We start from the raw sequence: 121,896 nt of genomic DNA, 5'->3' as shown, positions 1-121,896 counted from the left end.
ACTTAGAATTCCAGGCTGGGTGAGATGGGCATTGGCATTACAGCCATATAGGATCGTATTAGAGCAATTCCTGGTTTGAGAAAATGTAGGCGCAGATTATTTGAGTAGAGTGTAGACAGGTGGCTATATTATTGGTGTACAGATAGTGACAGTGTGTGTTTCTTTTGTGTTTGCTATTTTCAGTATGTCATTTGCTTTCAATTCAGAAAATTATGAATTTTCTTTTAAGGGGGGACGTGTGTCACAAATTGACATACGGGCCTTATTTTATATGTATTGTAAATGCTGGTATTGCATCATCTTTTTGTAAATTTTTGAGTTATTGAGGTAAATGTCAGATTTCACGCATGAAATTACCTCTCATGTTTTTCTGTATTTTATAACTTAAAAATTTTCCCTGTAAATTTCATTAAAATTCTGTTCAGTAATAAGAAAATTTGATATTTTATAAACTTCAGTAATTTATGTTTTTTATCCCCAAAACACTATAATGGGCCTCAAATTGTCACTTTAAATTCGCGCCAAAGTAGTTAGATTCCCCGGTATATCGTGAATCCCGTGAAAATGACAATAGTCGGAGGGCCACGGCTTAGCCCTGAATCCCATGAAATTTAGTATTTTGGGGGGACATTACCCTTTAAATAGACTGGGCTAGATTTGCCTTGCGCACAACCACCTTACGACATTATAGACAATCCTTTTTGTCTGAATTATTTTTTTGCTAGAAATTTATGCTCGATCGAGCTTCTTCCGCCAGACGATTTTACCTGGTGATGTCATAACCCGGAAGTACAATGCCCGAGGTTCACTTGTCTTCACTCGCCTGGATTTTGTATTCCCAGGCAGAGCTTTCGTCCCATGGTTGTGCCGTAAACCGCAAAGCGATGATTTTTGTTATCCTCTGAAGTCAGCTCAGGGATGCAATCACCTACCACCATAGGGAGCCAACACGGAATCAACGTATTCACGGTTTAAAGGGACTGAATTTTGAGCTACGTTTTGTTTGTGCTACTTAAAGTTCACAATTAAATTAAAGAACTGTGTCACGTCAGATTAGAATGGAATTATAAGAACTTTTGTATCTAGAGATACTGAACTTTCTTTTTTTTTCTTTCTTATAATCAGTTTTTTTTTCTTTTCATATCTATTCATTGTTAATAATCATCTTTTGTAAATAAATTTGTAAATATTGTAAAGGGTGTTGATTTGTTCTGATGGTTACTGTCGCCGGTACGGCCTTTCCTGTCACACACTGGACCACTGCGTCCGCTCATATATACCACATTTTGCAGTGAATATCACTTTTTATGGACCTGTGACCAGCTACATAAATGAGATAAGTCATAAAATAATGCACTGTTACAATATCCCTAGAAATACGTGGTAGGTTAGGGTCCTAGATCATAAACTTATTGAATAGCTTGCAGGTCAATATATTGGGAGTATTATCTGAGGTTCGAAGGACCGAGGACCAAGAGCTATTACTACTATTAACCGGTATCTCATTCAGTACTTTTTTTATTACATAACAGCAGAAATTATTTTTTCATTTTTTTGCCTTATTAGCCCAGAAAACATGTTTTGAATATAGACTGGTCAGATAACACAAACTATGCACCGGCGATTTAGATAGAGTCCAGTAATAATCTATGTTATATATGATAACCATTACTGTAGCTAAACGTTTTGTATAGTTCTCCTTCAAATTTACATTTAAGAATTTATTCTATGTAGCCCGGAGAACTTATTTTACAAAATTCAGTGGAATACTTATGACTACATGCTTTTTGATGAAGTAATGAAATATAGTTATAAGATACATACTTGCTGCTTTTTTGATATGTTTTATTAAGCGTATTCAGTGATACGGAACTACAAAATCATGAAAATTTGGTTAAAATAGTTGAAATAATGTAATAAAAGAAAATGCGTTTGTTCTACACGCAAGATCAAAATATCCATCTTTTTTCGTAAACACCTAAGGGAAGGGAGAAAATGAGTTCTTAACATAACTCGTCTCTCAATACAATGTATTAAGTTTCTTTAACAACTGAAATGGGAACAAAAAGGAGGACTCGTCATGCCACCGGTTTCTCGAGCATGTTTAAATGTATTTTGACTCACGAGTGAAACAAACAAATACCCTGTATATGTTTTAAGAAATTTAAGGACAAAAGAACTGTGAAATTAAATCTCTTTTAACATTTTACATCTAAATTTCTATCTTAGCACCTCTTCATAATGGATTATCGAATTTCAGGTTTATCCTTAATTCTGTTCCTTGAGACAAACGAGTATCTGAAAGGAATAACAACTGGATATGGAATGCGGGTAAACATACAGAAACCGAGTACATACCCGTTTCCGGCAGATGAGGGTATGTACATCCCAGCGTCTATGGAAACAGATATCGCTTTAAAGCTGGTGAGACTTTATTCTTAAACCGTTAAATTCATATATTAATACCAATGATGTCGCAATATTTTCTTGTGGTTACCAGTAATAACCTTACTCTTACCTTGTGTCCAAAATGCAAAATGGTATATTATTCTTTTTTGAACAGACTTGCAATGTACATGTTCTATAACTCTGTTTTGCATTTTTACGAAAACATAATGCCCCCTTTTCGACTCTTGAATTCATTCATTTGACAAGGATGTTGAAAAGTCGAGCGTTGCTGTGCTCCGACAGCTCTTGTTGCTGTATATAGGTGAATTACTTATTATTAGGTATTTTCAAGATACAATACGAAATGGACATGACAACATAGCAGGTAGGTTAGATAATATAGAACGTAAGGATATGAAATACGTTGAAGTAACCAGAGCGCATTAACGCCTTTTTGACAAGATGAAACAGACATTTTAAAGATAATAGCTTTAAATATAATAACCTGTGACACATCTGACAACTATGGCGTTCCATAGTATTCCTAGAAAACTATAGTCTCAAGTAACATTGGTAACTTTTAGGTGAATATAACACGGCTTGGTGGTAACTATGGAGACTGCAATGACGGAGTTGAATTTAGGAAGCTATATAATACGACATATACACGAAGGGTAATCATTTATATCTATTTTTGATTTAAACATATTTATTCCCAACAATATACATAATTATATTTATATACTAACATGACAAATACAGTTGATGGAAAGGATTAGAACGAAAGAAAAGTCTTATAGAGTTCTTCCCCTAGATCTCCCTATCTATTTTTGACAAACAAGTCCCTCACGTCTTACAATAATCATATACCTCTTTTTTAAAGCAGTATAGGCTGTCAGAAATCGAAACATTCATACGTAATATTTATTTCACTTCATCCGCCTGTCTGTTTGCCCAGTCACTAGTTTTAAAAGTGGATTCATATTTTCTTGACCATTTTAACTTTTCCTCTGTTATATATGGCACATTCCAAAACAAACATCTAAAAAATCCAAAATCGGTAAACTTTGAAGAATTTCAAGTTACATCGAAAGCATTTAGGGAAGGCACGTCAAGAACGTCGAGAAAGCAATATGACGTCGTCGTGCATAGCGTGTATATATTTCAGGTCATTTATACGACAATGCATAACTTCACCTTTTACATTTTTGATTGTTTAGCAACAGTTTCAAAACGTTTTGCTAAAAAATAACTTAACCTTACATTTTTTGGTTTCAGTTTACGGTTTTGGTTACGGTTTTTAGCTCACCTGAGCACACAGTGCTCATGATGAGCTACTGTCACCACTCTGTGTCCGTCGTGCGTGCGTCTGTTCGTACATCCGTCCGTCGTCAACAATTTCTTTAAACGACATCTTCCCCAAAAGCATTGACTGGGTTTTGTTAAAACTTTGCCGGGATATTCCTTGGGAGGTCCTCTACTAAATTTATCTAAACTGTTCCGCTTGGTTGCACATAGGAATCGCCAGAGCTGAAAATAAAAAATCTTCAAATGACATTGCCTCCCAAACCGTTCGTCCGATTTTGAAATAGTTTCAGACAAATGGCCGTATGTAACCGTCTACCAAGATTGTCCAAATTGTTTTGATTTTTGATTCATCAAAAAACATGGCCACTAGGTCACATGGCAACTTTTCCCTCTATGTATATGTGGAAACTTTAACAATCTTCTTGTGCGCAACTGCTGACCCCATTTTAAAATAATTTTACACAAATTGTCCTTGTGTGACTCTCTACAAAGATATTTCAAATTATTCCGATTCATTTAAAAACATGACCGTCATAGGTTATGGCACCTTTTTCCTATATGTATACAGAGGAAACTTTAAAAATATTCTTGTGTGGAACTGCTGCCTGGATTTTAAGATAATTTCACACAAATGGTCCTTGTTTGACCTTCTATCAAGATTGTTCAAATTATTTTGATTTGTCAAACGACATGGCCACCAGAAAGCGTGGCCACTTTTCAGTATATGTATACAGTAGAAACTTAAATTTTTTTTATTGTATGAAGCTGCTGGTATGTCATTGTGTGACCTTCTTCAAAGATTGTTCAAAATATTGGGATTCGTTAAAAACATGGCCGCCAGAAAACCTGGTCACTTTTCTTTACATGTATATTGTGGAAACTTAAAAAAATATTGTATGAAACTGGTGGCCCGATTTTAAGATAATTTCACACAAATGGCCCTTGCGTGACCTTCTACCAAGATTGTTCAAATTATTTTGATTTGTCATAAAGCATGGCCGCCAGGGGGCTTGTTACGTTTTCCCTTTAATGTATATATTGGAAAATTAAAAAATGTTCTTGTCAGAAACAGCAAGCCCTATTTTAAAACAATTTTACACGGAATGTTTCTTGGATATTTGGCATGTCATATCAGGGTTTGACTGTCTACCGTCATTGTTCAAATTATTGCCCTAGTTCAAAAATGGCCAATCCCATGTGTATGTCCCATGTATATACTATAGGCCTATTTAAAAGAAACTTTGAATATCGTCTTGTATAAATCCATAGTAGCTAGAGTCTTGATATTTATATAAACCCAAATCTTTACTTGTACCATTACGTTATTCAAACACACTTGAAGCCTTCTATACAGGTGAGCGCTTTAGGATCAATGACCCTCTTGTTTTATCTATTATCCTCTTTTTCTAATGTGCATATGTGCCTGAAATTTCAGTTGTCGCGACAACATAGTTAGCATTCACTTATATTATATGGTAGAATTTGATTTGTCTCAGATAAATGAATAACAGTATGTTGCTTTCTAGTTTCTGCATGAACACAAGAAAAGCTATGATTTTCCGGCATTTTAAACTGTTAATCATGCAATATTTGATATCGTGTCACTGATGCAGGCTTTCTTATGGAATGGTCCAATTATAATATATAAATATTTCAATGGTTGAAGGTGCGGATTGAAGTATCTGGTTCGATGGTAACTGTTTAGTGGGCTGAGTTACCACAAAAAGCACTTACCCGAGGTCTAAATGTTTCTGCCCGCACGTTCTACCTTTCTTGCTTACCTTACTGTATTTTTCAAACAATAGAATAAATAGATTAAAGCAAATGTAAGAAATATTTTATTATAGTGTTTTTCGAGTTTTTCCAGCACCAGCAAAAACACGGGAAAACCCCTGTCTGGCATGCAAGAAACAGTTTGTTGACACTTGAAAAGGTTGAGGCATTCAACTCCTTTTGAGACAATGCGAATGATTCAAATGGCGGAGAATACACAAAACCTCAAATAATCAGACTGGATGGCATCCCTAACCCTGCTAAATTTCCATAACGAATTTGTCCATCTTTCAATTTGGACAGTATCATTAACTATTAAAAGGGATGCTTACCAAAAAAAGAAACTGACTGAATGGCGAACATAGCAGATCTTGATCAGACTGCACGGATGTGCGAGCTGATCATGATCTACACTGGTAGCAAAGGCAGAATCAATCGTGTCCAGCATGATAAGGGTTAAGCGGCAGTGGGAAAAAATCCAAGAAGGGTTATGATAACGGCATAAGACAAACATAAGCTACTTTCGAGTTGTCTTAGTAAATGGGTAATAGGACAAGCTGTATTCCTATACACAGCAGGGTTCGAGCCTTTAGACTTTGATAGTTTTATTCAAATACAACTGATCATTAATACCATATTTTTATTTCTACAGGCGTGCCAGTCATTTTGTCAGATGTCTACAGTATTCAAGGATTGTTCCTGTTTTGACGTCTACTGGGAAGAATTTGCATTCTCTGAGAACAAAAACCTGAAGCCATGTAGAAGCAAAACCGGTACTATTATGTTATTAAGGTGTAGGAGTATATCTTCAAAACTCAGAAATATTTGATAAACAAAAACATCTTAACTAACAATCTACCTGTCCATTATATGTTTTACCGTGCTGTCTCGTACGACTGGATACTTAAGATATTCTCAAAAAGTTGTCCCCCTTTAAAAATGAATGTCATTTGTAAAGCAAAAAAAACAAACAACAACAACAAAAAAAACAACAACAACAAACAAACAAATAAACAAACAACCCCCACCCCCTCAAAACATTGAAAAACTATGTTCCAGTTCAGTGAAATTTCAGCACTGGGACATTAATGCAAATGCACCAAAATGACTGTTCTTTGAAAATTGTGAGTTTTTAAAGGGGCTAGCTGTCTGTAAGTTTGGCCCCTTTATGCAGTCCTTTTCCAGAGTTCAATGTATAGATTAATAAACTGACAATTGTTTGACAGTTTTCATGTAAAACAACCTTTTTTCTATGATTTGGTGTTGTTAAGTTTTTTTCCTCAAAATATGGGACTAACCGTAAAACCCTCAAACGATGTAAGCTGACGCGGTAATATCATATCGCACATTTAAAACTACCAGCAAGCACTTTGTTACTATAATTAAAACCTTAAACAAATTTTAAAAAAAGCTAAAGTGGTCGCGTCAGTAAATTCGTTCTATGAAAGCTACAAAACAATGTAAAATCTGAAGGCAAATCGGTAGGAATATCTATTCTAGCATAAAACTGCTGTTCTTGTCACTTTTCAGGAGAGAAAACGTGCGTTTACAGAGAGAATCTCGCGTTCACGTACTGTTAAACACCTTTTTAGCTCCACTATTCGTAGAATAGGGATGCTATTCTACTCGCCCCGGTGTCGCCGTCGGCGTAAGCTTTCTTGGTTAAAGTTTTTCGGCAAGAGACAAGCATATTAGAATTTTTACGCGTTTGTGCTAGAATAGCGTTAAAGCATGTTCTTTTGGTGTTAAAACATCTGCAGACTCCCTCGGAAGACGTTGGTACCTTCGTCCCCTCCCCTCCCCCCCCCCCCTTCCCAAAAAATGCGTTATCCCCCCAAAAAGGTGAAAATTGAAGTTCGTTGCGTTTTCGGTAACGTAAAAGTGACCCTTAACATTTCATTTTCTAACTTAAGGGGACGCATATTGCTACATTCACAGTTCATACAGAAATGCGGAAGGGTGCATATTCAAGAAATCGATGGTGGGAAAATAAAAAAACATTTCCTAAACTGATATATTACTGATGGACACCTTTATTTCAGTATTTTGTGGATAAGGATGTGGTATATGAATGTAATAGGAAAACAGAGGTCTTTGTGAAATTTCATTCAACACAAAAATAAAGCTTTGTATAAGGAAAAAACAGGTTTTTTACAATAACAGTGTTCCAAATAATGTTGAAGGGATGAGATTTCTTTCTAACACACCAGGTTTGCTTTAACATGTAAAAATTTAACGCCACGTCATTTCAGTCGGGATGGACGCCCATATTTCTCATTGATAAAAAGTAAACAAAAAAGTCAGGTGGGATTAGCATTTCAAGGGCATAACATGACATTCTACACAACGAATACCTTAGAACAGATATGGGAAGAAGCTACACGGTCAGGGGGGTTTAAATGCATAATGGGGGATCACTTTAATCTCATCTTGAAAAGGTTTGGGTTTAAATTTTTGTTTATTTACATGGTTTTTAATTTTCCACGACTTCTCGGGGATTCACTGCAAATGTTTACTGCGCCGGACGAAAAGGGAACTCTAATAAACAACGGGAGACACTTAGGTGTCAGCACGTTACGATTTTAAAAAAACATGTCGATGATTATATTTCTTATCAAATAATGAATCCTATTCAGATTTCGTCTTTAAAATTAGAAAATTATTAATTTCTGGGACATTTGTCAATAAATATTACTTACACTGGACTACTTTGCGCATCAAACTGGTTTCCGCTTCGTTGTGAGGCACTTCCGTTATACTTTTGACAACAATAAAAAAACACAAAATGAATCATAAAGTCACTTATAAAACCCACATGTTCGTACGTATGAGATAAAGTTTATCTTGAACTGCATAATCCATTAATTAAGTTTAGTGATATTGCATTTACAACTTATTTGACCCATTTTTTACGTGAATGACAGCATTCTCGTGCAGCTCGTGCAAACGAGTTATGAAAAGTATGGTGGAGAATTTAAGGACAAATTATAAATGACATTAAAATGAGGATAACTGTTATTCGTCAGTTTTGATCATTGACATGCTGCTGTGTATTAGTAACTTTTGTGAACAAGATTAGAAAGTTACTTTTTCAATATCAAAATTGATTGGACCTCTCAACCAATTTCATACCTTATTTAGGGATTTTTAAGACAATACCCTTTCAAAAGTTTGTTGAATGTGTTTTGATATTTAAGTGCATTGTTAGTTCATGAATACCAAGTTAAAAATTAATAATGGCAACATTTCTAGGCCTTATTGTAAGTCACTAGACTTCTGTAACGATAAATGTTTAAAGTATTAAGGGGATATACTCTTTTAGTTTTGGAAAGTGGCATTTCCCTTGACCACCCTATTTTTCTTATGCACTATTGTAAACAAACTAAAAATGTGTTTTAGCTTACATATGCGAAATGAAAAGCAAGACAGTTACCAATTCGCATTCTTTCTTTAAATTTGAATCTGTAGGACTTGATAAAGGTTTGGACAAGGTGAATCACTATTATTTTCGCACCCAAAAAATTTAATTTTTGACTTTGAATGTACACAATAAGGCTTTTGTAATTCAACAATAAACTTCTTGTTTCAGTTTTCTCTTTTTATTTAGTGGCAATCCTTTGTGTACTTATAACAGTGGAAACAGTATCCATTTCATGTACCAAAAACCTTGTACTTTTTGCATGTAAATTTATCATACCCCCAAACCCCTTTTTCTAATTACAAGTATGCGCCCAAAAGTATAATTATTCATTTTCAACCATTGAACTGGTGCAACAGCCATTTCGGGATAAAACCAAGTATCTAAGCTAGAATAAGTAAAATAGTTGGATCCTTGATAAGTTGTCAATTTTAGAAATCTCAGTGTATATTTGTGACTTTTGGAAAATGGATTATATTCTAAAAATAAGTAAACTTTTAAAATGTTATTGATTTTGCTGCGCTGAAGTTCAGATATTGGCAAAGTAACAAATGGCTGGTTAACTCTTTTGTTAAAAATATATTAACAGATGTAAAAAGCAGCAAATAGCTGTATATTTTAGATAAGCAAATTTAAATTCAAACATTTTTGTGCGATTGTATATTGTATTTCACTTGATTTTTATGTTTTAGAAATAACATGTCTTCTGGACATAGAACGGAAGTATTATGCAGGAAACCTCACGTGCAGCTGTGTAAACCCGTGCAGGTTTGTTGCTTTCTGTTGCTAGTATATTATTTGTTGATAATGTGTATTTCGCAGTATGGCATATTCTCATTTTAGATCGGCTGTACTTGGAACATAACACTAGTAATAGGAAAAATATTGCGAAGGATATTCTTCTTGAGACAGCATCATTTGTTTACTCGCTATTGTTTATAGTTTAGGCTTCTTCAATGTTTGCACCTTAGATTTTTATGTTCTAATACAAGCTCGAAAAAATAATTGTACACCTGTTATATCGATAAGGAACAAACATTTTTGTTTTTCTATATATACTTCGCAAAAGAACTCATTCGGCATTTGTTATTTGGCCCATATCTTAAAAATCCTGAAAGTAGGGCCCATTTTTTCAAAATTTAGTCCGGAACAAAATACTGTTAGTTACGTCTTAAAAAGTCTTCCACTTTTTATGTATATTTTGTGACCTTTTGAAAAATTGCATGTGGTAGAAAAATAGATAAAATAATATGTTTGAGTAATTCGATATTTTTGAAATTGTGGTATTTAGAAGTCACATTTTCAATCCGTTTTAAAAGTATGAACAATTTCGAAAAGGAAATTTCAGTAATTTTGTAAAATATATGTAAAACATAAATGGCGGGTAGATGTTTTGTTTAGTATATCAAATGAACATATATAAACACGCATATGTGTGATTTTCTTTTCAATTTTTACAGTGAGGCCAGTTACAGAAAGGTCAGCAGTCAAAGGCAATGGCCGTCAAACGAATATGCTGTAAGTGAATTACATCACGGAATTTCTTCATTTATTTTGAAAGAAATGTGAGAAAGTTGCCAGTTACTTGCGGAGAAAAAGTCTGTACTGGTATAGAATTCCGGCTCTGTTACAAACGGCTTTAAACCAAGTCAAAACCAGTATGTTAACTTGATCATTGAGTTCACATGAGTCCGTGTTGAATATCAAACGCAAGAAACTTAAATAAGAATTTTGATATTTCAAGATTTATGTTCTTTTAACCCTTACCCCGCTAATTTTCTGTAATAAACTTGTTCATCTTCCAATTTGGACAGTACTGTTAAAAGGGGTGCTTAATAAAGCTGAATAGCGAACAGTGCAGATCATGATCAGAATCCACAGATGAAAAACGGGCAAAACTAATCATGTCCAGTATGGTAAGGGTTAATTTTAAGATTTGAAAACCGCATGATTCAATTACTTGTAGGTAGCATTCATAAAGTAAGACGAGACAGTCGCATAGTTTGTGAAGTGTGTAAAAACCTCATTGACTTAAAGGCACGTGATGCAAGTAGAATAATCATTGTTTGGCTGTATATTTTTGCCATGTCCTGATAATTTATTGTTCCTTCTGAGCACTTAGACTTGACTGAGCATCTGCATGGCCTCGAAGCTGTTGTCATTACAAGCTGGCCAGTCAAACTCCGTGACCTTAGAAAATACCATATGACTTTAAAATTATTCTTTTCTAATTGAGGCGACTCTCTGGCTGAACGCGCTCCACGGATTTCATACTACTAAACACGAGGATGGAAAAGTGGCCCTACTGAAACATGCCAAACATCTTATTTGTCACAAAGGTTAACATACGCCGTTACCTTCGAATGCATGGTCAATATGTGAAAACAAACCCCATTGCGGCCCTCTCATTATGTGCATTCAGTCTTGGGGTTCCACACACTGGTGACCAATATTTAAAACAGACATTGCGATCAAAATTTTACATTTCATCTGATCAATATATATTTATATAGATGTGCCCTTGAAGGAACTTTCGCTATGCTTTAACTTTATACATTTTTTGTATTTATCTGGTCGGAATACACGCGAGGAATAATTCCGTGATATTGCTATCACAAATTATCTAAAGTTTTCTTCTATTTCTTACAGAGAGTGTTACTAGAGTGGGTATGTGACCGGGACATAAAAACTTGCGAAATACTTAGGAATGACCTTGACAAGCTCTGGGCAGTCAAGTAAGTGGTTACATGTTGCGCCTCGTTATGATTTGTATCCATTCAAGGACAGATAACTCTATGCTTCTACTGCATTCGTATCATTTCGCGATTGTTTTTTACTAGTTAAACTATTCAGCATTTCATTTGTATTTATATATTTCCAAAAACTGACATTTATAAAAAAGATTCTATTGATTTATAACAGTATCTATGATACAATTGTTGGATGTTATTAGCTGGATATAACTTAAGTAAAGCATGAATTTTCGTTACTTGTTAAACGGTGTTTTTACCTCTTCATATTGTCTGTTTCAGCAACAACTTCTTGAAGCTGAACATATATTTTGAAGATCTTAACTTCGAAAATATCACAGAGACAGCAGAGATTGAGGTAAGTTTGACTTAACGGATGAAAAACTATCTTTTAGCGTTGAGATATAAAGGAAGGTAAACAACGATTTAGCAGAAAAAGCAGATGGCGATTTTGTTAGCAGTGCAATCCCTGTACATTAAGGTTAAAAGTCAGTAATTCAAATCCTTCTGTGTTTCATATAAAAAACGACAACTTCAGATCGTCTTTACGTTATCTTTAGAGAACATCACTTTTTCCTACACCTATTTTTCATGAAAGTTCTATCACAAACTAACGAAAAAAAATGAAAAGAAATTAGGGGGTTATGTAGTTTATAGTGAAATGCCAGTCAGTTGTGGTCTGCTACCCCAAAAAATGGCGCATTTGCTCTCGTCCCCGCAATAAAACCTACTACGGTTTTCGATCTGCAAAACATGCCAGGTGGGGTTATGAACAGAAAACCGTCTCATTTCATGCAGAATGTATTCTAGTAGTGAAAAATGGTGATTTTAAAACACTCGTTCTACACGAATTTGCGCGAAAATGGGAAATTAGGTCTATTTTTTATGGACTTCTTTCGACTACACACACGGAAGCACATTTTCGACCGAATTTTCTGACCTTATTCCTATAAGAAATGTTTCTTATCAAATTTCACACGATTTCATCTCTGTTTTCAAGAAAGATGTAATACCAAACATACTGCCAAGTTTCATTGTGAAATTTCGAGATTTTTGAGAAATATAGGACATTTAATAGAAGCCACCCCCTACCCATTTACTGGGTAAATTTTGGCCCTATGGTCCTTTATGTTATTTTGGTAAAAAGTTTCCCCTTTTTTGAATTTTTTTTCACCGGGATTCTGAAATAACATTATTCCGTCAGAAAAAAGACCCAGAAGGATGCATTTTGATCAGAGAGAATCTGCTGGCGTAATTGTAGTAAGCTGTTGCAAGTTAGTAAGTTGTTGCTAACAGTTCGACCGATCCGCAGGAACACAATGGTAACTTTACAAAGAACTGCATCCTAGTCGCAGGCGAGCATGAAGGATTTTGCAAAGACGGGTAGTAGAATTGTAGTAGTTGGGGATTCGCCGTGAGGTACGGTTGATAAAGGCGTTGTATGCATCTACTGTTGTGCATGTGCAGACATCTTCAGATGGCTTATCTCGAGCGCTAGACTTAATACATGTATATGGAGAGCAAAAGATTTTATGTCGTGCGAGCGACATCTTATCTCCAGCAGCATTCAATTTAGTGCAAAACATATTATGTCAAGCGCTCGAAATTTAATCCCGAGCGATAGAGATATTATGTTGTGCGAACATTTCGAGCGTAAAAGATAAATTATACTATAAATAAAAAAGCGTAGTCTCAACTTAAAATTCTAATACCGGTAATTAAACATTGTTTATGAATCTTGATTTCTTTATGTACACATCAATCTGTTCGTAGAACGTGGTTTTTGTCCATGTTTTCATCAGTTTAGTTTATACTAATTTTAATATAGCTCGATTTTGATGAAAGCTTCAAGCTTATTTGAACCACTCTCTAGTCTGCTTTCTGGAAAAACCATTAATGGTGTCATATGAGAAGACGTGGTTGTGACCCAGTGGGGCTCGAACCAAAAACACCCGGATTGAGCGGTCGATATTTTAACCACCTTTATAACACCGCTCCCTTTTCATCAGTTAAATACTACTGCAGACGCATTCGCCAAGTTACGACAAGACAGACCTGAAGAGTTTTTTTGTTGTTGTTTTTTTTTCAAAAAAAAAAAAAAATACTCCCACAACCCACAAATGTAGGTAGGACGTAAAAATTGCTCAGTGTAATTTCATAAACTAATTAGGTAAGATGTGGTTCATATCACTGAGAGTAGACTATCACGAGCAGGCCTTCTTTGTCGTCTGGTCACGATTCGTTTGGTACAGAGTGAAAACATACGTCAAAACAAAAATAACGAAAGTGTTTTTAAAAATTTGAGCTGCCACGATTTGACTGATAATAGATGTTGATAGTATATTTATTTTAACACATGAATAACTTCGATGGTTTGTTGCATTAGTGATATTTGTTGGAGCGGCTGATGAACAAGTCAGATAATACTTTTTACTTAAGGATAGGATATATGTTATTAGTATTTGATTATAACATTAGTACAGACGTAAACATATCAAAGTTGTTAGTAGGATTATTTTTCTTCTGTGTAAAAGGCTTATGATATAAATTACATTTAATATTTTATTTTGGAGTTTCAACAATGTCGAAAGAGATTTACCATTCGTCACAAGAGGACATGGATAGTGAGGTATCTTTTGATTCTACGGGCAAACAGAAGAGTTTTCGGCGTCTTATTACTAGATTTGCCGAGAAAACATCAATGCAGGGTCCGCCTTACATCAACATGGCAAAACTATGGTGGGCAAAGGTCATTTGGGCTATTTTATTACTTTGTGCTGTTGCAGCAATGTCTTTACATCTCTGGTACCTCTTCTTTCAGTGGTATTCATGGCCTAAAACAACTGTAATTTCTCTAGGGTTTGATGACCTTATATTTCCACAAGTTACAATTTGCAATACAAATATTCTACATAAAAACAGATTTGATAAATATAAAGGGGCTAAAGAACTAAAAATGCTTGTAGATGACCTGAAGCCCGAGAACTTTGTGCCACATCAGTTCAATGAAAATTATGACCCGGATACTGACAAAAAGATTCCGCCAGGTATGCATCGCCAAGATGGAAATCAGCAAGGAGGAACCGAACAAGGTGGGAATCAGACAGAACAAAGTGGAAATCAGCAAAGTGGAACCGAACAAGGTGGAAATCAGCAAGGTGAAACCGACCAAGGGGGGAATCTGCCAAATGGAACCGACCAAGGCGGAAGTCAGCAAGGCGGGACAACTGAAACTGGTAGAAACCGCCCGACTAGCAATACTACACAGACTCGAACACCGACACGCAGCATGGAAAACAAGCAAATCCAGACGACACCTTCACCAAGAGTAAGTACTACGTATGATCTTTTATGAATGTCAGTAGATTGTATTTCATTGTTTTATATTTCATTAGAAAGAATTTCAGATTTCATGTTGTACACACAAAACCACTAACGAATGAAAACCCTTCCGAATTGAAAGGCTGTCTCGTTCAGCTCTTACCGGAAACGTTTCTAATAGGTCTTAATGATGTTTTCAGTGTTCTGAGTTTGATAAAATAAAACTTAAGGCTTTTCTGAACTGAACTGAAGGCCTGGCGTTTGAGAATACTTCCGATGGCCTGGCTTTCTCTATTTCAAAAATAAAGTCGGCTATTTTTTGTATTAAAGAGTTACTCTTATGTAGAGTTTGCCTAGCATATCAATTGATCTTTTTTCAACACTTGATATAATATGCGTTACAATGGCTGCTAATTGATAAAAAGACATTTAGCTAGAGTTCAAGCCCTTTTTGTCATTACGTTTTTTTAAACATACTGTTCATTTTTGATAAAGTCATGTTGGCAAAAGGGCACTATAATACTACCTTGGACTGCAATGCAATTTTAAGCATCCAGCAAAAATGGAAAGCAAAATAGGATGTAAACCAAATAGAACATACAGAATATTGCTCTTTCTTGTACAAATAAATATTGCATTCTTTGACTGTCTTATAAAAGTTTGTTAGAATGATCCTGGCCAAACTTCCATCATGGAAATGATTTTTTGCTACAAGTTTGGCCAACTCTACATAACCGCAATGACCGTCATCTCACTGTTTTATACGTCAATCCTGAAAACCCGAAAAGATGGCTTTTTACTCACAGTTAAAAACTTTGCATTTGTAAAATAAGTTTAGTTAATAGATCAGTTATTGACATTCTAATGAACGTGAGTTTTGCAGTAACGAAGCGCAAAGAAGTGAAAGAAATTGACGAAATACATTAGAATGTCAGTTAGTGAATCTATAACTTATTTACAGTTTAAGAAGTAAAACTTGTTGTTAAAATAGAAAAAGTTGAGACTCCACAAGTCGCCTATCACGGCAAAAATAAAATGTTGCAAACTCGGTTTGACTGAGCCCGTAAGTGGACGGTGATGGAAATGCATGTTATCGACCATGACCTCTAGCCTCGGGTTAAGCAGAAGTCACGTTGCAAGTACCAGACATCCGCAGATTTCTTAGTAAGGCGATATACATGGAACTTTCGGCGATACACAGAGTGAAATTCCGTGAATTGCATGAAAAACGGCGTATGGTCCCTAGCTAAAACAATTACCAACTTTATGGATTTGCTAAATAGGTACTGCGTAGCTTGACATAATAAACCAATAAGTGAGTCAAGATTTTGAAAATCTCTGGTTGCTGGCACTAGTCAGCGTGTCTGGTCTATTCCCGTTACCACTCTATACGTCACGCTTGTCACTGTGAACCTGGTGACGACTGTCACATCTTTGCCGATTTTACTCAAATGAACTCGGCCGCCTACTCACTGCAAGTTAACGTCATCTATACTTACTGATTGAAAAATTGTGGCGTACAATCTGATAACTGGTTATTGCTCGAAATGAGATCATCACATCCGCCAGGACAAGGATTAACCACTGCCAACGTTGATTGAAATGAGCCGCACCATGAGAAAACCAACATAGTGCATTTGCGACCAGCATGGATCCAGACCAGCCTACGCATGCCGTCCGCCAGTGGTCTGTTTCGCTAAACGGGTTTCTCTTATTTGTATAAATGAAAGGTGTTGAAAGTTCGAATTACGCCTGGTCCTACTAGATCCATGGCTGATCCGCAAATGGTAAATGTATTTGGTTTTCTCAATATGTAGATCATTTGTTATCTCTCATATGGCTATTTATATTAAAATTGAAACCAAAAAAGAATGCTGTTGATTATTTCAAATTCTTCATTTCGATTTCGATTCCTTAACAAACATTTGCAATAAGGGTTTTATTCAAAAATATGCCTAAAATAATCTGTATTACTCAACTATACAATTAATTTTGTTAAAACAAACGCATTCTTTTATCTCAACAAAATTAATCTATAATGATCAAACCATAAAACGGGCCCTTTTGAAAAACCTATTCTAGACTTGTATTTTCTCACTGTCATAACATTGACAAAGTGTAAAATGTAAGTAAAATATGCGAAAAATGCTTAGTTTCAGCTTTGATATTTTTGATGTTAGATATAAACAAAAAGATATAGCCAATTCCTTCAGTCTCAGGCAACATATACACTGAAACTCATCATAATTTTAAAGTTTTCGTACACTGAACATTCCTTGATAGTTAAAATGTGAAAAAGTAGGCCAAAGAACTAAAAGTATACATTTAGATTATATGATACATAATCATTCTCTGTCGTTTTTGAAATTTGCCATTACCAATGTTTAAAATAAAATAAAACCCTTGTTGATCTTTTATTTATTGAACAAGAATTTGCTGACAGTCCGTCTCCTCCTTTACAAAACATTTGTCTTGAATCCCTTTTGCATTAGCAAAGCACGGCCTTTTTTCAAAAAGAACAAAATAATAATAAATATATAAGGGCCATATATATATTATTTCGTAAAAATAATATATAATACTAAAAATAAAGATTATCTACGTTTATTTTTTACGTGTTATAAATCGAAAATAGGCCTCTCAATATTAAATGTCACTGAGTAGAAATTACATTTTACGTATTTACAATGTGAGCAATCTTGATAGTTTAATAGGTCCGATGCTCCGAAGATGTCGAATTACACGAGACAACATCAGAATAACCATAGAGATGAATGTAAACCAGTTTTAACGAGACGCAGAAGCATTTGTTTCAAAATTCCCCAATATTAACGAAAGTCAGTATATAAGTGTCGATATACCGATTATCTATGAATTAAAGTATATCTAATATTTAGTATTTTTAAATCAAAATCTCTTCAATGTAGATCTACATAGTCATACAAAGCATATACAAATATTACCATTCGACATAATTATTATAGCAGTATTCTAACACGACCCGTTCCATTTTCCTATTAAACAAAGAAGGTTGTGTGTTATTTTACATTCTAACAAGATCCGATTCATTTTCCTATTAAACAAAGAAGGCAGAAAACAGTGAATTATTATACAACAAATCACTGTTCTGACCTCACAATTATTACGTCATGGCGTCAAACGTCATAGCGGCGCGCTGGAAAAGAAACCGATTGAAAACGGGCAAATATTTAATTAATATCGTCAAGGATGTACTTAAAAATCCTTGGTAACGTGTTAGAATCGAAATAATATAGGCTATCTCATTTAGTGATTTTCTCTTGAATAAATCATTGTTTGTCGTTCAGATGCGTATTATTATATCACTCGGGCTGCGCCCTCGTGATATAATTCCTTCGCATCTGAACTCCTAACAATGATTTATTCAACGACAAATCACTGGATGTGATATATTATTTCTTAAATAATTCACTGTTCTGACGTCACAATTATTACGTCATAGCGCCAAACGGCATAGTGGCGCGCTGGAAAAGAAACCGACAGAAAACAGGCAAATAGATCTATATAATAGATGTCGTCAAGGATGTACTTAAAAATCATTGGTAGCGTGTTAGAATCGAAATAATATATCTCATTTAGTGATTTGCTCTTGAATAAAACCATTGTCGTTCAAATGCGTAGGCCTATTATTGTATCACTCAGGCCTCGTGATAAAGCTCTAATTCCTTCGCATCTGAACTCCAAACAATGATTTTATTCAGCGACAAATCACTGAATAACAGCCTATAGTAATGGAACACAATCATAATAGTACATAAAGTTGAAAGTTTCATTATCTAAAAGACTGAAAAATCTTTGCTTATTTGTTTATCAAAATGAAAAGTGCAAGAAACTGACACAAGCCGGAAGTGTGTTCTAGTGCAAAAAATTAGAAATTAGTTAAAAGATTGTTGTGTGCAAACTATGCACCCCCTGATCACATGGATCAGATCAGGGAGAATTTGAATAGCAAAGGCATGACTGTATCACTGTATCACTATCTGTACTAAAACGTTAAACGTTGCCTCCGCGGTAAAATAAGAAGACATGTTTCGACACAGTCATCATAAATCAGAGCAAAGAGCTATAAAAGTAAATAGTGTGCATTTTATACTTCTCTGATCAGAGTTAGAAAATAATATAAACCAGACATATTTTCATCTGACCACGTGTGAAAACTATCTACCATGTAACATTTACGGGAAGGAATTCATCAAAGTTGGATGGACCACTTTATGAATACAAAGCATGATGATATTTATTCATCTATAATTTTTATGACGCTTTATAACGAATAACTGCCTGAAAATTACACACACAAACACAAGAAATGACTGACCATTATTTTTTCTTTCCAACTATAATAAGATGGTAGTAAAATGATGACGAGCCATGAATTCGGCAACATTTTCAGTTGAGTGTATGTTTTGTAGTAATATATGAAATTACTTGCTTCAAATAACGAAAACTTATCCGTAATTGGTTTTGCATTGTCTTGGTTCAATATTTCATAAAATTGCAAGATTTTTGAATTTGCAAAACTATTAATGGGTCTGGTTCTTACGTTACGTATAAAATATTTTTATTTTGATATGTAATTTAGCCATAATTTGTAACTTCCGCTTGATAATATTTATCAGCAAGGAGAAATTGTCATTAAGCAATCACTAAAAAGTCTTATCAAAGACGAGTTTCATTATGAATACAAGCTTTCAACGATTTCCATGTTGTGCTGAAAAATTTTACGTATAAAGTATACTTAATAGTTTTCACCCGCTTGAGATATATTTCTTTCCAATATTCTGATAGTTCACTGGAAAAAAAGTAATAATCATACGCTATTTATATTGTTTGGACAGTCAAGGAAGAAACGATTTGACGGTAACTACGAATATTTGAATGTCAGCGACTATGTAGAGGAATATCAAGACATTGATGAGGATGCTGGTGGTCTTAATTCTCCAATAGACAGTCAAACAAAATTAGAAAAAGTCTTCCGACAGTTATACATGGACATAGAGAGGTATGTGATCGATGAAACCATACGAATCGCAAAAAGTTATTTGGTTTTAGTAAATCAATTAAAATTTCAAAATTGAATAATTAGTTGACACATACAATGTAGCTTTAACAACGACTGATTTATGATTAAAGTATGTTACATATTATACATGTCATATCACTTAAAGGCCAACATTTCTTATAAAGTGTTTCCGGTCGGTTGGAAGTCATAAGCGCATTGCAACTGAGATGTATTTTCAGAAGCCATGACTCTATCTTCAAGTACAGAAATTGAATAGTTTGCGTAAGCTCGCTCTGTGCATTTGGTACCAATGATTAACAAGACGAAAAGTATACATGTAATTTCTAAAAGAGAAGAAATTCGAAAGAATAAAATAGGTTATAGACTCAAGTGTAATGTTAAAACACAGTTTTTCTTGCTGTAAATGTATTTATAATTAAATACTTGTGTTTTCTACGTCAATTCTTTATCTGCGTGTTTACAGACCAAGAAGAAGACAACTTGGGCATGACATTAAAGATATGTTGGTTGGTTGCACATTCAACGGGCGGCGGTGTAACTCGGAGTAAGCTAGAATATTAATTTTCAAGTTAAGGACAGGAATGTGTCTAAATGATTAAAAATGTTAAGATTAATAGATCTGTTATGCCATGAACATCAGTTATATATCAGAAAATTAGGATTAAATGTACACCATGAACGGGCCTATGCACAGTATAAATTATATCATGTTGCAGGCTCCCTTTAAAGAAATTCCGCTATAAACTACTGTCTTTGAATCCGTATATTTTTATTTCACTAGTTTAATACTATTCACACCCCATAGAAACAAAGGTAACAGTTAATCGTGAAATGAACAGGAAGTCGATTATTACGTTTGTTTCTATATTATTTTTTGACGGAAGACTTCAGTATACTATATAGCAATACAATATTCTGCAAAAACTACGCATTGGTCTTGTACTTAACAAATTAATACAAAATGACAGGCAACAAAATCCGTGTTGCACTAGTTGAGACTGAAACAAACATAAATTCTCTATTTTAATTGCATAAGGCGAGACTAATTGTGGATGTATATGTAGTATAGTGTACATGTCTGTATTTGTGCATGAATACATTGATGTATGCCAATTTTATGAAGTTCACGGAGTTATAAATGCCGTGGACTTTATTCAACTTACCTTTTGTGTAACCTCGTCCTCTACATGCTATTCCCTTTTAAACGCTATGTGATGATTACTATGGGCGTACCTGCTTACACAAATGTCGCTTCTGCAAAATTGTAAAGTAATTCATATTTGCCTCCAAAATTGAGAAAAATATGTCCTTGCTCCAACAGTTGAAATAGTACAGACGCCGATTCTATATTCTGTAGGAATCAGATTGGTTCCATTGTGTTTTGAAATCGCATATTAAACTATCCACCTGAGCAGAAGACTTAAGGTTATTTAGTATTAGTTAAAGCAACATGTATGAAACTACTATGGTTTTTGTTTTCTTTAGTTTTTTCCAGTTGCACCAGACATCCGAATATGGAAACTGTTGGACAATTTCCTCAGATAAATTCGTCGTTAAAAGATCTGGCCCCGGCGGAGGTAATTATGTAAAGTAATAATAATAATATAATAATAATAATAATAATAATAATAATAATAATAAATAATAATAATAATAATAAAGAATTGTATATCTACACATATTTTTGTTTAAAGAAATGTACATCAATGGTCTTCGTACATTGTTGAAATAAACTTGTTTATTAAAAAGAAATAATAATTCATATAAAGACATCTACATGGTGACGACAAATTTATGATATAAGATGCAAAATGATATATATTAACAGAAAAAACGGTAATGTTTAGTTATAGCTCTTTGGTTTAACTTAAATTAAAGCCAGTTCTGTCTCAAATTGTGTTAAGGTAATGGACCTCTGATGATAACCGGCAATTTTCGGGCGATTACGTATTTTCGTACGCTATATCGGCATCTTCCGGCTAAAATTAGAAAATTAGGAACATTGGCTTGTTGCTTCTCTTAAAAAGTTGTATGATAAAGCGCAAGGATAACCAAATGTAACATTGGTTCCTTTAAGTTGGCCTCCTCTGACTTTTTCGTTATAACCTATGTCCAAGATGTTACGGTTGGTCAAAATAAATATGCTTTTTATGTGTAAGTTTCTAAATAAAAATGATTAATCAAACCTAATTTAGCAGAGAGCCACTAAAAGAAAACATGTCCTTAATCATTTTCCAATCCAATGAAATTTAGTATAGATATTGCTTTTGAATTTTACAAAGAAGTCAGCGATAAAAACAGAGGAAGGACCAATCTTCTTCTTTGGCATATTCAGGGGAAGTAACTGACTAATGTTCCCCATTGCTTTGTCACAATCACCGGAAAATACCAAAATCGCATTACGAAGAATATGTATTCGAACGGGAAGTACGGATGGATTGTCATTACAGGTCCACTATCTTAATGTAAAGCAATGTAATGTAATGTAACTTTCAGGACTATCAATCGTGTTATTTCTGGAGACGTCGGAGTACCTGAAGGGACTGACGACGGGGTACGGGGCTCGAATCCAGTTCCAGGAACAGGACACGTATCCTTTCCCTTTTGATCAAGGGGTATTTATATCAGGAGCTATGGAAACAGATATTGGCCTGAAGTTTGTAAGTAGTGACTTTCTTGATCTCATTTCATAAAACATGCAGATCTGATAAAAAATTACACCTCTCGAAAGATTTATTCGAAGCCTTCCCCGTCACCAGATGAAAAATACCAGAGTTAAAATATAACTTGGCATTTATCTGATCGCAAGTCGCAAATTCTAACAAACGCAATGGTAATAGTATATAACATAAACATGCCCGAGCTGTGTAAACGTTAATGTATTTATGCATGTAATTTTCTCTTCTTTGTTTTCTCCTGCACTGACTGCAACATTTCTTTCCAAAAGTAGAAGGGAGATTGCTTAAATAGTGTGTACTTTTAGACATAACTGCTGTGCACAGAACGCGATGATTCGTATTTTGATTGTTTGTTACGAGTAAATAACGGAATATTTCAGAGGACAGTAAATAGACTTGGTGGTGACTTTGGCTCGTGTAATGATGGTGTGGAATTCATGAAATGGTACAACTTGACATACACAAGAAGGGTAATTATGACACAGTTCTAGACTGCTCACAAAACTGTCAATGATGAATATTTTACACATTTTAAACTTTAGTTTTTAAAATGATATCTCGTACTTAGTGCAACAATGAACACGTAGCTTTGAGCTATTTGTACAGTTTTATCCATATTGTAACTTTATGCACAGTGCGCTTGTGTGCAATAATGTTTTATCAAAGTTGCATCAAGCATTTAAATGACTTGTAATGAGAATGTACTAAAGTCAAAGTCAAAGTTTAAAATGATCTTTCTCATCTCACTATTAAAAATATTTTGAAATATTTCTTGTTTTTATATAAATACATTTAATGTAGAAATGTTTACAAAATCGGTACAATAGGTGCCTAATTCTAATCTTTTATGTTTGTGGACGCGTAATGATGATCGGCAATTTCCGTTAAATTACGTTTTCCCGTACGCGATATTGAAATTTCCCAAATCAATATGCTTGTGACCTCCAAAAATTGCCGAAGTTAGATATGGGTATTACGTTATCTCACGGAAACTGCCGAGTGTCGCTACGGTTCCACTAACTCAAGCAAAATTGTTAGTTCTAGTAAATTACATATTGCTGATGCCACTGTTTTGAATTTTGTTACAATAAAATTTAGCAGCAATAAGATATAAAAGTTACAGATAAAAAAATATGATATTCAAAAACTACAAATTTTAAATAGCTAAATGAAAATAGAAGTATCTGTTTCTGAAGATGATTTTGTGTTTACTCTCTGTACTGATAACGGAGCTTATTTTTTGCGTGTTTCAGGCGTGCCAAGCGTTTTGTCGCATAACAACAGTGATAAAAACTTGTAATTGTTTCGATGATGACTGGGAAGAATTCGCTTTCAAAAAAGATAACACACTCCGACCTTGCAGATCAGCAAAAGGTAGAGTAGACAACGCCCCCCCGGTGGGGTTATTTCAAATATAGAGGCGGAATTTCGTATTTTGTGTTTAGAAAATCCAAAAAATTTCCTCTGCTATTTTAAATAGGACTAATAAAAAAAGGAAAGAGTAGATATCCGGAAGAAGGGGAAACCCCAAAACGAAACCCATAGACCCATGACGCAAAATAGGCCACGACAAAAAGAAACAGAAAACACAAAAATTAGTAGACGGTCGCTTCGAAACCCAACAATAAGTAAGTTTAAATGTAAAAATACAAAATGGTTAAGGGGGATAAAAGGGGGGGGTTTTGGGGGAAAGGGGAAAAAAAAGAAAGGATAAATTCAACAGAGTGTCACAAATCGCTTGTTATATAAAAAAGTGAAAAATTTCCACAGTGTTTTTTTTTAAAAAAGTGACTTTGAAACGTGTGCGTTTTTTTCGAAATGTTCCGAATTTTGAAAAAAAAATTTTTATTAAAATCCTATACTACCAACTCGTGCAAATATGGAATCTCCCCCCTTTTTTTGGGCAAATTTCAACTATCTACTAAGTAAAGTTATCAGAAACTGACGTTTTGGCCAGTTGATTCCTTTTTTAGGGATACGTTTAGGGAGTATTTATTACAAAAACCAAGTTTCTTTTTGTAAGGCAAAAAATATTTTTTAAAAAAATTTAAAATCCCCCCAAACAGCCTAAAACAGTGTGAATGGTTTGATTTTTCATTTATTTTACAATGTTTCTCATAATTTCTTTTGGGACAGAAAACGCTATTTTGAAAAAGTTTATAAACAATTTTCCCCCAAATTTAGAAAAACTTTTGAAAATTTTTTCCATTTCAAATGTATGACAACGTATGCATCATCATAATTTCTCTTCGTTACCAAAATTGTGTTATATCACTACAAAAATAGTAGGCTAATCGAGGGAATTCACATGTTTCAGAGAAAGAATGTCTTAGGGGTGTACTGCATAAATACGGCCCGGGAGCGCTGTGGCATTTGGATAATCCTTGCGGTATCTTGAAATTTTTATTCTGTCTTTTAAAAGGAAGTGCAAAGGTTTTTACAATTCATTTCAATAACTTTTTGTACCGATTTAATTGATTAGGTTCAGTTTACAGAATTTGTTCCCGTGAAAAACTTTTTTGGGCTTTTCCCTTTTTAACCGCAGTTGAAAACATGCAAAACGTAAACCCTGTCTCCAGTTTACAAAAAGTTCCTCCTTTTTCTGTTATTCACGGAGATCATGATGTACGCAACAATAATGTGTCAATGTTAAAGCTTTTGGAATATTAAAACAACCCCTTTCTTTTTAAAACGTTGAGTTTAATTTTGTTTTTTCCCCTTTTTCGCGAAATTTTTGTGAAGCAGTGGGAGCAATGGCCTACAAACGAATATGCTGTAGTTACCTTCTTTTGTTTCGAAAACTTTTTGAATAATCTATTAAAGCCCGACTTTGTCGTAAAATGAAAAATTATATCAATCACGGGACGGGACCAAATGATGATTAAACCATCGAAAACAAAAAATGATTTTTTTAAGAGAAATCAATGTTTGACATTATTATTTCGATAGGATACTATATCCCCAAATCCCTGAAATGTTGGGGTTCATTTCCAGCCCCCCCCCCCCCCACAACACACCCACCCCTTTTCATCAGCAAAATTTAAACGCCCCTTTCTCCATAATTAAATGTTATAAAAATTTTGGTCTCAAAAAAATTAAAGTTTTATAATTTTTTTCGGTAAGAAAAATTGTCAAGAAAGGACATAGATTTCAGCTACAATTCAAATGATCAAGGGGAAAAAGGTGCTCGAGAAATGGTCATGTCTCTTCCTCAAAGGTCATTGTCTAGGAAGGATGAAAGGCCCTTGTTTTAGAAAGGAAAAAAAGGTTTTGTCAAGGAAAGGATAAAGTCATTGTCTCCCCCAGGAAAAAGTCTTGTTTAGGCAGGATGAAAGTCTTTGTTGTAGGCAGGAAAAAAAGGGTCATTGAAGGAAAAGGTGAAAAGTCATTGCTAGGAAAGGATAAAAAGTCATTGTTGAGGCAAGGATAAAGGTCTTGTCAAGGTAAGGCCCTTTAACCTACCGTAACAACAGGAAAGGGGTCATTTAATTTTCGGGGGAATTCGTTGCGTCCGAAATACTTTTGTTCATGTTTTTCCCTTACATTAAAGTTTATTTTTTTTAAAATTTTTTAAAAACCGTTTGAAAAAATTTTTAAACACTGCTAGCAACACATAAAAGAAAGTAACCCCCCCCCCCCCCCCCCCCCCAAAAAAAAAAGACATAATTTAAAAAACACAAACAAAAAAATTTAAATCTACCCTTCAAAAGGTTTAAAACTTAAATTATAAAGTAAAATCCAAATATCTTTATTGATCCTCAATTAATTAACAACAAATCTCAGTCAGTAAATGACCACTACATTCTGAACAAAATTAAAAACTGATCTGCCGTTTGACGGGCATTTCATCAAGCCCCAAATTCATTAGGGTTATAAAACATTACGAAATGGCCCGTACGTCAACCACAAACAAAAAAAAAACAAAAAAAAAAACAAAAAAAAAAAAAAAATCAACTGTAAGCACGAATTTGGAAGGTACATAACTGTAATCAATGGGACCTTTTTTGAATAAAAAAAAACACTATGAGAAAACAGTTCTTGTTGAAAGTTTTCGGAAATGCAAAAATTGGGAAAAAACCCCATTTATCAAATAGACTAAAAAACAAGTACTGACTAAAAAGAAATTTTTTAGAAACACTATGGAAAATGAAATATACCCAAAACAGGAAAACAAATGTTCGTTTTAAACGCTTCTTTAAATACTCAATGTTTCCCAGTTTGTCTGTTTTTTAAAAGGGTGTCCAAGTATCATTACTTAAAAATTTATTTTGACCTTGAAAATTTTATACGGTTTTTTTTTTCAAGAAATCGGGGCGTTTTTTTGAGGATTTTTTTTTTTTGTATTCTTTTTAAAATTTGGATATTTGGATAAAAAATGTATTATGGATTTAAATTAGACTTATATACTTACCCATTCTTTTGATGTATTTTCAAAAAACCGCATGTTTTTTTTGTCAAAATTTAAAATTTTTGAAAGAACATTTTTGTTATTGCATATGAAAGATCTCTATAATTTAACCCCTTACCCTGCTAAATGTCTAAATGAACTTGCCCTTCTTCATTTGGACATACCATTTACTTTTAAAAAGGGGGGTGCTTACCAAAAATACTGAGAATGGCGAACAGTGCAGTTTGATCAACTGCCGGAGGAGGCTGATCAGGAACTACACTGGCCGAAAAAGGGGCAAAACCAACGTGTCCGCATAAAAAGGTAAAATTGGGGAGTATGAACACAACTGAAATTTTTTGATGTTAATTTTTTCTAAAAACTTGTGTGGTGGAAATAAATAAACAAGGAAGAAAATCATTTTAAAATAAATGTTTTGTAAGTGTGTATTACATGTCTTAACAAGTGATGGGTTAAATTGGTGGGGGTTTAACTTGTAGGAATCATTTTCTATCGGCTCTGGGTAGCTTAAATTATTTAACATACATTTTTATAAGATTTCCGTTTTTACCCACCCTTGACTATGAAAAATTTACTTCACCAGTTTTTTTCCCCCTTCCCCCAAAATTAAATGCAAAGTATTTAAAACTTTGCCCCCCGCCCTTCAATTCATTTGCATCGAAAAACAAAAACGTTTATGTTGGTCATTTATTTCAAATATTTCTCGTGCGTTGAGCATCCGTTTGTGGAAAAAGAATCGCATAGCAATATGTTTCTTTTTCTCTCCTTTTTCACAGAGAGTGTTACTAGATTGGGTGTGTGACAAAGATCCTGGTACATGTAAAAATCTTCGAAAACAGATCAACAATATTTGGAATATTAAGTAAAATTTATATACTTTATATATATTTGTAGTCGTTTAATGTATTGTAAAAAATTGATTGCAGAATTAAACAAAATGCGTGAACTTCATTTTTTTTAAAAAGTATACTTAATTAAAACTCAGACAAATAGTTCTGATAGGGGAAAACAAGCTTTCATAGTTTTTATTACTGCCATAAGAAAAAAAATTTTAAAAGGCATCGCTAGAATTCCTTGATTGAATGGTGAAATTTTTCCCAAAAACAATTTCCTAAACTTTGGTATTGAAGGACAAACATCTAAGAAAAAAAAATATGCATAAAAATAAAGGGTAAAAAAAGGTTATCGCCCTTGAAAACGTCTTTTTGGAGGAAAGCTGTTTTCATGGGGTAATTTTTTTTCATACCGGTGAACTTGATTTTTTGCAATTTTTGTTTCTTAGATGATTTCTTCATACCAAATTTTGAAGAGATTCTGTTATTGGGAAAAATTTCACCCCAAATTCTAGCATACGTCCTTAAGTTTAATTTTTTCTTCGAAATCTAATGTAACACTATAGACTAACAAATTGCACATTTATGTAAGGAGTCATGCTCTAAAACGAATTATGAGTTGGTTGCGTTGTCGACTAAATCTGCAACTTTCGCATTTTAAAATGCAAAAATGCAAAAGTTTTAAATTAAATTACATTTTAATTTTTAAAAAAAAAAGATAGGCTTTCATTTTATTTCGAATAATTTTTGAAGTTGAATATTACTATGAAGATTTAAATTTTTGAAAAAAAAAAGGACGGCACAGACGAGAGGTTCTGATAGGAAAGGGTTTTTCTAGTTAAATTTGTTGAATTTTCACTTGAATATCGTTAATTAATTTAATTAATCTTCATTCATTCATTCATTTTCTTAAATTTAAAAACCAGTCCCTGAAATTCATGTTTTTTAGGAAAACAATGTATAGAAAAAACCGTGTTTTAACGTTTTTAATGCACGAAATAGGTTATCGTCCGCGGAATAATTTAAAGGGGTTAGCCGAGTGAATTTTTTGGGGCTTTTAAACCGTTTTGAGAAAAACCGTTTTTTGCATACTTATGTCGATTTAATATGTTTTTAATTAAACAGTAATAAAAAAGTGCGCTCTTTCTTGGTGCAGAAAAAAATAGGGGAGTCATGCACGTTAAGTGACGCATTTTGCGGGGTTTTTTTAACAGAAACAAGAAATTAGAATTGAAAACACAATTACGCATTAACATAAACAAATAGGCATATATAAAAATGGAAGACCAGTCTTGATGATTTTAATATGAATTCATAATTTGTGATTTTTTTCAGATACAACAGTTTTTGTCAGACATTGGTGGCGCTTTGGGTCTAGGTGGGCCTTTAAATACGAGTTTTTGCGAGGTGATAATTTTTTTCACGAATTTTTCGACTTGGTATTAAAAACGAAAAACAGCCAACACGCAAACACGAAGAGCAAAGATAACGAAGGCCGCAAATCTCCCGAACATACAGTCGGCAATGAAAAGGAACCCGAACACAAATTACCCCGTTTTGCGTTTAATCCTATAGATAGACTGCCGCACCATATGCAGGACGAAAGTCCCTTTCGGGAACAAGACAGTTCGTATCATTCTGATACAGGAAGTTATGATAATAGGCATCAGAGAAAACATGACCTTGACCTCTATGGATCGCACAGCCCTAACTTAAGAGTTCATGGAGGGAGCCCTTTCCTGGGCAGAGGTCGTTATTTGGAACCCGACAGAATTTCATATAATTCGGACAGAGGTAGTGATCATAGACGACATCGCACCAAAGTAGGTCAAGGCCCAAAAGATATTCCAAGACGAGTCAAAAAGATAAAGAAATCCTGAAAATTACTCAAACGGAAAGTTTTATGGGACTTGACGCCCAAAATTGTTTTACTAAAATTACATTAAATATTTTTGTTATTTTTTTTTTCAGAGAAAGGCTAAGCTAGAAAACAGCCCCGCCAAATTGAAATGGTATCAATTTCGTCTGATAAAAGTTTGTATGATTTAGGAAGGGTTAATTTGCCCCTAAAAACCCCCTGTTTGTAACAAGATGAAAGCTATTAAAACAAAAAAGAATGAATAAGGTACAAAAGGCTTGTTAATCCCAAGCAAAGTATATCGAGGGTTTTTGTCAAAACAGATCTTTTCAGAGCGACAAAAGTGTTTACTTTGCAATTAGTTACAAAAACTATGTATGTGCTTTGCAAAAGAAAACCCCGAAAAAAAACTGAGCTTTCTTTTCGTAAAATTCTAAAGGAATCTTTCAATATTTGCTTGCCCCCGAAAACGCGGTTGGATCTAAAAAGTTTAAAAAATATCTGTTTGAAACCAAAACCCAAAATTTTTTTGAACAAAATACGTCTATTCAAATCAATTTTGTTATGCCAAACAAAACAAAAATGTTTTTTGTGAACAAATTCCTGGACTGCATGCGAGTACTGATATTTTGAAACGGTGCTTTTCGGCCTAATGAGTGTCCAAAAATTTATCAAAGATCAGGGTAATCCGTGTTTTTAAGATTTTGAGTTATAAAAAATAAAAACCTTCAGGCGTAAAATAACCCTAGGCGTGCTTTAATGTCGTCAAATCTTTGTTGTTGCTAAAATGTATATTCATTTTTGTGCAAAGTTATGAAAGATCGGGGTTTGTTTTTTTTCAACTGAAAGTAGTCAATTTCGAAAATAATACAAATAAAAAAACTCAACTTTTGTTTTTTTTTTTTTTTTTTCAAATTGAAATAATTTCTTTCTCAATGAACTTTATGAAAGAAAATGTCTTGAAATGTGTAAAATAAATTCTATTTTTTGGACAAGGACAGGATATTGCACCGTATTGTTCACTCAATAAATTTAGTATTACTTTCCTCCCCGAGGGTTCTGAACGAAATTAGTAAATCGCACAAAACCTTTCTCAGGAATAATAAAGGAAATCAAATAACTAAGTGGGCCTTTTTTTTTTAAAGATTCGTAACTTACTCACTGTAAAGCAAAAATCATAAAAATTCTTGTAAAATGAAGGCATGATTTAAAACAAATTTTTTCCTCCAGGGTACAAAAATAAACAAAAATTTTTTCTATCAAAACGTCAAGTTACTCCTTTCTGAATTAAGCCTTACAAAAAAAAAAAAATCAATACCCCCTTTTTAGGGCCTTTTTCTCTACAAAATATTGGTTACATTGGATGCCCCTACTAGAAGACTACATGTATGACAAATTTGATGGTTTCATAAAAAAAAAACGGGGACATCTTTTCCCTTTCAACTCTATGAAAAAACTAAGTTTAAACCCCATGGTAGTCCCAATTTCAAACAACTAATCATAAACCCTAACAAACCCTAAAGCGGAGTGATCAGAATGCATTTGTATTCGAATGTAATTTAAAAGTTCATAATTATTCTAGAACCCCGTTTTTTGTTGTTTTAAAAAAACCCATGACAATTATCAAACATGAAAGTTTTAGGGGGTTTGCACCAAAAATTGTTTTCTGAAATTTTTTTAATTTTTGTTGGTGTTTCGCTGAAGGCATAACATAGACAAGAGCCCCCCAAAGGTGTCAATGTCTTTTATAAAGGGGTTCTAATGATTAGGGAGGTATGGTTTTGTCCTCCAACCCCCTGTATTTGTAACATGATGCGCTTTTTTGAAAGATAAAGAATAAAATAGGTACAAATGAAATTGTTTCTACCACATGAAAGTGTATCGGTGTGTTTTTTCAAAACAAATAATTTTAGAATGACAAAAGTATTTACTTAGCAACGCTAGTTACAAAACTATGTATCGTACATTGCGAAAGAGTAATGCCGAACAAAGGTGAGCATTTTTTCTAGAAAAATTAATGTCCTCTCATATTAAATATTCTTTGCCCCCGAACACACTTTTGATGGATCTCGCATTTGCAGTTACAGAAATTAAGAAGCCTTTCAAAAGCTTTAAAGGGTAATATGCGCCACCTCGAAAGTCAACGGACGTTATAAATTTTTTTGCCGAATCAAATTGACGATATTTCCGATTGACTGGATTTTTTCATTTTCCTGTTTTTTCCTTTTTTTGTGTGTAAATCTTCAAACAGCCACAAAAGTCATTTTTTTTAGCAGAGCGCAAAATGACGTACTTTATTTTTTTTTCGTTTGTTTTTATATACAACTAAAAAGGGCAAAAATTCTTTTTTTTTTAAGTTTATTTTAAAATTCTCTCCCCAATGATATATAATATGTATGTTTTTTTTTCGACGTCCATCGGGGGGCAAACGATTTTAACGCAAACACGCAAAACTGAGTCGAGCTTTCCCCAAAATTTTTGGGCGTGAAGACCCCTTATTTCAAAAAAACTGTAAATAGTTTTTTAAATAAATTTGAGCAAGCGTGCAAAATTTAATCGCTTCGATTCCGTAAAAAAAAAGGGGGGACCCCCTTTTTTAGATTTCGTCTATTTTCCGTGGCGCTACCCCTCCCCCCGTAAAAAAAACGCGTTTTTATATTTTTTGTAAATTTTCAAAAATTTTAAATTTCTTTTCTGTTTCTGTTAGGGATATTATGTATAAAATTTCCCCAGTAATGAAAAAAAGAAGATATGATTAAATGAAATTATTGAAAAAATGAATATTCAGGAAATTGCCCCCTTATCAGGGACACAGACAGGATATACGTATGGGTAAAGTGATTTTACCCGAAATTTGTATTCACCAAAAAATTAAAAAACTTTTTGTAAAAACGCTAAAACCTTTGGGAAAAAAGTGAACAATCAAATGTTAAATTTCTAAGAAAAATGTTTGTAGTCAATTTTAAAAAAAGTTTCTATTCCCGGATATTTTGGTGTTCATCTTAGACTTCGTTAATTTTAAAAATTTATGTTCAGCAGGTAGCTCATGCCAGTACGGGTTTTTCCATGTCAGTGTTTTTTATCTTTTTGGTATTCTGTCGAACACATGTAGGGACAAAAGAAACCGTTCTAAAAATTAATTCCCCACGAAAAACTTTGTCCCAAAAACCGTTTCTGGTTTGGAACATGTAAAAGTTCAAATTTCCCCCCGGAAGTTCTTTGGGCCCGGTTCGTGTGGGGTAAAAAAGATAAAATGGTTTTTAAGAAAACGCAGAAGACGGTGCCGGTCTTAATAAAAATGCAGTTATTTCGATACAAAGTGCATTTTTTTACATGGTTCTATTAAAAAAAAAGATTTTCGGGGTTTAAAGTGCTTTTGGAAATTAAGACTGATTCTTTGTTCTTACCATTTTTTTTTTTTTTAGTTGTTTGTCATTATGTACACAGTGACTGTTCAATATCTGTCCTTAAACGTAAAAATAATGAGCCGGCCATGAGAAAACCAAAATAGGGTTTTTGGACCAGCATGCGCATCCGCGCAGTCTTTTGGTCGGGATCCATGATGTTCGTTTTTCAAGCCTATTGCAAATGGGAAACTGTTGGAAAGCATGAACCTGCCCAGAATGCGGGATGGGCAGGGTTTGGGGTCCTGCTGGTCGGAAAGCACTTGGTTGGTTTTCTCATGGATTGGCTAAAATGTTAAGATCGTCATTAGATTGACTCACCATGAAGTTTGCGTTGATATCGGGGGAACGTGGGTTTAAAAACCTACAAATGCCAAAATTTTTAAAAATGTCTCATTCAAAAGGCATTGAAAGCTGGCACGATAGATGTTTAAAAAAACCAAATGGGGCCCAAAAAAATAAAATGGAGACTTTGTAAACAGACTGTGTAAAAAATTAAATTATAAAATGGGTAATAAATAAACCCGTGCTCACGTTTTGTGAGCATTTTTTTCAATTTATGTTTAAATTTCCCAGCAGACGTTTAAAATTTTGTCGGGATATTAGCACTTTTAAAACCCGCGTCTTCTGAATAAACGCATACTACCCTGGGTTTTTGTTTGAACATTGTTTAGGGGTATAAAACAAAAAAAAGTCTATTTTGAAAAAGTACTAAACTTTAAATCAGAAGTACCACGAGCGAAACTTTGCGTTGAACGTTTGGGGGTCATGGATTTTTAAACCCCTAAAATAAACTTATCGGAAAATTCCTTTCTTCCTCTTAGAGTATTTATGCGAAAACTAATTAAATTTTGTAAACTTTTTCTTATTAAGATTCTTTGTTCTTTTTGGGCAAATAATAATATATTGTATGTTTACCCGAACTTAAAATAAAAGTAATAAAATTTTTGTGAAATTGTGTGCCCTGCGAACATTTTATTTTCAATTGCATAGAAAGAAATTAAATATCAAAAAATAACAAAAAATATGAAAATAACCCCACTTTGTTTTCATTCAAATAGAAAGGAATCTTTTTACAAAATAGAAAAATTTTTATTTCAATATCAATTTTATGAAAGTGGGTGCTATAAAATGTTGAAGGGGGCATAAATCTTATTTAAATGGAAAAGATTTGCAAATATTTTTCTCTTAATCAAAAAATTTGGGACCATCGAAAATTTCAATGTCAAGCAAAAAAATCAATACAAAAAGGTTGCCAATACAAATGTGGGGTTAACGCACGTTTTTTTGTGTAACAACTCTGCAAATCCCAAGGGTTTGGGTTTGGTGCAGACCCCGTAGGGCGAGGGCACCAACATAGCCCAAGGGGATTCTCAGATGTTTTTCCGAAACAAACGTGCGTTTCGCTATTCTTGCAAAAAAACACACTTTAAGGCTGGAATATCGAAAAAAAAAAACTACCAGCTGCATTAGCCCATCGAATCGGCCGTTTCAGGGTTTTATGGACACATGTTTTATTTTTGCATTTCCAGGGATTTCGAAACATGCGTTTTTTAAAATTCGAACGGAAATTCTTTTGTGGTAATTTTTTTAATATTAAATATATGTAAAAAAAGCATGACTTCCCTTTTTTTGATATATCGGGGGAAATTTAGCTTTAGAGGCTCGGAATTAGAGAAAAAGGCATAACCCCCCACGGGATCCTGTTTTTTTACCAATTTGCAGGGGAGGTGCCGACAGAACACAATTCTGCTTGGGGTTTAAAATTTTAGTTGCCCCCTTTGCTTTTTTAAAAGTAAATATTACGTTTTTTTTAAAAAAAGGGATCAACCTTATTCTTCATGTCTTGAATGAAAATTCTAGGCCTATAATAGAAAAATTTTTCTTTGCACCCCACCCCATCGCGATTAAAGTTTTAAAACAAAAAATTGAATTTTTCCAACTCGAAAAATACTTAGATTGGATTTATAAACCAACAGGTTTGGGGAGATCTAAAATAAATTGAAAAATAATTTTTAAATACCTTTGTTCACAAATGTCCCTTTTAATGTGGAAAAATCCCTTTAAAAAATTTTGCTTTGTCTGTTTATTCTTTTCATTCTACGTTCAGTGACTGATAGATGTGTAAAGTAGGCACAAACTTTTTTTTTAAAAAATTTTGTGTGATTTAAATTACATGTCAAATTTCTCGACCAAATTAATTTTGGAAACGAAATTGATTTTTTAAATTGTTTTTGCCTCATTTTTTAGGGATTAAAAAGGGGTATAAACTTACTTTTTTTAATACCGGGAATTCAATAATAAGGCGCAATTCGTGCGTATAAGAGGGTAGCGTTATTACAAGTTAAAGTGTTGGTTGAAAAAAGATATTTTAATTAAATATGAGTGAAAAAATTTCATAAAACCGGACTTTCGACTTCGGCCAAAATTGATTCGGGATCCATAATTTGCTTACGTTGGACCCAAAAAAAGCATATTCAAAACGTTCACCAAAAAGCCCCGTGCTCACGAGAATCTCCTTGTTTTTTACACGCTTTTTCCCTGTTTTTGCATGCCCAAAATCGGCAAAAAAAAGGTTTTTGAAAAAAAATACACTGTTAAGCCCTTTTATAAAAGTTCTTTTTCAAAAAGGTGCATGATGTTAAAAAAAAAATTCTCCTCACAGGGTAAAAAATCAAATTAAAATTTTGGTCAACGTCGTTACTCTGAACTTGAGACCGTTTCAAAAAATCAAATCACGCCCCTTTTCACCCTTGCGCCCCTTTCTCTACATTATTGTGTTTCCCTGGGGGACCTTTTGGAGACTACATATTATATGAATGATTTTTATTTATGGTTAAAAAAAAAACTCTGGGGCATCTGTCTTCGCATTCAGCTCTCGGAGCCTAAAATGAAATGAAAAAAAAGATATGTCTGGGCTGTGATTACAGAACTGAATATGAGGGTAATGAAATCTAAATAGTTTAAAAAAAAGGGGAACAGAAAATACAAGAGGTAAATGCATAAAAAAATGGATTACCTAGTTATTACAAGCATTTCTTCTCACACTTGTCAAATTAAAACTGAAAGTCGATATTTGTCAAGGGTGCACGAAAATGCACTGCTTTCTCGATATTTTAAAAAAAAAATGTTTAAGCACCAGGGCACAAACCCTTAAAAAAATATTGACTCACATCAAAGCAAGAGTTATTTTTGATATGTTGGGAAAATGCAGAAAACTGGGGATTCGGTATGCAGCTGTTATACTGAGTAAAGAAATGAGGTTCAGTGACAAACCGTAAAGACCCACCTCCTTTTATACACAAATTTCACCAAAATTAAAATGGACTGAAAGTTTGGCATTTGCACGAGAGCAAGCGCCTTAAAATATTGATACTATTCAATATGACATGTGTGTAATTTGCACAAGACAGTATCTCCAGCGTACACATGTTAACAAGCATTCATTGAATGTTATAATAGTTTTCGCCTACAAGTTCCATGTGTTCAATGCCAGTACCTGCAGGACTCCAAAATTCAATTCTTGCAGAATAACAACCGATTTGCATATCATATTGATATTCTATTTAAATGCGTGAAATTGGGAAAAATTTCTGCAAATAGTTACTGTTTACTTTAAACACCAATTTTTAAAAGAGCCACTAAAATTTTAATCTCCAAAACAAAAAAGAATACATATACAAAAAAAGGAGTAAAACCGCCAGTGCCTTCGCGGCAGTACAAAATTAATTAAACTAGTTATAATGTCTTAATCAAGCATATTTTAACATCAAGATATTTCGAGAGAAGCTTTTAAATTTTTACAGCAAAATTTAATGGGGGCCGTGGTGAAAAGAATGTTTAAAATTGAGGGGAAACAGTCCCTGACTGCAGACCCCAAACCTGTACTATATTCTAAACTTTAAAGAAAAAAAGCATCTAACCCCTTTATTGCCAGTCACACGTAATGGAAAAAAATTTACACGTTTTTTAAATTTTTAAAAGGGGCTGATCAATCATTTGTTTGGGCAGTCCATTATTTTCAAAGGGGTGTTCATTGAAAATTTTTCTGAACAAGCAGCCATTCACATCCGATGTGAGGCTGATCTTGGCCTCATGGTCTGGTGCTCGAGGCGATAATTTTTTAATATAACAAATTTAGTTGGTGTTTAATGATACCGGAAGTAAGGCTTTAAATTTTAAAAATAGTTAAAATTTTCCTTTCGTCTACACGGTATTAGTTGAATGGTTTTTTGTTATTCTTTCAGACAAAACGATTTTGTTCCCCCCCAACCATTGAACTTTCGTGAAAAATTTCTTTCTTGTTTTGACGTGGCGGCATTTTTAATGATAAGTTTTGATAAATGCAACATTCAAAACTTAAAAATATTTAACTTTGATTTTTAATATATTGTGGTTTTTTGTAGACCGGGTTTCTTTACCCAAAGTCTTATGAAAGTTTCAGTCTAAATACTGATGAACTCAATGTCTGTGCGGACGACAAAGCAATAAAATAAACATTATTAAGGGCCCGACGAAACATGGCAGAAGGCAAGTGTCAAAGCAACGAGTCTTTCTCCTGTTCCACCACTGACAACCAAACAGGAAGGCGTAACATCAAGCAAAACTATAAACGAATGTAGGGATAATACACGTCTTTTGTGAATTAACGTCTGCAGAAGTCCATGGGATTGTTTTGTTTGGTCTCGGTCAGTATTTCAAATCTCTGGTATATGAACATTAGTTTAACTGATGTAAATACTAAATACAAACAGATACTACTAACAAAACTATTTTTCGTAATTCTGATTCCTACCAAAGACATTGGAATCATAAAATAGTTTCAGTTTCATTTATTAATCAGCAATCTTTGCCTTTTGGGCCATTTACAAAAAATAAAAAAATTAAACAAGAAAATCTACCGAGAAAGTGAACATTATACAGAAAAAAAGAACAAAAAGAAATAATTTTATCCCCTTTTAGAAGCTAGATTTCAAGATATCTTTCTTTTAGTTAATGCTTCTTTAAAAATTTTTTGAAGATATATATCATCTTTACTCGGGTGCTTAGTGTATTTAAACTTTTGCACAGTAGGCCATGGCATCGGCCCGGGGTTTGGATCTTATGCAAAATTAAAGTGGACAAATAAATGAAAAGGTATTCTGCTTGATTGCATAATTTCTAATTAATTTTTCCTTTTTACTTAAATATCTTCCTAGCTCTATCTCTAAATTGTGAACCTAATCGTAAATGTATTTGTTTCCCTTTGGTTGTCATTTGATATGAATCTAAATACTTTTTTAAAAAAAAAGCAGTTTTTTTATTTACAATAATATCATTTTTTTTTTAAAAGGGATTAATTTAACACTCCCAAACTTGGACAAATTGGCCCTTATTCTTGTTTTTTAAAAAATTTTAATGATTTACACTGGTATCAAAAAAAAAATCTGTATTGAATACCGAGGTGATCAATGATAGAATTCATTTGCACCCAAAAAAACAGTTTTAAACTTTAAAATAAAACATTTACAGTGATAATAGGGTTTTTCGTTTTTTTTTCATAATTTTTAACCGAAATTAAAGCTCTTTCCATACAAAAAAACTGATAAAGGCACGCGTCCAAATTGCCATATACGCTAGGTAGGGGTTTGCCCCTTTTTTTCGTATATATTTACAAAAACGAAAGTGTAATTTATCTCCCCTTGTAATTTTAAATCCCCCTACTTCGCTCATATGTTAAAATGGAACTCTAGAACAAAAAAGATAACTTTGTTTAAAACAAGACTAACATTTCAAAGACATTTAAAAGATCATTATTGCTCTAAGGGCTTGATCATGTAGTGCTTTAAAAGCATTTTCCATGATACAGTGTAGGTGAAATTTTAATTTCCCAAATATACAAAATTTTCAACAATTTCAATTCTTTCTTTTTATTAAAATCGGGATAAACTTTTGTTTTTCCTTTTTTTTAAAAAAACATATTCGTTTTACAACATTGATTTTTAAACCCCTTTTTAAAAGTAAGATGTTAGCTTATTTGTGACCCCAGACTTTTTGATCAGTAGTGAACAATACATGTCATCAGCAAATAAAATTTTGTACAAGACAATAGTTCAAAAAACTTTTTCAGTTAAAGATCAAAATTTATATTTTTAGCAATATCATTTTTAAAGGTATAAAGGCAAGGGAGTTAAGGGGTCCCCTGTTTCAAACCCATTGTTACATTGAAGATCAGAAAAATTCATATTACTTGACATTTTTTTAAAAAAAATTAACATTTAATATATACTTTTAACATTTTAAACATTTTACGCTTATACCTGTTGATCAATTTAGTCCTAAGCCTCTGTTAACTGTATCAAAGGCACTTGGTAATCAATGAAAATGCACCATAATTTTGATTTCTAGATAAAAACCCTTTTTTATAATAGCATGTAATAGGAAAATACATCTGTTGTAGAACGCCCACCCCGGGAAAATATTTAGGCTTAAAAACATTTTCTTTTCACACCAGTTTTGATACGATTTCTTAATACATTTAAATATTTTTCCCAAAAAGTTTATTAAAGTGATCCTCTATAATTCGAAAAGGGATAACTTATCCCCTTTTTTATATTGGGACAATAAATCCCTTTGACCTGCCCCGGGGTTACACAGTTTTTCAAAAATTAAATTAAAAAAGGTCATAAATGGGAGATTAAAATTTTTGCTCAATAAAAGAAATCAGAAACATTTTATCATGCAAGTTTTTATCTTTAGAGAACATATTGTTTTTTTTTTTTTAACTTTTTTTCAGGGTTGTCAAGAAATTTTTACATTTACAGCTTCATCACGTTTTGAAAAGAAATAGATCATTTATGAAAAAGATTTTGAGTATCATTTTATAATTTTTAAAAAGATTTTTAAATCATCAAGGCTAATATTTTAACTGAAAAAATTGCGATCTAAATTTCTTGATTATTTCCAAAACTTGCGAGGAAAAGTTTTTTCTTTATTATCCATTTGATTTTTTCTATTAAAGAACTTGTTTTTAGCCAAACTTTTTTCTTTAATGAATTTTTTTCTACAATTTAGCATGGTAATTTTTTTTTTCGATCTTTTACGAGCAAAACTCTTTCGAATCATGGAAAAAATTTTTTAGCATATTTCACTCACATTAAAAAAAAAAAAAATAGGACTTTCGCTTTTTTTGTTTAGGCGATTATTTTTGTTTTAACTAACATGAAATGAAATATCATAGACAGTTGAAAAGCACTGTACACGATCAATTCTATAACCTTAACCCTGAGTTTGTCAAAATGGTGCCCCCTGTGTTTTTGCGAAATGTTTGCACATGTCAGTTTTACACGTCCAACATAAAATAGGATTTCGTTTTATAGTCTTTTCTTTTTGAATATTTGGTTTTTTTTTAAATATTGAAAACTTTTTGAAAAAAAAAACTGTAAAAAAAAAGAATGACACAAAATTTTTCCATTACAGAATGTTGATTAAGAATGACTTCAAACACTAAGAAAAGGTACTTTGTAACCATTTATGTAGTCAGTGGAACAAAACACTTGCCTTTCTGATACTCGAGAAAAAAGGCAATTAGCAATTAATTCTACTCTTTAGCGTGCAAAGGGGGTAAAACACCCTATACGGGGCTCTTAATGGGGAAAATATAGGAAAAATGCATTTTATAAATCAAAGGGGATACGTTTCAGGATAAAGGTCCCCTCGGTTTTTCGCACATATGACCAGGGTCTGATAAAATTCAAAAGACGTCTCAGTTTTTATACTTCGCCCTTCTCGTATTAAAGGGAAAAAAGTAAAAGGTAACTTTTTTTTTACCCTCGTTTACGAAAAAGGGTAAACATATAAGCTCTACGAATCGTGAGCAACTGCTTGTTTAAAAACATTAAAACCTTAAATTACCCCGTGCAATTAGCTGGTAATCAGACTGAGACAATTGTGATAAAGTGCAATGCTCAAGGGCAAACCACATAAGCAGTGGCCAGAATTCAAACCTGGTGTCTTCACCTCCATAAGAAAGTGATTTAGCCCTCTCGATCAATTCTTTTGTGTCCTTTGCGCCCACAACACTTCACTGTCTCACTGCGAAACGGTCATGTATAAATTGACCATTTCGCGAAAAATCGTTCATTTTGCATTTCATTCAATTAACAACAACAACCCGGGAAATTTAAGAAAAAATCGCATTCTTTGGAATTGAAAAATTTTTTGGGCACATTTTTTTTTTTTTTGAAGCGATTTTTACAAAAATTTCAAGCAGTGTGACCCGTATGTATAATACATTTCAATGATTAGTTTGTAAAAATCAAATGTTCAAAATTTTTTTTACGTAAATTTTTTCGAAATGTTAAAAATGTGTTTGGATTTTTTTGTTTACAACACGGCAACCCCAACAGTTTTTCAGCGGATCATTTTTGTTTCTTTATTTAGGAAATGATATTTCCAAAAATTTGCCATGTTAATGGGAAAATTTGTTCTGGAACAATAAGGTCTTTTAAATACTGACGGTGACTTTTTTAGTTATGCAGGGTTCCGCTTAGGCGGCAGTATCAAACTCGTGTAAAAGTTATGAATGTCGCATTAAACTTGTTTAGGAAGCGTCAGTTGTTTGAAAATTTTGGGTACGATTGTGCTTATGGGACGGCCGGAACGTATTTCAAATCATCGTTTTTTTTCTTTCCCTTTTCGAATAAGCTAAAAAAATTCAGCTCAGAGAGTTTTTTGTTGTTTCGGATCTTGAGCTGAAAACGCCCCTAGGAAACCTAACCGAAAAGTGCCCGGTCTGTCACGCTATAATTTTATCAAATCAAATGCTAGAGACTCCCTTTTTTTTTAAAATATTCTTAACCATTTTTCTTTGATTTGGCGAAAAAAGAACCATGCAACACCATTTGAAAGCAAAATTATACCCAAAAGTTTCAAATGGGTCCATGCCCGCATATTGTGCTCACCATTTTCAGTTGTCAGTTCGAGGTATCTTCATTTTGAAATAAAAACTAACGGTAAAGAATTTTTATTTTTGGAAATTCGTGAAATTTAAACCCTTTTATGGTAAAATTTTTTGAATTTGTGAAAATCTTACATTTTTAAATCAATTAAATTTTTAAATAAAAAAATTGATCGAAATTCAAAAAAAACCATGTGCTAAGAATTCGCAAGATCATCATTTCTCGCGAGAGTCAGGGGCCGATGTTGCTGGTTAGGAAAAAAAATGGGGGTTTCGCCCCTAATTAATGGAGTACACGACTGTAAAAATAGCGTAGTTAAGTTATGGGCCCGAACTAATCCGAAAAGGACAGGAGAGTTTCCCACAAAAATGTCTTTTTGATCAACAATCAATTTATCTATCTGCCGTTGACGTCAAACCCCTTGCATTTCTGTATCTGCAGACATGAGAGACATTCAGTCTAATGATTAATGGCCTAAATTTTATAAAAAGCCCCTAGACCAACAGCCTGATGTGTTAAAGGGGTTAAAGTTCTAACCCCCTGTCGCGGCAAAAAGAAATTGAAAAATGTGTCCGTTGTTTATTTAAAATTCCCTCGACCGTTAAAAACCCAATTTTCTCCAAAAAAGGAAAAAAGTTCACTAAATCAAACCACAAGTTAAGGGTGCAGAAAATTGGATTAACCAAAGGAAAAGGATCCTTTAGGATGTTCATTGAAAAGAAAAATGGGTTTGGGCTACAATAAAGACTTGTTTTGTAATATTTCTGCTTATTTCAAAAGACACATCAAAAGTTGTTTTTCCCCCAAAATTTTGAAAATGTCCCCCCCATTTTTCATATCAAAGGGGACATTTTTTCCCCACCATTTTTTTGGGATCTGAATTTTTTTAAAAAAAAAAAAAAAAAATGAGTTTTTTCATCACTTGATGGTTTTAGGTCAACTTTTCTCCCTTTTAAAAAAACCTAAACGTAAAACTACTGCTTTAAAAAATGGAGCAGTATTGCCTAAAAGCTGACTCGACAGCAAGTACCGTAACCTACTTTGCTTTTTTGCAAGAATTATGGCCCCTTTTTGACTTAGAAAATCATGAGTATGACAATATTTCTATTGTACAGAGACAAAAAAGACAGAAGAGTGTCTGCATCGCAAGGCGGTGCTCTTGTTGATTCTCGGCAGAACCATGGTTTAACTCGAGTACAGAGTTCGGTTCAGATAAGAGATCCCTAACAGCATGTAAACATCTCTGAAGCTGAAATTTTTAGCTACTGTTAGATCTGTGTAGATACTTCCTGTATCTCAATTACTTTACTGCTGTAAGTAGTTCACTTGTTTAAATTATTATTTGAACGTAAAAATAAATCTGGGTAATTAGTAAATTTTTTAAATTTATTTTCCCTTCATTTATGGAAATCCCCCAGGGATGCAGGCAGGCCCAAAAAAGGTCGAGACCAATTGGAAAGGTAATACTTTTCCAAATTACCGTATTTAAGGTATTTCATGAGGTCCTTTTGTCAAAAATTTTTTTTGCTTACAGTTTTAATAAGAAAAAGCACAGTACTGGGGACTGTAGGTTTGATTTTTTCAGGGGGGTTTGAAATTTAGGGGTTTATCTAAAAGTGCCCAACTTGCATTAAAAATTTTTTTAGACTGATCCGAAAGCAGCTTTTCCCAAAGGTTGATTTAAATTTGTGTCAAAAACCCCCCGTGATCGGGGGCTTTTTGGACCCCGTGTGATTTGTTTTTAAAGATTAAAAGCATAAGCGGGAATTAAAATTTTTCTGTAGTCTTGTCGCATGTTTAGTAGTTTGTGTTAGATGACAGTTTGAATTCCACACTTTCTTGTCCCCCCGTTTAACTTTTCCCATTAGCTTAAAAAAAAGGGATAAAAAATTAAGAATGTCATTTAATAAAAATGAGTCAAAATTTGGGAATTGAAGTAAATTGTGTCTGTTTTTCACTTCTTTTCATCGTTGAGCCTTTGGTTTAGAAAAATGCATTAGCTTGGAAATTTTGATGAATTGTTTTTCACAATTTTTGGGAAAAAAGGGTGGTTAAACTAAGAGATACTATACAAAAATTTTATTTTTAAAAGTAGTATTAGGTCTTGTAAAATTCTTTTTGTTTTACTGCGCAAAGGGGGGGTCGACAACCAGGTTCAGCAAAAAGACTGCCACTGCTATGGTAAGTTTTTTCTATTTGTAATTAAACAAAACTTTAAGGGGAAAAAAACGTGGGAAGAAAGTGAATTTTTTGAGTTGTTTATTTAAAAATTAAAAATATATCTTCTTTTTCTTTGATGTATTTAAAATTTTTTACGCATTTTCCCCTTTTTTTTAAGGTCTAGGGAAATTCCCGTATGTTGAAACTAACAAAGTGTTCCTGAAAAAATACTGAAAAAAATTGATTTCATTTGGACTAATTTTAAGTTTTCCCTTTAGTCCTGAAATAATACCAGTAGCAGATTTCTCATTAACTTTTTATCAAAGAATAGGAATTCTACAAATTCATTTTTAATGTGATGTAACAAATTTGGCAAAGACCTCCAAATTTCTTGCCCATAAAATTAAATGATTTCATGTCAGTTTGTTTTCTTTAGATGCCACAGACATTTAAGCATGTGCTACTGCTGTAAAGTGTAAACTTAGAAAATTTTTTTTGTAAGTATCGAACCCATGTGGACAGTATATTTGCAAAAAAAAAAATTTTTTGGTGTTTCCCAACTTTAAAGCATACTACGTGTTTTTTTGACAGTTGGAATACAAAATTATCCAAATTTTTTAAAGTCAGTGACAGAAAAATATAAAAAATTTGACTCACAAACTTTTCTAGATAAACAACACCGTAATTAATGAACAGAAAATATGATTTCAATACCAAACAATTTTGGATGAATTAGTTGTTTTTTCAAGCACAAAAAGCAACAACTTCGTTCTATTTACGAATCCAGTCAGAGCCCGGTCCAAGGAGGCCCCCGCGGCGGAGGAGTATAAAAATTGACTTTACATTAAAAACAAACTGAAAGGGTACTGTAACAAAATGCAATTTCTTTTTAGATGCTCAATTTCAGCCATACGGACATTTATCATCAAAATTTGGGAAAAGGACCCCGGGTCCCGAAAAAATTGGGAAAATGAAAATACCCAAAATAAGGAAAAAATTTTAAAAGCATATGTGAGGAATAAAAAGGAAAATATGCAATCTTAGTATGATAATAGTGTTTACATTTTGTTTCCATAAGGTTGATTGATCTATAATTATGTTAATATATTTGTATGTAATATGAAACTTTATATGTTTATGTTACAATAAAATAAACCAAACTGACCTTAAGTCTAATATCTACACTAGCACAAAAGTACGATCACAAAGTTTTGTTGGTTTCAAAATTTTCAGTTTTGAATTAGGGAGTTTAAAGACCAAATCTGTAGTAAAAACCTATACTTTTTGCAATTTGGTATAGATGATTTTAATATTGCTTATTTTCTTTAAAAATATTCTGTATGTTTGACACTTCCTACATTATTTATTCCTTGATGTAATACAATTACAGCTCTGGATGCACGAGTGACAGTTGTTGATAGACCGATGACTCAGCAAGGCCTCGGTGGCATGAAAACCGCTGCTAAAGGTTAGTATGTACAAATACATATGAGAGGGGAATATTTATAACTTGTAGGGAGACATCATAATGCTCTGTGATGCCTGCTATGTAATGTTCATTTGATGTCAAAATATAAACTATTTTAGGATTATAAATGTCACTGAAAAAGGCACAAAACCGCATGTTGCATTTTACAAAGTTATGCAACTTTTTGACTTATGCCATTTTTTTCTCTTGGCAAATTTTGGTTTAGCATATGTATGCAAGCTGGTATCTCAGTAACCACTTATAGGAATAGAGTGGAACTTTATGTTCTTGTTCACTGTTGACTTGCACTGCTTATGTTTCATAACAGTTACTTTATTTTGTAGGTTAAGATTTAGTGTGTAAGCTGGTATCTCAGTAACCACTTGTGGGAATGGATTGAAACTTCACAAACTTGTTTCCTATGATAAACTGACATACAGTGCTCTAGTCCAGTGACTCTGTTTCACTTGTTCACAAAGTTGTACCCATTTTTAATACTTCAGAATCCATTCATTTAACTTTGTAGTGACAACACTTTTGAATTGTTGAATGACAGCTCTTATTCCTTCTTACATGTATGTCTTATAAATACGCCTGATGTTTGCTTTTCATTGAAATATTTAAGCAGTCACCTCTAATGTAAATGTAAATTAAGTACCTGTTGTTAAGTCATAAGTATAACAAAGATGACTTTTTTTCAGGCCAGAGACAAGTGCATGACAGAACATACTATCTAGGGCTGGTCAGGTAGGATTTTACCTTTGATATTTAGTATTCTAGAAACTGTTTTATTAAAACAATTATGATATTATGAAGTTAGTCAGGATTGGAGACCCTTTAAATTGTGATCAGCATTATGACTGTTGTTCCGTTTTGATTGCAGGAGTAAGATAAATGAGCTGAATACAGAGACAACAAGATTGAATAAGGAGATAGAAAATGTCAGTGAGGAAAATTCCAGCTATCTTACATACGAGAAAAGGTATGAATCTTTACTTATATGAATGTTGCATTTTTTTTTGCCTGTTGTGGAAAAAATATTTATCTTAATTAAAATGTGGCAGTATTGGCATCACTTCAACATATGATGTAGTGCAATATAGGTACGGCACTCTTAAATTATTCCATGGGAAGTGTAACCTCTGCCATGTTGACATTACATTTACCTATAATTTGAACTGTTAAAGTACGAAGAGATAGTGCTTCCCTGTTTATCATTCCATCCACTTTCCTTACATAAAAGACATATTAGAAGCAAAATGATATACAGCATGTTTTAATCTGTTTAAACACAATAAAAAGGTTATAATAATTCATGTGGATGTTCCTGATTATAATCTCTTCATCGTGTTTAAATATTTTGAAACATGTTAATGTTGCATTTGTATATATTATTTCTTAAAACAGATCATATTAAATGGTAGAGAAAAAGGTTAAAAGAAACAATAAACAAGAATTACTTATTTTACAATTTCAGAGCAGAGACACTTGCAAGTGAAATAAAAGATCTACAGGGAGAGCTTGGTGATTATAATACTGTAAGTTGGCCTATTTCAATGTCATATTCTGACTGTCTTTAAAATAAAAGGTTTCACTTCTTTTATCTCATTTGTCTGTAATACTGTATATAGTGCAGGTATGTTCTATAACTGGTTCATTTAAGGTGGTCAGTAAAACCTGCAAGTCAAGGGATTTCCACAAGTTTGAAGACATCTGTTTTAAAGAAATTGGTTTGAAAATTGGGCGAAAAACAAATAGAAAACCTCAGCCTATTTTGTGGTTTGAACCATATACTTAGAAATAGTGCAAATCACCTTCCTATAACCCTTCTATTTACTGTCTTATTTGATGAACTCACTACCATAATAAATTTACATATGCATGTACTTGCAAATGCTAAGCCTGTTTAATTCTTTGTTCATTTTCAAGATTTTGCTATGAAAACTGAATCATTTTACATTGTCTTTTAGAAGGATAAAAGAAAAAGGTGAAGATTTCATTTGAAGATAGCTAAATTTTGACTTGATGAATTACATAACAACAGTATGAACCCCTGAACTGTCCTTTCAAAGTTAATTTAGAATGCTGTTGTACCAGATTTGCATCATATAATTGGTCAGTCAGTTGATCTGAAGGTTTTGACTGGCTGGTCAATTCAGATTTGTTAAGAACAGTTCTTACCTCTATTTTGAAAGCACTGCTATATTATTGGCAATTTATGTTTAATCAGATAAAACACAAAAGGTCTACATAAAAGATGTATAATTCTGTAAACAGTCCGTTCATACAGTTTATTTTGCTACTTTGCAGCTAGTTGATAAATTGACAACAGACGAGGATATCCAAGATGTTGAATTTGATCTAAATGATGTAAGTACAATTGATTTCAGTTTCTGTCAGATGTGTCACTTGTGATTAAACGTCTTTGAATTACCTTAAAAGTAATTTCTGTTTTCTGTTTGAGTGAAATTCCAAAAATTATAGTATTTGATTCAGAAAATATTTTTAAGTATGTAAGTTTAATTCTGAAAGTAAGGTGTGTAAGTGTCTTAAAAATACAAATAGCTGTGAATGCTACGTGGGTTCAAACTATGCACTGAGCACATTTAAGCAGGTAGTGCTACCCAGGTGCAAAGCTAAAAAAGCAAAAAAACCTTCACTTTGGCACACCATGCTGTACAAAGAAACTTTTAAAAGATGATGAACAGGTTGTGGATGATTCCTAGAAGTTGATCTGATCGAAGGTTGGGTTTGCATAAAATTCAAATTAGAGTCTTGATGCATTTTCGCATTTTCTTTGTAATTCACGAATGGAATTGATTCAGACTTGTCACAAATCATATAACACAAGGTCTATTACTAAGAGAAAAATATTTCATGAATTATACATCTGTTTTGCACTAAATTTGAAGTTGATATTTTGATACACTTTCACATTTTCTTGGTTATTTGTGGATGGATTTGCTTAAACTTCACCACATTGTCATTCACAGCCTATAACACAAAATCCATTACTCTTGGAAAATTATTTCATGAATTATGCCCCTTTTATACTTAAAGTTCCTGGTTAATGTTTCAGTACACACCCACTCTCTATGTTATTACTAAATGGATTTGATTCAAACTTGAATAGATTTTCTACATCCTCACCATGTATCATATATGACAATGTCTTTGAAAATGTAAATGCACGTGGAATATTAATCAGTAAAATCTGTAAGTTTCTCAGATATGCCAAATTTCACTATCCGGCATCAGAAGTCAAACAAGTTTTCCTCTCTTACAGCTCACATAGCAACGCTAAGAAAAGAATTTCATTTTGTATTATAAATATGTTGTTTTATTTCAGCTGAGAGCAGCTAATGAAAGGGAGGCAAAGAAGATAGAAGATCTATTTGAAATTAAGAAACAGTAAGTTTAGGACAGCTTCCAAATCTTAAATTATTAGTCCCCTATCTGTGTACTACCAGAAGGATTTTCCCCCATCAATCAGTCTGTGTTTGTAATAAAAAGTTGATCCTACAATAGTTTTGAAATTCAAGACATTTTTTTGGTAAATCATGTTATATCAATTGACAGTAATATAACGAATATGCATGTGCTTTGATTCATGGTGAGCTGTTAATATAGAATATATATAGATGGATGTTCCAGCATGAGCATTTGGTTCATTTGCACTCCAGAGGTCACATTTTTGGCCCGTTCATAATGAAACTTTGTCAGAATGTTTGTCTTAATAAAATATCATATAGGTGGTCTTGGTTAAAAATGTTCGCAAAAAGAATACATAAGAATTTTTACAGAACAAGATACATAGACAGAAGATAATAATGGAGAGCATTTATATCACTTTGTTTTTGCTTGTCTGATTTTTTTTTAAATGAGGTGTTTTCATAACTTGATTATCTGCATTGGAGTTGATATTTGCAACTAGTTTTCGTTATTCCAGATGATACATAACAGTACTTCTTTTCTATTATAATGGGCAAAATCATTCCTAGGGACAAGATGAGAAACTGTTTTTTAAGCTAGGAATTAATAATAATGTCAAGTCTTAATGTCTGTTTTTTCCATTGTTATGTAGGAAAGAGGATCAGATTAAGCAGATAGACCATGAACTGGATCAAGAAAAACGTATGGCTGATAACCTGGTTAATGACATGGTAAGCAATGTTTATTTTATGTTTTTGTTTTTTGTGCTGTCAAGCTTAATAGAAAGTAACTAAAAATTTGAATTAAGAGGAAAGTTAGAATAAAAGAAAATGGTACCTCACTTGGTTTAACAATTTCAAAATGAAAGTTTGTTGTTACGTGTGTAATTATGTTGAATTTTCCTAATGCACACTTCTTAATCTGATGATAGATTTTTATATGTAGACGTTCTCCATCTTCCAGTTTTGATAAAAAAACAAGTTTGCTCTCAAATTGAAGAAAGTCATGGAAGCTTTTCTTTCATATTGGAAAACCTGTCAACTTGTAGACTACTTTTATTTTATTGATTTTATTGATCTGTCACAATTGCGGCACATTTTAATTATCCTGATACCTTTTTTTTTTGACAATTTGACTTTGTGTCTGAAGTCATTTTATCCTCCACCTCGATTCATGTGGAGATGAAGGCAGTTCCTTATAGAGAACAGGTGTTTCCTGATGCAGAATCACTGGCTAGGTTAACTACTAACCGTTACATAACTGAAATACTGTTGAAAAAAATGCACTAAACCCGAAACAAACCAACAAAGTTTTATATTTTACTAGGACCCAGACATGCGTCAGAAGTACTACCGTATAAAGGATATGAATGAGCACATGTTGAAGCAGTTAGAGGATGGCCAGCAACAGTTAGATGTTCTCAATTCCAAGATGGAAGGTCTTCAAGAGGTTTGAACTCTTTGTCTCTACTTTGTCAGATTTTTTCAAGAATTTCAAGATTTATCACTTGAAAAGCATACTGACCTCAAAATTGTTTGTTTCTTAGTTCCATCTTTGGCAGGACTTAATGGCCTGTGGTTTTTACCAAATTGTAATATCTAACCTGTAGTATTATTTATCATTTTGTACTGTTTTATGTGAGGATGTTATAAGTATCTTGTGGAAAACTCGTTTTATACTTGCAACTATGACCAGTCTAGCATCTGCTTTACTGAGTTGCTCAAACATTTATCCACTGGTTAAGCTGGCCACTGGTTCAGTTTTGAAACCATGTCTACTGCCGATGCATATAGTGTGAAATTTGTACAAATGGCACCGTATCTACAGTAAGTACACACTTATTGCTGTACATTGTATTCTGCTGTGTTTTCATCAATATATGATGCACAATAAAGGAACAACAACCACTGGACATCTTAAGCAGTGGATAAAGTTTTGAGCATCTCCATCTATGTTTAATAGGAAAGCAAATTGTGTCACGTTAGAATACCGTTATGATAATTAACTTCTCGAAAATTTTACCATTTTCTAGGAACTGTCAATGTCACAAGTAAAACAAGAAGCTGTAAGGCTGTATGAGCAGCTGAATGAGCTAGAGGTGAAGAGAGACAGCCTGATAGAGGAGGCCAAGTCAACAACAAGTCCCGCTGAGGAGAGGGAGAAACTTCTGAAACAGGTCAAAGAAGACAATGTGGAGATAGCTAGCATGGAAAGACAGTGAGCATTTCTGTTTGATTATATTTTAAGATAGAATAAATCTGTATGTTGATTGAAAAAATTGTATGTTAATTGCAATTGCTCTGCTTATTGTCTGTCTACTTAAGTTGTGATGGGGAACTTTGAGTTACCATGCAAACAGGTCCCTGACTCCATGAGCAAGTTTGGTTCCTTGTCTGGTTGAATTTGTCTAACATAGAAAGACTTGTGAACTTTTTTGGGGAAGAATTTATCACAGGTCTAAAATAGAGGGATATGGAATATATTTAGATTAAAGATGAGTTGAAAAGTAACTGAGAATCTGTCGAAAACTTGAGTTATCTCTGGTACAGTATGTCAGTCTCAACTTGCATTTACTGAAATGCTTTTAGGAATTGTTAAGATTCTTTTATCATGCTCTCAGTACCGGACATAACAAGAAGTTGGTCTACAGAGACATGTTATTCTTGTTCAAATGGAATTGATGGTTTGAAATGCTTTCACCCAAATATACCTACCATTTCATACAGTGACACAAATATACTTACAATTTCATAGAACTAATGAATTCCGAGAAAAGATGGAATCTGTGCAGGAAGAGATTCACTCCCTTGATATGGACATAGAGGAAAACCAAGGTACGTTAAAGGTGTTCTTGCTCCTTTAGGATAGTTATTACTTGAGCCGCGCCATGAGAAAACCAACATAGTGGCTTTGCGACCAGCATGGATCCAGACCAGCCTGCGCATCTGCGCAGTCTGGTCAGGATCCATGCTGTTCGCTTTTAAAGCCTACTGCAATTAGAGAAACCGTTAGCGAACAGCATGGGTCCTGACCAGACTGCGCGGATGCGCAGGCTGGTCTGGATCCATGCTGGTCGCAAAGCCACTTTGTTGATTTTCTCATGGCACGGCTCACTTCATATAAATATTATTTCTCAGAAAACGTCGCAGATATTTAAAAGAGGCAGACTATTGGAGACCTCTTCTCTTGTTCCCATTTTAGTGTTAAAAAGGTGGCAGGCAGTATCGATTATTAGACATAATACTTTTCCTTTTATGCTTTTTGCTGTTTATATCAAATCAGTAAGGTCTTGGAACTGATGTTATAAGGGAACATTCCAGCTAGATTTATTGGAAGGATTCTGACTTCCTAATTGAATCCAGTTGGTTAAATCTGTCAGTGAATGGCATTCAATCCTTTTATCAGTGTACTCCTTTATAAGTTAATTAAAATTAACAATGAAATTAATGTTTAATATATGTTTATCAACAGGAGAGAGAAATCAGAAGTACAAGGAGTTGAAAAAGAGGGAAGAAACTATGGATGGTAAGCTTTTCTTTTAAAAAGTTAATGAGATAGTGGTAGTCAGTAGTTAAAGTTATTTTTGTTATATAACAAAGAAAACTTGAAACAAATTGGGTTATAAGAGTTGTCACATTTTTAACATAAAAGGACTGGAAGAACACAATATTTTCTGCTTTATGTGTTAAGGGCAAGTTGTAGGGGCAGCCAAGTGTTTCGAGCTTTAATATTGAATTATTATAGATTCAGGTTTTGATGGCACTTAGAAGAAAGACATTGCCACCTAATAAGCATATTCGCAGTGATTATTTTAGGTCTTAGTATTGCATCCTGAGTCCTATTCGCATAAAATTCGCCAAGGTCACAAAGTGTTAAAGGTCAAACGTCCCCAGGGATGTATTGTCATATTAACCAAAAAGTGAAAATTACAAAGTGATATTGCACACAGTGTTTGTGGCATAATACAAGGAAGCTGATTCGTCAAAACAATTAATTTAACCAGTTGAAATGGTTGTTGTAATTTTGTTTTGCCACATGGTCCTCTTTAAAATTTCCATCTGTAAAGTGAGTGATAAGGACAAAATACAAACCAGTCCTTCATGTCGTCACAGGGTACATAAAATATTATGCAGTTAAAAATAGTTTATAAAGACTATTAAAATGTTTTAAAGTATTTATGTTCAGTCTTTTGTAATTTTCATGTTTTAAAGTGTAGACTTTGAGTATCTAATGCTAAAAATAAAGTTCTTCATTGTGATGACACTCACATTTTTTTTTGAGACTCATAAATAGATGAGTCTGAAAAAAAATTCATTACGTAGATTTCTAAAATTATAAATGCTATATTTATCTTTTAACTGTGTTACTGACTTTCATACACTTCTTGCAGATTTCCTTCAGACATTTGAAGAAGCAAAGTCCCAAGAATATGTAAGTAGTTTGTAGAGAATGACCTTATAAGATTATTTGGCTTTTGTCTAATTAATACTTTGTGATTTTTTAGTGATTCCTTTGATAGGTATAGCTTTTGAATTATGAGTCCAGATGGACCAAATAATCGCTTCAGTTTGTAACAAAAGACTTTAAGGTCCAGTGCCACTAGTTCCTAATCTCTGTTCCATGTGGTTATGGTTGCTGACTACAAATTGTTTGCCCTTCAGCTCTGTGGGTTTCAGTTCTGCTCAAGCCATCATGTGAGGAAGCCATCCAGCTAGTTTTCACAGGTTTTTGGTTCTACCCAGGTGCCTGCTTGTTTCTGATATAATGTTGAGTGTAGCGTCTGAGGCCAAACTCCAAAATTAAAGCTAGAAAATGGTAGCAAACATTTTCTATAAACACTGAGCTAAATTAGTGCATATTAGTATTAATTGACTTTGATTGAGTTTCTGATATTAATTTTCAATTTGCATGATAAAAAAAAAGTGTTAAAAAAATTGTCAAACTGTATTTATAGGCTTAAGTACTCACGACATGTACTTATACTTAGTTGAAAAACTGTATGTATGAAATAACATTTATTTTTCAGCAAAAAATATCTGAATTAGAGCAGAATGTGGTGAGCTTGCTGGAACACATTAGCAGGGTAGGTGAACATCTTTCTTTTACCAATGAGTTTTAACAGTAAGGATTGCATGAAAGGAACAGTGTGTATTAGTGTTGTTCATTAAGTTAATTCTGTGTAATTTGGAAATATTCAGTAGTATATCATTTGGTTTTTATATCAAAGCTCTTCATCTGCATTTCTTTTTCATCATTTAAATTGTTTACGAATAGTTTTCTTTATATACTTGCAGTATTTGGTGAATGAGAGTATAGAGATAAAGTGCCCCAAAACAGTATACAGGAATATTTCTTGAAGAAAATAGATACATATATATGAAAGTCCATTGATAAAGGCCAGCCCCTTTAGTGGACGCCCAGTAGTTATCACTTGTCTGTCTGTTTGACTCTGGACACAGTCTATGTCAACCTTTGACTCTGGCACAGTCTATGTCAACCTTTGACTCTGGACATAGTCTATGTCAACCTTTGACTCTGGACACAGTCTATGTCAGCCATACTGTTAAATCATTAATATTTGCAGGGGATTAATTTTTCATGGATTTTAAATACTATTGGTTATACAAAAAATGAATGGAAGATTTATCATGCTTTTGTTGTTATAGAATATGGGACGGTTTACGGCTCTACCTAGCCAGAATGAGCTAGCAGAAATGAAGGAAGATCTTGCTTTCAAGGAAGGGGAAATGAAAAAATCAGAGTACACATCTATGGGATTAGCACAAGGTATGTTTATAAGATCAGAGACAGGGTTCAGCTTAACATTTTCTCACTTTTGCAGAAGTAGAATGACTCTTAAAATATTAATGTAGAATAGTTAAATTTGTTATTCTAAGATTAACAATGTATTCTCTATTGAAAATTTCTCGGACATATAAAGTAGCCTGTAAAGTTATCTCTGCAGAGTATCAGCCTTTATACAACAAATTAATTCTGCTCTGTGTTGCTCTTCAGAGTTTCCACTGAACTAGAGAATGGGTATTTTTAGAAAGTTTTGAAGGTTTTTTTTATAAATTTCAGAAAATGAGAAGTTACGCGAGGATTTAGAGAAAGTGGAGCAATTGGAAGACAAGATTAATACAGAACTTGTTATGCTTCGTGATAAGATATCTACTATGGAAACAGAACTTGTTACATTCCGAGATCTTGACTCGCTGAAGAGAAAATCTGAAGAAAAGAAACAGGTATTACCTGTCATAATTATTTAGCATATTTTAAAATCAGAGAAATAATTGAAACTGGTATTAAATTATAGTTGTAAAAAATGCATGTTGAATGGTAATTTTGTTCAAATCACTTCTGAAAGGTCTTGAACACTAAATATACTTTGAAATGTAGATCTTGTACTTTACAAATTTCATATGTTGATAAGCTTATTAGCTCGACTATTCATAGAATAGTAGAGCTATTGGACTCGCCCATGCGTCGGCGTCCGCGTCGGCGTCCCGATTTGGTTAAGTTTTTGTATGTAAGCTGGTATCTCAGCAACCACTTGTGGGAATGGATTGAAACTTCACACACTTATTCACTGTGATAAACTGACTTACATTGCACAGGTTCCATAACTCTGTTTTGCTTTTTTACAAAATTATGCCCCTTTTTTGACTTAGAAATTTTTGGTTAAGGTTTTGTATGTAAGCTGGTATCTCAGTAACCACTTGTGGGAATGGATTGAAACTTCACACACTTATTTACTGTGATAAACTGACTTACATTGCACAGGTTCCATAACTCTATTTTGCTTTTTTACAAAATTATGCCCCTTTTTCGACTTAGAATTTTTTGGTTAAGGTTTTGTATGTAAGCTGGTATCTCAGTACTCACTAATGGGAATGGATTGAAACTTCACACACTTGTTCACTGTCATGATCTGACATGCCCAAAGCAGGTTCCATAACTTTATTTTGCTTTTTTTACAAAATTATGCCCCTTTTTCAACATAGAAATTTTTGGTTAAGTTTTTGTATGTAAGCTGGTATCTCAGTATCCACTAATGGGAAAGGATTGAAACTTCACACACTAGTTCACTGTCATGAGCTGATAAGCACTATGCAGGTTCCATAACCCTATTTCACTTTTTTTACTAAATTATGCCCCTTTTTCGACTTTCTTATTCATTCAAGTGACAAGGCTGTTAAATAGTCGAGCGTTGCTGTCCTTCGACAGCTCTTGTTTTCATATGCTGATAAGTTCATATCAAAGGCCGTGTTAACCTTTAGCCTGCTGGTGGCAAGTGATTTAGGCTGATCTTGGTCTGCACTGTTTGCTTTTCAGTCAGTAAATTTTAAGTGAACACCCCTTTGATAAACAAGTGGTACTGCCAAAATTGAATGATGGATGTACAATCCATTTTAGCAATTTAGGAGGGTAGAGGTTAAGGAAACACAATTGTTGACAATCAAGTGGAGATCATCCCTCCTTCCCTCCATTAATGGGAATATTTGGCTTTATTACCATTTTCTGTGAATTATTGAAGTATTAGAGGGTAATACCGGGGTATATCTGGTTACTTCATAGCGAAAAATACCATATATTTCTTTCACTGGTACAGAACTAGGAAAAAGAATTAAAATCTGTTAAAACCATTGAAAAGACACAAAGTAAAAAGAAAATCGTTGATCAAAATATCTTTCACTTTTGAAACAAGATATTGCATTTTCACTCATGCATACACCGCTCGTGAAAATACTGCATCTGGTGTTAACTCAGTGAAAAATATTTCAATCTTAAACAAATAAATATAGTCTATATGAGATCAATGTTGTACTGTTTATAAATACAGTAGCATTTTAGTAAATTTGAGAATATAAAAGGAACACCTTTATTTTAAGAAAATCTTATGAAATGAGGTCTTTAGAAAAAAATTGTTTTAAAGAAGCCTTTGATTTCTGTTTTAATGTTTTAATTTTTCTTTTTATCTTTTCGGCTAGAAATTTAAAGAAGTCTTAACACATATGTAACATGTTTAAAGCTGAATTCTTTGTTGATTACAGAAATTGCAGGCAGACAGAATTATTTTACAAAAGAGGAAGGAAACATTTAAACGGCAGCTTCAGCAGCTTAGTTCTAAGTACGAGGGACTGAAAGCCTCACTGAATGACAATGAGACTTATTCACAGGTAAATTTATTCCTAGTTCAATCCTTTAATATAAATGTTGGTTGTTTTATAATTGCGAATTTAGCAAAAGCAATTTAGAAAATTTTGTGCATCAAGAAATGTTCCTATATCATTATAAAATACAGGTCAAGTTCAATGTTGGTTACAATTTATCAATTTTTGTTGAAGTTATAGACGTTTTTTTTAGCGCACCTATCACATAGTGACAAGGTGAGCTTTTGTGATCACCCTTCGTCCGTCGTCTGTGTGTCCGTGCGTCTCGTGCGTCCGTCCGTGCGTCAACAATTTCTTGTCTGCACGATAGTGGTTTAATTTATGATTTTATTTTAACCAAACTTGCACACAACTTGTATTGCCATAAGATCTCGGTTCCTTTCTTGAACTGGCCAGATCCCATTATGGGTTTTAGAGTTATGGCCCCTGAAAGGGCTAAAATTAGCTATTTTGACCTTGTCTGCACAATAGCAGCTTTATTTATGATTTGATTTTTACCAAACTTGCACACAACTTGTATCATCATAAGGTCTTGGTTCCTTTCTTGAACTGGCCAGATTCCATTATGGGTTCCAGAGTTATGGCCCCTGAAAGGGCCAGAATTAGCTATTTTGACCTTGTCTGCACAATAGCAGCTTCATTTATGATTTGATTTTAACCAAACTTGCACACAGCTAGTATCACCTTAAGATCTTGGTTCCTTTCTAGAACTGGCGAGATTCCTTTATGGGTTCTAGAGTTATGGCCCCTGAAAGGGCCAAAATTAGCTATTTTGACCTTGTCTGCACAATAGCAGCTTCATTTATGATTTGAATTTATTCAAACTTGCACAAAACTTGTGTCACCATAAGATCTCAGTTCCTTTCTTGAACCGGCTAGATCCCATAATAGGTTCCAGAGTTATGGCCCCTGAAAGGGCCAAAATTAGCTATTTTGACCTTGTCTGCAGAATAGCAGCTTCATTTATGATTTGATTTTAACCAAACTTGCACACAACTTGTATCACCACAAGGTCTTGGTTCCTTTCTTGAACTGGCCAAATTCCATAATGGGTTCCAGAGTTATGGCCCCTTAAAGGTCCAAAATTGGCTATTTTGGCTTTTGCAGCCATATAGAGACTTCATTTATGGTTTTATTTGATACAAACTTCCAAAATATCTTCAACAACAATAAATCTTAGATTCCATGACAATTCAGATCCAATCGTAGGTTCCAGAGTTATTTTATATCTGATTACCTCCCCTGATTGTAATCAAAATGGATTTATATCAGTAAGTACTTATAGGACTTATTTGAAATTTCATAATTGTCATTAGTTGGACTGAGACAATCAGGGTAGATAACTATGGACTGATTTTTATGTCAAATTACCTCCCTTTATTTCAAATTAAAATGGGTATATCTCCGTAACTAATGAAGATACTGATCTGAAATTTCATTTATGTCAACAGATTTATTTGGCAGAGCCTTCTTTTGTTCACTTACAATATTTTTTTTTTTTAATTACTTCCCTTTTACATTACTATAAATAGCTTATTTTTAGGAACTTTTTTATTATTGGCCGTAGGGAAAAACTGAGACCACTTTTCTGTGGAACAACATGGATGGTACCTCCATTTTTTAGGTGCATTTTGACATATCTGTACCTTGTAAGAATTGTTTTTTCTTTTTGGTTAAATTTCTTTCCATTGTTGTTCCTGTCCTTTGGACTTAAATATTTTTACTGAGGACCTTCTTGTCCTCAAGTGCAATGATAACAGGTGAGCGATATAGGGCCATCATTGCCCTCTTGTTATTAAAAAGGTCCAAATTTTTCTCCTCCCCCCCCCCCCCCCCCCCAAAGGCGGAGAGATATTGTTTTGGCGTTGTCTGTCAGGCTGTTTGTCGGTCGGTCCGTCTGAAATAGAAAAATTAATGCTTAAAATTCAAAAATTATTTAGGCTAGAATCACCAAACCTCACATAATTAATGATTACACGTGACCTTCACTCACATTTATATTATCCTCCTTGACCTAGTAAAAGCAGAGTTTTTTCCCGTTGATTTGTTTGAGAAAAAAAAGTGAAAATGCGTATAATTCAAAAAGAATTGCAGCTAGAATTACCAAAACTCGCATAGTTATTAATTAGTACATGACCTTTGTTCACCCCTTGATTTGGTTAAAAAATAATGAAAATGTGTATTTTAATAAATTAGAATCACCAAACCTCACTTAATGACTGATTAGCACATGACCTTTGCTCCCATATAGTATTATCTCCCTTGACTCAGTAAAAAGTTTTTCTCCTTGATTTGCTAAAGAATAGGGATTTTTGATTGTATCTAAGTAACCTATGTATGGATCTTCATAAAACCACACAAATGTAGATCACTAAATTGCGGTGGAGTATATGCACTTTCATCAGGATCACTTCATTAACCAGAGTTATTGCCCTTTAGTTATTTTACAATGCATAAGTTCCCTCATAAAGTAATCTATAGAGGGGTCTTCATGACATTTTAACACAAATATAGATAACTACAGGGCAGTGGTACATGCTTATCTTTTATCAGGATCTCTTTAGTAACTGCATGGTTATTTTAAAATTCAGTAATTCCCACAAAACAAAGTAACCCTTTGATGGATCTTCATGGTCTTTTTGTACTTAACTTGTGTGTATCAGGAAATTAAATGTCTTTCAGAATATAGTCCCCTCATTCACAAAACAACTTATTTGGCAGGGATATAAATTCACTGAATTTGCATGTTTTGTATAAGAAGGCAGTGTTACTGGGGTATTATGTAATCTGTCAAAGGGCTGACAGTTCCGTTCTAGTAAATACCAGAATTTAAGTTTGGGAGTATATGCAACCTTGAAGTTGTAAGAGTTTTATCACTGGCAGTGAACTTTGCAATTAGACTTGGCACAAAGAATAACTTTTCTTGCAACCTGCTTTTGATGTTGAAAAAGATGCTTTTGTTTGACAGTAATATTTAGAAAATTAAAAGACATTCTTAGTTTACTGTCGGCCACAGTAAAATCTTATTTACCATGTTCAGTTTTGATTATCTTTTACGAGAGTGTTATATCAGTGTGTTATAAACTTAGAGATTGTATTCTTTCAGCTTGGTAACCTGGAGCGTAAATGGCAACACCATGAACAGAACAATTTTGTGATGAGAGATTGTATCCTTTTTTTGCATTACATCGTGTGTTATGTGGTGTATTTAATCATATAATATTTATACAATTGTGCATTATTTCAGTGATGATAGAAAAAGAGAAAAAATTGCAATGAAGTGATTTTCTATATTTTCTAGATGTACTTACGTGTAGTCTAAATTACAGTATATGGAGGTGTTTGATGTTTCAGTGAAGTTGCCATATGACCTTTCACTGCGTCGGTGCGACGTTAAACCCAACCAAAAAAAAAAAAAAAAAAAAAATGTTTCAGTGTAAGATGGAAATACCTTTCACTGTGTAAATACCAGGTACAATAGTTTCAGGAGTAGCATAGCCAGAAGTGAAAGAATAAAATATAGTGTTCATGAGTGAAAGATATGTAAAACAAATAAATTTCTTACTTTTATATTTGATGTTTTAAGAAAATTTTAACTGTGTTTATAGTTGAAATGCGAGATTTGTGATAAATTATTTCACTCTTATATTATTATAATTCACTGAAAATTTAAAAACATGTAATATGTGATTATAGACCTTAACTATTACCCAGTTATCAATGCGAAGACTATGGAGTGTAACTACCGACCAATCAGTCGACGTGTGTTCAACGGGGTCAACGATTACAACACGCTTCTACAGTCGCAGATGGCCAATAATCCGAGCATGTGATCTCTTCTCATACCAAGAATATAACCTTGAAAATACAGATTTAAGAAGAAGAAAAAACAGTTGAAATACTGTAAAATCATTTAATTTTGTGAGCACTAAATTTCATGGTTTTGGACAAAACAGCTAATTTGCGGGAATATGAATTTGTGGAATTCAAAACACTTTAGCATAAATTTTTTGTTAGGATTTAATTTTGTGGATTCTCAAAGCCATCCGCAAAAACTAGTCCCCTATGGATGTTAATGTTTTCATAGTATAGCTGGAAAAGTTGCATCACATTTAAAAGGGCTTTCCTATACATACAACAATGTTTTTGTATGAATTTTATGCTACTTTCTGTAAGGTTTTAGGTGTTACTTCTATTATACAACATAAATACTGCTGAGACACCTTAAGTGTACATCTGAAGCTTTTGTCTGAGAAAAGATTAACATTTACAAATCAGTCAAAGTGGAAATTTAGAAAGGACTGAAATTAACTGGTCCTTTAAATGTGATGATTCACAAAATTTGAAACTTGGGAACACTGATAAGTATTAGTTAGAAAAGGGACCAATTAAAAACTTTTAAATGCTTTTTGATGTATGTATTTCATTGGCAGACGTGACATGTTTTTTGATATGAGTTTTTTGTATGAAAAACATTATTTTAGTCTCATTAGTTCTTGTGTTTTAGAAAGCTTATAAAATTGCACCTTTTTCAAGCTATATACCCAGTATGTATATTGACAGGAAAAGCAAAAAAAAAAGTCCAAAGTTTTCTATCTAGTACATTAAATCAGAACTTTTATTTTAAATATTCATTTGTAGACAAACAGTACCAAATTGTTCCTTTCTTAGATACATACATTCTTATCATACAGGCTTAGTGTTATGCACAGCTGATGACAAAAGATAAGTACGTTTTTGTGCTTATGATTTGTTTGTGAACATTTTTGTTAGTGAAAACCGTCCATGTATTTATTTATTTTTAGATCTGTGATGTGTAAATAATGTTTATTTCATTACTCTATCTTTTATTTTGCCTTCTGTAATAAATCATTTCGAAATATAATCATTCTTTCTGGTGATTTTATATCAGTTAAAGGCGGAAGGGGTATTATCGATATTCTCATATACCGAAAATTTCACAGAACTTGTAAATGTCTACACATATGCAGGTAAAGGTGGAATTACTGAGGTCTTCATGAGTGTAGAATTACAAAAGGTTTATGAGACTGTAACAAGAGTGCAGACTGAGATAGGTTTTTGGTCAGTCATAAGGCATCATCTTTTTTGCCATTTTGTACATCCATCTTGACGTGATTTATTTAAGAAATAATTTATAGCGAAAGAGTATTTTATCACTATTTATGCACGATGGGCGGTTATACGTCTGGCGTAATAATTTTACGAGGGCGCAGCCCGAGTGAAATTATTTGTACGACGTATTACCGCCCGAGTGTATAAATAGTGTTAAAACACTGTTTTGCTATAAATTATTTCGATTTTAATACGCCCTTAATCTGAAACAGTAGATTAAATATAGTAGCGCTCTTTCTTGGTCGCAACAAAAACATTGACGTCATTGCACGTTAACGTGACGTCATTCTAGCATAAGAGTGTTTTAACAGAGAAAAGCATATTAGAATATAGGATCACCAACGGTCGTTCCAACTTAAGCAGTTATCAGGTTTTACCAGACTTGATCAGAATGTTTCGTGGGCAAAATTTATTCCAGGAAAATTTAAAAATCAGGCAGTTCAGACAAGCTAATATGGACCAATGGCACTTGAATCTTTCAAAATTGCAATGACAGTGCCACCTAAAAAACGTTTTTGTCTTGAAATTAAACCATATTTAAGGAGAAATGGAATGTGTATCTCTATAAAATCTATGCCAAGTTTGATAATCAGCTAGTTAAGAATGATATTCCAAGAGTTATGGCCCTTAAAATAGTTAAATTTTGCGAAAATGGTAGTGTTTGTTCAATCAATAGAGTAGATTTTTTTTATTGCATTCAAACTTGTACAGAATATGTTTTTCCCTAAAATTTAAGTCAAGTTCAATAACCAGCCAGTTTAGACTAGTATCCCCAGATTTACTGTACTTGAATTAATGTAATTCTGCATGTTTGATAAAACCAGAAGTAATAGCGTAACACCATTATCCGGATATAGAATAAAACCTGAATTCTCCATCGGGAAACGAAAATCTTTTTATGAATTAATGGCAAACTTAGTAAGAATGCATCGTTACTGTCAAATTTGATATTAAAAAGTTTGACACCTAAATAGTTACAAATAAGGACACTGATTCCGCTTCAAGTGTTCAGACATCTTCAATCATGGGCAGATATCATAAAAACAAGCACACGGATCTATTAGTTTTATTTCACCATATAGACCATACATTAGTTTATAACAGTGAGAAGTTACATTAAAATCTACCTCCTAGAAAAAATTTTGTTTACGAAAATGTCATTAAAATTCTGATTTTCTGATAGAACTTGTGTGAAAATTTTCAAACCAGTCTTAGACTAGTAAAAAATCAAGCACACGACTCTTTTGACTGTTTGCATAATTTTGTTAGTGTAGCCAGAAATTTTGAAAAATCGGGGTTTAAACGGATTCTATATTGTAGTAAAAAATTGACCCGAACGTGCAGTATCACCTTAATCAATATTGACTATAGTTTTTTTTTTCTTTGATTTTAAGGGAGTGGACCAGTAATTTCCATTCGAAGACGTTTTCTCCGTAAGTAAACTTGGCATTCTCCAGTTGTTATAGAAACCATTGCTTGTATAAGCTATATTTACGGCTGAAAAATGCCAAATTTAGAGTCGCTAGGAAATTAGTAAAATTCGATAACAAGCCAGTTCGGAAAAGTAATCCAGAATTACTGCCCTTACAGTAGCACTTAATAACTATAGCATCTGTTCTTCGATTTCAACCATACTTTTTAGCTCACCTGAGCCGAAGGCTCATGGTGAGCTATAAGGATCGATGAATGTCCGTCGTCCATCCGTTCACGTTTAGTTTGTTTACATTCTAGCATCTTCATTTCTTCACCAATCCTAATCATATTTATGTAGTATTTGTATGACTTTAAGATCTTGGATGAGCTAGATTATTAGCGAAATCGGGCCGGTAGGACAAGAGTAATGTGCCCTTGATCGACAAAATTTTGCAATATTTTACCTTGTTTACACTCTAGCATTTTCATTTCTACACCAATCATAATCATAATATACATAGAATGTGTGTGACCTCAAGATCTTGAGTTCGATTATGAGCAAAATCGGGCTGGCAGGACCAGAGTTATGTGCCCTTGATTTACAAAAATTACTATATTTTACGTTGTTTACACTCTAGCACCTTCATTTCTTCACCAATCCAAAACATATTTACACAGCATATGTATTGCCATAAGATCTTGGATGAGTTTAATTTTGAACAAAATCAGGCAAGAACCAGAGTTATGGGCCCTTTATTTTGCAAAAATCCCTATATTTTACCTTGTTTACACTATAACACCTTCATTCCTTCAGCAATCCAAATCATATTTAAACAGAATGTGTATGAGCATAAAATCTCAGATGAGTTCGATTATGAGTGAAATCTGACCATTAGGACTAGAGTGACTCGCCCTTGATTTTACAGAAATTGCTATATTTTCCCTTGTTTAAACTCGAGCACCAATCCAAATAATATTTACACAGAATGTGTATGATTAAAAGATCTTGGATGAGTTCCAAGAGCTAAATCAGTTTAGTAGGACCAGTGTTATGTGCCTTTGATTTACAAAAAATGCTATATTTCACATTGTTTTGCATTTTTCATTCTTTACCAGTCCTAATCATATGTATGTGATTGACTTGAAAGTTCAAGTGGTCTCAAATTATCAGGGTAGATAACTGTGGATTGATTTATTTCAAATTACCTCCCTTTGTCTTTAATTAAAATGAACAGATTTTGGTAACTGTTGGTTCCAAATTTTATTTATGTGATCAAATGGACCCAGGCAATCAGGATAGACAACTCCAGAGTGAATTTTTGACAAATAACATCCCTTTATTTTAATTTGAATGGATATTTCTCAGTAACTTCTGACAAGACTGATTTGAAATTTCACCAGTGTCATCAGGGTACTCAGATGATCAAGTTAGAAACCTCTGGACTGCTTTATGTCAGATTACCTCCCTTTGTTTTTAGTACACGATGATTATTGTAAAACCTTGATAACACTATACTCGGCATAGCATTTCTATTCCCAGTCTGTTTGTTTATATGTATGTCATATGATATACTTCCACTGACACAAATATCACTCAGTTGCGCGATATAGGGCCATCTTGGCCCTCTTGTTTGCTATTAAATCTAGATTATTTACGATAACACACTAGTCAATACAAGTTGTCCAGAATTATGTTCTTTATAATGTCAGCTGAAGAAGTAGAAAAATCTAAAAGTTAAAATTAATGTGTTGTGAAAGGCTTATATTGCGACAGTAGGTCAAAGGTCAAGGTTACATTGTACACTAAAAGCAGTTTCCGCTTAATAACTAAAGAAGGCTTGTACCAACTGTTTTAACCTCGTAAAAGTTTTGCATGTGAACAACAGATGGCCCCTTTTGTTTTTTGGGATATTGGCACAGGGACCTTGAAATTTAAAATGACTTCCGATCAATATCTGGAGCACTTGAGCCTACGGCTTTCAAATTTCCTAGCATAATTACCTGTAGTCAGATGACCCCTGTTGTAACTGAGGTCAGTGCCTCAGGGTTTAAGTTCACAGTGACTTTGAGAACGGCTCCTGATCAATTATTTGAGAACGCTTGGGTCTATTGCAAGTTGATTTCATTGGATGATTGCTTGTAGTCAGCAGATGACCCCTATTATTTTTTTAGGTCATTTATCCAAAAATCAAGGTCATAGCGTTCAAAATTACATATCCAGTTTCCTCTGAGAGGACATCATGAGGACATGTTTGTTTTACAAACAGCTCTTGTTTTTTGTTTGTTTGGTTGTTTGTTTTGTTGGGTTTAAAGTCGCACCTACACCATTATAGATCATATGGCGACTTTCCAGCTTTGATGATGGAGGAAGACCCCAGGTGCCCCTCCGTGCATTATTTCATCACGAACGGGCACCTGGGTAGAACCGCCGACCTTCCGTAAGCTAGCTGGATAGCTTCCTCACATGAAGAATTCAAAGCCCCGAGTGAGGCTCGAACCCGCATCGGTGAGGGGCAAGTGATTCTTTGTCAAAGACCTTAACCACTCGGCCACGGAGGCCCCTTAACTCATTTTTTTTATCTCTGCAGCTCTTGTTTTATCTCTATAGATGAAGAATATATATTTTAAGGTAATGAACAACGCACTGTGAAATTTTACTCGGTTTTATATCTTTTTATTACAGTGTGTATATTTGGAAAGGTCTTTTGAATATCCAAACAGAAAAATTAGACCTGATCATAGTGCTTCTGACTAGGTCACTAAAGTAAGGGAATTATCAATTTTTGAACAACGCTTACAAAAGGAGTGACCGAAAACAAAGTGTTATATTTTAAACAGCATTCCCATTCCCTGTTTGAGGGAGCCATGTCAAAAGTTGACATCTGTCCTTCATAAATTATTCGACAATAATATGCAGTGGTAGATATAGTTATCACCCCTTAATTCAAAATTTTATAACAGGGTTTCCTTAAGCAACTAAAGCCAGGAATAATGTATAAATCGGGGTTGAGCGCCCGCCACCCTAATCACTGACTCTGTCCTTCAACTCAAACAGGTAAATAAGGTGAGCGAAATACAAAAATTCGCGCGGACATTTCATTAAAACCTCATGATATTTTGATGAATTAGACAGAAATGTCATTACCCACATCATCCAGTAATACAGAAAGGGGACATTAATCTTATAAATCTCTATAGATGACCTCTAAATGTGACCTTACAGACGACTGCTCATGCCAAGTTATATTGATATTCATACATTCATGTAAACGTAAAATTTAGTATCTGAAGAAGCTTTCGTGTGTACGGGCCCTCCGTAAGGATTTTAATTTACCCATCATACAAAACTTTTTCACCTATATAAGAATACAGTTCGGCAATAAATGGAGGTTTTAAGATCGGTCGTAGAAATCTATCGGTGTGCCGTAACCATGGAAACGGCTACTAAAGCTGGTAATCGCGGAAGCTAAAAATCTTTCTTTTGTTATATTTCAAAAAGTAATGGCATTAGAAACTCGATTTTTTCATATTTTTATTAAGTTATGAATTCCTATCGTTTGCAGTGATTATATTCTAAATATCTAATTAAATTTCTTAATTGTCGTCAGCACGTGCAATTTTAGTTATTAGCACGTGCATTCAAATGTGAATCAACAAGGAACCTCTCTTAATCAGAAAATGTTTCCTGGACTTAATTTCAACCATTGCTGATTTTTGGCTTGAAAAGTTTGTACAATACGCATGCTATTAAAATTCTAAAAATTTTGATACGTCAGTTTAACACTATTTTATATATTAATGCAGCGGATTGCATGTCATGTACGTTATTCATTCGCTACCATTTTCAAAACACATGGACAAAGAAGTTAGGGAATAACTCGTTGAATCTCGGCTTGGAATATTTAACATTTATAATATAGTTTGTGTGTGGGTGTGTGTGCGTGTGCGACATTGGTTACCTGTCAGTATTGTATAGATAAGCTTAACACATGCATAAAATTATTTTCATTTTCGTTGATATTTTTACTATTTCTGTTACGAATTCAAGTATTTTAGATTTCATACTTCTATCACTTTAATAATTAATCATATTACCGGACTTCTCTCCATAATTAAGCAGTACAATAATGGGAGTAAACTAAGCCTAGAGTAAAGACTTCCAGTGTGTGTAGAACGGTTCTACCAAAGTGATGCCAAACCAAATAAATGTACATGTATGTTTATATGGAAAACTGGTGCGCCATGTTATTTGTCACTTGCTAAATATCAGATAACAATGCTAAATGCCAAACACCTTATGCAAAATGTTTTGAAAACGAAATGACATTTATTAAGTACAATGGGAAGACTATGGAAATCCGGTGTGCCATGCTAATTGCCAAATGCTAAATGTCAAACACTTGTTGCAAAATGTTATTTGCTATATGCTTAATATCAAATACTGCCTGTGAAATGGTACATTTGTAATTGTCAAAAAAATCAATTATAATTCCTGATTGCAAATACGAAACAATAAATGCCAAATGCGTATTGCAAAGTACTTATTCAGAGAAAGAGCTGAATATATCAGTGTATAAATGCATCCTGTGAATAATTATTGGCCTTTGTAACATTACTTTGTCTCTCTTAAAAATATTTCTTAACATTTTAGAGTGAAAAGTTTCGATCATGTCACCTCATAACCCTCAGAACATGTTATTGCTTCAAATCAGGCTGATAGAACTTCATATATTTTTACGTGATTAAAAGTAACAGTCATTAGTGTAAGGGATACAAATTATTTACTCACAAAGTTAAAGCATTTGACGAGTAGCATTTGTCATTTGGCAATAATTATAGGCATTTAGCACAAAGGATATGGCATATGGCATTTGATATGTATTGCAGGCCGGTGCGCCATGAATATAGCCAAATGTTAAATGACAATTATTTAATGCAAAATGCAAATAACTTAATGCTAAACACCAAATACTTAATGTTAAATGTCAATCACTTAATGCAAAACGCTAATACTTTATATGAAATGCAACATACCAAATGCGATATGCCTATGGAAGGTGAATACGCCATGGCCACTGCAAAAATGTTAATGCAAAATGAAAAATGCTATTTACGAACTGCTTAACTTCAAATGTTGGCTTTCGAACGGTAATTGTCAATGATAAATGCTTTTTTGTTAAAACAATAAATGTCAAAATGCTCATTGCTAAGTTTCCACTGAAATAAAGAGCTGAATATATCAGTTATATAATCATTGCCCTTCGTTACATAACTTTTTCTCTGTTAAATATCTTAGTCTATCATATAATAAACGATTTACAGCAAAATGTTTCGGTTCCATGTCCCTGTAACATCTGCAACGTTATTGCTTTAAGTTAGACAGGCAGCACATTTATTTTTTTCCAAATGAGTAAAAGTTACATTCATTAGTTGAAGAGATAAAGATCACAAAGATTGATAATTTGAAAATTACCATTTATCATTCGACAAAAACAATTTGTTTTTATCTTCTTCTCCTCGTTTGCAAATACATTGTCAGACCAGTAGCCTTGGTGAAACTTGTGGTTTGCCGCAGATCCTCAGTGCCTCCATACAGATTCTGGTGCATTGATGTATCTATCGGCCAAGTCGCAGCTCGCTCATGATCATGCCTTTTACATCTCCGAAGTATATGCTCCGCAGTCTGATCTTCCTCACCACATGAACAAGATGGCGATGGTGCCAGTCTGTATTTCTTGTACATCTGAGCATTGAGTTTGTTGTGCCCCGAACTTGTTCAAGGAGATGGAAAGCATCTTTCTCTATCCTTGGTCTTGATAATGCCTTGATGATGGTGACTTTGTTCTTGTAACACACAGGTTTTGTTGGTTGTTTTGACTGAGCTTCTAGCTTAGCCAGTTTGTCTCTTCATTGCCTGCAAGTCCACAACGGATGTAATCCACTGAAGTGCTACTTTGCAGTTTATACTCGGGCTCTACATTCTCCTGGCTAGTGCGGAGCTTTATTGTTGATCAGAACTTCATAACAGACAGTGCATATGTGAGAAAGTCGACTGAGGAGCTTTCTTCTGCCGAGTCTTCAACCATTCAGACGGCCTTCATGAGAGTTCAGTCTCTGCCTTATAATTGCTACATGTAGAGATTTTATGACATTTAGCATTTTGTATACGGATTATAGTTTTTTGTTTGTAGCATTTAGCATTAGGTATGTGACATTAACTTTAAGCTATTGACATTTAGCATTAACAACTTCTTATTTAGCATTTGACAGTTAGCATAGCGCATCGGTTCCCACTAACTGCGCAGGGACAATGAGCCCCAGTGTTACGAAACGAGAAGTTCGCCAAGCATGTAAGATGATGTTAGATGATCTGTTTTTGCAATTCAAAATGTAGTTCCTTGTTGTTTATGAGATCTTGTATATGAGTGAAATAAGGATGTGACAGTTATAGCTTTGGCTTAGCTGTATTGCTGATTGTATTGAGAAAAGATCTAGATAACTTTCACCGTGAATTTCCATGTCTACATGTAAACGGGTTATCGCTAAATGACAAATTTTATGGGAGTATTTTCAGATGGTGATGTTTTTCAGACAGATAATATTTCTTTAATATATGTAACCTAACATTTAAATATGTATATTTTTTCATTTGAGAAGACATGTTATATTTAATGGCTAAATATGTGTTTTTATGTCACTGAAATGCTGTAAAGCACTGAAAATGAGGTCTCAAGATTTAATTGTTTATATGAAACAAATGAAGAATGTAACTTTGTACCATTTGAATTTCGGTATTTTCACTCAAAGCAAATTGATTCTAATATAGTGTGCATATTGATAAGTACCGGAACAGTCGTACAATGTTGTAAATAAAGAATAAATCCTAGCACTGAGACGTCTAGTATTTATTAAAATTGCTCAATTTGAGTAAGTGGTAGGGCGTGGGGGTGGGGGGATTCTGGGTTTGGCCATCCGCAGTTATTCATTATCACTTGAAATTCGACCTTACACATTGTACTATACTTTACGTTCTGTTTGATTTTTACAACGAGATTATGGTATATGTATGTTTTTTCAATGTTTAGAATGTAAGTTATCATAGTAAAACGATCATTTAGATTTCATTTTGTTTTTCAATTTGTCAATAAACTCTAAAGTGTTTTGTACATAAAATAACTAGAAATGTGCGACTTATTGAAGCAACGGAGCCAGAATGAAAATGTATAAAGATAACATTTGCTGACCATCCTTTTGCAAACTGTCACTTTAACGTGTCTATTTTTTCTTCGTAACCGCATGCAGAGCATGTATATTGCTACTACAAGTGTGCATGAAAGAAATACAGACATACTCTTTCAAAAACATCGTATTTTCCTTTTATTTTTCCATCTGGTCTATATATAAAGTACTTGATAACATACCAATGGTCATGATATCTCCAGAAAGTGTATTGCATAATACGAGATTCAACAATGTAACAATAAGTGACCCAACCCGAAAATAAGAAATACGCAAAACATTATTGTTATTTACATGTACGTAAGCATCACTTTGGTAGAACCGCTCTACACACACTGGAAGCCTTAACTCTATGCCTCGTTTATTCCCATAATGGTTCCAAAAGTCCGGTAATTTGATTAATTATTAAAACTATAGAAGTACACACAATGTATCAAATCTAAAATATTTTATTTCGTAACAGTAATAGAAAAAATATCAACGAAAAAGGGAACAATTTTATGCATGCATTATAATATGTTAAGCGTATCTATACATTACTGACAGCTAACAAAAGGCAATGTCACAAAAACAATTTATCCACATGTTTTCCAATAATTAAATCAACTTTGTTGTTTGTCATATAATATCTATTAAATATTCCAAAGCGATATTTAACGCATTATTAATTAACTTCATTGTCCATATGTATTGAAAAAGGAAGCGAATTAATAGCCTATATGGCATGTAACCCGCTGCATTAATGTATAAAATGAAGTTAAACTGACGTATCAAAAGTTTAAGAATTTTAATTGCATATGTATTATAAAACATTTTCAAGCCAAAAATCAGCAATAGTTGTAATTAAGTCCAGAAACCATTTTCTGATTACAGAAAGGCACCTTGTTGGTTCACAACTGAATGCACGTGCTTATTACTAAAATTGCACGTGCTGACGACAATAAAGAAATTAAACCAGATATTTAGAATATAATCACTGCGAACGATAGGTATTCATAACTTAATGAAAATTTGAAAAAAATCAAGTTTCTAATACTACTATCTTTTGAAATATGACACAAGAAATTTTTTTGACTTTCCGCGATAACAAGCTTCAGTAGCCGTTTCCATGGTTACGGCACACAGCTAGATTTCTACGACCTATTTTAAAAGTCAGTTCTTACATTACTTAATTGTTTTATCATAGTAAAAAAGTTTTGTATGATGGGTAAACTAAGTGTGGCATATATTTTGAAAGATTCCTCGTATATAGACTTCTAGCAGCGTCCTTGACCTTTTAGCTAATGGTCTAGGTCTTACATGCAACATAGTGTCTGGTTATGGCAAATGTTTGTGCAAAGGTCCACGAATATCTATCCATTGCTACAGAGGTTATAGACTGGACACTTGAAGTGATTAAAAATCTTTGATTTCTAAGTGTATCCTTGACCTTTAAGGTATGGGTACAGTTCTTGATTGAGATAAGTCGTCTTTTGTGCAGTGGTACTTTAGTATCTATGTTTGCAAAAGAAGTTATTGAGTGGACAGAAAAAACGACCTTAAATATTTGACCTCTGAGTGTGATTTTGACCTTAAAGGTAGAGTTATGGCTTTAAATGCTACACGTGATCTTACTATATGGTAAATGGTTGTGGTATCCAATTATACATAAAAAGGTTCTTTAGCGGACAAACAAATGACCTTTAATCTTGCATCTCTAAGTTTGACCATGGCTTTTAAGCTAGAGGTATAAATTATGTACGTGATACGTTTTTTTTAATATGGTGAATGTTTGTTCCAGGTTTTTTGAATATCCATACACGCATAAAAAGTCATAGTGCGGACAAGAGAAATGACCTAAAATCTTTGAACTCTTAGTATGACCTTGGCTTTAAGGTAGAGATTTGAGTCTCAAATAAGACACATCGTCTTATTATGGGGAATGTTTATGCCAAGGTATATAAGAAAACCTTGCGCGCATAAAAATGTTATCGAACCGACAAAAAAACCCGGACAAGAATGACTTTGAATCTTTGACCTCCAAGTGTGATCTTTACTTTTACTTGCTAATTCTACATAGTATCTGGATTTGCACGCGACACTTCATCTATCGGTCACGATTTTGTGCAGTGTATGCGCGCATGGATACACGGATACGGGTAACATTGTATGCCCCTCGCATCCCCCTACATCACAAATGATATACATTTAAATAGTGACAGCATAATAAGCTGCTGCAAAGTTTGTGTGTGTTTGTTGAACGTTGTTTATAGCCATCAATATGCATGAAGTTTGCAGCCTAGCGTGAAGTTAGCAGCCTAGCGGCCCAGTATCGTAACGTTTGCAGCCTTCATTCTATGAATTTTTGTTTGGTTTACTGTGGCTCACCGGGACGATATTGATCATACGGTGACTTGGTGGAGGAAGACCCCGGGTACTCGGCTGGACATTTTTTTTGGGGACGGGCTAAAATCTCGATAACATAATAGACAGTCCGCAGGCAAGTCGAATTGCTTTCTCATTTGAATCAATTCTGCACACCAGGTGGAGTTTTGAGCCAACAAAAGAGAGGGGCAAATGAATTTGTAGTCAGCAACAATAACTGCACTTCTATACTTGTCCGAATATGAAAATTGAGCCGCACCATGAGAAAACCAACATAGTGCATTTGTGACCATCATGCATATGGGAAAATTAGACCCATCAATTTTTCACACGAGTGAAAATATTTTATATAGCGCAAAGAAGGAGCCCTTTACTTTATTTAAATTCATGGAAAAAGTATTATAGGTATTTTAGCTTTGCAAACGATGTGATAATATTCAATGCATTGTCTTTCTTATGAATATTTTATTTTAAAAATGAATTTAAAAGAAAATGGTCTTTTTTGCGTATACTTTATGTCTGTCTATCTACAATTAGAAATATAGTAAAATATGGATAATTTGCTGAAATTTCTTCTGTTTAACAAAGAATAAATAAATTCTTATGTGTGCTTAAAGACCTTTGCAAACGACTTAGTAATCTATATTCATTTAGCTATTGTTTCATACTAATTTCAGTTTTCTAGGTGAAGAAGAAAATGGTCTTTTTTAAGCATTTTGCAGATGAGTATAGGTTTTTTTTCCTTATCGGAAAGACTCGAACATTCTCGTATGTTTCCGTCAATTCTTACGAAATTTAAGCTCCTTAACGGTAAAGACTGATATCTTCTCACCCGCTAAACAGCACACATGTACGGATTTATAAATTAGTGGACGCTCTATAATATGATTTGTTTACAGCCAATAGTCAATTTTAAACAGCTTGAGGATCGAAGTTCAAAATTTAAAAAAGAAACGTTGAAATTTTAGGCGGCATATTTTGGGCAAGTTAGAAGTAGAAAATCAAAATTCAAATTTTGAAAGGATGATGTTGAATTTCGCTTACATTGAATTTCGCACAGACTAGGAAATCGAAATTAAAATAAAAAGAATTCGTCGAATTTCGAGGCAGAATTGAAATTAGATCCAGCAGGATGACCGAAATTCAAATATTTTGAGGGGAGCGGTCGTCCAGTGAATAATGTGTCGGCCGCTCAACCCAGGGGTCGTGGGTTCGAGCATCCGTGAGAGGGGTCACGACCATGACTTCTCATATGACACCAGTACTGGGTTTTCCCGGAAGCTGGCTGTTTAAAAGATAGTTTAACTTTTAATACCAGTTTCAAATTCGATTGCTTTGAAAATTCGATCATGCTTGAAATATAATACCGAGAATAATCTATTTCGATTTTTAACAAGGAGCTGTGTTCAATAAACGCTTGATGCCCCCGGTGGCATCCTTGTCGATACAAAGCAACCTAAATTCAAAACGAGGTCAAGTTCAAGGTCAAGGTCAAACTGAGGTCAGGTGATGTCTGAAGATGAGGAATGGTCACAGGTTACATCTGCATTAGTATCAAGTCATTCTATTAAGGGGTATTGATGCTAGACGAAACGGTCCCATTTGGTTAACCTTGTACGGATGGATGGACGGACGAACGGACGGACGGACAGGACAATCACTATATGCCTCCCACATCAGTACATGCCGGGGGCATAAAAACTTGAATTTCGATATATCCGATCTTGCACGATTTTTAAGGCTTTGAACTTTGAGCAGATTGCAGTTTCAGTATTATACTGAAATTCAGCTTTTCAAAATTTGAAGTAAGATTTTCGAGATGGCTCGACACTAACTGCTTGCTCGATATTTGACTTTTTCATTTCAATATCAATCTTAAACAGGCTGTTCATTCAATACGAGATCGAAATTTGGCTTTTGGAATATTTCAAATTTCGATCATTGAGCTGGCCCAAAATTAAAAGCTATTTTGAAATTTGACGTTTTTCAATCTTCAGGTGTAGCTTAGGATCAAAATTCGATAAGTTAGGAAGTTGAATTTCGATCTTGAGCTGGCATAAAATTCTAAGCTAGTTGGACACCGCTCACGACATAATAATAAATTTGCAGTTATTTGATTACATAAAAACTACTTAAAATCTTTATTTCATAATCATGAACATCAAAGAAAGTATTATAAAAGCGAGTTTCTGATTGTAAGAAAGAAGAAATTACTTTTGGAAAGTCATTGTTTGGTTTTATAATAATGTATTTGTTGCGAATACCGTTATAAATGGTATTCTGATTAAACCACCAACAGCCATTTAGATTTCTATTTTCTAATCTATCTTTGCAATCACTGTAAATTAAACTTAACAATATCCCTAAATCTATATGATCAAAACTATTAATGTAACGGTACATTGGCGAAGAAGGGTTAGACATCGGCCTGAAATACGGAGTAGGCCGAAAACTAGCGAACAGTCTCGGCAGCCGATTTACCTGGCCAAACGTATTATCGGCTTTTGTTGTGATTTTCACGATGGGTCTAATTTTCCCATATGTATCCTGGTCGGAATCCATACTGTTCGCTAACGGCTTCTCTAATTGCAATAGTGTTTGAAAGCGAACAATATGGACCCTGACCAGACTGCGCGAATGCGCGGGCTGGTCTGGATCCAAGCTGGTCGCAAATGCACTATGTTGGTTTTCTCATGGTGCGGCTCAAATGTATTTATCAATAATTAGGAATGAATTAACAGTCATGGTATTGTTAAATACGTTTATTTAAAATAATATAGATCTGTGAGCGTTTTAGAATGAATATGTAAACACAAATGACAATAGCTGAAAATATAAAGCCATTATAAAGTGTATGTATAAACGATACAATGCACTAAACTGATCATTTGTTGCTTAAACGTTATAAACATAAATAATGTCTAAATAAGATCAAACAAATTACGGTATTACAAGTTTATTCATCTTTAATTTCTTAAAGCTTTTCTTTTCTTCAATAACCACAGAAATCTGTACCCATGAAAGTTACTTATTCATTCTTGTCATTATTTCCAACAGTGAGCAAAAAAATGAATGTATTTCTAACAATAGCAGACAAAGTTTTGATGTTTGTTTTGGGTTTAACATCCTTTTCAAATGTATTTTAGTTATGTATCACACTGGGCAGTTAAAATGAGCACTGTCCCTGGTCTGCCTTGGTATCCGCAAATTATTACGTACAGTGTACTGATCGGACAACAAGTTTGGACAACTACAATGATATGGAAGACAAACAAAATATTTGAACGTTATTTTCGTGAGCAATAGTAAGATACAACTGGTGACTATTAATTATTTACAAAAAACAACAGTATGGAAGTAATTGACAAACTTAGAGACCGCCATCAATATAGGTTTTACTCTAGATTTACATGTCTACAGTAAATAGAAAATGTGTCCTACAGTCTTCTGTGCATAGATGGAGAGAATGAACATTAAGTTGAAAATATAGACCAGTGTATTTAGTATTTTCAAATGCAGAAACCACTGCACTATGTTTAGCATGAAATCAAAATCTTTGTGCTGCAAAATGAAATCCAACTGATGTAGTTCAATTTTCTAGTTTTCGAAAATAAAAAAGCAACGACACGCAATCGTGGCGTGTAAGATAAGACTAAATACACAAAGTTCAAAACTTTGGGTTTCTAAACTGGTACGCTGGCGGATAAGACGACAGATGTTTCCTGGAGTCCATTGTCGACGTATCTGACCATTCCTTTTCTAGATGCCGACGCCGACGGCAGCAGCAAACAAGTCCGACAACGAAAATGACAGCAAGAATAATTACAGCTGTAACAGTTGCAATGATGATGATGACAATTTGTTCACCATTACCTAGAAAATTAGATAATAAAATAGTAAATTATATAGTACGTAGTTCCAAAAACCATTAAACCTAAACGCACGACATCGGTTTTCGCTAAACTAAAGACAAAAATAAACTCTTCTTCTAAGGCAACAATGTTACCTTTTCTAAAAGTTTGCTGTTGTTTCCCTTCCTTCTTCTTTGACTATATTATATTATATTGTGTATATTTTTGTTACTTTTCTTAAACTGTGTAGTGGTACTCAAATGAAAACAGTATATAAAAATGTAGGTTTTGCTGAAATGTACAACATCGATATTACTTTGCTATTGTCGCGTGTTGTAGTCTGAGGTTTTGATGACCGCGACAAGTGTAGCATAAAGTAATGGGAAAAAACTTTCTGTGCTCTTGTAGGTTTTTAGAGTAACAGTTTCGTTATGTGTGAATGTAAAAATATTACCTGTTTGCTTTTCGTTTCCGCTGCCAATATATAATTCGTTATTTACTTTCACTCGTATTGTTACACTCTCAGCTGTAACGTTAATCGTGGAACGTCTTCTTCGGATATTACTGTTGCAGTACTGAAAATTACGAACATCGATATTTAATTTATCATAAAATAAATATATTCGCTTGGTCTCGACAGCGAGTGCGTTAAATCACTGAAATAAAAAAGCGTCTATGTAAAATGGTGTTGTATGTCTAAACAACAAGTTTGGAAACAAGTTGCAGAAATATTTTCACTTCCATGATCCATATTTACTGAAACAAGCAATGTACATATAGGAGTAACTTCCGATCCACAGTAGTTACTGACGTAATACTTGTAGAAGCAACTTACATCGCAACATTTCTCATCCGTCTCTTCCATAGCAATCCATAGCAGTTACTGGTGACATACGTTACATCGTTATATCTCTGACCCGTCCCATGCGGTCCATTGCAGTTGCTGGCAATATCCCTTACATCGCTATTTCTCATTCGTCTCTACCAATCCATAGCAGTTACTAGAAATATACCTTATTACATCGCTACATTTTTGTCCGTCCCTTCCGATCCACCGTAGATATATACTGACATAATACATTTAGACATTCCTTCCGATCTACAGCAGTTACTTGCACAATACATAATTATAGGACTAACATCAATCGCTACTTTTCTTTCACGTCATTTCCGAACTGCAGCGATAACTGACACACAAATGTAAGACTTACTTACATCGCTACATTTCTCATCCATCCTTTCCAAATTATAGCAATTTCTGACGCAATACTTACATCGCTACATTTGTCATCCGTCCCTTCCGATCCATAGCAGTAGTGCAAGTAACAGCGTACTAAGTAGTAATCGTTTTCCGGCGCAGAGGGAACCAGCTTAAATTCATCGGTCTCCGTTTGGAACCAGCGTTGATCCGAACTGATAATCGAATATCGTGCAAACTTAAACCCTCCTGCCAGATCATTGAACTGATTATTTGGACACCTAGCATATTTGAAAATATATTATGAGATAAAGTGTAAATTGACTGTTATTATCATGGCTATATTTTAGCTATTTTCCCAATTATTTAGTAAAGTGCTAGTCACCGCAAACTCTTTAATAGTTCTATACGACAAATTACGTTAACAAAGAGCTACTTTCATTTTCTAAGGTATTTAGGGCAACTGAGGTCGACAGTAATTGAGTCAAAGGCTTACCATCCTTCTATAGTTATCCAACCATCCTACCATCGCTATCCTACAATCCCGCCATCCTACCACAACGCTTTGGTAATTAAGCAATGGGCAATGGTAGGATACGAACAAAACAGTATTTCGTAATTTGACGTCTTTCAAATGCCACTAAATATCATATCGCGGGAAGGATGAAAAGCGATGATAGCATGATAGAATGGTAGGATAGTAGGTTGTCATTTTATCACTATATCATCCGAAATAACGCCATCCTATCATCCTACAATCGATAATCTACTATCATATCATTGCCATCCTACCATTGCGCTTTCATAATTACGCGGTGGACGATAGTGGGTATGAACAAAACAGTATTCGGTATATAATCGAGGACATTAAAAAAAACATACTTTAAGATGTGTTGAAAATTTTGGAACTAGATCAAGCCATTGTTTATATAGTAAAATATACTCCTTTTTTTCGAATTTGCAAAAATTCATTCAGAAGGTTTTTGTCAACTTTTAATATCAACATATTTTTATATGAACAAAATGCCGATTTAACCAGTCTGTACATGAAAATGATATGATTCTATAAATTATGAATATTGAAATACGTGTCTCAAAAGGTCTTTTGTTGAAATCCTCACTAGGCTGACATTTCGGTTATGACACTTTTGTTTTGGTGACTTTCTTGTTCGAGTGGTGGAGGAAGTACCACTCACAGTCTCAGAATAAAATGTTATTCTAACACGACCCGATTTGCTTTCCTATTAAACAAAGAAGGCTGAAAAATGTGTTATTTTACAACAATTCACTGTCCTGACGTCACAATTATTACGTCATAGCGTCAAACGGCATAGCGGCGCGTTGGAAAAGAAACCAACACCCCCCCCCCCCACCCAAAACAAAACAAAACAAACAAACAAAACACACACACACACCAAAAAACAGGCAAATATTTGATGGACGTCGTCAAGGATATACTTATAAATCCTTGGTAACGTGTTAGAATCGAAATAATGTAGGCCTATCTCATTTAGTGATTTGCTCTTGAATAAAATCATTGTTTGTCGTTCAAATGCGTATTATTATATCACTCGGGCTGCGCCCTCGTGATATGATTCCTTCGCATCTGAACTCCAAACAGTGATTTTATTCAACGACAAATCACCGGATGAGATATAGCATTTCTTAAACAACAGGCGGGCATCTAGGGCAGGGTGGTAAAACCAACCACCTTCCGTAACCAAGCTAGTTGGCTTCTTCAATTGAATAACTGAACGGTATTCGAACTTACAAAAGTGAGGAGAAGGTAATTCAAAATGAGCGAACTTAACCACTCGGTCCCTCCCAATGCAACATAGACATAACGTCTATTCAGGGTCCTTGTTCATGCAAATACTTACCCGTTAAACATTATAAATGGTACCGGTTTAGCGATCGCAGACGTACGATAATCACAGCTAAAGACATACACCCCGTAGTGGTCGATGTGTGCTGAAAAATGGAGTCAGATTATCACTGAGGTGGGGACATTTCTTGAAATAGTGTTCACCAGCTAGGTCTAGTTCTAAAAATGCTTACAAATATACAATTGTTTTATATCTTTACAAATGCAGAAAAAATGGTCGACCTATAAGTTAAATATCACTTTCATCAAAATTTACAGCTAATAAGAGGTCTGCAAGAAACCTGTGTAAGATCTAGATCTACATGAATTGAATGTATACTAGACCCAAATTTCATATTTGAAAACATAAACAATATTACTATATATAGTTTTTGTGAACTAAAATATCTTATTCTAAAACGATCCGATTCATTTTCCTATTAAACAAATAAAGCTGAAAACAGTGAAGTATAATACAACAATTCACTGTTCTGACGTCAAAATTATTACGTCATAGAGCGTCAAACGGCATAGCGGCGCACTGGAAAAGAAACCGACTGAAAACAGGCAAATATTTAATGAATGCCGTCAAGGATGTACTTTAAAGTCCTTGGTAACGTGTTAGAATCGAAATAATATATCTCATTCAGTGATTTGCTCTTGAATAAAATCATTGTTTGTCGTTCAGATGCGTATTATTGTATCACTTGTATGATTTATTCAGCGACAAATCACTAAATGAGATATATTATTTCTTAAGTAAAAGATGGACATTGGATATCTTTAACCATTATTGTCAATTCTAACACGACCAGCAAATAACGTACAAAGAAGGCAGAAAACAGTGAATTATTATACAACAAATCACTGTTCTGACGTCACAATTATTACGTCATGGCGTCAAACGGCATAGCGGCGCGCTTGAAAAGAAACCGATTGAAAACGGGCAAATATTTAATGAATGTCATCAAGAATGTACTTAAAAATCCTTAGAAACGTGTTAGAATCGAAATAATATATCTCATTTAGTGATTTGCTCTTGAATAAGTCATTGTTTGTCGTTCAGATGCATATTATTCCTTCGCATCTGAAATCCAAACAATGATTTATTCAACGACAAGTCACTGGATGAGATATATTATTTCTTAAATAACCCGTGTTTTGAGTTCTTGTACGTAAGAATATATCACGATTGTCGAAGGCCGTAGGCCTGAGTTATATATTGTTTCGCATAAGAACGAAAACCTCGGGTGTGACCTCGGGATCGGATGACGTCATTGCACGCGCGTGGGTTATTGCAGAATAAACCGAGTAGGTAATTTGCTAGTCGTGTTAGAATTTGCGATAACCCATGCGCGTGCTAAGGATTGTTTTGGCTGTTCCGTAGTCTATACCGCAAAACCCTCGCATCCAATTCTTTTTTTTTTTATGACTGAAAGTCACATGACGTTTTTAAATACTAGCGTAAAAATCGTGGTATCCGTTCGGCTGCAAAATGGCACAAACAACTTACCTGTTGCGTACGGGAACAATCTGCGAGATTCACCATGGTTTTGGGGAGTGTAGGGTAACTGATGAAAGGTTTGATGGCTATGTTACACAATATTTGCTGCAATCCTTAAGCAATGGGGAGAATACATGGAGGAAATTTCAACAGCCAAATCCAGGTGCTTAGCATGAAGTGTAGTTCATGTTGTAAAAAGTAGTTACCATTTTTCTAACAAGTATGTCGTGTTAGAATCGAAATAACAAGTTCCAAAGTGTGATTTATCTTAGAATAACCCGAGTGTTTCGTTCTTATGTGAAACACCCTATCACTCAGGCTCAAAACGTGATTAACAGTCTTACAGTCAACATTCTGTGAAAAGTCGTGTTTTTATTACATATTTCTTCCTCAAAAGGAAACGATATTTATAACAGTACAAGACACATCTTTATCGGCAACTTTTCATTTAATCAATGTTCAAATCTACATTTACCTTGTCTAGATCTCTTCACTTTAGACTGTACCCTCAGCTTGATGTCCTGACCGACAGAAATACCGTCTGTAACCACCTGGCTGAACACACTGCTGCTTCCAGACCGTTTCAGTATAGACATCTGGTTCTCTGGTTTGACCCTTACAGCAGTGCCTTCTTTATCTTTCGTACTGTAAAACATTCGTATGAATTAAGGAGGTCATCAAAACTTTAGAATGAAATACGTTCAATTACCCAAATTTTGACTGTTTCACCCTACGCAGGGTATTGCCTAACTAAATCTTTGAAACTATCAGTGACAGACATTTAAAAGAGCAATTTCAAAGACTGATAAGAAACTATTTTAGACTGAAAATACTTTTTCTGAACAGATTAAATTCAAACGGCATTACTGAAGATTCTCATTCATGCCAATCGAGTATCAGTTGTCGCCAGTATAATAATGTAACAGTTGCTAAGTTAGACATCGTAAGGGTCAAAATAAAAGCGACATACCATCTTAACTGATGATTCAGGAAAGTTTCCTTTTCTTAAATATTTACTAGGTTAGTGTTCCATTACGGCAGGTCGCCTAGGCATACAGTCGGACGGACACCACCTTCTAGTTTGTTGCCCTACCGTAATTGAAAACTAGCCGTAAAGTGCTTTACAAGATTTAGCTTACCAAAAGGTTCCTTCAAGCGCATATAAAATATTCTTTTTAAGGGATATTGTTTAAGCATAATGTTACAAATGTTTATAATGCAATAAGAAAATATGTTCTGTCATTTTTGGTGCAAAGTTAACTATTTAAGTACTTATCTAAGTATTAACATTTTTATCATAATCCAAAGTTGTTGTTGTTGTTTTTTCTTAATATAAGCAAGTGTAGTACATATTATGCTATTTGGAAGCATTTGTCTTGCAGTCTGTATTTCAATTCCGGATGTTTTCATCACGCGACTTACTACACCAGCGAGTAACTGCACACTTAACACAAAGAAATTTCATACATGCATTTACGAGTCGAAAAAACAAATCAGGAAGAGTAAAAAAAGTACGCAAAAGAAAGTACTTGCTAATCTGAAACGTTAGAAGCTAAAACATCACGTGACCAGGGACAATTTCATTACGTAATTTTTTTTTTTGGCGGGAGTCTATTTTTAGATGATGCATATTCATTTCATTAATCTCGATTCTTTACTATGATATATTCAATTGAGAAGTTACATGATTTAAACTTTATTATTGTGTCCTGTTATTTCAGTTAGTTGTATTGCACTAAAGACTGAAATAATATGATTATGCGTCAACACATACTGGGCTAGAGGCTATTTGTAATGAATATGCACGAGTCCAAGATGGCGGCGCCCAACGGGAAACGGATTCCTTTGACGTTATCCTTGTATCCATTACATGCTCAGTCAAGTGTGACATGTTCACCATAAGTGTTCCTCCCCTTGAGAAGGAACAATAAATCACCCTGTATGTGAAATTTCTCTCTTGCGATTTAATTGAAAAGGCTTGTGAAAGTCACTTCTGATTTATAAGACATGGAAAAATATAAATATCAACATGACAGTAATATTCATCATTAATTCAGGTTAAGTGTACAAACTTTAAAGTAACACTTATTTTTAATTTCATTTTAAACTCTATTGTTAAAATTGATCGAATCTTTTGAGTTATATTAGTCACATTTAATGTAACGTAACGTGACGTCAGTCGGCAAATTACTTGTTCTCAGTACGCTATATTTATTTCGGCATTCCTCGGATTTTGCGGAAAGCCACGTGCATGTTGTGCTACTTTCGTCCGAAGGATGCCAAACTGCCTTACGAGAATACGTAATCACACGGAAATTGCCGAGTGTCATTACGGGGCCTGCGCCAAAATTAGCGAATTAGCTATTGCACGTAAATACTTAAATTTCAGTCTATAAGGTAACAGTATCTTGACGCCAAAGTACAAGAATATATGATGTTGTTGACGGTAAGTTAAAACATATTACAATGTCATGAAAACATATATTAGCCTTAAACAGATGCCGTTGGATATCTTAATAATAGGAAAAACGTTATTCGTAGTGTACGGATGGTGTATTCTTACTTCACTTTAATTGTAACACTGACAGAAGTTGGCGAGTTCTTTCCAGTGCATTCATAAATGAACACTAAATCCTCCCCTCGGCCCATTTCGAACGTCTCTTGGTTATACACCGTCCATCGATATATCTGCTTTTGGGCCTGAAATAAAGGGCTGTATGATATGAACACTGTATTATTGTGCTACACTAAAAGAGTTAGAACACGATTTTCCAAATAGTAGATCTAACTTGGATTAGCCAAAATTTCTTTGACAAGACTCACACTTTAAAATAAAACATGTTTATTTAAATTACTAAAGCGGTATCCAAGATAAATGTTATTTTTTACTTGTATTTCGAAGAAACAATACGAACATCTGGTTCAACCATTTTTGTTTTACAGGCATCACGGTGCTGCTAGGTCTATAATCGTCTTCCCAAGTTACATCACTATGACCTGTTGGACATTGCTTTCAAAAATATATTTAATATTAAAATAAATAAAATATGGTCCCTTTTGGGGCCTCATTTTAAGCTAATTGAGGTTAGCGAACTGCGTGTCTTCTCCTTTTTTTTGGATTCAACATACTTCAAAATAGTAACATACAAAGTTTGGTGCTTTCTTCACAAAAGGAAACATCTTTTCCCTATAACCTATACGCTATATTAGTCCAAAATATTAGACGTGTACATGCTCATTTTACCTTCAACATTCATTATTTTATTATTTTACATTTTATTTTCAATCTGCATTGTAACGTCTAAAACGGCCCTAATCAGTATTATGTAGCATTTTCTCACACGTGAAATATACGATATACCAGGTTTAAACAGTCCAGCCTACCGTTATTTATCATATTCTAGTAATATATCGTTTAAATTTACCTTTAAAATCCCTCATATCCAATATATGTCAATTGTGTACAGTTTTCAATACACATTCCGCCATTTTTCAAGCACATTCAGCAGGTTACAATATATTTAGAATCGATTTAGACGAAAACAATTTTCCACTTGAACTATTTGCCAATTGATCTAGAGGGAAAATATTTCGTCTAAAATTGATTCTCAAAATAAACTGTGTTTACACAACATTCGGAATAGACCGGCAATGTTGCACACCATAATACAGATACACAGCGATACATACAGTGGAAAGAAACAACTCGATATTTATATATGAATAGTAACTTTTATTTTGTAATTATTCAGATGTGCAGTTGAAAAAAGGATTATTTTCGGTGTAAATAGTGTTCTTTCACTTCGGATTGGGCTATGTTGTTCATAATTTGAAGATTAGAGGCGACATGAAGTGTGTTCGCTTCTCACTACATGTTATAAATGGCGATCCGATAAGACCTGACATAACCGATAGACGTCAAAATGTTAAAATATGTTATGTCAGGTCTTATTGATAGGACTAACGCTATATCAGCCATAACAATTAAGAATTAGATAGAAGACAAGCGGAAAAATCTTACATTTTTATTCGACTTCTACACTTACATCAACGATTTCATATCCACAACCGCTTTTACCAGAGGGCGGTAGGTTTGATGTACTGTCGACATCAACTTCCGCTTTAAATGGATCACTGTCAGTCCCTGTGCCGGTCCATTCACATCCGGTCTGATCATACACGGTGTCATAAGAATCAAGTTTTGTGAAGAAAGCTCTTGTCACGCTCGCTGTTTTCTTATAGATCACCATGGTTGCTTTCATTATGTTTGATGTTGTATTCAGTATACAGGACATATCACCTGTAATTTTCAAAGCGATGATTTATACATCAGGTACATGTAAATTAATAGATTTAAAAGATCGACGAACATCCACAACATGCATGATATTGTTAATATTAAAAGATCGAACATGCATGATATTTTTAATATGAATGACGAAAACCAAATTAGATTTGAAAAAAAAAAAGAAAAAAAAAAAACATGTCAAAAACACATTAAACTAATACTTTGCTTTCAATGTCCAAAGCATTGCGGAATAATTCTAATTTCACTTGGGTAATGATTACATTTTACTCGAACTTTATCATAGACTTCCTGTGTAAAATCTCAAGTCACTATAATTATGTTCATAGTAAATATACTTTGTTACACCGAAGTGGAAACTGACAGGTACTCGCAAATGTAGCTCTCTGATTGGTCAGTTAGAACCCCTAATGTATGGTGATGTCATGATAAAGTTATGAACAAAATTTGCCATTGTAGGAGTCTCATTTCATACATAATGCAATGTAACATTTCTGACTGATTTTACTAATTTTATTTTTATTCCTTTGGTGGCTAACAGATACAACAAGTTAGCCATCGACATTCGAAAAGATATACGTAAGATCCAACAAGTGTTAGCTATTTAGACCAGGATTTGTCATTAGAGTATTCGTCACTTAAGAATTTTTTCCGCTGACTAACATATTTCCAAAAGTGGCCAATAGATTTTGTAAATGATAACATTTTTACCGACTTGAACAGGCGTTGTCTCCGCTGCTGCTGTGACAAGTATGCCCTGAAAATGAAACAAACACAGTTTTTAGAAATGAAGTGTCATACCATGTATGCATTGAGTTTCTAGTATACTACATGAATTCTTACTGAAATACATATCCAACGTAAGACAGAGATACTAGTACGCAGTATAAAACATATTTTAGTCAGTTAGCTTATACTCGTTTACTTAAGGTCAACTTAATGAAAGCTTCATGGAAAAAACAGTTATGATGTCATATGAGAATGTGTGTCGGGACTCCAGTGGGGCTCGAACCCACGACTCCCCGCCTGAACGACCAGTACCTTAACTAAGAAGCCTTCGCTCCCCTATCAACATTGACTCAGTTGGTTTTCCCCGAACTAAGAAAGAGGGAGTAGCTTAAATCAATTTTATCAGTTTTTAGAACTTACAAGGAAGTTAGCAAAATGTTTAAAGGAACAATGTGATTGAATGTAATTGTATGGACTTACCAAGAAGCATAATACCGCACATGTTGCCGGAAGTCTCATGGCACTGAAAAAAAGGTACTTCCGATTACAGTGGAAAAACTATAATTCTAACATGACTCGATTTGATTTCCAGTTAAACAAAGAAGGAAATCAAGCTGTGTATATTCTGCGATAAACAACAATTGACGCACGGACCGGTAATAGAGCATTACGGGGGGGGGGGGGGGGGGGGGGGGTAACCTAACAACCGACCTTTAGCTGACGGTTTGCTCCCGAAATCACGCACGAATTCTACAACCCGTGCAGGGGCTCAGACCAACAGCGAGGAGCAAGTTATCTAGGTCAGCGACCTAAATCACAAGCAGAAGGACGATAAAGGTCTACAAGAAGTTAAGTTTGAGACAACTGTTCTGGTACATGTGCAATGTAAAATCAGTTTCAGTTTGGTAATTCTTTAAAAAATGATATCTATGTACTTGTTTGTTTGTTTGTTTTATTTGGAAGTAAATCTAACCAGACCTTGTCAAATCATATGGCGGTGTTTTTGCGTTTAACGAATGGGAAAGATTCAACCCCCAACCCCTCCCCCTTCGGGTATTACTTCAGCCGGATGGGACATTTAACCAGTACAGAATAACAAAAGTAAACATGAAGGAATGCCTAAATATCTTAAAGAAATCTGAGGATTTAACCCTATAAGCCGCTTTTTGGAAAATATTCAAATTAATGAACAAAACACAAGTTTGTATGAAATATTTTTTTGACTGGCATGGGTCAGTAAGACGTCTGAGATATTCGGTGAAGTAGAAAGTAAAATTTACACGAGTCATTTTCAGCAATGAAATTCTTCGAAAACATCATATCTACTTAATTGTTTGTTTATTTTAAGTCACACCATATGGCGATAATTCAGCTTTTAAAGATAGGGAAAGATCAGACAAGGACGGTCCCTTGAGTAGAACCAGAAGCCAGCCGGGTGGGAAATTTAATCCACTTTAAAGAATAACAAATGCAAATAAGAAGGAAAATCTGTTAAGCTCAAAATGCCTCTAAAACATCGGAGGATTTAACACCATAAAAGCGCGTTTAGAAAAATATTCGAACTGATATGGAATTACCAAATTACAAAATACTAGCTTGCATGAAACATGTTTGGTTGGAATACACGTAAGAAGTAGATCCAAAAGCTTCTTAATAAAAAAGAATTAGAAACGAATGGTTCTTAATAAAAAGAGACATGTACTTACATTCATAAATTCCTTCAACCATTTATTAATATTTACATCAGACGAAAGCAAAAAGCCATGACATCTGAATTTTCATCAACATTTTCAGCAGACCATAACAGGGTAGGTAAATTGTTGTGTGTGTTAGTACATTTAATATGTTTTGCTTGATAGGTTAGAGGATAGAGATCGCGACAACGGGTGTAACCGTTTGTTATGCATGAATTAAGAAATGTCAGTTTTTAAAATTAAAATGAATTTATCTTCTTCATATATACCAGTATAGATCATTAGTCGACAAATTTGTATGTACCATGGTGTTTAAATTTTGGAGGTATTTGAACGTGATTAAGGCATTTCATTATCAGCTGTTCGTTTTTTTTAAAAGCGTTCAGCAACACTAATTTCAAATTACTGAAACAGGACGAAATACGAAATGAACAGCGCCGCGTTTTATTTTCAATACTTTTTTGTGTGCGTTCATTCATTTACTATAGCAAGTTAAGTCAGAACAAACATAATATAGTTACTATATTCGTTATAAATCTATGAAAACTTGCATAAGATTTATAATTGGCTTTGTAACTGATCCTCAGTAGAAATGTATACTTACATATGTAGAGAGTCTACGGTGGTATGTTTAGGACATGCATTTATTTTTTTAGATTAAATTATCTCATGCGCACGACATCTTATCTCGAGCGCTCAACATATTATCTCGAACGCTCGACATCTTATCTCGTGCGCATGACATCTTATCTCGTGCGCACGACATCTTATCTCGATCGTACGACATCTTATCTTGACCGCTCGACATCTTACTTCGTGCGTACAACATCTTATCTCGAGCGCACGACATCTTATCTCGAGCGCTCAAGATATTATCTCGTGCGCACGACATCTTATTTCGATCGTTTGGCATCTTATCTCGATCGCACGACATCTTATCTCGTGAACACGACATCATATCTCGAGCGCACAACATCATAGCCATATATATTAAGGCCCTTTGTGTGTATTTAGGTCATCAGTAAAACATACGGACAAGTAGATAATTAGGATCCCGCCTTTTCAGATGTTATTTAAACTTTCCACAAATACAAGTTTATCACATCATTATGGAGAGCAGTGCACATAGTTGGTCATCCTTTCTTCAAAATTAAACGAACATAACCAATGGTGCTTACTGCATGTTAGAATAGCAACAAATCGCATTTCGACTGAAAGTATAAATTCGCGCATTGTCAGAAAAGTTATAAAATGAATTAAGAGGAAACGGAACGGGGAAATTCTTTGATATAATTATGGGCGAAGCCTACATATTAAATCTTTTTTTTATCAAAGACTTAAATTTATTCCTTTGCGTCATCACTGAATTTTTGCAGCCTTTTTTAAAATCAGTTTCTGTATTTAAATTACAACACTTAGTTATAAGTATAATCGAAACAAAAGCTAAAACGGTGGCAGTCGTATGTTTTTACTGATGATCTGAATTCACACAACGGGCCTTAATATATATAGATAAGATGTCGTGCGCTCGAGATATGATGTCGTGCTCACGAGATAAGATGTCGTGCGCACAAGATCATATGTCGAGCGCTCGAAATAAGATGTCGTGCGCACGAGACAAGATGTCAAGCGCTCGAGATAAGATGTCGAGTGCACGAGATAAGATGTCGAGCGCTAGAGATAAAATGTCGTGCGCTCGATATAGGATGTCGTGTGCACGAGATAAGATGTCGAGCGCTCGAGATAAGATGTCGTGCGCACGAGATAATTTAATCTTCAAAAAATTAAATGCATGTCCTAAACATACCACCGTAAGAGTCAGTAACAAAGCCAATAATTATTAAATTTTAGCATGATTCGATATTAAAATCTACTGAAATATAGGGGGTGAACGCATGACCTAATTTTAACCAATGAAAACGCTAGAATCTTTTGAAAGGGGAAAAAAACGAAACAAGCATACATTTTGTAATTGTTTTGTAAATACATGCTAGAAGATTTTTACATTGGTGGCCCGGTTGTTTATACATTGTAGTTGTAACGTGATTAATCAGTCTATGGACTCAGTTACAAATTTCAGCCTGTCCGGGCACGTTGAATTTCAGAGATGCCCTTGAGTATAGAGGCCAGTTCTAGAGTAAGTGTACCCCGTTTCGCACAGTTCACGGTTTCGCACACCAAAGAATTTTCCGTTTCTTGTAATGAAATACTTGCCAAGAGAAATTTGAACTGGTGAAATCAAGGGACCAGGTCTCTTTTTAAATGTTCCTATAGTTTTCTAAACGACAAGCAGGCATTCTGATAAAAGACAAGGATATATAAAAGTGTAGTAAAAGTATCACCAAGACAGCATAAAACTAGACACTACTGAGGGTACCTCGTTTGTGCATGTTATAGCGACATCATTATGATAATGACAGCTAAAAAACAGTTTCTACAGAAGTATGTGTTGTGAAATTTCGATTCAACCAATATCCATATTGTACAAAGAATTAGAGAATTATTAGTCCCGGTGTGCGAAACCGGGTACAAATATGTCTAAATAATGGGTCACTTTCTGGCTATATTGGAGAGCTACCAGTGGTGAGCAGTTATCACATGAAGAATAACCTAGTGCATAAATAAAGAGCCGTGTATCTATTCTTCTGCCTGAAAATGCAAAATAATAAATTGCTTCCACATATTTCAGTTTATTTCAAGAAGTGTGTAAAAATTGTGCGAAACCAGGTACACTGACTCTAGTTCTACCAAACGTGTTTAATTTATAACACAATGGTTTATTGGCAAAGAGCTAAGATATCTGCAGTTGTTAGATAGCTACTAAGTAAGACCTAAGCGACCAAATTCATAATCATTCACGGTTGTCTGGGAGTAAATTTAGGCCAGAGTTTTTTTATTTTTCGTTTTACGGGAGCGCCGGTCCTAAATATTGCAAAAGTGGAATAAAATTAAAATTCATTTTCCCGAGTTTTATTTTATTTTTTCCGCCGATCGGTTGTTTACAGCCCCAAAGAAAATAAAATTAGTGTATTTTCACCTGGACGTAATTTCACAAGAAGGGAGTTTAACGCGTGCAAAATATCGTGTTTTGCCGTACATTTATCGGCATTAACAGGGTGTAAAATTCCACTCGCCTGCTCGCATTGGCGAGTTAAGTCTGAGTAGGACGAGTGGACCTCGCTGTGTACTCGACCGATCGGGCGAGTGTTTTTTTACGTCGTTACTTTACCAAAATTCAGAAATTACATCTACAAAACGTCAACAAACTTTGAGATGGTTCAGTCGCTACCTGGATTGACTGGAATTTACCCGCGAATCGTAAAGATATCAAAACGTCATGCCGGTAATTTTCCACTCCACAAGCACGTGTAACCTATCGTAACATCTAATTTACATCGACACGTACACAAAAACCGTGCGTATTGCATTCATTTTTTAATATTTTCGCTTCAAGTTTTCAACACCCCTTGAGAAATAATACTTTTTGAATTCTATAATGATTTTAATGAGATATCGACAGAAATGTAGGCAAAATTCTATAAAAACGGTCGAATTTTCATATAATCATTTGTAAAAATTCAAACAGCGCGATCTTAGTTACTTATTTCTTTCTAAAAGTAAATAAATGATGAATACTATGGGCTTAAAATTCAAACTTTTGACCAGAAAGTACAAAAAACAGAATAAAAAAATCTTAAATAATGAAAAAGCGGCTGCGATTACAATACATGGAGTAAGACGATTTTTGGCAAACCGATTTCTGTTAGTGCGGCAGAATAGGTTACGTGACCTCGTGAACGTAAACAGAAATGCGATTTTAAAATAAAGCAATGTGATGTCACTGCGGTTTTTAATAAGTTTTAAATGAATCTTTGTACATGTATTTTTTGACCAACAATTTAAAAGTTTTTCTTGTCAAACAATAATGTAAATTCCTTGAGGGCAAATAGGTCACAGAGGTAGGATATCCACTATAGTAACTATCGTTTGAGACATTTACCTTTTATACGGGATGTAGCACATTCGCTTTTGATAACAAATTAAAGAAGAAATTTTTTATTGATTTCTATTTCTCAGTAATTTTAAGAACCGATGCGGTACGATCAGACAGTGATATGTCACATGGCGCGAAAACATGACGTAATGCCATTACAATCTCGAGCAAAAATACCGCTTTGATCTCCGCTTCAGATGTCAAGATACTGACACACTTCTTTTAGCTCTTAGAGGGGGTGTAAATTGATCATGAAAACAAGGTCAATATTACTTAGTTTGTCACTGAATAATTACCGATAATCTTTAACGGTTTTTTTTTCTCTCTTTCTACAGGCTGATCGGGCTTATACACAAAAAGTAATATTTCTTGACAAATAATGAAGATATTTCTTTCAAACTTGGTCCATTCATTAAGCATTACATATAATGCTTATCAAGATAGAAATAACTTTGTTGCCTTCAGTTTAGATAGAATTACTTCCCTTTTTCAGATTTTTATGATGCATAATTTTTGAAGTCCAAAAATATTATGTTTTAATGCAATGTTTAAAACAGAAAAGGGTTCATTGGCTTTCTAGTGCTCCAAACTTGTGCGCCAATACCTTTATTCTATATATTTAGGGTAAATACTTTGTTTCTAGTGCAGATGTATGAGCAATTTTTTAGGCCTAACATTTCTCTATAATGTTGTAAGTGAAAGCAGAGTAAAATGTTTACATTCATGTACTAGCGCAATAATTTAGAGCATTAGAAAGCCATTTAACCCTTTTTTGTTTTAAACTTAGCATTAGAACATTGTTTTTTTGGACTTCAAAGATTATGCGTCATAAAAATCTGAAAAGGGGAAATGATTCTACCAAAACTGAAGGCAACCAAGTTATTTTTATTCTAATTTGTATCATTTGTTATGCTTAACAAATGGACCAAGTTTGAAAGAAATATCTTCATTATTTTTCAAGAAATATTACTTTTTGTGTCATAAGCCCGATCGGGCAATGTTACCAGCCTGTTCTACACGGGTGGATGGACGATGATTGTGTCCAAATATTTTTAGACACTTTTCAAAATATATATTTTTCGGGAAATAATACTATTGTACATAATACTCCTTTCATAAAAGTGACAGTATTAAAAGTATTGAATTGTCTAAAGATTGTCTTACTCACATTTTGTTTTCAATAGATTCAACTTACAAGTTTGCCATAGAAAGGTAATACAATATCAAAGGTGCGTTGACATTAAATTTTATTCAAAACATTAGTTGTTTGCAGAAAAAATAAATGTTTGTAACACCAGATTTTTTTTTACATTTTTATTTCAATGGTGACCCCTCACACTTTACACAGGCTTGGGACTGTCTGGCATAAAGCAGCTGGTAGTGTTGGCAAAATCTCAGACAGATGGTCCATTTCTTTTGTAACTTCAATAGAATTCATAAGTGTATAAAGAATAATAAAGAATACTTTTTATTGGAGACAATATTTTGACAAAAAGTGATGCAACTTCAGTACTTGAACTTAGTGTAGTATAAAAAGGTGCAAATTACAGAAGCAACTTCAGTACTTGAACTAAGTGTATTATAAAAAGGTGCAAATTACAGAGTTAAATGAGGTAAATTTTCAGATTACTTTTTGCTAGATTATCTTTCGTTTTTCATCACTGAAAAAAAAATCTTGCCCTCTGCACTGTGACTGTTATTCAGAGTTATTAAATACTTTATTTTGCTGATAAATCCAGTATATTATGAGCTGGCATAAACTGTAAAGTTATAGCTCGTTAAAGATGATATTGGTGAAAGATACAATAAGTAAATATTATGTATAAAAAGCAGAGGTTACGCAGCAGAAGATGCAAGCAAACCAAACCATCAAAACTACTACACTACTAAGCCACTTTATACCAGACGTGTTTAGTCTCTACTTGCTGTCACTGAAATTTACTGTGGCTGTTGTAACAGATAAAATAATTTTTGTCTTCCACTTAAATTAAGTAAAACAAGCTTTCTGAATTTTAAAGACTTGCCAGTGTGAGTTACAGTGCCTGAAGCAGTTTATTCACAATCATGCATGAAAATTTTATTCAATGTTCATCCTGTATAAATGGCTTTTATAGTCTTAAAACATAACAATACATCACAATATTAAATACTGGACACAAACACAAGTAAACAAAACTTGAAACGAAAGTTCATCAAAATAAAAAAAATCTTAAAAAATTCTATTTTATTTTTATTTTTTTCCGAGATGCTCACTTTCAAGCTTTTTATTTTTATTTTTATTCCCGCCTCCCCCTGCTCATTTTTCAAAAATCTCCCGTAAAATGAAAGATAAAAAAACTCTGGCCTTACGGAATTTTATGTTTTAGCCAATTCCCTAATATAACTGAGCGTATTTCCACAAAACCGAACGGAAGTGGTCAGTAAGCCTTGTTATACATATTATCGGCATGTTACAGTTCAGTGATTACCAGTGGAGTTATGGCCCTTGATTTATCTTACTTTACCTTGTCCGGCAACTGCATGCTCCGATAACACCAGAAGGCATCGCACCAAACTTCTTAAAATAATCATTGTAAAGCCTAGTTGTGCATGACGTGGACTTGCTCCGTTTTGGTGATTTTTTTCAGTACAGTTCGGGTTCAGAGATTTTCAGCAAAGTTTCGACTGGTGATTTTTCAGTTTGTATTATATTGTGGCAGCTTCTCATATATCATTGGGAAAATTTCACCAAAACTTACGGCCTAGCTTTACATATCAGCATTTTCCGGTACAGTGATTTTCAACAAAGTTGTCCTTGATTTGTCGTATTAAGTTAAAGTGCTTACACTACTTGCTGTATACAATATGGCTGAATTTTTTGTGAAGTGTAGTTGTGAATATCATCATTATGTTCAAATTAATTAATGATTTTCTGTGGAGTAATGACCCTTTGTTCTTTGATCTGTGCCTATTCTCCTATACCACTGTCCGAAAAACATGAAACTCCACTGGAGTTACCACTCCTAGTTGTATATATAGTTAGAATGTTATGGTTCAGTAATTTTCCCTGGAGTTATGACCCTTAATTTTTGACATTTTAAATTTCTTTGTGGTAAATAGTTGGAGACATACGTTTTTCGTGAAAAAAAAAACAAAACAAAACAATCTCTAGTATTTATAATGATCTGATACGTTACCGAGTATATTCTATAGTACGGACTTTTAATTTGATTTTTACATAATAATCTTTTCTGTGATTCATATTGGCGCTTAATTCAAGAGAGTCTTATATGCTAGCGAATATTCTGTAGTATTTTAACACGTAGTTTTATGATCATCACCTATGTGCATGTGTAAAAATGCTACAAAATATTCGCTATCTTTTGGCAGGGGCGGAGGACAGAGGGCGGGTGGGGGTCCAGCCCCTAAGTGTCTGTGATCATTTCGTTTAGCTGTTCATGTGTTTGTATCATTCTGTACTTTGTATTTCCTTTCCCTTATCTGTGGCGTACAGTTGATATTGCTTTGTAATATATATTTTATCTCAGCTAAAGAAATAAGTATTTTGTGGACAAGTGATATCGCATCAGTCTTGTTATTTTTTTTTTAATGGTGGTTTAACTTTCACTGACTTTGTTCTATGCTTCTTGATACATGAACATGTATAGTCTCCTCTGGCATATCTTTACCTTATATTTTTACTCTAGCCCAAATCCTTGATTTGCACATGTGTTTAAGGTAGTGAACTTGGCATATATTAACCCTTAGCCTTTGCGACCAGTGCGGACCAAGATCCGTGCAGGCTAATCATGGTCTGCACATTTCATTGTTCAGTCCGTAAATTTTCAGTGAACACCCCTTTGAATAATAAATGGTACTGCCCAAATTGAATTACGGAGCAGTCCATTTTAGAAATATAGCAGGATAAAGGTTAAATACTCTCCATATATATACAATGTCAGAATTCTCAAGAATTTATGAAAAGTCACGTGCGCGTTCTGCTAGAATGCGTTCATTACCGGCTAGCATAACTTAATTGGCGCTATTTTTATTTTCTGATGGTTGCGTCCATTAACAGTATATTAACATCTTGGAGCTTAAGTTTTAGCTTGTGTTTTGATAGTGTTCGGTATTGTGCATTTAGTGCTAAATTGATGTCATCTGGATGCAGAAGATTTCAACATAAAGATTAGTTGAATATTATTTATTTTAAATCATTTTGTAACATAATAGCAAAATAGTATAGCAATATAGTGTTTGTTAAGCCGAACTTAATGTTCTGCAGTCGTATTTAAAATAACAAAATCAGCATCTATTACACGAGAAATTGATTGATCAAAATTCTGCAAAAAAAAAAGCGTTTAATGGAAATGGAGAAGAAACTGAAAATGGAATATTGTTCTACTTTCAATGAAGACATGGCTGGTACTGAACGAAACCTCATTTGTTATAAGTTTGGTGAAAAATATGTTGTCTTTTGTAAAAAATGTTGTGAAAAATGGGGTTAATAGCAATATGTACACTACGGTTATTAGAACAATATTAATAGTTATAATCTCTGCCATCGAGTTTACGTTTTGCGAGAGATTTTTGTCTGTTCACGACAATACAAGTCCCGACAGTTACAGCAAGAAGTATGAGCACTGCAGCCACAACACATACTGCTGTAATAATATTCCGCAGCTCCTCCGATCCTGAAAATAATGTAGATTGTCATTACTACGTAGTTAACTTCATTGAAAGTGCAAAAATGGCGAATATTTTTAAAAAAAAAAAAAAAAAAGATATTGTAATATATTGTAAAAATATTTTGAACTTACATGCAGAACAAACCTTATTCTAACATTGCTTCATGTTTTGTGCATGTAACAAAAAAGTTCACATTTTGTCCGTGAAACATCACGTGATAACCACAATATATAATTTTGTTATTAAAGAAGTACACTTTACTAAGACATTTTCCGTTCATAGTTATATATTCTTCAGCGTTCACATCCATGGTCTACAGAAAAGAGCATGTAATAAATATAATTTCGCATTTAACTATTTAACAACAAAAGTAGAATATGTTATGTCATATTTTTATATGAATACGCCAAAAAGTTATTTGACAATCAGAATGTAAAATTAGCTGTTGGTCAGAAACCACTAAATTTTACCAAAACTTGCTATTACAGGATAACGTTCCTTATAGAGAAAAGCGTCAATCATAATATATTCTAGCAGAGGGGAAAAAAGACAACGACTCACTGACTGCAGTTCTGCGGTCGTCTCGTATTTGGGAATTGAAAGCCGCAGTGGTTGTTACACCAAGGTCCACAACGTTTGAATCTGGCTGGACCGCGCCTGCAGCACATCGCTGTTTTACAAGAAAAATACAATAAATGTTAGGGTAATATTCAATACTGGACAAAGAGTCAAAAGAAACAGATATTCAGGCCTTGTTACTTTGCTGAATATCTTGTTAGATCTAGATGAATTTTTCAGTTTCTGAAGTAACGTAAATATTTCAATTTTACTATGTGATCTCAGAAAGGCATGATGCTTTTTCTAGTTATACTGAGCAATTAAGGCATCTACCACTGTAATTACAGCGTACAACTACAACATGTGTCTTGCGATGTTTATGTAATTTGTTGTAAAGTATAAACCAGTTGAAAATAAGGGAAAACTACAATAAATCATTTTAAAAATTAATTTACGAAATACTGTTATTTTTCTAAATTTAAAATCAGTACGGGTAGCATCATAGGTCATGGTCACAAGGCTTAAATATTCTAGTGAAGGCGATTCTTAGAAGTTTCCGCTTCTTTTGATTTTGTTGGTTTATTATGGGTTAAATTTTTTGTCTCATATATTTTCTTCGCATGTGCTGAGTTTCCAGTTAATAGTCCCAGACTAAGGAGAAAGGGGCAAACTGACTGTTAAGAGTGGACAGAAATAAATCAGACATTCATATAACTCGGGGTCAAAACCTGTACTATTAACCACTACCCCAAACAACTGATTTTTGTATAAAATTTGCATACGGTACAAGAAGTAGGAAGAGTAAATATATAAATAAAGTTCTTTCAGACAGCAAAATTGCCGATATGTCTGGTTGAGAAATAATACGTAATATATTCCAAACAGTGACCTTTTCTTTGATTTGAAATTATAATTTGGAGTTCAGATGCGTAGGCCCCTATAGAATACAGCATAATTAAAAATGACAAATGTACTTATTTTCTTACATCTTCACAGAATATATTGTTTTCGGTAGTACAGATACTAATGTTACAAGGTAGGGTAACACTGCCATCTTCCGGTACGATAAAACTTCCACAGTCCACTTTGAACGGAGGCACGCCGGGAACCAAAGTCGCATCGACACAGTTCTTAGAAGTTCGGTATGGTGAGCCAGGAACTGGACAACTAGAATATACAAATTTATATCACTCCAGTCTCTGTAACTCAAATAAATATGTTTTAAACCTTAACGCTATTCTGACTTTAATTCAAATTCACATGAATATCAAGTTGACAAGTGCTCATTTTTCTTTTAATACTCGTGTTATGTACAAAAGAAGCATAATGACTTTTATGCTTTTAAATGATTACTAAAAAACCAACACAATAATCATATTGGCTATTGCAGTATGCTATATGCGAATATCTGACTACCGTATTATCTCTAATTTAGATAGACGTATTAATGATTATCTGCCTAACTGAAAATATTTGAAAATTTCACCATATCTGTGAAAATTGCTTCAAATTCCACGTACCCATTTTCATCAATAAACATCTGTCGCTCATTGTTCTTCACTGCGTAGCAACTATGGACAAAGAAACCTTTAGCATTCACAAAGGCAGCACCTGGTTATAAATATCACAAATATTAGAAATTAACCCTTGCCCTGCTAAATTTCTATTATGAACTTGTTATCTTTCAATCTGGACAGAGCCATTAACTATTAAAAGGGGTGCTTACCAAAAAGATACTGACTGATTGGCGAACAGTGCAGATTATGATCAGACTGCGCGGATGTGTAGGCTGATCATGATCTACACTGGTCGGAAAGGTATCTAATCATTCGTGCCCAGCATGATTAGTGTTACATGAGATTATATCGTATATTAAAGATGCAGTTTCTTAAAGGAACCATTGTCACATCAGTTGAAAACATATAGACACAAATCTGAAGACGAACTTATTATCAAGTTCATATTTTATACAGGCAGTCCCAGTAAAAAGTGCATGAGTAAATTATTCCGCGTTCAGCGAATAACCAATTCAGAATCACGGTCTATCGAAAGATCATTTTATTTCTAGTCTATTTTATTTCGATTCTTACGGACAATATTGACCACCTTCGGGGCTTAATTTATACAATGTGTTTGTTATTCGGAAAGGCTTACACGTTCATGAAAACCAGAAAAATAATTTAATTCTGTAATGATTAACTGTCCTGTCATAAGCTGTAGATGCAGATTTGAGTATCAGGTGTTAGGGTACTTTTTTTTTGCGTTACCACCAGAGCCGGATATTCTCATTTGCATCTACAACCAGTGGCTTTTCTTGCTTACGGTCATGGTGTTTCAAAGACCTGCAACAACATAGGTCCGGTTTAGTATTATCATTTGTAGCGAAATGCTTTGTCCTTTTTTCCGTTAAATAAATTATTTTGAACAGAAAAATATACTATATGGAACAAAGAGCAACTAACAAGGATTTGATTTTTATCTAAATATACATAAACAGTATAGATCTAATCAACGCAACCGTAAGTTGTCATTGACAGCATGAGTCATCTGGAATCGGTGCCAGATGGGTTTTGCCGGCCTGGGTAAAAGCATCGGAAACGCCAGTACAGTGCGCCAGAAATACGTGCGTTTGATAGGCAAAATAAGCGTTCGGATGTGGCGGTAACACTTGATCTGTCTCAATAACCGGAAGTCTTTGAACTTTAAACGTATACTATACTGGAATAAGCAAGATCAAAATTGGATGAAAAAAAAATCCAAAGTGATGACTAGAGAACTGTTATTCTTTTCTCAGGTGTGACATTGAAAGTTGAAAGTGTACATACTAGCAGTCCCTGTTCCACCAGGCGTGACCTCCGCACCAAAGTTGACGCCGTCTCCAACGTTAACCGGATCACTGTTGCCGGTAAGCGCTTGTCCATTTGGTCCTTGAATGTTTATTGTTAAAGCTGGTACATTCAACACACTGAAACATGATGCAGTTGGTAAGTTACTATCCACTTACGGTAGTGGATCCGTAATTACAATCGGCAATTTCCGTGCAATTACGTAATGTCCGAGTGCGTTTTCGGCATTACTCGGATCCTTTGGCCAAAACAGAAAATCAGTTTGCATAACAACCGAAAAATGCCGAAATCGCAAACAGGGAATTGTCAGTTCTCATTCCGACTCCACTACCTTAACTCACATGGTCACTGATACCATCAAACCTGTACACAAAGACCTTGCTTCGGAAAACCAAAATGTGGTCTTAATGTGCAGGTGATCTCTATTCACAGGTCAAAATAAAGTAAAAATATTTGCTTTAGAAATGAAACTCGTGGTCCTTGCTTATATGTGGTCTTTGGCTCAGGTGTGACTGTACATATCTGGCAATGCCAACAATCTCATTAAGGTAAAGATACTTAATGTTTTATAATGAGGCAGCAATTGAAAAACATGTATATATGACCGGTCTTCAACACATCAAGTAAGAGAAGAACATTTTTTTCTAGCTGAAACTGTGGTAAATAAACTTGAAACATTAGAACTGCATTGTTTCAACTTTACCACAAACTTGTCTAAAATGTAAAATTTTATCATAAAATCTAGGTCCATGATGAAAATTAGCATCTTATCTTAGTTTTACAATAAAAAAACAGCTGCTGCGGCAATATCAGTATATATGTTAAATTAAGTTGTTTCTATTCTCAAAGTATCCTGTTATGGTAGAACTTACTCTAAGAAGGATATAGTAAATTCATGTCCACGGTATCCAAGGTCAACTAAGTCACTGATGTCAGTCGCTCCACATCTCTGCTCAAACAAAATACAAAATCTTTATCAATTACTTTTTCTGAAAAGCTATGATAAATACATTTGTGTTTTGATCCGTCATAATACTAGAAAATTTTCGCTCGATTGCGTATTAACGTTAGGACGTATTAACTTTAGGCAATTCAGCAATCTTCGGACGTAAAATAGCTCACACGGACAAGCACGTTTGATAAACCGGAAGTAATGACGTGACGTCATTTGTCCGGATGACGTAGAGCAGCCTGGACTTGGTATACGGAGAGGAAAATCATTTCATAAATTAATTGCAACCCGTGAGTAATTATATTAAACGATAAAGTTTGTAATTGCAGATGTGACAGGTTAAATGATTCTAATATTGATATAATCAGCTTGAAATTCTGTGGGCAAATATCTCAAAAACAAGCTCACGGACATTATATAAATATTGCATTCCTGAGAGGGTGATATGAAAAATGTTCACCACGAGATATATGAATATCGACCGAGGCGCCAGCCGAGGTCTATATTCATATTTCGAGGGGTAAACATTTTTCATATCACACTTCAGGAATGCAATATTTATTTTATTATACCGAAATGACATTAAAGTTCAAAACATTTACTGTAAAATCAACATAATGATTGAAATGATTTATCTAACGTTAAAAACGAATTACCATGGAGACTGAATTAAGGAGTGCTGGCTTGTTAGCACTCGGATGGCAACTCTTCTGTCTAATAAGACATTTTTTTATAGATTTAGTCGAGACGTTTGCATACCGCTGAATCCTATGTTAAAGTATGCGCATTATCATTTCAACATTGTGACGCTGATGAAATCGCTAGCAGTAACATTCGAAAAACGGCTATAACTTTAATATTTCTAAACGAAACATATATGTGTGAGCACTTATTTTCTTAGTTAGATCATTTCCAATCTCATGGAAATAGTTTCGATTCAATATTTGATAAAAAGTTGTTTTCGAAATTTTTGGCACGTAGAACAAATCATTAATAAAAGAAAAATCGGCCGGATTCACAAATGAAAGAAATTTAATCCTAAATTATAAAAGCACATCTTCTGAAAAGTTAACGTTAAAGCCTTTTACTCAGTGAAATTACTCAACGGGAGATATGAAAAAATAATATCACATGCGCAGAAAAACAAAATAGCGCTTTTGCGCAGGTGATATGAAATTATGTATCATATCACATGCGTAGAAACTAAAAATAACGATTTTGCGCATGAGATATAAAATTACTGGGGAATATGATATATTATTCAAGTTAAACTAATGGGAAATTTGCATTGGATATTTATGTGAGGTATAATAAATATTTTTATTTCACCATATTAGAATCCATATGTTTATTAACAACTGTAGGAAGGTTCTTATTATTCTTAAGTTTTGAAATATCACTGTTTAATCGAATTCTACATTGTAAAAAGTGATCCTAACATGCAGAACTAACTTAAAACAAGAGAATGCTGCAATCGCATTAGCCTGTTGTTGTTATGGGTACATTACTGATTGTTCATTCTGCTTATATATCTTTACCTACTGAATAAAATAAGAAATAACATTTAGTAATCAAAAGGTTTTGACATAAGATACCTGTGAATGTAAGTTTGCCTGCAAAAAATGAGTATAAAGCACTCAACTGCCTGCATTATTTGTAAGAGATTCACTTTCGACATTGATTATACTGTACAGATACCGAAGCCGGAATTAATTATATTATTAGACATTCAGCAAAAAAAAAAGAATCAATCGTACCGTTGAACAATAATTAAGGCATTTTCCAGTGTTACAGCGGACCCAGAACCGAATATTTCCAACATTTTCTACAGTTATCAATCCGGATGTTGTGACAAATAAGGTGTCCGGTGATGACAGCGTAGTGTCGGTGAAGAAATCGGATTGTAATGTAAGTTTTGTGTTTTCTACCCGGCATCTAAAACATAAAAATAAGATTTTTTTTTTGTACCGATAACATTTTCCAGAGTATACTACACTAGCAAAGTATGTGAAGTCTATCTATTTGCTTTGCTTTGCAGCAAAGTTATAGACATTGCGGCACATGTTAGCCATATTTTGATCGATTTTGTTCTACTACATCTTGTCGGGCATAAATGATTACTTTCACTGAAATAAAGATATACATTTTTAAAACTGGACGGATCGGCGAAAGGACAGTTGATTCCCTAGTTCTTATTTACAGTCGTTAACTATATATATTATATATGGCTTTTTGCTTCAGCTATGAAAACGTTTGATCCTTTCGACATATGGGTATATGTCTGACATCTGCTACTACTATTGTAACGATCTATTCAATGTGTACTATATACTGGAAATTTTTCACGTAGCATTTATTGAGTGATTTATTAAAGGCTGGAAAGTCGAACATGTTCATTTTATCTAAGGCTCAGAAGAAGGAGTCCTAGAACTTAAATTTTGCCCTCATCTCGCAGCATCAAAACGGTTATAGTCACAAGAGTAACTAACAGAATTAAAATGGTTAAGGTAGAGAAGTGCCGGAAAACACATTCTAATTATCTAACGGCATTGAAAAGGGACAGAACTAGGAGTATATAGAATTTATTTACCCATTTGCATCAACGAAAGTTGTTGAATCTCTCATCTGTGCATTCGTTGCGTATCTGCAGGTGTGCATATAGAATCCCTTTGCATTTAGCAGATCTGCAACATAAACCATAAAATAATCACAAAAACTGGAAACATACAAATTAAATATTTCATAACATGATGCATTCTCGTTGTTACGGAAACGAATGTATTTTTATTACATATCTAATCTTATTTTCAGTCTACTCCTGAAATTTCTTCAAAACTGTTACTTTACAGCAGACATTATTCACGAGTTTTAAGTGACTTTCTTTACCTTGGTTTCCCCCGATCCCTCCTGGTGCGTTAAATGCAATCATTCTGAAGACTTGTCCCGCATTTATGGATGTTATTTCTGTAGTGTCGCTGGCAGTAGCTGGTGTCAACTGATGTGCGTTTCGGCTGAAAGAACATGTCAAGGCTGTTTTTAAAGTAATACATACAGTATTGCTCGAAGTATTGATAACAGTACTGTTTAAACTTATTGCTTACTATATCAATTAAAATATTGCTTAAAGAACTAGGTATAGTATTACTTACGGTACTGCTTGAAATATTTTACAGTATTGTTTACAACATTGTTTACAGCATTGTTCATGCTATTGTTTACATTATTGCTTACATGTTTTCTTCAGTACAGCTTAAAGTGCTTAGAATGTCTACATTAGTGATTTAGGTATTGCTTACGGTAGCGGTTAACATATTGCTTACAGTATTGCTTAAAGTACTAGTCACAGTATTGCTTAGATATTGCTAGAAAAACTCCTCCCAGACCTGCCAACAATAAAGTTTATGTTTACAGTATTTCTTACAGTACTGCTTACGGTATTACCTACAGTTTTCCTTACAGTATTGCCTATAGTACTGTTTACAGTATTGCTTACAGTATTGCTTATGATTCTGCTTACAAATTTGCTTATATTACTGCTTACAGTATTGTTTACAGTATTGTTTACAATATGCTGTCGCTTACAGTATGGTTTACAGTATTGCTTACAGTTCTGCTTACGGTATTGCCTACAGTTTTGCTTACAGTATAAGGTTTAAAATATTTCTTGCAATATCAATCTGATCAAGATCTACACTGGTCGCAGAAAGAGAACTTATCGTGTCCAGCTTATCAGTAACTTTTTAAATATGTTTAATAGCTTGAATATAGTTCGGAAATCATGGAAACATCCAAATATGTACAAACTTACTCTTGCACGGTAAAACTTGTTGAATATGTGACGCCCGTGTTTGTTCTCGTGTTACACTCAGCATTATTAGTATTGGCAAAACACGGCTGAAATCGAGAGGAGAACAAAAATATAATGAAGATTTACATGTTTGAACGAAATCGTTCAGTTTTACTGTTTCTATCTAATCCGTGTTACACAAGTCAAGATATAAGCCGAATGACACCGTAACCGTAAATGTAATGTTGCCAGATATATAATCGTTACTGCTACAAAAGTGGGACTTGATTTACAAAACAATTGCAGTGAAACAACATTATTCGTAAAAAGTAATTAATGTTTAACTTTGCTTACATCTAAACAACAGACTTCGTCCAAAGCAGTACATTTGCCCAAAGAGCAAGTTACATATATCTTCTTTTTGTTATTGACAAGAACCGCCTTTGCGTATTTCGCCTCTATCTTGATATAATCCCCGGTATTAGTAACTTGTTGAAACGACGTTGACGTCGCGTACGTTGCACCAGAGATTGAACATCTAATTTAAAATATAAAAAAAATAGTTTAAAAGCAATGTGACATTTTTTTCAAAAGATGAGCGATATAGTTATTCCCTCTGAGTCGAAGAATAGAAAGCGGTATTGCTACATCAAATGACTACACAAAGCTGTTGATATTCGATCAAAAGGTGAGTTGTGCGCGTTATTCTTTGACGTCATCAGTTACAGAATGCAGTTCCATATGAACGTATATCTCCATTGTGTGTAAGTTCATAACTGGTAATTTAGTATACAGGTTATTATTTGAGCCACACCATGAGAAAACCAACATAGTGCATTTGCGGCCAGCATGGATCCAGACCAGCCTGCGCATCTGCGCAGTCTGGTCAGGATCATGCTGTTCGCTTTCAAAGCCTATTGCAATTAGAGAAACCGTTAGCGAATAGTATGGATCCTGACCAGACTGCGCGGATGCGCAGGCTGGTCTGGATCCATGCTGGTCCTAAATGCACAATGTTGGTTTTCTCATGGTGCGGATCATTTTATTTCTTTTATTAATTAAAGAACACAACTGATAAAGAAACCATGTGTATTGTGTGGAGATTGCTGTGCTATTTAGAGTGACAAAATCAATTAAAAGTATCAAATGCAAATTATGAATTGAGTTACCCATCCTCATCTATGAACAGCTGCCTGTCTGCCACCATGTTGGGGCTTGTCGCTGAATAACAGTTGTATGCATAGATACCCTTCGCATCTTGTAGTTCTGCAATGCAATATATTCTTCTAAGTAAACTACTTTTTTTGCAAGTGGAATCGTTACGCCATCGGTAACTTAATTCTCTGTATACGTCATCTCCCGTGTTTTTAAGTCATGTGCGCGATAAACTACTTTACGTCCGAAAAATGAAGGATTGTCCGTAAGAAATACAGGTCCATAACTGTTATAAAATCCTACTTGAAGCTTTCCAGAGGCCAAGTTCGAAGCCAACTCTATTGTAACAATTTCTACTCTAGGTTTGCCCAAATTACTCTACTTGTCGGTCAAAGTTTGTTACAAGAATATGTATTTTGGGGGGATTTTGCGGGCAAATGCCAGGAACGAAAAAATCCGAGATAAAAAAAAACTTTATAACATTTATAGTTTTCTTCCTAATTTGTCACATTAGGTAACACAAGGAAGGACACCAGTATCAGTAGGTGTAAATTGCTGTGCTTCATAGTCGTATTGACTGTATACCAAAAGCTGAACCCAACTCCGACAGTTTTGCACTCGACATTCAAACTGGTGTGCTTATTTTTTTTATAGAGGTTAATGACCAACAAGAAAAATACTGACAGCCTACGACACATTTCTACAATGAAATCAAATTCTTCGGATTTTGATTAAAAACATCGATGACTCTATCAGATACTTAAGGAGGGGTATTTTTATCTGTATCATGCATTGGTTGTCGGAAGATATGTTCCTACATAAATTAAAGATTTAATAGAACTTACCGGCTGGAGTTAATCTTCCATTTGGATACACATATGCCGAGAATATAATGTTAGCATTTGTTGCTATAGAATCTACCCCCGTAACACTAGTAGGGTCCAAGGGAGAAACAACCAGTTTGGAGACGCTGAATTAGACGAAAAAATAACGGAATGATGACTAATTCAACTAACATACATGACTACATCACTACATTTTGCCACAGGTTATATCATTAGTTAGGTGACTATAAACTACTAGTCGAACTCGTGACGTAATGAGCACTTTCATTTCATTTCAGTGGACGGACCGTCAAGGGAGGTAACTAGAGTCACGCAACTACATACTGAAAAAATCTGTATATTTTCTATATAGGTAATTTTTTGGACGACAGCAAAACGAGTTTACGCATTTCAAACGAATCAAACTTTGTCCATCTATACTCTGAAAAAAAAATAGAATAGTTGTTATTAAGAATGTATATAAAAATAAATATTTATTTTTGGTTGTAGTTAAGAAGGTACGGTGATATATAGAGATAGGATATGTGGCACACAGAGATCCTCTTCGACCAGTCAGAGTGCAACGATCAATTTACCGATAACAAAGCAAACTTGGCTTACCAAATTGGGGGATCTTTACTAGGCCATGCAACAAGATCACGTGATAACCACAACAAAAATAATATGAACATGTGATTCTGTAAAACGTTTCTTACTCAATATCAATAACCGTCTCCACGCGTCCGTCCACGAGGTCCGAAGTATTACATTGCAGACTGAGGACAAATCCTACATTGTTTGGGTAGTATTGTATTGGATACGTGTAGGCCTTTACCCGCCAGCTATATATCTTATGTCCATTCACCATCGTCTGAAAAAATTAATGCGGCTTATATTATAATCTAATAGATGACAATTCAAACAGAGATGTAACTGTGAACTATTGTCAACAGAGATTCAAGAAATGTTGGTTGTTTTTAAGGCGGCTACACAGAAGAACAAAAGGAAATGCGAGAGTAAACATGTTACTTAGAAATAATACCACTTTAAAATACTTATTGTACAGAAATGTCTAGAATTTACAAACACACAAATTTCGTTATTCAATAGGATAACGGTGGTAAAACATAAAGGTTTCTTTATTCTGTCTTATGCTACATTAATTTAAAATAAAAATCTGGTTTTGTATTTGACCGTATATCAGTGCAAATTCAACATCTTCACCTTATAAATGATATTTTTTTCGATAAACAAAAACGAAATTTGTGTGACTTTTTAACAATGGGTTCATGTCCTAAAATAAATGATATCATATCTTTGCACAATTTGATTTTTGCTATCTTTTAAGTTATGCTTACTATTATATTATTGTACAAATGTCTGACAAATTTCATTAATGCACAATTAGAATTATAGAACATATTGCCAAAACTATCGATCATACATTAGAGGTCTTGATTACTGTGCATTACGAAGCGTTTTACTTTCGGCAAATTTATTCGTAGTTGAAAACAAATACATACCATTGTCATTCCACAGACGTTTGATATTTCAGAATTATCTGTCATGTCGATTTTCGAAGAAACAACAAATGGTGAACTGAACCTCCCAGAACCGGTCACCGTACATGAAGTAATTTCTTCTTCTTCTGCATCTATTGCATTCAGTCTGGTGGCATTCGCATAGGCGTCATATGCTCTCAACTCTAGCCAAAGCTGATTGGAAGGATGTTCACTGCACGTGAACCATCCTGTAAGTAGTAATCTAAAACACTAAATATTAGCACTACATTTCCCTTCTTATCATTTAAGCATGAAAATAATACTATATCATTGATTAAAATATTTCAGTATTGCATAATTATTAGTCAATGTATTCTCATGATTATAGAGTAAACACGATAACTAATAAACCCTAGTGACATCTTTTGGACTTCTTCACTGACAGATAGGATTGGTTTGTAAACCGGAAGTACACTTTTCAGCTCATCTACTGGTTCCCAAAACCCTTATGTTCGCTTTGTAAGTTTTAATTATGAGATCACATAACAATTGTATTATATCACATAACTATCTAATTAATAGGCGTAAGAACTGATACTAGGTCATGTTACTGAGAAATAGTATTGTACGTCGCATAAAATAAATAATGAATCGGAAACACTACGACCAATAAATAGGTAACCATCTCTGTAACGTATTTATTGTCCTTTGATGTGTTTCACTGGTCCCCTGTAGAAGGATTTCCCTCCTTCTTCCTTGTTCCTTTTTCAGGAACTGAATCCTGCTATAAGTAACAAAGTACAACCTATATTTATCATGTTGACCACTCTGAAAACCCCTTTAAATAGTGTACACGAAATAATTTACCTTTTAAATCTATGTCTTTTATTGTTGACTGTGCGTTGACTGAGAGGCATTTCTGAAGAAAAGTTTATAGAATTTTATTAGTGAACAAGATCAAGAAAAAATGGCACCAATACTGAATATCAGTACAGATATCAGTTCAGATCACCGAAAAATAAATAAATGTATTTTTACTGAATGAAACCTAAGCTAAATATAAAAAGTGGCATTTTTTATTTTTGGATGTTTAAGGATCATTGTTTATTTCATTATAAAGGTAAGATCTCTGCTATTTATGTCTGGAATTAGGGACCGATCGACCATAGAAATGAAAAGAATAATTGATAAAAATCTCATGTTAGACTAATGATAAAATATTACCAGCAGTAGAAACCCGGTTATAATTCTGACACCCGAAAAACCCATGCTGGACGTTCTGTGAAATAAAAACAATGGATAAAGTTTACACGTGTGCTAACTCTTCAATTACATAATATCAAATGTCCAGAAAATTAAGAAAAAAATGAGCCGCGCCATGAGAAAACCAACATAGTGGGTTTGCGACCAGCATAGATCCAGACCAGCCTGCGCATCCGCGCAGTCTGGTCAGGATCCATGCTGTTCGCTTTTAAAGCCTATTGGAATTGGAGAAACTGCTAGCGAACAGCATGGACCCTGACCAGACTGCGCGGATGCGCAGGCTGGTCTGGATCCATTCTGGTCGCAAATCCACTTTGTTGGTTTTCTCATGGCGCGGCTCAAATGAATTATGGACATAATGTTATTCAATCAGCTGCATTTTGTTGTAAGGTTTGTAATGTCAAAAGCTGGTAATAATGAGTTTTGTTTGTCAGTTTTGAGAGTTTGAAAAGCCTGTTATGATTTTACTATATCATAGGCAATTCTTAGAGAAATGCAATGCTAGTGTATGTTGGTTTAAACAACATTAATTCATAATTCATGTACACAAATCACATACCTCATACATACATACATATTATTCAAGTTTACAACCAAAACAATGCAAAGGACCTGACAGTCAGTTTTCATTGAAAACTAACTAATAGTGTGACTTATATTTTGTTTATTTATTAGTTTAAATTCAATTTTAAGATTTTTTTAAGTTACCGAAATTTAAAAATTAAAAAAAGAAAGATAGCTGAGAAAATACTTCCTAATGCCAATAATGCTCTACAAGCTACAGCAGCCCGCGCACACCTCGAGGAAACGGTATATTTCCGCACATCAGTAAAAACAAATGTATTTTAAGTCGCGGTAAGATGTTCAATACCAGGATTTGGCAGATCTGCTTAAAAATATTTGCGTTACATTTGCCTATTGCCATTCAATAGCGTCAGACCAGAAAGAAAATGCCACCGAGTGTCTCTTCGATAGGAAAAATTGAGAACATATATTTGAAGTACAACGGAAGTTAAAGAAGCAATTGCTCAATATGCATAGTACCCATTTGCCGAACTGCGTGTTTAAGGTGAGAAACTTTCAGTTTAAATGTGCTGGTATAATTTCCCGTTGGATACCATGGCGTAGGCTATAGTATGTTCAATGGCATTTCCTTCCTTGCCTGTTGCCAGTGTTTCCATTCATGCGAGAAAAATGAATTTGAAAAAGGAATGTTAAGAAATTGAAAAACGGGTTTAATAGTTTAGTGGAGGGTTCTTTAAACTATCTAAGGTTTATATGAGGAGGGTCGGAAGCTTTTGATGACTCTATTGGAGTAATGGCGTCAGTATCATCTTGCGCCGAATTTACAGAGCAAAAAATAGTATATGTAAAGGATTTTCAATATCCGTCAAAGTTTTATAATCATCTACTATATTTGACAGACTACAGGAACACCTGTTTTAAATATCCGCTAATTCGATAGAACAAGAGTTGTTGTTTTTTCTGTTTTTAGCAATACTTTTCTGCAATTCAAAACACTCCTTTACATACGATGATGATGATGATGATGATGATGACTTTTTATTAAAGGTAACATATTTAACTGTAGCCTGTCTATCGTATGGTTCTCTTATGTAACAATAGTTAAATTCTATCCATAATGTGTAACAGAGAAAGTCTGTCATAAACAGTATGTATACGTATGAAAAGATCTTTTTAGGCAACACCAGGTATTGATTAATGTTTTGACTGTGCCTTTAAATTGCTAAATTTCCATTTGCAGGGATCTGCATTCTGCCGCTACAGATGACTCCACAATTTTCTTTAATATACTTATGCAATAAGCAAAGTAATGGCAAAATGAACAGTTGCTGATTTGAAGTCGAACTCTAAACGCTTTAAGATCATGAAGATGGGCAAGTTGTTAAAGAATACCGAATGGTACACTGATATCTAATAAGGGCAGGAATAAACGGATAGTTTAATTGAGTTCAAGAGTTTATTTAACCAATTTAATTATAAAAACATTACAGTGACATTTTTTAAATTAATTAATGTATGCTTTTTTAAGTAAATAAAGTTACATACCTATATATTTCTAATAGTCCTCCATTTGTAAAACGATATACATGAACGAAATTACGAATATTTCAAGCATAAAAAGAGATCAGCCATCAACATTTGTCATGTGTAACCGAGTGTATCTTGACGAACAAAAAATATAAAAAATTTACCCGTCTGGGTTTTACATTTTAACACTCATTACTATAAAATTAACTCTTTATGACATTAAGCGATAAATATTTGAATAATAAAATAATATAACAAAAATCTTTTCTAGTAAAATAAACAAGTTATCAACCCTTGAGCATTAAAGTGATTCCTGTATCAACAGACCAGATACACATTATTGCGTTTTAAGTTTTAAATCTTAAGTCTTAACTACAGTAAAACCTGTCTTAAGCAGCCAGCCAAGGGAGTAGGAAAAGACGGCTGCTTACAGCAAGTGGCTGCTTAATGCAAGTAATTTATAGAATGAATGACCATTTTGGAAAATGAGACACTGGCTGCTTAAAACAGGTTGGCTGCTTAATAGAGGTGACCGCTAAAGCAGGTTTTACTGTACATAATTCTTATGTATGTAATAATTTTCCATATAGAAACGCTAAAACATTTCTAGAGACTATATTTTCAGAAGGTTAACTCTTTTTAAAAAAAAAAACAAACTGAAGCAATGTTTGTAACTATGTGAGAAAAATATAACAATCTTGGGGTGAGTACATGTCATTGGTCTGCAAAATTATTCTTACAAACTTTATCAGTTGTATATTAAGCAATTCGATATTAACTGAAAACTAATGTAGCATAATCTAGTGGAAATAAATTGTGTTTGCAACTTATCAACATACATTTGGGTATAACTCAAAAACTAAATTAATTTTGGGTGTTTCCAAAACATACCAACTACCTGTAATGAACCGAAACTGTATACGTTCCGGAAAGTTTACCATGCGGAAATGTTGATCCACCCGAAAATGAGTATATCATTTTTGCACTGATTGCTGCACGGCCCGCTGAATTTACAGGTTGACTGTCGCATCTAAACTGATCCTTGATGATAGTATACTCATATTACATGTATGTAATTTATGTACGACATGTAAAAAGAGTATTTGTAACCAGAAAAGAAATATTGTTTTCTTTTTTTTTCTCTTTAACAGAAGCAAAATTAATTAGTATTACACATGATTTAGATCACTTTATCATTACACGGTACTTGTTTAAGATAATCATATTTCATTCGAAATATGCATACTTTCACAAGACAAAGGTTAAATAACTTAGTGAACGCGTAATATATTAGCCTGACCTAGGGTGATCATTATATCATAATTTGAACTTAAACGGCGACTACATCAGTTAAAAAGATTTTGCAGCTAAATAATGCAAGGGAAATAACTAAAAACTCCTACAGCCGTATTTATTCGGCGAGTGATTACCTACATTAGGTGTTGTAATAAATTTCGCAAGTGCACAGCTGAGTTTTCTGTTTCTTCTTTCAGCCGCAGCATTTATCTTCATCCAATCTTAAGTATGTGTATATTTTCTTTTTTATTTCTTTTTCCAATTTTTAAATTTTCATTTCACAGTTCATAAGCTTCTGCTGTTTTTCTTTATCCTTTTAAAGTACAATGCATTTTTTCGAAAATGTAAGTGTAAATTCTGAAATATCAATATAATTAATGTTAATACCTCTGACGGCTGTAACCACTCAAAAGTTTACACGTATCCAATATAGATTAACCGAATGGTGATCTGCAAATGAACCGTTGCTGCAAGATAGAGCTCTGTTGTAGGCAAACTGTCTAGAAATTCTAAATGGAGAGTTCAGCGAATGGTTGATTCGCTTCGATCTTCGGCATAACCTGACATTACATTCAGTCTGTGGAGAAAGTGAAAGTGTTTTTTTTTTCAGGAAACTGTTGATGTGTGGAATTAGTAAGCTACCTGATATTATCAAGACTTGTAACCCATGTGACATACATGTACAATTTTTATAATATGGATGAAACCGGCTTGTTCTTTCGGGAAGAGACCAGTCAAAAGACATATAATACTTAATCAAGTGATGTTATGTGTTAACATTTATGGGGATTTGAGTACCTTTTGGAGTTAGGAAAAGCAGCAAGACCAAGATGTTTTAGAAACTAAATCGTAAAGCATGGATGAGGATGATGGGTACATTATTCACGAAGTGAATTGTTGTTAGATAAGATAAAACATGTTGGATGTCAAATGCTTCTGGTGCTTGATAATGCTCATTCTCATCCGCATGATAGTAGACTGTACAATGTGAAAGTTGTTTTCATGACTGCCAGCACAACATCGAAACTAAAACCTCTTGATCAATGAAGCAGTACTACAAGAAACGCATTTTAAGATCTGTGATTGCAAATATTGACGACGAAGAAAATGAAAGTGCAAATACGATGACAAAAAGTGCAACTGTGCTGGATGCAATACAGTGGGTGAGTCCGATAGTTGAAGACATCAAACCACAGACAGTGAAAAAGTGCTTCATGAAGTGAGGCATCACGTTCAGCAGCATCACTGCTGCTCCAGTAGATGATGACGATGTTGAAGATAATGACATTCCTATCGGTGAATATGTGGAAATAAAGAGAGCTGCCTGGAGAAAAATAGCGATCAATGATGCAATGTGTACCGAGGAGTTCTTAAGGATTGACTCTGACATTTCTGTGTATGATGACCTGTGTGAAAACTGGGAAACTGAATTTGTTGAATCTGTCTGTAGATGTTGACGAAACTGTTGACAGTGATGACAGGCGACGAACCTGAGTCCTAAATCTCAGTAACGATAACCAAACGTCCTATGTAACAATATTGTTTCCTTCGCTTATCATGTAATTATTAATAAGATTTAATCAATTTACCAGATGGCAATATGATGTTTATATAGATCTATTCATGGAAGTTAACTTTAATCATTGTCAGTATTAATTGACAACACTGCTATGTTACAGTTTAGATGTAAGATAAGGTAACGGTGAAAGTTAGAAAACAAAGATAATATTGTTTTAGTGAACTTCTCATTTACGTGCCCAGCCCTCTTCCTAAAATTTCTTTTGGTGGGGGAAGGGGCACTTAGATTTGTCTTGTTCGTACTTCTGTCTGTCCTTCCGTCCGAATTTGTGTCGTGCAAATCTCAAAAGAGACATAAAATAGAAAAAGTGAAACTCTACAGGTCGCTCAACACGACAAAAACGAAAATGTTGCAGGCTCGGTTTGATTGAGCCCGTTCATGGACGGTAGTGGAAATGCATGCTACCGTCCACGCCCTCTAGCCCCGGGTGGAATAAAAGTCCCAACAATTAAGCAAGTACATTTATATATAAGTTTGTGTTCGAAAGTGTATCTTCTCCAAATATAAGTTATGTTTTCCATCTCCCTAAGCGTTTTTGTTTGATCAATAAGAGATAGCTGTCATGTTATATATTCGATTAAAAGCATCAATTGTTTGAGTTTCATCTAACCTTTTCTCCCTTATGAACAAACTGACAGTCATTTTTGACAGTGACTCGCATAGAATTTATTGATCAGGATGATTGTTTAGAACTTTGCTCTGCAAGGCAACATGTTGCAATAATATTTCCACTGCTGATTGTTTTATGTTGAAAAGATATAGGAATATCAGACCTGAAGAATTCAGATTTCACTCTAGAGTTTAACATCTCCGAGTGTTGTTTGTGAAAATCTAGATGGAATAGCCATGCTTCAAAAATGAATTCGCCTTAAGTAAAACTGTTGAGTAGTTTGTGTACATAACGGATATGAACACTCAATACATGAACAAAATAAAACAGACACCGAGGACAAAACATCGTGGGGCAACGTAAAAGAATGGTCAACAGCAAAGCCAGCAATGTGGGGTTTAAACCAACAAATGTGAACAAAAGTCATTCTTTGACCATGTTAAAAAGATACAAGGTAGTGTAACTAATAACAGTTATCCTAATCAAGTTAATTCGTAACACTTGTTATAGTGAATAAATTCCAAAATCAAGAATTATGTGGTCTTTTTTCATAAATGGATTCGAGTTAAGATACAAATTTCATTCCTTGATTATACGAAATTCCCCTGTCTAAGACGTATTGTCTCCGTTATAAATTGAGTAGTACATTAGGCAGGCTTACATGGAAATTTTGATATACAATGGCAGAAAATTAACCAAGTTTCCTTTTGAATTTGATTCTGAAATAAAGAATGCCTTTTAAAAAGATAAAATGGTTGTGATAAATACCTACATTACCTGAATACAAATCTGAACAAGAAATATCTTTAAAAATGATGGTCGGCGAATTGTAATAAGGAAAGAAGTTTATAAATTTTTCATCTAACATTCATCTTTCATCTAACATTTTTCAAATTGCAAAACTAAACACCGCACTTTAACAATTTAAATGGTTCTCTTTTAATTTTTCGCAAAGGTTTCGTAGGGTTGCAATTTTGTTTCGTTTATCCTTAGAGGTTATAACACACTAAATAGCCACCACTATATATTCTATATAAAATGACAAGTTTTCACAATGCTGCAATACACACCTAGACCCATTTTAAATTTCTTTAGCTTACATTTTCTTGTAGATCAACATTAATACTGTAAAAATATCCAAAGAAAAGTAGGGGTCATGTTTGATGCAAGAAAAATATTTCTGGTCAAACGGACACACCGTAATTTTTACACTAAAATGACAATCACAATTTAGGGTAGGGGTGTATGAATAAATTTCACATGTTAAATCAGTTTGGAGTCTTTTTTCAACATGCAAATGCTACCAGTATGTCAAGTATAGGCATGCAATATGATTTCAACCAATATATAGCAATGATTTCAAGGAAAATCCTTCTTACAGCAAAAAAAACTGAGAACTATTTGAATCCGCCATTATGCGACTACCATTTTTTCATAGGTGCTCAGGCTATTTAGTGTCTGTATGCCTATAAGGAAATATGAATTTTTTTTCCCAGCTTTTTTGCTCTCTATGTGAAGTTTCATCTATATTCAGCTTATAAAACAAGTTTCAGCCCAAACAAACCAGTAGTTTTCTCAAAATCACTATTTTTGTACAGCCATCATTTTGTCCAAAGACTGCGGTTTAAGCCGTTAAATTTGGCTGAATCACATATAGTCATTAAACGCTGTTTTTTCAAAAAACCCGTAAGATATTACATCAAATATACCACCAGCAAGTGCGGAATAGACAACCACACTGAAAAAAACTTATAATTATGCAACTGTGATAAAATATAGAACAAAATTAGTGTTTAGTGAATTTTTTTTTGTTAAAAAAAAGCTTATTTTTCAGTAAAAAATGGGAAAATTGTCTTTTTTTTCATCTCAAATGCAACGATACTGCATATTTTTGCATTCTATAGCTAAAGTCATATCTCATGGCCATGGTATTCAAATTCTCTCCAACTATTCATGTCAAAATGTAACTAAAAAGGTGTTGATACTGCACACCTGGTCTCTGCTCAAATGGAATGAAATGGTATCTAAGGATATTACTAAAGATCTTCAGATTTCACACCACACAGGTGATGGAGATTCTAAAGGTCATTCTGATGTAGACAAAGGTCAAGGAACTAAAACTGTGCACTTGAAAGATGTGAGGCACCTAGCAAATTCTCTAAAAAGGCAAATTAACCGGGCACCATTTAGTGACAAAATGTTCCGTGGTAAACAGAAGTCTAATCTAAAAACAGATTTGCTCTATCTATTAAATCTAGGTGTGTTTCAGAGCTATCAAGTGCACATAAGAAGTACAAAAGCAATTTGAAAGTAATAAAACACAAAATGCCTAATATAATTTCAGAAATAGTACTATGTTCCAAAGGTTACTGTGGTACCTCATGTTCTAAATACAGCTTGGTTTGTTCTGGCAACTACAGAAAAGCAAAAAACTATATGCTAGACAATGTCAGGCTTAAAATGACTGATGATGATGAGACTTTACTCAGGAAATGTATTGAAATTCTCCTTGGTCCAGAAAGCATAGAAAAACTAAATTTTTAACATCTACACAGAAATGTGAAGCAGTGAACAGATCCTACAATGCATGCTTGCCCAAAAATGTTACATTTCTCCGCAACTGCCATGGCCGTATCCATGGCCAGATTCTAAGACTAAATCATGGGCTTGCTGACACTGTTATCCTTAAAGCTAGGGTAAATGGTGTAAAACTGTCACATGGCTCTTCTGTTATCAGACACCTTTTAAGAACAGAGTACTACGACAAGTTGCGTAAAACTACTAGGTACATATCGCGAGCAAGACGCAGTCGTTTTGCATCACGCCAGTATAGGTACAAATTACATACAGATTTACACTATTCAAAGGGTCTCACTGACCCCAAGCCTGACTTTTCTAGCACCCCACACCTAAAAGATCATGCTTATGCATAGAGTGTGATATTAGGATGAAATAAAGATGGTTATAAGTAAAATTATTGTGCTGCCTTGTGGCCAGCTGAGCCGGCACTGCACACATATAACAAGTTATATTAAACGCACAAATGTAAATAAGCCTTGTATAAGTTGTGTATATAATAGTGCTATATTTATCAAAAATATTATGCAAAAATAGTAAACTACTGTATACCATAGAATACAGTCCTTGAAAGAAAACTCCCTAAACTTATGGCCTGAGCATTGGTCCCAACATTTCTGCTCAAATGTTCCGGGTTCACACAAAGAGAAAAATGGCATATATGCGACACGTGTAGGCCTTCGGGTACTTTTAAAATATTTCTAGTGGCCTGACACATAAGTCTGTGCACATAATATTGTTTTCTGACAGTTTCTCCAGGCAGTTTTGTGGTTATTTTTCCATAGCTAGGATTTTTATTTACTGTCGTACAACCAAGCCATTTCCGACACCCTTTTTCACCCACCGGTATAGAATTATCATTTATTTTTTGCTTAATTCTTTCAAAAATCAATTGTCTGGGTTGATGTGCAATGTTTACAATTTTTTTTTTATTTGCAGACGACAGAAAATTATAGTAATTCTACCGGGTGACAATTCTTATAGGTTATAACACACTAAATAGCCACCACTATATATTCTATATAAAATGACAAGTTTTCACAATGCTGCAATACACACCTAGACCCATTTTAAATTTCTTAAGCTTACATTTTCTTGTAGATCAACATTAATACTGTAAAAATATCCAAAGAAAAGTAGGGGTCATGTTTGATGCAAGAAAAATATTTCTGGTCAAACGGACACACCGTAATTTTTACACTAAAATGACAATCACAATTTAGGGTAGGGGTGTATGAATAAATTTCACATGTTAAATCAGTTTGGAGTCTTTTTTCAACATGCAAATGCTACCAGTATGTCAAGTATAGGCATGCAATATGATTTCAACCAATATATAGCAATGATTTCAAGGAAAATCCTTCTTACAGCAAAAAAAAACTGAGAACTATTTGAATCCGCCATTATGCGACTACCATTTTTTCATAGGTGCTCAGGCTATTTAGTGTCTGTATGCCTAGACGAATAATTACAGCAGTAGTTCGATGAAGATTCATAAAGCGGTTCATGAGAAGAGGTCATTAAACGTGTTTATATTTTAGCTAAATTGGTCCCTATCCCCATTTGTAACAAAATAGCAGGAGACCTTACGATATTGTTACACATCGAGTTTGATAAAAATCCATTACATTTTAGTGGTTAATGCGAAGAAAGGCATATCTACTTTTAGCTATAGTGGTCCCTAATAGGGCCCAAGTTCCTATATAAATAAATTTGGAAGAGGACCTTATAATGATGCTCCAGACCAAGTATGACAAAGATCCACCAAGCTGTTCATGAGACGCTGTATAAAGGCATTTCTAGTTTTAGCTCTAGCAGCCCCTAAAAGGGGTCAAATGTCCCAGCTGAACAAAGTTGGCTGCAGGTTTTTATCATATTTATTAAACTTACTTATTATTTTGAGATATATCAATATTCTTGCTAAATATACTGAGCCAAAGTTGGCTTTAAAACTGTGAGCAGCGTCGTTTAGGATAAACGCTTTGTCTACATTTCACTCAGCGTAGCACAGTAAACAGAGTGAAAGAAATTGACACTCTCGTCCAATCAGGCAGAGTGTTGCATAAATCTTCCGTTTTGATAAATTATCTATAATGCGTTATCAAGTAGTTTGATTGGCAAACTGAAGTCACGTGGCATAGGAAAACGAAAACGAATTTAGACGGCGTCGCCGAAAAAAAAAAGTATTTCATTTAGATGAAGAACTCAGAAGTACACCTTAGAAAAAAAATGATATGAAATATATTCTCCGAGCGATAATATAGAAATTCTATTATGTAGAAATTTAAAGATGATTTTGTACAATTAGGTATATTTTATTGTGGCAACACAAGTAAAATTTTCAACCAGAAAATTGAGCGACTGTGATCTTGGCTTTTTTATGAAAGTGCATATTTTTAAATGTCGAAAAGATAAATTTAATTAAATGACAAGAAAAACAAATGAAGTTGAGCTGTAACATAATTATAACTGTCGTATACACTTAGCAGGAGCGTATGCAATATTAACCCCAAATTTAACTGTCAAATCTGCATTTGGTTTCCGGGTAATATTTGTATAGAGCCATCCAAAAGGTGGACACAACCAAAACTTATCTGGTTTCATATATTTTCAGAATATGTGTCAATTATAGTGAAAAGTTTGGTCTGTTTTCATTCTTACATGTAAACGAGGCCTATGCATCCATTTATCAACACTGAATAGCGAAATCTTGCCTTGTTTTGCCTACAGTTCAATATCTGTCAAGGGAATGAAATTATTCAATGCCTTACATTGCTTTCGGTTTAATGTGTGTACAGGGATTTGAATTTCTCCATATGACGGTTACTGCTAGACATAACATGTTGGTCTTGGGACACACAAAACCATTATTCTATCCTGGCTGTACACAAATTTCACATGCCTTTGTTTTTATACCAAAATCAAGAATATCAAGAGAAAGGATACATTAATTATCATCACTCTTTCTATGCAAAAGGGTTGTATTTAAAAATGTTTTTATAGGATTTAAATACTAGTAAACGTTTTAGTGCATTCTGTTTGTGACTTTTAATCATTTAAATTACTATTACATTAACAGGGAAAGAATGTTCATTTACAGAGAAAAGGTTTATGTTCGGTGTTATTTTTTCAATACTAAACGTACGGTTTAGAAGGTAACAAAATTGTACATGATTTGATAAAAAGAAAATGTGTCTTTGAAGTTTTGCGAGTAATGCAGTTTGGATCTGTTCTGAAAACTGACTTAAAAAGTATGTTTTTTGGATTTGTTTGTTTCTGGTGGATTTTATTTCTATTATATTCTCTTTGAAGCCAGAATCTAGGTCATATGGCTACTGAGACTATGCCTTGCTTCGGAATAACAAACGATTTATATTACCGTTTGCTTCTGTTAGGAGAATTATTAGATTAGTATAGATAACCAATGGTTAGATAGAGACACATTCCGAAGAATATGTGTTCATTAGTTTTATAATCAAATAAATAGCCTCTCTTGGACAAAAGTCACATAGATGTACCGCATGGGCATTATTCAGGATATATTGATAGTGTCGTATTAGACTC

General features: G+C 34.0%; 5 protein-coding genes across 6 annotated transcripts; 3 read left to right on the top strand and 2 right to left on the bottom strand.

Moving 5' to 3' along the window:
* The first annotated feature begins 897 nt into the window (after nucleotides 1–897).
* On the top strand, nucleotides 898–12,025 carry LOC128555785 (amiloride-sensitive sodium channel subunit alpha-like). 2 transcript variants are annotated; one of them, XM_053539329.1, is made up of 8 exons: nucleotides 899–1,497; nucleotides 2,261–2,424; nucleotides 2,973–3,062; nucleotides 6,122–6,242; nucleotides 9,580–9,655; nucleotides 10,348–10,405; nucleotides 11,537–11,622; nucleotides 11,920–12,025. In XM_053539329.1, exons 2-8 carry the CDS (start codon nucleotides 2,326–2,328, stop codon nucleotides 12,008–12,010), a joined length of 621 nt encoding a protein of 206 aa, XP_053395304.1. In that variant the 5' UTR covers nucleotides 899–1,497; nucleotides 2,261–2,325; the 3' UTR covers nucleotides 12,011–12,025. The 2 variants fall into 2 exon arrangements, with proteins under 2 accessions (XP_053395303.1, XP_053395304.1); XM_053539328.1 differs by having other exon boundaries at nucleotides 898–2,424.
* Nucleotides 12,026–13,835: 1,810 nt separating this feature from the next.
* LOC123525591 (uncharacterized) lies at nucleotides 13,836–29,819 on the top strand. The gene is made up of 9 exons (XM_053539836.1): nucleotides 13,836–14,965; nucleotides 19,836–19,999; nucleotides 20,484–20,564; nucleotides 21,506–21,597; nucleotides 22,517–22,680; nucleotides 23,079–23,168; nucleotides 23,952–24,072; nucleotides 25,016–25,087; nucleotides 29,275–29,819. Exons 1-9 carry the CDS (start codon nucleotides 14,219–14,221, stop codon nucleotides 29,817–29,819), a joined length of 2,076 nt encoding a protein of 691 aa, XP_053395811.1. The 5' UTR covers nucleotides 13,836–14,218.
* A 15,875-nt stretch (nucleotides 29,820–45,694) lies between these two features.
* Nucleotides 45,695–62,259, top strand: LOC123524022 (intraflagellar transport protein 74 homolog). The gene is made up of 18 exons (XM_053539327.1): nucleotides 45,695–45,768; nucleotides 46,470–46,515; nucleotides 46,652–46,750; nucleotides 47,246–47,306; nucleotides 48,079–48,138; nucleotides 49,118–49,179; nucleotides 49,853–49,931; nucleotides 50,527–50,649; nucleotides 51,233–51,417; nucleotides 51,955–52,034; nucleotides 52,672–52,725; nucleotides 53,591–53,631; nucleotides 54,227–54,283; nucleotides 54,867–54,987; nucleotides 55,282–55,445; nucleotides 57,255–57,380; nucleotides 60,481–60,541; nucleotides 61,089–62,259. Exons 1-18 carry the CDS (start codon nucleotides 45,726–45,728, stop codon nucleotides 61,205–61,207), a joined length of 1,581 nt encoding a protein of 526 aa, XP_053395302.1. The 5' UTR covers nucleotides 45,695–45,725; the 3' UTR covers nucleotides 61,208–62,259.
* Nucleotides 62,260–71,592: 9,333 nt separating this feature from the next.
* Nucleotides 71,593–88,809, bottom strand: LOC123524023 (uncharacterized). The gene is made up of 10 exons (XM_045301893.2): nucleotides 88,682–88,809; nucleotides 87,456–87,498; nucleotides 86,958–87,003; nucleotides 85,987–86,240; nucleotides 84,504–84,640; nucleotides 82,416–82,585; nucleotides 80,453–80,543; nucleotides 78,649–78,853; nucleotides 77,829–77,949; nucleotides 71,593–77,396 (listed from the first exon to the last, which is right to left on the bottom strand). Exons 2-10 carry the CDS (start codon nucleotides 87,492–87,494, stop codon nucleotides 77,191–77,193), a joined length of 1,269 nt encoding a protein of 422 aa, XP_045157828.2. The 5' UTR covers nucleotides 87,495–87,498; nucleotides 88,682–88,809; the 3' UTR covers nucleotides 71,593–77,190.
* An 8,022-nt stretch (nucleotides 88,810–96,831) lies between these two features.
* On the bottom strand, nucleotides 96,832–112,564 carry LOC123525592 (uncharacterized). The gene is made up of 18 exons (XM_053539983.1): nucleotides 112,289–112,564; nucleotides 110,180–110,234; nucleotides 109,823–109,874; nucleotides 108,977–109,203; nucleotides 108,170–108,324; nucleotides 107,475–107,599; nucleotides 106,644–106,740; nucleotides 105,829–106,012; nucleotides 105,496–105,581; nucleotides 104,574–104,698; nucleotides 104,278–104,371; nucleotides 103,445–103,622; nucleotides 101,608–101,684; nucleotides 100,715–100,854; nucleotides 99,410–99,500; nucleotides 98,876–99,056; nucleotides 97,893–98,001; nucleotides 96,832–97,336 (listed from the first exon to the last, which is right to left on the bottom strand). The coding sequence occupies exons 2-18, from the start codon at nucleotides 110,222–110,224 to the stop codon at nucleotides 97,185–97,187; spliced, it is 2,118 nt and encodes a 705-aa protein (XP_053395958.1). The 5' UTR covers nucleotides 110,225–110,234; nucleotides 112,289–112,564; the 3' UTR covers nucleotides 96,832–97,184.
* Nucleotides 112,565–121,896: the final 9,332 nt, after the last annotated feature.

Source organism: Mercenaria mercenaria, chromosome 3 (assembly GCF_021730395.1).
Source record: "Mercenaria mercenaria strain notata chromosome 3, MADL_Memer_1, whole genome shotgun sequence".
NCBI classification, from domain to species: domain Eukaryota; kingdom Metazoa; phylum Mollusca; class Bivalvia; order Venerida; family Veneridae; genus Mercenaria; species Mercenaria mercenaria.
Note: the sequence above shows the minus strand (reverse complement) of the source record. Positions and strands in the feature narration are given on the sequence as shown.

Bases quoted from the DNA above. Each gene is read 5' to 3' on its own strand.
- LOC123525592 (XM_053539983.1), bottom strand. From the start codon at position 110,224: ATGGGTTTTTCGGGTGTCAGAATTATAACCGGGTTTCTACTGCTG. The intron at 104,372-104,573 runs GTAAAGAAAGTC...TTTATGTTGCAG, and splicing joins AGGGATCGGGGGAAACCAAG to ATCTGCTAAATGCAAAGGGA. The intron at 99,501-100,714 runs GTATGTACACTT...ATTTATAACCAG, and splicing joins TGGTGGAACAGGGACTGCTA to GTGCTGCCTTTGTGAATGCT.
- LOC123524022 (XM_053539327.1), top strand. From the start codon at position 45,726: ATGACTCAGCAAGGCCTCGGTGGCATGAAAACCGCTGCTAAAG. The intron at 51,418-51,954 runs GTGAGCATTTCT...ACAATTTCATAG, and splicing joins ATAGCTAGCATGGAAAGACA to AACTAATGAATTCCGAGAAA. The intron at 52,726-53,590 runs GTAAGCTTTTCT...CACTTCTTGCAG, and splicing joins GAGGGAAGAAACTATGGATG to ATTTCCTTCAGACATTTGAA.
- LOC128555785 (XM_053539328.1), top strand. From the start codon at position 2,242: ATGGATTATCGAATTTCAGGTTTATCCTTAATTCTGTTCCTTGAGACA. The intron at 6,243-9,579 runs GTACTATTATGT...TTTATGTTTTAG, and splicing joins GCCATGTAGAAGCAAAACCG to AAATAACATGTCTTCTGGAC. The intron at 9,656-10,347 runs GTTTGTTGCTTT...CAATTTTTACAG, and splicing joins AGCTGTGTAAACCCGTGCAG to TGAGGCCAGTTACAGAAAGG.
- LOC123525591 (XM_053539836.1), top strand. From the start codon at position 14,219: ATGTCGAAAGAGATTTACCATTCGTCACAAGAGGACATGGATAGTGAG. The intron at 21,598-22,516 runs GTAATTATGTAA...TGTAACTTTCAG, and splicing joins AAGATCTGGCCCCGGCGGAG to GACTATCAATCGTGTTATTT. The intron at 24,073-25,015 runs GTAGAGTAGACA...CACATGTTTCAG, and splicing joins ACCTTGCAGATCAGCAAAAG to AGAAAGAATGTCTTAGGGGT.
- LOC123524023 (XM_045301893.2), bottom strand. From the start codon at position 87,494: ATGAGACTTCCGGCAACATGTGCGGTATTATGCTTCTTG. The intron at 80,544-82,415 runs GTAAATGTAGAT...TCCATTTTTCAG, and splicing joins AGTGAAGAGATCTAGACAAG to CACACATCGACCACTACGGG. The intron at 77,397-77,828 runs GTAATATTTTTA...CTAATTTTCTAG, and splicing joins CGGAAACGAAAAGCAAACAG to GTAATGGTGAACAAATTGTC.